Raw genomic sequence first — 144179 nt, 5'->3', positions numbered from 1 at the left:
TTAGAAAATAACAACTGATTTTAAAACCTAAAGATAATGCCAGAGGACACATGGAAACTCAGAAAATTTGTCTTTTTGAATTACCAAGTGGAAAACATATTTTTTAAAATCAGTAGGATTGTTTTGTAAAATGTACTTTGTTCATTTATTGTGATGACACTACTCTAAATTATTTATGATCAGACTTTACACTATATTTTATACTCTGAGTAATGTGAGTCCTTACTGAAGCTCTTTGCAAGTAAATCTTTGTTGAGAAGCATTCAAGATCATCAGTTTTCAATGAGGATGTCCAGAATTAGTAAAGAATTAGGATGTTTTTAACATACATTATATTTATTAAGTTCAGTTCTGAAGAATATAAATCTCTATGCATAGCTCAGGAAAGTTCTGTTTTATTTATTTTTTTACTTGAAAAAAAGGTGTTTTTGTTTTCTGATGCGCAAGGTGTTTTGTGGAGAACACTCATTAGGGTTAATGGGAGTAAGATGCAAAAATCTCTCCTGCTTTGTGAAAAGTACAGGCCCCATAATGCTTCCAGGAGGAATACTCTGAAACCTTCATAAAACATTTATATCAGTTGAATAGAAAAAAAAGAAAAAGAAAAACCTCCTTTAATAAAACATTTGCCCCTATTATGCTATGCTGCTTTAGAATTTTATTTATTCAAGAATCATGAGCAATAAATTTTCATTCCATGTACATTTTGCACAGAATGAGAGCATGCCAATACCCTTATGTTATAAAGAAAGATAGCATCCTGAACAGCAAAAGCGAGGATTTGTTAGAAAGTTGCGTCTTTCTCCATCGTTTTGGGTTTGTGTGTGTGTGTCATTCCTAGTTAGAATTCAAGCTATACACCTTAAATAAATCAGATAAAGAAGCAAAAAAAAAAAAAAAAGCTTATGCTTATTTAACTTTCTGAGTGAGAAGTTAGAAAAACTATAAAAGTAAAATTTATAATGGGGAAAATGGTTAATTATTTAAAAAAATAAAACATGCTTGCAGAATAACCACCACTAAATTTGCTTTGTAGTATTATATTACTTTGGTTATATGTTAAATCTGACAATTTAGCTGGAATTTTAGAAATACACTAGAATTATGTAAAGAAATTTTAAAATAATGTAAAGTACTTTTTGAAAAGCATCTAAGTAAAACAAATTTTTAATTACAAAAGGAAAACTATCTTTATATATTAGTTCATATACCTATAAATAGATAATTTTATAAATTTTAACAAAATGTTGTTATTGCTGGACACCTTTTAAAAAAGATTCTGATATTTTGATAGTCTTTAAAAGGTCAAGCAGTTACAGTTAATGTTTATATATCTTGAATAAAATAGCTCACTCTTCTTGAGGAAATGTTAAAATGTTGAACATCTATGTTCTCCACAAGTAAATAACACATTATATGGCTACATTATGACCAGATTATATCTATTAGTTACTGCTGTGCACCATGTAAATCTCTAGATTCCCCTGGGAAATGAGAAAATCATTTCAGACTTCAATAACTAACAATCAGTTATTGCTCTGGGCAATAATAAAGCTGAATGCAATTACCTAAAGTGAAGTTAGCAGTGTAACAAATGAAATACAGATTTTTTCCCCCTCTCTTAAAATAAATGTAGCATCTCCTCCTCCCACACTACTCTGTATTATAATGGGGTCTTCCAAAGAGTGTATTGTCTAAACACTCTATTTGCAATTTGAAATATATGTGATTAAAAATTATAAAGTAACTTTTTATGATGTCATTTGGTTGGTGCTCTAAACAGCAATAACAACACAACAACTCAGAACAACCACAAACCAAAAAACAAAAACCAGTAAGACTCACAAAACTGTAAAACATAAACATCTATTTAATTTAAAATATTTACTAGACAGTTTTGTTCTTCAAAAATGCTAAATTTTCTCAATGCAAATGTTAAGACTTTTTTCCTCATAGTTGCTCATATAGAAAAATGGCCAGAATGAAAAATGATAAAATCATATTCAGAGTTAATAATAACGGGCTTGCATATATATCATTACTCTACATTATTATTAAAGTATTTATTGAAAGGAATATTAAAGAGAAAGTAGTGGGTCACAGTAATGCCTAACTTATAAATTTTACTCTCAGAATTTCTTTTTTTCTGTAACATTGTTTATTCGAAATTGATTTCTAATTCATTATTTGCATATATTTCCTATTTGTCACAACAGAATGCAATTATACTGAAACAGATTTCCCAGTAGAAAGTTAATCCTGCTGTTTCACATTTTGTTTAACCACTTTTTATGTATAATTGTAGCCTGTGTTTTGGCATAGACTACTCGTGAAACAGTAGATTTTCTGGCAATTTGGCTGTTAGCATACATTTGATGGTGAATATAGCCTTTCATTAGCTCTGTATTCAAATAGCACTGCCAAAGTATTTTTCATGTTCTTTACTCATTTCTGTTTATAATAAATCCTTGGAAGCTTGAAACTGACATCTGTTTTCTGAAGTAATCCTTTCTCTTTCCTCTATATGGGCACATACTGACTTATTGTGGGCTGTTTATTAGAATTGGGCTGCTAGCAATTATTATTATTTAAGAAAATGGAATTGTTTTGTGGGAAAAATACATAGAAAAACTGCATGAATAATGTTACCAAAGGATATGTAAAAATTGGCACCTACAAATATTAATGGCATGTACTTAACCACATATTTATATTCTGTAGTTGTATCATATGTTGAGTAATTTGAGGGATGCTTCTATTTCTCAGACCACACTATTTGAAAATAAAATTCATGTACCATAATAAAATCATTACTGAATGTGCTTATCTAAAAGCCCTCTTTTAATTCCTTTTTTCATTCAACTTGATCCCTCTTTCTCTTCCTCCCTCCCAACCTCTCTTCTGCATTGTCCTTCTTCCCACTAGCATTTATTGACCACATACTGTGTTCCAGGATCTGTCACTTCCATAGGTCATGCAAAGGTCAATAAGACATGTTTCCTAACCACACGAAGCTAAACATCTATTAAGCAAGACAGACAAAGAAACAGAAAATTATTATTTTTTTAAATTAGATGAGATGAGAGTCAATCCAAATAGTCAAGTGTTACTCAATAAAAGCTTATCGAATCAGCATATTTACTCTTTAATTGGGGATTTTCTGAAGATGGAATATTTAGGAGACTGTGCATTGCCGTCTCGTCTAATCACCATTGAGTGACCCAAAGTTTTCATAGTGGTAGTCTTAGAAACCTTCTCATTGTATACCATGAGTAATCCTGAAAACATTTAGCAAAGCCTGTTTGATTCCTGTTGTGTAGGACATCACGGTTCTCAGACATCCCTTCACACTATGCACACAAAGATCCACTACACCAGTGGTTTTCAGCTTTAGCATGCAGCAGAATCACCTAGAGTGCTTGTGAAAACACAGACCACTGAGCCCCAGCCCTTGTTGTTTCTGATTCAATACATCTAGAGCTAAGGTCTAAAAATGTGCATTTCTGATGAATTCTCAAGCGATGCTGCTGCTGGTGGTTCCAGCACTACATTTTGAGAAAGCCACTGCATTACATTATTTAGGAATATTTTTTACCCTTTTATTCAGAGGGTTTAGTAAGAAAACAAACCTGCTGACAAAATGCTATTGGAGTTCAAGATTTAAGCTGGTACATCACTTTGTTAGGAGATAGTGAATTATAACTGCTTTATGGTCTTTTCTGGTATCAATGTGCAATTATGGGCAAGATTAGAAATGTATCTAAATTTTGCTTTAAAATTAAAGAAAAAAAAAGCAGAATTAAAGACCAGAAAAATCTCTCAATAGTTTATCTAGTTCAGTTTTCCTTAACCATTTCTGAAAATGACCAAATTTGACACCATATATTCATAACCACAATGAAGAGTTGGCTTTTCCGAAAATGCTGGATCTACATACGACTGCAAACACCACTTCTCCCTCTAGTTTATATATTCATGAGATTTTGGCATATGGACAGAATCGTGGGCACTCTGTTTTACCTGATCATCAACAAAGATATTTTCTGTGTATTTGGTTAAATGTATGATGTTTCCCAGCACAAAGAAAAGACAGAATGTTAATTATTTTTACTGCCAAAAAGAAAAAGCTGAACAAATATTTACCCTTTCAACAAAGTTTCTGCCCGAAGACTTACAGGAGTATGATTGATCCATCCAATTTCAAGAGTTCAAAATTAGCCCATATTGCTTTCCCAGCCATTTCTAATTCCTATCAATTTATTCCCTTGACTTTTTATTTTTAATTTATTTTCTATTTCTTGCCTTCTGAGTACGTATCTGCTTCATGCACTGTCTAGATACTTTTCTCCAGCTTACAAATATCTTCCATCTGTCCCCAAACTGTCCACCATCTATCTGAATCTTGTACTCTCAACATCTGCATCTATCTTGGTTTCGATACATTTGCAGTAGCAGGGTGGTGGGTAAGAGAATGGGCTTTAGATTTAGACTAGGTTTGAATCCCATCCCTACCAATTAGTTGTTTTACTTGGATCAGGTTTCCTAACCTCCCTGGTCCTCAGCTGCTTCATCTGTAAAATAGGGTTAATTCCCAGTTCATAGTTTTATGGTCATGGTTGAATGACAAAATGTTTGTAAGTTATAACCCAGTCTTTGGCACATAGTGAATGCTATTTGATGATGTTCTTCTTCCTTCTCCTCATCTTTTTCCCTACCCATATGTTTTTTCTCCACAAAACCTAGATTGCTACAGTCTTCACATTTCTTCTACCACCTCTTTGACCAGGAAGGGGAACCTGAAAATGGTGGTGTTGTTCTTTGATATTTCTTTTAAAAGAAATAAGTTGTGTGTAAGCTAAAGCTCATTTTTGAGTTGCTGTTTTAAATACTACTTATAACCACCATAAATTTTTCCATCTGTATCTTGCCTACTGAAGAAATTATTTTCTACTTGTGAGTTTTAAGGTTAAAAAAGTAAATATTGTTGTAAACAAATTTACAGTCAGTTCCACTGCTTAATGATGATTTCCACAGAAATAATCATTTCTGTGTAGTGAGATCATTCAAAATCCTCTCTTTTAGCTATTTTAGTACAGTCAGTACTGTAATTAAATGGGTCAACAGAAATACCTCCTGTATATATATATATGTGTGTGTGTGTGTGTGTGTGTGTGTGTGTGTATGTATGTGTATACACACACACATTCATACAGTTTATTAAGATCACATGGGCATGTGTGACACTCAGAATCCTATATGGTCCATTAGCACAGAATGACCATTAACCTGAAAAATCCATTTTCATAAGTATCACCATTTTGGTGCCATAAAATACATTGTGAGTTATGCCATAGCTGACATGCTTCAAAGTGCGTGTGGAATTTGAGAGGCAAAAATGCTTAGGTAAGAGAAACAGTAAATTAATTGTTAAATTCTTCTTTCGAATAGCATAATAGAGGAGGTAGAGCATTTGACTGCAAATAGCATGAATGAAGCATATATGTGTACAATTAAGTATTATTTTCTAGGAATCCAAACACCTATTTTCCCTCTTTATGTTCCAATTTGTGTTTCTAAAAATTTTCATGAATTATTGCAGTATTTGCAATAGTTGCATGTGATGGCTGAGAAGTATTTTACAGTATTAATCTATATTACTCATAAATTTCTGTATATGCCGTTCTATAAAGTGTGGCATTTATATTCTATACTAAATGGATGCGAAACTAGAATTACAAAGGTTTTATTCTTATAAAAGTATTTAATGAGATATAATTACATTTTTAAAAGATGTAAAATACTGCTTTAAATAATTTTAATTACAAATTCATATAAATTATAATTTGTACTTATTTTTTAATGTTAGTGATTTTGGATAGTTTAGAATAAAAATATTCTTTTAAACATGTATTGAAATACTTCTTATGCTTTGACTACCTTATTTTAAGTATTTTTTTTTTAATGGACACATAATATTGCTACATACTTATGTGGTACAATGTGATGTTTCAATACGTAGATACATTGAGTAATGATCAAGTCATGGTAATTAGCATATACATCACCTTAATCATCATTTCTGTGTAGTGAGATCATTCAAAATCCTCTCTTTTAGCTATTTTAAAGTATACAATACATTATTGTTATCTATAGTCACTTTACTGTGCAAGAAAACACCAAAATTTATTCCTCTTATCTAATGGCAACTTTGTACCATTGACCAGTCTCTCCTCATTCCTCATCCCTCCTACTCTCCCCAGTCTCTGATAACCACTGTTATACTCTCCACAAGATCAACTTTTATAGATTCCTCATCTGAGTGTGATTATATGGTATTTGTCTTTCTATGTCTGGCTACTTTTACTATCATAATGTCCTTTAGCTTCATCCGTGTTGTTACAAAGGACAGGATTCTATTTTTTTATGTCTGAATAGTATACCATTGTATATCTACACTACATTTCAACCTAAGTGTTGGACACTTAGGTTGATTCCATATTTTAGCTATAGTGAATAGTGCTACAATAAACAGGAGAGTACAGATACCTATTTGACATGCTGATTTTTTTTTCCTTTGGATATAAACCCAGCAGTGGTATTGCTGGATCATACTGTAGTTCTATTTTTAATTTTTTGAGGAACCTCCATAATGTTTTCCATAATAGCTGTACTGGTTTACATTCTGAATAGCCTGTGTAAGAGTTCTTTTTTCTCCACATCCTTGCCAACATTTTTATCTGTTGTCTTTTTTTTTTTTTTTTTTTTTTTTTTTGAGGCAGAGTCTCGCTCTGTCACCCAGGCTGGAGTGCAGTGGTGTCATCTCGCCCACTGCAACCTCTGCCTTCTGGGTTCAAGCGATTCTCCTGCCTCAGCCTCCCGAGTAGCTGGGATTACAGGCATCTACCATTATGCCTGGATAATTTTTGTATTTTTGTAGTAATGGGGTTTCACCATGTTGGCCAGGCTGGTCTCAAACTCCTGACCTCAGGTGATCTTTCCACCTCGGCCTCCCAAAGTGCTGCAATTACAGGCATGAGCCACTGCACCCGGCCTCTTTTGTCTTTTTGATAACAGCCACTCTAACTGGAGTAAGGTAATATTTCATTATTGTTTTCACTTGTATTTTCCTGTTGATTAGTAATGTTGAACATTTTTTCATGTACCTGTTGTCCATTTGTACGTCTTCTTTGGAGAAATATCTATTAAGATTCTTTGACATTTTAAAACTAGATTATTTGTTATTTTGTTATTGAGTGGAGTTCCTCATATTTTCCGGATAGTAACCCATTGCTATTTTCAGGGGGTGAATATGTGCAGTTTACAAATAATTTCTTCTGTTATCCATATTGTCTCTTCACTTGCTTGATTACTCCCTTTTCTGTGCAGAGGATTTTCAGTCTGATGTAATCTTATTTGTCTATTTTTGCTTTTGTTGCCTGTTTATTCAAAAGAAATCCTTGCCCAGTCCAATGTCATGAATCATTTCCTTTGTGTTTTCCTAGTAGCTTCATGGTTCCAAGCATTACATTTAAGTCTTTAATCCATTTGGAGTTGGTTTTTGTATGTGGTTAGAGAGGGGTCTAGGTTTATTACTTTGCATGTCGATGTATAATTTTTCCAGCAGCACAATGAGGAGACTATCCTTTCACCAATGTGTGCTCTTGACATCTCTATGGAAAATCGGTTGGGTGTCAATGCATAGATTTATTTCTGAGCTGTTTGATCTTTTCCACTGGTCTGTGCATCTGATTTTATGCCAGTACTGTGCTGTTTCTATAGCTTTGAGGTATATTTTGAAGTCAGGTTGTATAATGCTTCTACTTTTGTTCTTTTTGAAGATTGCTTTGGATTCTTAAGATAATTTGTAGTTCCAGGATTATTTCTGTTCCTGTGAAGAATATCACAGGACATTGATATTCTTTTGATAGAGAATATCAAAATGTAGTCATCTACATTGAATATGTAGATGACTTTGAGTAGTATGGAAATTTTAATGGCATTAATTCTTCCCATCGAAGACTACTGGATACCATTTATTTATTTGAGTCCTCTTCAATATTTTTCAACAATTTTTAAAATTCTAATTTGATTTAATTTTAAGTTCCAGGATACATGTGCAGTATGTGCAGGTTTATTACATAAGTAAACTTGTGCCATGGTGGTTTGCTGCACTTATCAACCCATCACCTGGGTATTAAGCCTAGCATGGATTAGCTATTAATCCTGATGCTCTCCCTCCTGTCCACCCCCTACAGGCTCTAGAACGTGTTCTTCTCTTTCCTATGTCCAGGTGTTCTCATTGTTCAGCTCCCACTTATAAGTGAGAACATGCAGTATTTGGTTTTCTGTTCCTGTTAGTTTGCTGAGGATGTTGGCTTCCAGCTCCATCCATGTCCCTGCAAAGGACATGGTCTCGTTTCTTTTTATGGCCGTATGGTATTCCATGGTGTATATGTACCACACTTTCTTTATCCAGTCTATCATTGATGGGCATTTGGATTAGACTATGTTGTTGAAATAAGACAGGCAGACAAGATTAGCTTCCTCTCTCTTATTTAGACAGGGATTCGATTGCTTGTCTTATTTTAGCAAGATAGCCTTCAATCCCTAAAATGTTTTCCTCTGCTTTCTCTATTCAGGTATTGATACTTGTCTTTGCATTGTGAAGTTCTCGTGCTGTGTTTTTCAGCTCTGTCAGGTCATTTATGTTATTCTTAAACTGGTTATTCTGGTTAACAGCTGCTGTAAAGTTTTATCATGGTTCTTAGCTTTTTTGCATTGGGTTAGAACATGCTCCTTTAACTCAGCAAAGTTTTTTATTATCCACCTTCTGAAGCCTACTTCTGCATTTCATCCATCTCAGCCTCGGCCCAGTTCTGTGCCCTTGCTGGAAAGGTATTGCGATCATTTGGAGAAGAGGCACTCTGGCTTTTTGAGTTTTCAGTGTTTTCTCATTGAGTCTTTCTCATCTTCGTTAGTTTATCTAGCTTCGATCTTTGAGGCTGCTAACTTTTGGATGGGGTTTTTGTGGGGACATTTTTGTCGATTCTGTCGTTGTTGTTGCTTTCTATTTGTTTTTCTTTTAACAGTCTGGCTCCACTTCCATAGGGCCCATAGGCCTATGTGCTTCCATAGGGCTGCTGCAGTTTGCTGGGGGTTCACTCCAGATCCTATTCGTCTGGGTCCCCCCTGTACCTGGAGGTGTCACTAGTGGAGGCTGCAGAACAGCAGAAATGGCTGCCTGATCATTCCTCTGGGATCTCTGTACTACAGGGGCACCAACCTGATGCCAGTGGGAAATATCCTGTATAAGGTGTTTGGTGACCCCTCTTGGGGGGTCTCACCCAGTCAGGAGGCACGGGATCAGGCACCCACTTAATGAAGCACTCTGGCTGCCCCTTGGCGATGGGGGTGCACTGCGCTGAAGGAATCCCACTCGTCGGAACTGCCCAGGTTCCTCAGAGCCAGCAGGGAGAAGACTAAGCCTGCTTATCCACAGAGACCGTGGCCGCCCCTGCCGCTAGGGGCTTAGTCCCAGGGAGATCAGAATTTTGTCCCTAAACGCCTGGCTGGAGTTGCTGAGATTCTTGTAGGGAGGCCCCACGCAGTGAAGAGGGAGGAGTCTAAGTCCTGCTTAAAGAGGCAGTCTGGCCAAGATGGGCCACAGCCGCTGTGCTGGGCTGTAGGGAATTCCTCCTGGGTCCAATCCATCCGGTATCCCCAGCACTGACAGGGGAAAAGGGGCAGACTGGAGCTGCAGTGATGGCTGCTGCCCCTCCCCGCCGGGAGCTCATTGTCTTAGACAGCAGGTAGCCTCAGTGATGATGGCTGCTCCTTACCCTGGGAACTCAATAGTCTTAGGAAGTCTTAGTCGCCACTGGAACTCTGCACAGTTCTGTACTTGGGACCCAAGGCCCTGGTGGCGTCGGCTCACGAGGGGGATCTCCTGATCCGTGTGTCGCACAGATCTGTGGAAAAAGAGTGGTCTCCTGGGCAAGGTAGCATGATCACTCACTGCCTCCCTTGGCTTTGGGGTGGGAGCTCCCCTCCAGGTGGTCTGTCTCACCACTCAGCTTTTCCTCACTCTCTGAGTCATGCCAACCGTCTAGTCAGTCCCAATGAGATAACTTGGATACCTAGTTGCTGGATCAGGATTCACTTGCTGTTTTCATTCTTCTAGATGGGAGCCTCTGACCACAGCTGTTTCTAGTCGCCTATTTTGGCCCCTCCCCACAGGTGGTCCTCATCAATGTTTTATAGTTTTCAGTGTAGATCCCTTTCGCCTCCGTGGTTAAATTTATTTCCAAGTATCTTATTATTTTTGTAGCTATTGTAAATAGGATTTTTTTTTTTGGCTTATTTTTTAGGTAGTTTGCTATTAGCAAACAAAAATGCTACTGGTTTTTGTATATTGATTTTGTATCCTGAAAATTTACTAAATTCATTTATTAGATGTAACAGTTTTTTGGTGGAGTCTTTAGGGTGTTTTACCTACAAGATCATGTCATCTGCAAACAGGGACAATTTGAATTCCTCTTTTCCAATTTGGGGAACTTTTATTTCATTCTCCTGTCTGATTTCTCTGGGCAGGGCTTCTAGTACAATGTTGAATAGAAGTGTGAAAAACCACTTCTATTAAGTAGAAGTAGAGAAAAACCACTTCTATTAATAGAAGTAGAGAAAAACCTTTCAATTTTCCCACATTCTGTATATTATGCCTTTATGATGCTGAGGTACGTACCTTCTGTACCTAATTTGTTGAGAGATTTTATTGTGAAGGGATGTTGAGTTTTGTTAAATGCTTTGTCTATTGAAATAATTATATGGTTTTTGTCCTTCCTATTGTTAATCTATCACACATCGATTTGTGTACATTGAACCATGCTTGCACCCTTATGAGTCCCACTGATATGGTTTGGCTCTGTGTCCCCACCCAACTCTTATATTGAATTATAATCCCCAGTGTTGGGAGAGGGACCTAGTGGGAGGTGATTAGATCATGGGGGTGGATTTCTCCTTTGCTGTTCTCATAATAGTGAGTGAGTTATCATGAGCTCTGGTTGTTTGAAAAGTGTGTAGCACTTATCTCTTCACTATCTCTTTCTCCTGCCACCCACAAGAAAATGTGCTTGCTTCCCCTTCACCTTCTGCCATGATTGTAAGTTTTCTGAGGCCTCTCCAGCCATGTCTCCTGTACTGCCTGTGGAAATGTGAATCAATTAAACCTCTTTTCTTCATAAATTACCCAGTCTCAGGTAGTTCTTTATAGCAGTGTGAAAAAGGACTAATCCAGAAAATTGGTATCAGAGAATTCAGGCATTGCTATAAAGATATCTGAAAATGTGGAAGTGACTTTGGAACTGGGTAATGGTCAGAGATTGGAATAGTTTGGAGGGATCAGAATAAGATAGGAAGATGAGGGAAAGTCTGGAACTTCCTAGAAACTTGTTGAATGGTTGTGGCCAAAACACTGATAGTGATATGGACAGTGAAGTTCAGGCTGAGCTGGTCTCAGATGGAGATGAGGAACTCATTGGGAACTGGAGTAAAGGTCACTTGTGCTATGCTTTAGCAATGAGGCTGGTGGCATTGTGCCCCTGCTGTAGGGATCTGTGGAACTTTGAACTTGAGAGAGATGATTTAGGGTATCTGGAGGAAGAAATTTCTAAGCAGCAAAGCATTCAAGATGTGGCCTGGCTGCTTCTAAAAGGCTACACTCATTTGCATGACCTGAAACAAGAACTTATATTGAAAAGGGAAGAAGAGCATACAAGTTTGGAAAATTTGCAGCTCAACCATGGGGTAGAAAAGAAAAACCCACTTTTGGGGAAGGAATTCAAGGCTGCAGAAATTTTCATAAGCTCAATGTTAATAGCCAAGACAATGGAGAAGATACCTCCAGGGCATTTCACAGACCTTTGCATCAGCCCCTCCCATCTCAGGCCTGGAGGCCTAGGAGGGAAACATTGTTTCGTGGGCCAAGCCCAAGGCTGTGCTCTGATGTGTCCCAGCCACTCCAGATCCAGCTGTGGCTAAAAGGGATCAAGGCTCAGACCATGGCTGTGAGGGTGCAAACCACAACCTTGGCAGTTTCCATGTGGTGTTTGGACCATGGGTGTGCAGAAGGCAGGAGCTGAGGTGTGGGAGCCTCTGCCTAGATTTCAGAGGATGTATGGAAATGCCTGGGTGTCCGTGAAGAAGTCTGCAGCAGGGCTAGATCCCTCATGAAAAACCTCTACTAGGGCAGTGCAGAGGAGAAATGTGGGAGCACTGGGGCACTGCCTAGTGGAGCTGTGAGAAGAGGGCTACCTCCTTCAGACTGCAGAATGGTAAATCCACAAACAACTTGCACTGTGCACCTGGAAAAGCCACAGGCACTCAATGCTAGCCTGTGAAAGTAGCTGTGGGGGCTGCACCCTGCAAGCCACAGGGAGAGAGCTACCTAAGGCCTTGGGATCACACCCCCAGCATCAGCATGAGCTGGATGTGAGACATACAGTCAGAGGAGATTATTTTGAAGCTTTAAGATTTAGTGACTTCCCTGCTGAGTTTTGAATTTGCATGGGGCTTGTCGCCTCCCTTTTTTTTTTGGCCAATTTCTTCCTTTTGGAATGGAAGCATTTACCCAATGCCTGTACGCTCATTGTATCCTGGAGGTAATTAACTTGTTTTTGATTTTACAGGCTCATAGGTGGAAGGGTCTTGCCTCTTCTCAGATGGGATTTTTGGACTTGGACTTTTAAGTTAATATTGGAATGAGTTAAGACTTTGGGGGACAGTTGGAAAGGCCTGATTGTGTTGTGAAACGTGAGAAGAATATGAGATTTGGGAGGGACCAGGGGGAGGAATGACATGGTTTGGCTCTGTGTCCCACCCAAATCTCATGTTGAATTGTAATTGCCAGTGATGTGGGAGGGAAATAGTGGGAGTGGGAGGTGATTGGATCATGGAAGCTGATTTCTCTCTTGCTGGTCTCATGATTGTGAGTGAGCTGTCATGAGATCTGCTTGTTTGAATGTGTGTAACACTTCCCCCTTTGTGCTCTCTCTCTCTCTCTCCTGTAAGCGGGAAACATGCTTGCTTCCCCTTTGCTTTCCATCATGATTGTAAGCTACCTGAGCACCACCCCCACCCAGCCATGCCTCCTGTACAGCCTGTGGAAGTGTGAGTTAATAAAAGAGCCCAGTCTCAGGTAGTTCTTTATAGCAGTGTGAGAACAGATGGATACAACCACATAATCAGAGTAAATAGTCTTTTTAATGTTCTAAGAAACTCAGTTTGCTAGTATTTTGTTGAGGATTTTTGCATTTATGTTAATTAGGGATATTGACCTGTAGTTTCCCTTTTTGTGTGTCCTTGTCTGGTTTTGGTATTACGGTAATGCTGGCCTTGTAGAATGAGCTTGGAAGTATTCTCTTCTTTTCAATTAATGAGGTTTTTTTTTTTTTGAGATGGAGTTCTGCTCTTCTCACCCAGACTGAAGTCCAATGGCAGGATCTCGGGTCACTGCAACCTCTGCCTTCCGGGTTCAAGTGATTCTCTGGCCTTAGTCTCCCAAGTAGCCAGGATTACAGACTCCCCCTACCACACCCGGCTAATTTTTTTATTGTTAGTAGAGATGGGGTTTCGCCATGTTAGCCAGGCTGGTCTCGAAATCCTGGCCTCAGGTGATCTGCCCACCTCAGTCTCCCAAACTGCTGGGATTACAGGTCTGAGCCACTACACCTGGCCGAGTTCTTTTCTATAAGACACTTTTTATTACTAATTTAATTTCTTCATTCATTATTGGTCTGTTCAGATTTTCTACTTTTTCATAATTCTATCTTGGTAGATATATGTGTCCAATGCTTTTGTTCATTTTTTGCGAGGTTATCTATTTTGTTTGTGTATAATTGTTCATAATAGACTCATGATCCTTCATATTTCTGTGATATCTGTTGCAATGTTGTTTATTTTTAATCTCTGATTTTATTTGAGTCTTCTTTCTTTTTTGATAGTCTAGCTAAAAGCTTGTCAGTTTTATCACTTCAAAAAACTCATTTTTTGTTTCACTGACTTTTAAATTGTTTTTGTAGTCTTTATTTCTGCTCTGATATTTAATACTTCCTTTTTTATTAATTTAGTTTACGGGGTTTAGCTTTTACTCATTTTTCTAATTCCTTGAGGTGCAATGTTTGGCTGTTTATTTAAGATGTTTCTTTTTTATACAAGTATTTATTGCTGGAAACTTTCTTCGTATAACTGCTTTTGTGGTATTCTGTGGGGTTTGGTATGCTGTATTGCAATTTCCATTTGTCTGAAAAAAAGTTTTAATTTTTTTTAGAATTTCTTCATTGACTCCTTGGTTATTCAGGAACATGTTGCTTTATTTCCATGTATTTGTAAAGTTTCTGAAATTCCTACTTTTATTCTAGTTTTATACCATTACAGCCAGAAAAGATCATCAATATGAGCTCTGTCTTCTGACATTTGTTGACTTGTTTTGTGCCCTAACATATAATCTATCCTGGAGAATGGCCCATAAGTAGTTGAGAAGAATGTGTATTCTGTAGCTGTGGATAAAATGTTCTATAAATGTGTTAGGTGCATTTGATCAAGGCTGCAGTTTAAATTCAATGGTTCTTTATTGATTTTCTGTCTGGATGACCTGTCCACCTTTGAGAGTGGGATATTGAAGTCCCCTACTATTCTTGTATTACACTCTATATCTCCCTTTAGATATAAAAATATTTGCTTTATATATTCAGGAGCTCTGATGTTGGGTTCATATACATTTATAACTGTTATATGATTTTGCTGAATTAATCTCTTTATCATTATATAGTGACCTTCATTGTCTTCTTTTTACAGTTTTTGACTTAAAGTCTATTTTATCTGGTATAAATTTAGCTACTTTTGTTCACTTTTGGTTTCTATTTGCATCGACTATCTTTTTCAACAGCTTCATTTTCAGTCTATGTGTGTCCTTACGGATGAAGTGAGTCTTTTGTAGGCAGTATACACTTGAGTATTATTTTGGTTTTGCCCATTTAGTAGCCTCTCTGTATCATTTTTTTTTTTTTTTGAGATGGAGTCTCACTGTGTTGCCAGGCTGGGGTGCAGTGGTGCAATCTCAGCTCACTGCAAGCTCTACCTCCTGGGTTCACACCATTCTTCTGCCTCAGCCTCCCCAGTAGCTGGGACTACAGCTACCTGCCACCATGCCTGGCTAATTTTTTGTATTTTTAGTAGAGATGGGGTTTCACCGTGTTAGCCAGGATGGTCTTGATCTCCTGACCTCATGATCTGCCCATCTCAGCCTCCCAAAGTGCTGGGATTACAGGCATGAGCCAGTGCACCCAGCCTCTATACCTTTTAATTGAAGAATTTAATTCATTTACATTCAAGGTTATTATTGATAGGTAAAGACTTACTTTTGCCATTGTGTTAATTGTTTCTGATTGTTTTGTAGGTCTTTTGTTCCTTTCTGCCTCTTTTTTTTTTTTTTTTTTTTTTTTTTTTTTTTATCCTTTGTGGTTTGGTGGTTTTCTGTAGTGCTGTTTTGAATTAATTCTCTTTACCATTTGTGTATGTGCTGTAATTTTTTTTGTGGTTACCACAAGGCAAACATGGAGAATCTTGTAGCTATCACATACTATATTAAGCTGATAACAATTTAAATTTGGTTGCATATAAATACTCTAGACTTTTACCCTTTTCCCACAATTTATATTATGGTTGCCTTAATTTATATCTTGTTATATTGTGTGTTCCTTAACAACTTATTTGAGATATTGATATGATTTGGTTGTGTCCCCAACCCCCACCCAAATCTCTTCTTGAATTGTAGCTCCCATAATCCCCACATGTCATGGGAGGGAAATGGTGGGAGGTGATTGAATCATTGGAACAGGCTTTTCCCAGGCTGTTCTCATGATAGTGATTCAGTCTCACAAGAAGTGATGGTTTTATAAAGGGCAGTTCCCCTCCACATGCTCTCTTGTTGGCCACCATGTAAGATGTGCCTTTGCTCTTTCTTCACCTTCTGCCATGATTGTGAAGCCTCCTGGGCCATGTAGAACTGTGAGTCTATTAAAGCTCTTTTTCTTTATAAATTACCCAGTCTCAGGTATTTCTTCATAGCAGTATAAAAATGGACTAATACAGATATAGTTATTTGTGACCATTTTGGCTTTTAACTTTCATACTAGAAAGTGGAAAGTTATCCTTTGAAAATATTTTTGAATATATGTTAAGCTAATTTTATGCTTTAACTACCTGTTTCATATTTTGATGCAAATTTTGATACTTTGAATACAAATATATTTTTAAAAATTGTTTAATAGTGTTTAGATCATGGAGAATGAGTAAATATAGAGACCATGATGGAAATTGAAAGTATATGTAGAGCTCAGAAAAAATAAAATAAGATAAAGAAAATCTTCAATGAGGGTATTTGAGTAAGTTTTTAAGAACTGAAATAATGAAAGTAAGCAGGTTTTTTGTCAAGTATAACTCACTTCATATTTACATATGTAGAATAATACATTTTTAATTTAATGGAGACTTAGTTACTGTTCAAACCAATGGAAAAGGAGAAAAAATTACTCTCATCAAATACAACTTGATCAAACAAAGTCTCTGAAAAACCATTAGTCTTTATCAAAAGAACAACAAAATGCTGGTCAACAATGAAAATAATAAATTATTTTAACACTCAGAGGCAACAATTCCATTTCTGGCCTGTGCATCAGAAGATGAAGAAAGTTAAATTAATGAAGTCAACAAATTGGGTCAGGAAAATGATTTTTTTGGAGATTCACTGTTTCTTGGTTGATGACACTGGAACATGGCCATTAAGACCTTCTGAATTCATACACCATTTCTAACAAAATGTGATCTGGTTTAAATGAGTAGTCAGAATATTCCATTTGATAATTACCAAATTTCTGTAAAATGGATTAAAAACTTAGAGTAATTAGTATATATGTTCAGAGACTACGTGTTTTTTAACTTTGCCATAAATTTCAAATTCAACAGCCAAGTCTGTCCTTAGCTAATAGATTGAAACAGTTGGGTTTTCAATAAAAATATTAAAAACAAAAGAATTCAAAAACCAATATGTCATTTGCACAGAAAAACACAAGCCACTACTGGAACTGTAACATAGGTTTAATAAACAGCAATAGCTAGTATTCAACAAGGGCAAGTAAACACTTTATTAAATGTTACCAAAATCTTTGTAAATATTAGCCTGGAACAACCTGAAGTTGGAGATAATGTCTGGTTTGTTCTTCACTGTATATTCTACACCTCAGATATCTGGAACATAGTAGGCACTAAGTAAATATTCAATTGTGTTTGGACAAACCATGCTCTTTTATGACCCTACAACTTAGAATCTGATAGTCCTACAAGTCCATCTCCCTCTACCAGAGAAATATTTCCTTTCCTACCTGAGAGATTTTCTAATGGTCTTCAAAGACATTTTTGTAAATCATTCCCTAACCTCTGAAGTGTTCTTTCTTTGTTGCTCCCAGAGTCCCCTGGTCTTTACATATTAAAAATATTAGGCTGGCCTGGAAATGTTGACTTATTTGTCTGACTTCACCACTAAAGTATGAGTCCCTTAAGGTTGTCATTTCATTTTTGTAGTCCTTATGCCTAAAATAGCAACAAGAGTAGCCCCTTTATCTTTTCAAATGAATAAAAACTAATGAAATTAACATTTTCTTTGAGATATTAATAAAATTCATTTTCTAAAATGCTACTGTAATTACATACTTACCTACAACTCATCTAATGTTATACATTAAATACTTGCCCTTTTCACCAAATGGGGGAGTTTTGTTTCTATACAGAGTCTTTGATGAGATATGAAATGCATACATTTGAAACTATTGACTTAATTTAATTTTCTGCCTTTGTACTGTGCTAACACTAATCTCTTAAGAAATTTTCCAATTTCTTTCAGTAAACTGTTCTATTATCAAACAATCTTCTCTGCCAAATTGTCTTTCTTAAATGAAATATAAATCCCTCACACTAAAGCTTAAACCCATTTCCATTTCTCTTTTTTATTATAACTGAAAATTAATGGAAAGAATTAAAATGAATACAAAAGAGAGTTAAAATATATCAACATTAAGCTAAATATTTAATATTTGATTATATAATGTAACCATTAATTATTCATTCATTTATCCTACAAACATTTACTAAGAGTTCACTAAGGGTCAAGTACTGTGTTGGGTCTTTAAAGTCTTAGCAGAAAAAAGTTTAGCCTTGAGGCTGACTGAGCATTTATACTGTTTTTGTTTGTATTAATTGCTCTTGTTTCTCATACTAATCATATACATACAGAAATATATTATTTCTGTAAATATTAGGAAAATCAATAATGTAGTTAATAAATTTAGTTTAATGAGTACCATAACACTTCTAAATTTCACTTTGTTTGATTTTTGTAAGTGTTGTCTTACAGTTTGAAATCTTATAATAATAAACTTTCTATTATTAGAACTTGAAAGGTGCTTAAAATTAAAATTCAAGTTCTTTACATTTATGGATTTTAAAAAAGCCCAAAGGTGTTAAGTCAGAACTAAATCCAGTTCCCCTGGCTCATTCATTTGTTCGTTTTCATTAATTCATTCATTCACTCAATTATTCATGCACTGATTAATTCATTGATTGATTCATGCAACAAATATATATCAAAGTGCACTATGTGCAGGTGCTAGTGCCTTTTTCAGTGTCCTCAAATTTGCTCACTAGAGCTTACAACATCAAGAAAATATTCTTCAATGTTTCAAAATCTATGAGTAAATCACAAATGTCAGTTCTCACTATTGCTGACTATGTAAGGACAGAAATTGAGTTGCATTTAAAATGACGTAGTGCAGTTCACTTTAACAACCCCACCCCTGACACAGACACACATAAATTTGTAACCTAGATATCTCAAAGTACTTTGTAACCTAACGTCCAAAATCCTTTAGCCTTCTGAGGTTGATAGGGTTTCGGTTGCCCTTTCTTTTAATATGCAAATAGTATCTCACATGTACTGTAAAAAGTCCAACAAGATCCATAATATTTTTGAAAATTTCCTAAAGTACTTATTTCCTTGTTCCTATGCACAGTCTGAATTCCTAGTGCCAAGTATGTTTATTGTGCCTGGTGCCCACCACTGTCTCACTTTCTGTGGACCTCCTCTCTCAGTTCCTCTCTACCCAGTCATTCATTCCTTAGAACATCACTAGCAAAAGGCTTTTATTTGTAACATATTCTACTGAAAGCTTGCAGGAAGTGAAAAGAATTAGTACCCTAGTACTAACAGAGAAACAATGTATGATTGAGTATTGGTCATCATAAATTTTCTAGTCACCTTCAACACAGGAATATCTCAGTGGACACGAATGTCGATGGTGAGGTGATTCTCCCATTCTTTACTTCCTCCACCAACACTTTTTTCTGCTTGCTAAGATTTCTGTAATTTATTTTGAAGGGTAAACTATTTTTCAATATCTGCGATAGTCTTAACCATGGTACTGTCTATACACACTTACAAAGACTCCTTATTAAACTTCCCAAAAGAAGAGCAGTCTACCCAAGCTCTAATCCTTTAGTAATAATAAAACAGTAGAAGCTCCCTAGAATTTAGAAAGGGTTAGGATCACTTATTTCACTATGTAATATGTTAACATAACCATTCAATATTAATAGATAACCAGTATTGAGATATTCAAAGAAGAATTAATTATAGTTTATAATATCAAGGTGATTACAGTCTCTGAGTTCATGTCACTTCCTTTATTAGCTATTTTCTTAACAACTAATCAATTCACATACATATAGCCACTTGCTCCTTAATGCTCAACACTATTCCTCACATATGCCTATTATAGAATCTATGAGATATTACACACAATTTTGCTTACATGTCTTGATTTATGGTTCAATGCAGTAGGCTGAACAATTGAAATTAACTTTTTGAATTTATTGAAATAACTAAAAATACATAAAATTAAAATGCCATGAGAACATTGGAAAATAAAAGTACAATCGAGAGACCAGAGAATTTAAACTATTTTGAAAGAATAGAAAACAGAATGGAAGACTTACACCAAGTGTAGTGCTGGAGAAGTAGCACAAAAATTATGCAAATCTTGCAGACCACAAAAAAAGAGTTTAGATTTAATTCCAAGTACAATCAAAAGTCATTGAAATATTTTAATTAAGAAAGTAAAAATCACTTTATTTACATTGATAAAATCTCACTCAGGGAGGTTCTAAAAACAAATGGCATTCTAAACTGGTGAGAATGAAGATCAGAGTGGCCTCCGTCTAGTGCCTCAACAGAGACCTGACAGTTGGTAGTTACATATCACTTTCTCACAAGAAGCCAATTATATCTATTCTATTATTCTTAGAATTCCCATCACATGGCTATCCCAGGAAACCTGACATAGCTACTAAAGTTGAATAAAAATCATGAGTAGATGAATGAAAACATTGATAATGCTAAAGGAATGAAGCAGAACCCTTAGAACAGATGGCCCCTGTGAACTAGAGCTGTAAGATGTGACACATAACCATGTTCATCAACTTCAACAAACAAAATACTAAGTCCCTTTAAGTAGAGTCAATTATAACATATGGTTGACTTTCTGGAAGAAACATAGATAATTTTTGAATTAAAAAATTATTAGTAGCTGACTTGAGGGAAGATATCACTGTTGTGAACCAAATCAGTGAATGGAAAAGAAGGGTAAAACTACTTCAAACACAGAGTGAAAATAAAATGTGAAAAAAATAAGATAAATGATAAAAATCTCATAGGATAGACCCAGAAGACCTAGCATAAGTTAAAAGAAAAAAATGGAAAAATACCTTGATTTTAATAACAAAGACCCTAAAGATTGAAAAGGCTCACTGAATACCAGGCAGGGTAGATGGGGAATAAAAACACACATATTCTGACAAGATTCCTGAAATCTAACAATAAAAAGAAAAATGCAGAAGCTCATAATCAGAAAGAATAAGTTAGAAACTAAAGGATGAAGAATCAGAGTGGCATTGAACTACTTATTCATAGCACTGGTAACAAGGGAATAGCGGGATAACAGGCATTAAGATAATAAGAGAGTAATCAGAAAATTCTATACCTAGCAAAGACATAATTCTCAGATCAAGACATAAAAAATGACATTATGGATATGCAAGGACCTAGAAAATATAGGTGATCTATGTGAGAAAAACTCTCTCCTAACAAATAAGGAATGAATTATAAACCAGATCCCTACATAAAAGTAGAATAGCAAGGAAAAATACAATGAGCAATAAATCTTTCAGTAGAAATAGTTTAGTGAATATATTTAATAATATTGTGACTGTGAATTAGTAACATAACTGATAAATACAGTTTTTTTTTTAAGAGAAGGAACATATTGTAATGGAAAATCAACAGTACTCTAGAATAAAAGTTCTAAACTCTGTTTAGAAGTTTGTAGGGGGAAACAAGGAGTTTGTAGGGAGAAACAACAAAAATCAAAAGTGTTCTAAGGGATTTATTTTGAAAGGAATTGGAGCAATAAGGCAATGAGTAAATAGAGTAGTATAAGGTCAGAGGTGGTATCTGGTTTGATGTAATATTATAAAAATATATATTGGATTGAGTGTCAAGAATTGGAAGAAAGAGAAGGAGCAGGACTTCTAAATTAACAAAGGTTAAAACTGGAATAAGTAACCTAGTAAAAAATTAGAAAAAGGAAAAAGAAGAAACAATAAAATAAATTAAGTGGTAAGCATACATAAAAATGAAAATAATAAACAATTATTTAAATTGTTCCTCTAAATATGAATGGACTGGATTTTTTCTATTAGTGCAGCAGTTGTCAGCTTTGGAGGAAAAAAAATTATGTGATTTTTAAAAAATAAAACACATTTGAAACAAATAAATTTTTTTAAATGTTGAAAAAAAGGAGTAAGCAGATAGACACTAGGGATATATAGATAAGCAGATAGACACTAGGGATATATAAATAAAAGAAGAGCAGTCAGGGAAGTATAAATATAGAAGGTGGAATTTAAAGTTTAGCTCAGTAAGACAGAACAGAGAGAAATACTATGTGATAGTAAAAGGCATAATTTATGAAAACTTTAAACCTGTATACACGATACAATATTCACTAAAACTATTAAAAAGAAGATAATGCACTAAATATTCATGGAGGATTTTAATATACCTCTTTCAAAATTGGACAGAGTTAGTGTACAAAAATAACTAACGGCTCTTTAGTCAGTTCTGTGCCATCCACACAAGGAGAAACAGGAATAGTCTTTGTGGTTCCTTTCTGGTTCTTTCCGCCCTTGTTCCAACTGCCCGAGGAAGTGTACCATCAAGAGGAGTAGGTGGAAACCTCTGCCTCCCAGGAAGTTTGCCTAGTCTTTTATCATCAATATCTCTTACTCCAATAAGGAAAATAACAAACCTCTATTGTTTCTGATACCCTGGACAAGATTTGCCATTAAAGCCTAATAGACAGTTCCAAGTTAGATGGCTAGTCATAAAGAACTAAAGGTAGACATCATTCTCGATCTCCCAGACTGATCCTAACTCTTGCAGACACGGGAATTGGCATGATCAAGGCTAATACCATCATAATAGTTTATCAACTATTGCCAAGGTTTCAGGGAAGCTTTGCCTACCGGTGCAGATATCTCCATGATTGGATGGGTTGGTGTTGGCTTTTATTCTGCCTACCTGATGGCAGAAAGTTGTGCTCACTAAGCACTGAAAATGAGCAGCGTATCTGGGTGTTTTCTGCTGGGGACTCCTTCACAGTCTGTTCTGACTACAATGAACTTATTAGCCTGTGTATCTAAGTGATCTTTATCTTCAAGAAAATTAGACTGAATACCTAGAAGGAGGCTTGTCAGGAAGCAGTGAAGATGCACCCTCGTTTCGCTGACCATCTCATTGCTTTTTCTTTGGAGAAGAAATGAAAGAGGAAAACCAGTGATGAGGAGACAGATGAGAAGAATAAGAAAAAGGTGAGCTAGGAAAGAATGATGGGGATAAGTCTGAGATTCAGATAGGGAAGATGACAGTGACAAGCACAAGGGAAAGAAAACAAAGTAGATTAAAAAGAAATATGTTGATTGGGGAAAGCTGAATAAAACTCAGTTCATTTGCACCAGAAACCTGGATGACATGATCCTGGAGCCTTACCAATGATGCAACAGCCTTACCAATGACTGAAAAGACCAGTAGAAAATCAAATAGGTCTCCTAGAAGATCCTAGAATTCAGGATATTGATGGCTTCTCTTCATAGGTTCCTTTTGACCTCTTTGATTGGAGTGTATGAAAGAAGAGTGGAAATTGAAAGAAATAAATCTCAATTCTTCTCCTGACTGGTTGTTAATATGAGTAAATGAATCAGTCTCTTCATAAGTTGAGCTAGTTTGGAATTTTGTCATTGGTGTCACCATTTCAGTGCACTAGGACTTCAAATTCTTCCAACAATGGGGTGCTCTTCTTTGGCTTAATGAGGGTTCTGGGGTGCCAGAGGTTTTACTCAGTTTTCTGTTTCATTCTCAGCTTTCAGCAGACCCCACTCAACTGCCCCACAGAGGAGTCTGTCTTCATGGTCTCGCAATAAATAGCAAGCTCTTGGAGTTCTCAGTTCTCCTGATCCTGCCTCAGCCTCAGGCTGGCCCTGTGCTTCTTGGCCTCAGAGGTGTGGCTTTAACAGCATTCCTACACCTCTCCTTGTGGCAGCCAAACTCTGTCATCTCTATGTGAAGTCTTGGGCCTGAGACAGTATCCTGGCTTTCTCTCAGACCCCTACTTGAATCAGTGCAGGAGTTTGGCTCCTCTCCTCTCCCATGAGCAGATGACCTTTGTCCCTCACCCCTACTGGTGCTATTGCACCTTTGCCTGGCACTGTCCAGTGGTAGACTGATATTGTTTGTTACTAGTACAAGGCTCCCGGTAGAGGCAGGAAGATCTTCCTCCCCTGTCCTCAGAGGCAGAGGGTTTTGCTTCTACCTCTCCCTCAGGAGCTGTCCATCTTTGCTCTTCCTCCTCCTTCAGAGGCAACTTCCATTTCTCCTCCACTCCCCAGGAACATTGCCTGGGTCCTGGGGGCAGGAAAGTTTCCTGTTTCTCTCCCAGCAGTGGATTGCTTTTGCTTTGTGTAAGTCAGAGAAGGGTACAAGCAGAGTTTCATGCCTCTGTGCCACTGAAAGGACTCCCTAGAGTCTTTTGCAATGCTCCCAATTATTATCATTATTTTGAGACAGGGTCTTGCTCAGTCACCCAGGCTGGAGTGCAGTTCTTCCATTTGTTTGTGTCCTCTTTTATTTCGTTGAGCGGTGGTTTGTAGTTCTCTTTGAAGGGGTCCTTCCCATCCCTTGTAAGTTGCATTCCTAGGTATTTTATTTTCTTTGTAGTAATTGTGAATGGGAGTTCACTCATGGTTTGGCTCTCTGTTTGTCTATCGTTAGTGTATAGGAATGTGTGTGATTTTTGCACACTGATTTTGTATCCTGAGACTTTGCTAAAGTTGCTTATCAGCTTAAGGAGAATGTGGGCTGAGACGATGGGATTTTCTAAATATACAATCATGTCATCTGCAAACAGAGACAATTTGACTTCCTCTCTTCCCATTTGAATACCCTTTATTTCTTTCTCTTGCCTGATTGCCCTGGCCAGAACTTCTAATACTATGTTGAATAGGAGTGGTGAGAGAGGGCATACTTGTCTTGTGTGTTTTCAAGGGGAATGCTGTCAGCTTTTGGCCATTCAGTATGATATTGGCTATAGGTTTGTCATTAATAGCTCTTATTATTTTGAGATACATTCCATTAATACCTAGTCGACCCCTGCTGGAAGGTGTCTCCCAGTCAGGAGGCATGGGGGTCAGGGACCCACTTGAAGAGGCAGTCTGTCCCTTAGCAGAGCTCAAGCACTGTACTGGGAGATCCACTGCTCTCTTCAGAGCTGGCAGGCAGGAACGTTTAAGTTTGCTGAAGTTGCTCTCACAGCCGCCCCCTCTCCCAGGTGCTCTGTCCCAGGGAGATGGGAGTTATATCTAAAAGCCCCTGACTGGGGCTGCTGCCCTTTATTCAGAGGTGCCCTGCCTGGAGAGGAGGAATCTAGAGTGGCAGTCTGGCTACAGTGGCTTTGTGGAGCTGCGGTGGGCTCCGCCCAGTTTGAATTTCCCAGTGGCTTTGTTTACACTGGGAGGGGAAAACTGCCTACTCAAGCCTTAGTAATGGTGGACCTCCCTCCCCCCACCAAGCCAGAGTGTTCCTCGTCAACTTCAGACTGCTGTGCTGGAAGTGAGAATTTCAAGCCAGTGGATTTTAGCTTGCTGGGCTCCATGAGGATGGGATCTGCTGAGCTAGACCACTTGGCTCCCTGGCTTCAGCCCCCTTTCCAGGGCAGTGAATGGTTCTGTCTCGCTGTCATTCCAGGTGCCACTGGGGTATGAAAAAAAAACTCCTGCAGCTAGTTTGGTGTCTGCCCAAATGACCGCCCAGTTTTGTGCTTGAAATCCAGGGCCCTGGCCTAGGCACCCAAGGGAATCTCTTGGTCTGCGGGTTGCAATGACCATGGGAAAAGCATACTATCTGGGGCCGGAGTGCACCATCCTTCATGGCACAGTCCCTCAAGACTTTCCTTGGCTAGGGGAGGGAGTTTCCTGACCCCTTGCACTTCCCAGGTGAAGCGACTTCCCACGCTGCTTCAGCTTGCCCTCTGTGGGCTGCACCCACTGTCTAACCAGTTCCAATGAGATGAGCCGGGTACCTCAGTTGGAAATGCAGAAATCACCTGCCTTCTGTGTTGATCTTGCTGGGAGCTGTAGACCGGAGCTCTTCCTATTGGGCCATCTTGCCAGCGACAACTACGTGATCTTCTTTAATTTAAAAACCAGTAATATAGACAGGTTTGGCAAGTGTAACCAAAAAAATACAAAGAAAGCACAAAAATAAAACACAGGAAATGAAAAAGGAGCATCACAGCAAAAATAGCATCCACATTAGTATCATAATTGACTGGAATTCTTAGAAAAGCAGATGTTCTGGTTAATTTAATTTTCTTATTAACTGACAAAAAGAAGCTCCCGATTCTTGAGAAAATCTTTATGACAAGCATTTCTTCTTGTGTTGTTTTAATAACCAATGTGAAGAGCATAATATACTGTTTCTTTGGTGATTCCAGCTTTATAGTTCCATCTTACCTCATTCTGACCATTACGGAATGTTGTTATAACAATACTTTATTTTTAATCTATGTTTTTATAAATTGCTTTTTTATGATCTTTGTTATTGAAGTTTTAGTATTTTTTTAAATCACTTATTAGTAACTCTTTATTAAAGTCATTAATCTCTGTGGCAATCTTCTACTACTTGTTATGTGCCTTTTAAGTCTCTGATTTTTTTTTTAAACAAATGAGGTTTCTGTAAAAAAATCTTTTACGTAGTCAAATGTGTCAATACATTCTTTCATGATGTCTTCACCTACTTTTATGCTTAAATGCAGTGGTCCCAATCTTTTTGGCACCAGGGACCAGCTTTGTGGAAGATAATTTTTCCATGGACCAGGCTGAGGGATGGTTTCAGGATGATTCAAACGCATTACATTTATTGTATACTTTATTTCTATTATTATTACATTGTAATATATAATGAAATAATTATGTTACTCACCATAATGTAGAATCAGTGGGAGCCCTGAGCTTGTTTTCCTGCAACTAGTTGGTCCCATCTGGGGGTGATGGGAGACAGTGATGGATCATCAGGTATTAGATTCTCATAAGGAGGGTGCAACCTATATCCCTCACATGGGGGGTTTCCAACAGGTTCGAGCTCCTATGAAAATCTAATGCTGCAACTGATCTGACAGGAGGCAGAGCTCAGGCAGTAATGCAAATGATAGGGAACAGCTGTAAATAGAGATGAAGCTTCACTCACTTGCACATTGCTCACCTCCTGCTGTGCAGCCTGGTTCCTAAAAGGCCACAGACTGGTACTAGTCCATGGCCTGAGGGATGAGAACCCCTGCTTAAATGGTTTTGATTATTCAGGTATTCTGACATATTTTATTCTAGCCCTAATTTCTTCTATGTTTTAGTGTTAACGTTTGATACACCTAAAATTTATTTTGATTTTGGGAATGAGCTGTGGTTCTAAGTTGACTATTTTAAAATAAAACATATTTTATAGATTAACCCCTCCATTCCTGATTGCAGTATTATCTTTATCACATATTAAATTCTCATGTCTACAGGGTTTGTCAATGGCTATCTGATTTATCCATGTATTCTTGCATCTGTAACCCACTAATTTTCTTATCTTTTCTTGTTCATTTATTTTTCTGAATAAAATTTAGAATAGTTTTTGCATACCTGCTGTCAAAAATAAATAAATCACTGCCATGTTTTAGTTGGAATGAAACTAAAACAACAAAAAGGAAGGAAGGGGTGAACATTTTTATGATATGCAGTTCAATATATATTTATTATATAATATTTCAAGGTCTGAGAAGTTAAATAAGATATAATCCCTGATGTCGAGAAACTTATGTTCAACAAAATTTGCTAATTGTTAAGAGAGATAAGTATCCTTTGATGTAATGAGATAACAAAACTGATATGCGGGCCAAACAAAGGATCTTGGAAATCTTCTGCAATCTTCTGAGTTGACCAATTTTTTAAGTAAAAATGTTATGCAAGTACATGTTGAGGATTAAGTAGAGCAGAGATAATTTCATATCAAATAATTTAGGAGATGAGTGGAATCACTGATCAAATTGTAACACTTGAAAATGAAATCGAGTTTATATTTTCTAGCACGAGAGTAGAAAATAAATTTAGCAAACCAATATAGTACCCTACCACATTTAAATGTCAGAAAAAGTGGCATAAAATGTAAACACACACATACATACACAAACATACATACTTTTCTTTCTTTATCCATCCTTCTTCGACAATAAATATTATGAGTTCACCTTTTGGGTATAATAATTTAAGAAAGTATAGGCCGGGTGCAGTGGCTCACGCCTGTAATCCCAGCACTTTGGGAGGCCGAGGCGGGTGGATCACGAGATCAGGAGATTGAGACCATCCTGGCTAACACGGTGAAACCATGTCTCTACTAAAAATACAAAAAAAAAAAAAAAAAAAATTAGCTGGGCGTGGTGGTGGGCGCCTGTAGTACCAGCTACTCAGGAGGCTGAGGCAGGAGAATGGCGTGAACCCGGGAGGCGGAGCTTGCTTGCAGTGAGCCGAGATCGCGCCACTGCACTCCAGCCTGGGCGACAGAGCAAGACTCCGTCTCAAAAAAAAAAAAAAAAGAAAGTATAAAGTATGAACTAAAACTAAAAACGACGATTAAGTCATCTAAAGATGATACAACCATGTACCCTATCTGCATCTGTATCTGTCTTTTGTATCTATATGCGCATTTCTATCTCTTCATCAATATCAATATTGAGATCTTAGTAAATATTCTGTTTATTAGCTTGAATTTTTACTTGAGAAACTATCCCCATGTTTTAAAATATTCTTCAAAAACAAGATTTTAATACGTGCATAGTATCCTAGAATATGAATGTATCGTGAAGGTCTTTGCATTAAAATTAGTATAAATATTTTTTCTAATAATCGTTTTGAGAAAATTATAATTTTCTTTATTTTGATGAATCATATATTCACCCACTATAATTTTGATTATTATTTACTATGCTAAGCAATTACTTCTGGTAATAGCTCACCAATAAACTAAGCTGCTTCTTAAGACTGCTAGTATTCAAAGACAATAATAGTACCCATTCATTCTATGTTTGTGCTAATTATGTAGGAGAAACCCAAATACTTATCATGTAAAACCAAATGACATACACACATATAAGCCTATACATTAAATAACTCTCTGTAGAGTTCCCATTCTCTGGAGGAAAACTAATTCTCCTTTTAGTTGGTTTTTAAGAAACTGATGAATACATTCTTTGGAGAATCTAGAAAGCTTCTGACATCTGCTCATAATTTTAGATTTACAGAACCATCTCTTGAAAGCATCAGTCACTGTACTACAAGGTAGAGGCAGAAGTGGACTTTCTGATAGAATGTCACTGAAGTAAGCCAGTGGCTGATGCTTCAATGGCCTATGTGATGGCATTATTTTCTTAAAAAAGAAAACACTTTAATTAGTATTCCAGACTTGATTAGATTCAGGGATGGTGACCATAGTATGTTAAATTATAAGAAATGAAAAATTCTGAAAGACAATTTACATTTCAAATTAAAATGAGAAATAAAACTTTATAGCTGACCATTTCATTTATTCCTGTTAGGAAAACATCTGGGGAAACAGGTCTATTACTTGGGTAGCTTGTCATATGTCATGTCCTGATTTATAATACTTTCAAGATATGATTTCATTTCTTTTATTTCTAGATTATTAGAGGACAACCATCTTAACTATCATCCTTAGATGGCACCCAATTATTTCCCTTTACAGATGTATACGTCTCTGCACATTCACCCTCAGCCTCCAATCTCTGTATTTGGGAATGAATCATTGCAGAACATCGATTTTGCCTTCTTTAGCATGACTACAATGAAACAAATTTCATCCCTACTCTTTTATTTTGCATGTATAAAATAAGAAAGTAGAACTAAATGGGAGATTTGGCCCCAAGAAAGTATTTCACTAAAAGTAACTGAAAAGACTTCTAGTCTTCACATGTTCTGTATTACAGAATTATCTAGAAAGTTGTGTGACTCACAGAACATGAGTTATAAAGGTGTATTGTCATTAAATCAGTGTAAAATTCTCATGGTAAATTAAGTTGTGATTATTAGTAGCTAAAGATTTGATGAAAAAGATATTCTTGTTTATTCCTATAAATACATTTGCTAATTGTACTAATTTCTGGGTTCAAATATTTTCCCCAAATGGTTGCATTTTGTCTGTAGAAGAAAAATCTTTGAAGTTAAAGGCTTTTATGTGAATTTCAGATGAAGCATGTGTCTATTTGTTAGTCACAAAACAATATGAAACAAGATAATATTGCATTGATGCTTGGAAAAATAATGTGGTGCCTTTCAAGAACTTGCAAAAAAAAAAGGTTTCTTTATAGGTTATCCTATATAATACATGTTAGTATACATGAAGTTATACTTGATTCTGGCAGAGATATGTAAAATCATCTTAATAGATCCAAAATAATCACAGCCAAATGCTGCTATACATTCAAATCACTCAATTGGTGCCTCCCTGTGATTGAAGGCCACAAACACCTTTCTGGTAATTGACATTGCATGTAATTAATATATAGGAAAAAAATGTGCTAGTCAAATAGAGGAAGTATCTGGTACCCTTAACAACTTTAATTAGTCGTTGTAAATTATTAAGTTTATGCTTTGGCTTTATACATCATTGTTTATGAAGTCTGGCAGTGTGTGACAATATTGGATTCTTATTAATTTTGGTAAACTGAAAAGTCAAGCTTCCTGGCCTGTAAATATGAAAGGATAGGATCCATCTATCATATCTGATCTTATTGACAAGAGCCGGGGCACAAAATGTATAATACAGTTTTTTAACAACAATTACATCGGCAACGAAAACTCATTTTACAAACATTTTATTACTAAAAAGCATGCTTCAGTCAAGTTTACCAGAGGTTTTATGACAACCTGGCCTGGTGAAACCTTGAAGGATTTAAGACATGTCAGCTATGTACAAACAATAAGTATATGGGATTGTTTGACTTTGGCTTCCAATAGCAGATGGCAACTGAAAATACAGTGAAGCTAAATCTCCTCTGATGTCTCTACACTAAGCTGTCCCCCAATTTTTTGTACCAGGAATAGATATGTCATTAATTTCACCTACACCATAGTATATGATGGTAGCTACTAGGAAATCAAAAAGTAGAAGAAGAAACAGCGGGTGGAATCCAGGAGCTACGAGGAATGGAGTTCATGAGGAAGGGAGAAGTTTCCATAGCCACCGACTAAATAATGAGCAATAATTTTACAGACATTCCCTCTCTTCTTCTTCTCTTTCTGTGTTTTGTGCATGTGCATGCGCGCGCGCGCACACACACACACACACACACAGATAATCTCACATATAAGCCAAAACAACTATGTGTTCAAGAAATGGTCTTTAACTTTGAAGCACGATATGGTCATTCAAAATCAATCACAGTGTCATTTGACTTTGAAACAAAGAAAACAAATGAAACAAATGTATAATAGTATCAGATTTTAGTCTAGGAAAATAATTAGGACAATAAGTTTATTAGCTTTAGAAACATCAAAGGCTAAGATAAATTTTTCATTAAAATTGCAAGAATAAGGAATTTATTCTTAAATTTATCTCAGAAGTAACAAGAGCTGCATTATACATAACAGTTGAGTATTCTTTTTTGTGGTTTCCAGATATTATGGAATATAAAAACACACAAAATGTCTATACAGTCAAGATAACCTGTGGAAAAATAATGAAGACAGTGGAGGAAAAGGCAAAATGGCAAAGAAGAGAAGAGAGAGAAACAAAATAATCATTTTCCAGCCTACCTAAAATAATAACCTGGACTTTCATAAAACTGGCATATCTTCTGCTTTACATGGAAAATTATTTTATCTTAAGTTTCCATTTAGTTGATTAAAAATAGGGTTATGAATGTTAAATAAGTGATGATTTATTGCAAAGGAAATATGTTTCGAAAGGTCGAATAATGTCTGTAACAATAAAAGGCAAACTAAATGATTTTCTGTTTTCAATCTTTTGATGAATAGTTAGATTAAGTAAGACCTATATTATGCTTTCTTTTTTATTCTCATATCTAAATAATGCTTATGACCAACTGAACTCACACTTTTCAGATCCCTGTCCAACTTGACCTCTAGAAACACTTTTTTCCCCCTTGACATAATCTGAATCTTTGCCTTTCAAATCCTTGGCTCATGTGTAATGGTAGGATCTGGTTCACTGTGATGACTTCATACTGTTTTTATATCATAACCTATTTGGACTCTGTCAGTATAAGAAAGTGTTAAATAAACATAGATTCCAGCTGTATAACACATGTGAAATTCAAATATATGCCTGACATTTAAGCAGCATTATTTGCACAGGGATGCTAATAGACTTGATGAAGACAGGGCAGAGTGGTAATGGAATGCCAAGTCAGTATTATAGTATATTTTCAACCATCTTTCATTAGCAAAAATAATGCCTCTCGCTTCCTAATTTATAAATACATTTTCATGTATTATCTCAATTTAGCATTCCATTTCTGTGATTTAGACAAATAGATATTTTTCACGTAACCGAAACTTGGAGAGGTCAGAGTGACTTGACCAAATTTACAGAATTAGGCATAGGAATACAGCACTGAACTAAAACCTGTTGAGCTGAACTGATTAGCAAATCCCAAACCATTATCATGTTTATTTTTCAGTTTAAGCAATAATTGTATGTTTATTTTGAAGACCATAAGAAAAGAGTGTGAAAAAACTTAAGTGAGGAAATTGAAAAGTTCAGTGGACTCACACCCCTTATCCTGGCACCTGATCAAACCACATCTGTGGCAGAAACGACACTATGTGTTTACCAATTTCTTTCCACCTTAAACACACAGATTACATCTGCAAGCCTCCCCTCTCCCAGTAAGTGAGAACATGTGACTGAGTTCTGGCAAATACAATATGAGAAATTCAGAAATTATACATACTGTTTGTTTGTATGGTCCCTAAAAATACACCCATGTGATTCTTTATTCTTACTTTCTTTTACTTCTTGCTTGCCAGATGTAATAAATTAACCTGCGATCTTCAAGACACTAGGAATAATGAAACCTCTAGGTTAAGGAAGACTGACTCCATGAATTACTGCATGGCACAGAGGCTTCACTGCCTACTTGCATTCTACTGAGGAGTCAGCAGGAAATAAATCTTGACTATGTTAAACCACTGAAATTTGACTGTTGTTTTTTTATAGCAGTTAATCTAGTTTGTGTATAAGAACAGTCACAAAATCTTTTGTTTTGACTTGAATTGAGATTTTTCTGTCCTCTGTCTGCCTCTGCCTTGTGTCTTCTGTGACATTATTTCTATTTCAGCAGTCTGACAAAACTAGTAGTGTCCCAGAGCATGGGTAGCAACCCTGCTGTCTCCTTAGTCCAGCACTTCTAGAGTAAATAAAAATAATTTAGAATCAGTTTTAATTTTTTAAAATATACAATTTCTACCATGGCTTCATTGTATTTGTAACTTTAAAAACATTATCTTATTTGATTTTTACAGCAGCCATATGAACTGGATATTGTTATCCTAATTTCATAAATGAGAACATTAAGGCACAGAGACATTAAATAATCTACCCAATGTGTCACTTATAGATTGAATGGACCCAGCATTCAAATTCAGTTCAGCAAGGACCCGACACTCTTCAAAATGGATTGCAGTGGGTGCCAGCTTTCTTTAAGCACCACCCTCCCTTACCTAGGAGGAGGAAGAAGTCTTAGTATCAGATTACAACTTCATCCTACTTCTGGAGTTATAATGTGACCCTTTTTGGAATGCATAAAAGCAGAAGATGGTTGCATATAAAAAGAATATAATGTCTCCCATTGATATTTGCAGCATCTGATTCTTTGGGAACACTTAAAAGACCAATGTATTCTTAATCTATTCAACCATTTAACAATAGCAAAATATTTTCTGATTTTTGCATGACATCTGGCCAATGTTCCAGGACAAGAAAATTGGAAAGCAGTCAGTCATAACCTCTCCTTCATCCTGGACATTCCCTACCACTAAACAAGATAGAGTTAATTCAGTAAATGTCAGGTTACTGAAGAAATGTTGTCTTGTTCTGTACACATGCATTTTGTTGACTGACAAAATACTTTATTGAGTTTTCAGAGTACAGTTATATTTTAATATTCCATAAGAAATACGTAATACATAAATCTTTATTTCTATTGAAATTCAAGGAATATACACTACTAAAATTAATGATAGGCCAGCTATCTAGTTTTCTCTTCTTTAACTGAATCTCCAAACTATATATTCCATAGAAAAGTATCCAGGTGATGTAGTACTGAAAATTATGCAACTGCTAATTTACCAGATTTCAAATAAAAAATTGCCAAAAAGATGTCCAATTTACAAAATTAATAATTCTTTTTCAATAATTATTGATAATTTTAAATATTTATTTTTCTAAGGAATAACAGAAAACCTTATTTAAACTTATTTTTAGATATCTCGAAAATAAGGCTTTATTGAATTGTTCATGATATATAATAAAAGTTATTATTTTCATATAAAAAAGTAATACCCTTGAGATGTCATAGTAAGCTGTAAGTCTAAAAATGCTACAGTGGCACACTAGGTAAATGCTCCACCCTCTCTTTCTATTTCAATTTCCTGGAGTTGATAGTTAAAATATTTTTAAAATATATATGATTACACTCAAAAATGAGAAAGATATCTCTTTTTAGTATGGCAACTATGAGAAAATTTAGAAGACTCAAATCAGACTGCATTCGTTGGCAATAGAAAAGCTTATTCAAAACAAAATGACACAGAAATATTGGAGTAATAAAAAAATGAAAACAAATAAGCCAGTAAATTGTTAAAAAGTATAGCAATGTTAATATTAGACCATTTAGAATTTACAGTAAACAGCCTTAAAGGGACAGAAATAGATATTTTATACTGACTTAATATAACAGGAATTTTAACAGTATATTGCAGTAATGGTTCTTTATGTACCAATCAACATAGTTACAAAATACATAAGGTGAAACTAAAAAATATAAAAAAGAAGGATAAATCCACAATCATAGTGAGAAAGTTTAAAACTTACTATTAGAAACTATTGATTTCATGAGTTTGAAATAGAAATACATAATAAATAATGATATAAACTATTTGTGTAACACAACAAGCTTGATCTAATAGATGGACATAGAATTTTTTAGAAGTTTATTTTCAACAGAGGATTTAGCACAAAAGAGAGATCAAAAGAAATGAGAAACAAATGACCATGTACTAATAAACTACAAAGAGACCTCAAAAAAGCCACCGAAAACAGACCTCACGAACAGGCTTTATTCACTGAACGTATTGCAAGAAAACAAGAAGTTAATCACAAAAAATAGCTCTGCTTTAGGTTCCCTTCAAACCTATAAAACTATCAAGTAAAGAAGATGCTTCTAAATAATAATTTATTAAGAAGAAAAGATACATTAATTATAAGCTATTTTCAAAGGATATTTATCAAAATGTATACTCCATGCTTATAATAGAACTCAGAGAAAAATTTATGCACCTAGAGGCATTATTATAAAATAATAAAGATAAAATTAAATTAAAGCATAGAACTTAGAAAAACCAGAAAGGAATTAATAAAAATGAAATATATATTAATAAAATGAAAATGAAATGGCAAAAATATTTCTAAAGTTATTTAACAGAAATCAAAAGCCAGCTTTTTAGAGATATTAATAATAAAAAAACTGGAAAATATGATTATGAAAAAAACTAAAGGAGAAACACATTATGAATCCCAAAATTGACAATGGAACTGAGTAACATTTAAAATATAAGAGAATGAGTAATTATATGCCATCAATTTTAAAACCTACATAAAACCTACATAAAATGTATATACTTCTAGGAAAGTATGCATTTCTAAGTCTGTTCATGTGATAGTAGAATAACTGAATTTAACATTTAACCCTAGAAGAAATTGAAGCAGTACCAGGTCCAGATACTTTTTACCCAGATAGTGAGTTCTGCCAACTCTTTACAAAATAAACAATTTCCCATCTTGTACAAAGATTTTCGTAACAAAGAAAATGAGATGAAGCTACCTAACTCATTTTATGAAGCTAGTGTATTCAACAGGTACCAAAATGAACACACACGCGCGTGAGTGCAGACACACACACACACCCCCCCATATGCCAATTATAAAATAAATGCAAAAACATAAAGTATTAACAAGTCAAATTTGAGTAGCATATTTTAAAAAGGAATAATCAAATAGCATTTCTCTAGATAAAGTAAATTCCCATATTAGAATACCTATTAATATATATTAACAATGAAACATTATTTGTTCATTTCAATGAGTAGTGACAAACATTTACTGGAAATAAATACTCATTAGTAATAAAGACATTTAGTAAAAGAAGTCCAAAATAGAGTGTTCTTAACTTAATAAAGTACCAGAAATTTAAGTGAACATCAGATCTAATGGTGAGACATTATAAATCTTTCTAATTTGAGTTGATATTGAGATGAAGACACCCTCTATTGTTGCTATTCTTCAACATTATGCTAGAAGTCCAACTAATGAAATAATGAAAATAAAATGATATGTACAGTTAAAGGGAAGAAGCAACTCTATCTTTCATATATAATTTCAAGACAGTCTATCATTATTGCTACATGATTTCAAATTTTATGACAATCAGCAAACAAACTTTTAAAACAACTAAGAAATTAAAGTAAGTTGAATGGGAAAATACAAGATGAATATGCAAGCTTTTTCACAAATGAGGGATCATTAGCAACTAATTAGAAAATATAGTAAAGTGTAGTAGTTGCCATTAAGAAAACTATAAAACTATAATATTCAAGTAATAAACAGAAAGGAATACATGACCTGAATGTAGAAAAATGTGAAACTTTAATAAGATATTTAAAAAAAGTAAGTTCAAGAATAAGGACAATTGTTATTACAAAAAACCATTTAAAAGTTAATGGCAAGGTCTTTGCAATACCCATCCATATACCACTAAGATTTTTTGTGGAACCTGAAAAATTGATTCTAAAATATATATGAAAGTTGAGAGTTCCATATCTGGTGATATGCTTAGGCTTAAATGTTCAGATTGACCTCTGGCATTCTGGAATTCTTCACAGTGAAAACAACTAAAAACATTGGATATATATGAAAAAATTTGAAAGGATATTGCAAACTGCATCTTCCAGAGAGTGACAACAGTGTCTTTCATCCTACAGATCTTCTATAACGTGATCTGACATTGCTGTGAGAATTCCAATACACTCTGAGAGGTTATACACAGGTCCTCCTGTCAACAGTTCCACCTAAACACAGCTAAGCTTTCATCTTATCATAACCCAGGTAGCAGACAATTATGCAGAAAAGCTTAAAGATGATTCCAACTGCCAGACATTTGAGTCATTCCCCAGCATTTAGGGTGTCCCAGCTGAGACCCCAGATATTATGGAACAAACACTTTCTGCTGAATCCTGTCCAAATTCTTGACCCACAGATTTTTGACATGAGAAAATCATTGTTGTTTTATACCACTGATTCATGGTGGTGTGTTATGCAATAAGTGTTCATTGGATCAGCTGTATTTCCACTAGTAGCAGGAATAGTAAAATTGCTTATGTCCTGAGGGTGTATGTCACAGCTGAAAACTTCAGTGATTTTCACAGCCTTCAGTGCTTTTCACAACCAGAGCTCACTCAAGTTGGAAAATATAGTAAGAATCTCTCAAACATTGAGTTGGAAACCTTAATATAAGGAGTAAGCAAAAATGCAAAAATAAATATGTTCATTCCTGTCACCAAAGGACTGTGGTTGCCCTGACTCTGAGCAGAGAAAGGAAAAAAAAATCCCTGAGAAGTTGTACCCATAAGTGAGTTTTCAAATGTTTGCAGTTCAAAACTTGAGGTCCATACACTTCAATTAAGTTTAAAGTGGACTTTATTCTTACTGCTGTCACATGCTTATAGTGGCAGTACAAATCCTCTGGTTACAAATGAAACATCCTCCTAGACCCCCCAAATTACGATAAATAATTTTTGAATACAAATTGAGCAGCTCAAAACTTCTGCTCCCAGCCATGATGAACTAACAGAAATTGGATTTAAACTTCAGCTGAAATCACTGAAAATTTGGACAACATCTATTAAACAATGGTTTTCAGGCACTGGGCATCAAGTATCATGGGACAAAAATCCCAAAGAGGGAGTAAACAAATGCATAAGGGCTATGAATGCCTGTGATTAGAGCCAAAGTTTCCAGGCCACAGCACATGGAGAGGAGACCCAGGTAGAGCCTGGTGGTGTGCCTGAGTTAAGAAGATGTAGTTGTGAGTCTGGCAAAGTCAAAGCAGCTACAATTCACAGGGAAAGGTGTCAGACAGGAGACAACTACAGAGTAAGAGCTCTGGATAGATACAATGCATTCCTCTTGAAAATTCAACTGAGTACTGATTGATGAATGAATATGAGGAAATAATCTGCATTTGAGAAATGAATCACCTGGAAAAAGCAGAGAGAAAAATCCATAAGACCAACACATGGTCAGAAATAGTTTGTATTTATTCCAGCAAAAATGGAAATACAACATAGTTCCAAGAGCAATGGCTATAACTAGGTCAATAGTAAGACAAAATTCAGAGACTAAATGCTGCTCTGTTTCTGCCTAACAAAACTTAAATCTCAAAAGGATTACACTGTTTCTACATGACAATTGTACTTCAAAAGAAAGCTCAAGAATATTTGTATGAACACACAAAAATATCCAGAACCCAACAAGGTAAAATTAAAAATGTCTAGCATTCAATAAAAAAATGCCCAGGTGTGAAAAGAAATAAGAAAATATGCTCCACATAATGAAAACAAATTTCAATCAATAGTAATAGAGTAAGAAGTAATTTAGATAATATAGTTAGTAGAAAAGGATGATAAGCAGTTATAACTATCTTCCCAATGATCAGGAGGGTAGAGAAAAGGATAAGTATGTTAAGGAAAGATACAGATGGTATTAAAAAGTACCAATTTAAACTTCCAAATATAGGGAAAAATGTCTGATTAAAAATGTACTAGATGGAATTAATATTGGAAAATATGAGCGAACTTGAATATATAGCTATGAAGCAAAAAAATCGATTTGAAATTATATACAGAGAGAAAAAAAGAGAAAAGTATGAACATACCAAGTAGCCTAATGCATAGGTATTTGAAGTCCCTTTAAAGTAGGGAACGTCATTAAAGTACTGAAATGAAAACTGTTGACTTAGAATTATATACTCAGCAAAAATATCATTCAAAAATAAATGAAACATAAAGACTTATTTAGACATACAAAAGGTGAAAGACTTCATCACCAGAAAGCACACTTCATACAAAATGCTCAAGAAAGTCTTTTAAGTAAAGAGAAAATAATACCAGATGGCAACATGGATCCACACAAAGGAACAAAGAGCACTGGAAATGGTAAATATGTGGGTAAATATACATTTTTTCACATTTTAAAAATCTCTTTAAAAGAATATTGAATTGTTACAGCAAAAATAATCACACGTATTGTTGGGTTTAATATATATAGAGAGATAAAATACATGACAATAGCACAAAGACTGTAGAAATGGAAATATACTGCATCAAGCTTCTTTATATGTGAAATAATATAATATTTCTTAAAGGTAGATGGTGGTAAGTTAAACAGTTATATTATAAGCCACAAAAAAACCATTAAAAAGTTACAGCTATGAAGTCAGCAAAGGAAATTAAATAGAATCATAAAAGTATTCTATAATTCCAAAATAGAAAGCAAAAGAAAAGAGAACAAAGAAGGGATTGAACGTATAGAAAATAAACAGCAAGATGGTGCATTTAAACCCAATTATATCAGCAATCACAGTAACATAAATGGTCTAACACCTCAATTACAAGGCAGATGTAGTCAAATTAGATTTTAAAAAACAAGACTCAACTACATGTTGTCTACAAAAAAGAGAACACTTGAAAATATAAAGACACAAATTGGTTAAAAGACTAGAAAATAAAACCATGTTAACACTGACCAAAAGAAAGCTGACATGATTATATTAATATCACACAAAGTAGATTTCAGAGCAAAGAACATTACCAGGGATGAAAAATGTCATTTCATAATGATGAAGGAGTCAGTTAATCTTAGAGGATATAACATATGCACATAATGACAAAGCTTTAAAATACATGAAAACTGATAAAACTTCGAGAAGAAATGCACAAATTCATAATTATAGTAGGAGAGTTAAACACCTTTCTCAAGTAATTATTAAAACAAGTAGACATAATCAGTAGAGATATACAAAATCTGAACAACTCTATTAACCAACTAGACATAACTGAAATTTATAGAATGCTATTGAAGTAAAGCAGAATGTGCATTCTTTTCAAGTGTACATGGAATATTTACCAAGAAAACCTATATAATAAAATAAGTTTCTATACATCTTAAGTAATGAAAATCATAGAAAGTATATTCTCTAACCGCAACAGAATTAAATAGTAAATTACTAACAGGAAATTATCTGGATAATCTCCAAATATTTGGAAAGTAAATAACATATTCTAAGTAACCCATTAGTCATATCAGAAATCAAAATGAAATGAGAAGGTTTTTTTTAAATAAATGAAAATTTAAAAATGTTCAAATTCATGGGATGAAGCTTAAGTATGGATTGGAGGGGAATTTATATTATTTATCTCCTATATTAGAAAAGACAGAAAATACTCTAATCAATGGCTTCAATCTCTATCTAAAGTAACTAAAACAAGAAGAGCAAATTAAATCCAAAGTTAGCAGAAAAATGAAATAAAGATAAAAATGGAAATCAATAAAATAAGAATCTGAAAAACAATAGAAAAAAATAAAAATAAAAGCTGCTTCTTTAAGAAAGGTAATAAAATTAAAGCTCTAGCCAAGGAGATCAGAAAAATAAGACAAACTGCCACTACCAGAAATATGAGAAGTGAGGTCACCACAATTCTACAGAAATAAAAATGAATATAAGCAATATTATGAATAAGTTTATCTCAATAAATTTGCCAGTGTATATAATGTGTTCAAATTCTTTGCAGTATACAAACTACTAATGGTCACTAAAGAAGTAGAGAGTTTGAATAGTCCCACATCTACTTTAAAAATTGTATTTGTATTAAAAATTCTCCCACAAAAAGTCTAGGCTTTGGTGGCTTCCTCGGAGATTTCTACACAAAAATTAAGAAAGTAACACTGGCAATTCACACAAATTCTTCTAGACAATGAAGAGAAGTGAATATTTTCAAACTTTTTCTATGAGGCCAGCATATCTCTGGGACCAAAATCAAACCCTGGCTCCTCCAGCCTGTGGAAACTGGGGAGGCCATGAGAGCAGGCCCCCTGGGGGCAATACACCTTAAGCAACCAGGTATCCTTGATTGTGGGAGTTCCTTGGAACATGAACAGAAGGTGAGCATCCCTGAGAGCCAGGCCTGCCAGAAATAGGACAGTAGAGGTAGATTCAGAGGAGAATGGAACCCTGAAACCAAAGCTGTCTTTCAGCTCTCTCCTCAGCTTCTGTGGAAAAAAATAGCTAGTTATTTCTGTCTTCTTTCTTCTTTTGATTAAAATCCAATTCTTGGTCCCAGGCAAGGCCCTGCAGAAGACATAAGGCTAAAACTGGTAAGGTGCCCATGGGTTCCATGGAACCTCCACATCCATTTACAAAGCCCTCTAGGAAGACTGGGCTAGTTGCTTTCTTCAGCTTCAGTATTATGGGTCAAGTGGGTGAATGAGTCAGGGTCACTGGCCAGCATCAAGGTTGGGCTCAGGAAAGCCTGGATTACAGCCTGCAATTGATGAGATTGCTGGATGTGATGGAGCTCCTTCAACTTTTCTACCTTATGGTTCAGTCTTTGAGATGTATATCTAGATACTATCAGTCAATTAAGAACCTCTCCTGAGAAGAACTTCAGCAACAACCAAGCTTGAGTCTCCATACACCATCTATAGAATAATGAATTTCTTGTTTCAGGACTTATAGTCAAGATACCCTTCCCTAAAAAAGGAGGTCACAAATCGTGGTTGTGTGTTGGTGTGGCCCTTTTGGAATGAGATGAGCTCATTGAAAAAGATTCAGACTGAAGAGCTTGGACTTCATTTTCTGTTGGATTGGTTTGAGGTGGGAGCTGTTGGATAAGGTACAAGGCTCACTCCGGAAGACTTTGTGCTGTCGTAGTTGGATGATATACAAGTTCTGGCCCTGCAGCTGGAAGCTGAGCCCGTAGTCCAGGATGTCCAGCAGCTAGTAGATGTAGAAGTGCTGTTTGTTACTGGGTATGTCCTTGCTGTCAGGGAAGTGCACCTGTTTCAGGCTTTCCTGGCCAAAGAGCTCCACTTCTCTGATGTGGCCTCCAGCTAACTGTTGACAAGGTGACAACCATGTAGGTTGCTGCTGTTGATGGCACAGGGATACCAGCCTGAAATGTAACTTGACCTTCAAGCACTTGATGTGGAGCTATTGAGCAGATCAGGCAGAAGAAATGGGTTGTCTGCACAGGGCAGGTTTGCAGCCAGCAGCAGGATATGGAGGAAGCAGTTACCCAAAGCTAGTGATGTCACAAGGTAAATATACCAAAGTGGTGCAGTTTCAGATAAGGGGTCCCAGACTCACATACAGTAGTGATCATTTAAACTCCTCCTTCAGTAAAGAACAGAGTACTATAGGGGACGAGAATGTACTCGACCGGAATGTACTGTGCGGCTCAAATTTGGTAGCATCCTCCTGAGCTATTCCTTCTCCTCCCACTTTGCACCAAAAATGTTATCCTTACTAATGTTTTCCTTACTCCCACTTTGCACCAAAAATTTTATCCTTACTAATCTTGACTCTGCAGAAGCTGGATCACCAAAGTCAACCTTTGTATATCTTTTAATAGTGAAATGATATCAGCGCAAGCTAAATAATTTGTTTAGCCCAGGACAAAATGAAAGTGTGTGGCCCGTTGTTTAAAAAAATTAAAAAAAAAGTAAAATGTGCCATCAAAGGCATAAGACAGAAAACGTTTTATTGCTTTCTTCCAAAGTCTCTCTGAAGTTATCGTGGTGTTTTATACTTGCTATTTAACGCTGCTCTAAGTAGAGAAATTAAAATTTTTCATCATAAGTGTGATTGTTACTGTTCACCTTCATTTTGTGCAATTGCAGTTCTAAATGAAAATATAAGAACATTTACTGATATCCAGAATCACTGAAATTACATAGTTCATATTTCATAGCTCATATATGCATATGTATATTGTTGTTACTGAACCAGTAGAAACTGCAAAAAATACCAACTCAAAATTGTTCTTATTTCATTTCTTGATATGCACACATTCTACCAATACTCAATGGAAACAAATGACGTTGATAACAGGCTTACCTCACATTTGCTTTGAGTCTCGCCGAACTCTTACCTATGATGGGTCCATCAGAATTCTGTGCTCATGAGGCACCATGAACTCTATGTGCAAGTGAGATCACAAGAAATAGTAGAGAACTTACTGTGAATATCTCTTCTGCTCATGCACATGCTTCATTATCCCATTAGACTGAACTTACAAAAAATAAGTTCAAAGATAAAATTATTAAAAATTTCAGGACAGCAATAGTAGATCATTAAACAAACAGGGGAACCTTCTGACCATGGGTGTTGTGGGCCTGTACAGTTCTCATACCGTGAAGCTGGCCCTGAGTGACAGGTCTTGAAACACAGTAAAGATCAGCTGGAAGTTGTGGCTTCTGTGAAGGGCTCAGCACTGCTTAGCCTTCTACTTAGTGGGATTGGCCTTATCCACTCTTCTACTTCACTTTCCTGTGTTCTTGGCCCGGGTGTGAAAGATAGTGTTGTTATCCTCCTGGATGGGGACATGCCAAATGGCATAATGCCAAAGCAAGTAGAAAGTTGGAGCTAGGCAGAAAACTGGGGGGTGGTGTGAAGGAGGAGCATAGGGCACTACTCTTAGAACATAATATTAAATGAATGCAACATTGATGATTCTCAGGATAACAATATAGATTGTTACCTCTAGAATAACCACAAATAAAATAACAAAAAGAATATAGCTAAAGAACCATTAGAAGCACAAACTGGAAGTCTAAACATTTTTGACTAAAGCAAATAAAAAAAGGAAAGTATAAATGGAGGAGAAAGGTAAAAATGAAAAATAAAAAATACAAAGAAAAATGATAGACTTATACCCTCCATATTAATAACTATGTTACATGGAAATTGAATAAATATTTTTATAACAAATCAAAGATTGTCAGACTGGAAAAAATGCAAATTCAACAATATATTGTATACAAGAGATAGAGCTATAAAGGCATAGATAGCTTAAATGTAAAGGCACGGAAATGGATCTAGTAGAAACAATAGGCATAATACATCTAATCTAAGATTATTAATATCAGGCAAATATTCTTCATGACCAAGTATAACCAGAGATAAAAAGATCAACATTGCATAATGATAAAAGTGTTGATTCATCAGGAAATCATAATAATTCTAGATGTGTATGAGCCTAGTAACAGACCTTCAAAATATATAATGAAAGAATTAACACAACTAAAGAAAATATAGTTTGAAGTTGGATACCGTGATGCCTCTAGCTCTGTTCTTTTTATTTAGGATTGTCTTGGCTATATGAGCTCTTTTTTGGTTCCATATAAACTTTACAGTAGTTTTCTCTAATTCTGTGAAGACTGTCAATGGTAGTTTAATAGGAATAGCATTGAATTTGTAAATTACTTTGGGCAATATGGCCATTTTCAGGATATTGATATTTCCTATTCATGAGCATGGAGAATGTTTTTCCATTTGTTTGTGTCCTCTCTGATTTCCTTGAGCAGTGGTTTGTAGTTCTCCTTGAAGAGGTCCTTCACATCCCTTGTTAGCTGTATATCTAGGTATTTTATTCTCTTCGTAGCAATTGTGAATGGAAGTTCATTCATGATTTAGCTTTCTGCTTGTCTATTGTTGGTGTATAAAATTGCTTGTGATTTTTGCACATTGATGTTGTATCCTGAGACTTTTCTGATGTTGTTTAGCAGCTTAAGAAGCTTTTGGGCTGAGACAATGGGGTTTTCTAGCTACAGGATCATGTCATCTGCAAACAGAGACAGTTTGACTTCTCTCTTCCTATTTGAATACTCTTTATTTTTTTCTTTTGCCTGATTGCCCAGGCCATATCTTCCAATACCATGCTGAACAGGAGTGGTGAGAGAGGGCATCCTTGTCTTGTTCCCTTGTGTGTGTAACTTTAAACTATACTACAAGGCTACAGTAACCAAAGAAGCACGGTGTTGGTACAAAAACAGACACATAGACCAATGGAACAGATAGAGAACTCAGAAATAAGACCACACATCTACAACCATCTGATTTTTGACAAACATGAAAAAAACAAGCAATAGGGAAAGGATTCCCTATTTAATAAACAGCGCTGGAAAAACTGACTAGCCATATGCAGAAAACTGAAACTAGACCCCAACCTTATACCTTATACAAAAAATAATTCAAGATGCATTAAAGACTTAAATGTAAAACCCAAAACTATAAAAACCCTAGAAGAAAATCTAGGCAGTACCATTCAGGACATAGACATGGGCAAAGATTTCATGACAAAAGATCAAAAGCAATTGCAACAAAAGCAAAAATTGAAAAATGAGACCTAATTAAACTAAAGAGCTTCTGCATAGCAAAAGAAACTATCATGAGTGAAAAGATAACCTACAGAATGGGAGACAATTTTTGTAGTCTATCCATCTGACAAAGGTCTAATATCTAGAATCTACAGGGAACTTAAACAGATTTACAAGAGAAAAACAACCCCATTGAAAAGTGGGCAAAAGACACGAACAGGGACATCTCAAAAGAAGACATCTATGTGGCCAAGAAACATATGAAAAAAAGTTCAACATCACTGATCATTAGAGACATGCAAACAAAACCTATAATGAGATACCATTTCACACCAGTCAGAATGGCAATTATTAAAAAGTCAAGAAACAACAGATGCTGGTGAGACTGTGGAGAAATAGGAACACTTTTACACTGTTGGTGGAAATGTAAATTAGTTCAACCATTGTGGAAGACAGTGTGGCAATTCCTTAAAGTCCTAGAAGCAGAACTGCAGAACTACCATTCCACTCAGCAATCCCATTGCTTGGTATATACCCAAAGGAATACAAATCATTCTATTATAAAGATACATGCATGCGCATGTTCATTGCAGCACTATGCACCATAGCAAAGACATAGAATCAACCCAAATGCCCATCAATGATAGACTGGATAAAGAAAATGTGGTACATATACACCATGGAATACTATGCAGCCATAAAAAGGAATGAGATCATGTCCTTTGCAGGAACGTGAATGGAGCCAGAAGCCATTACCCTCAGCAAACTAATGTATGAACAGAAAACCAAACACTGAATATTCTCACTTATAAGTGGGAACTGAACAATGAGAACACATGGACACAGGGAGAGGAACAACATACACAGGGACCTGCTAGGGGAGGATTTGGAGAGGGAGAGCATCAGGATAAATAACTAATGCATGCTGGGCTTAATATCTTAGGGATGGGTTGATAGGTGCAGCAAACCAGCATGGCACATGTTTACCTGTGTAACAAACCCACATATTCTGCAAATGTATCCTGGAACCTAAAATTTAAAAAAAATTAATTTAAAAAAAAAAGAAAATATAAACAAATGCACAAGCATAGTTGGAGACTTAACACCTTTCTTTCAATAAGTGATAGAATATGCTTAAAAATGTTGGTAAGGATCACTATGGCATATGTATACCTAAGTAACAAATCTGCACATTCTGCACATGTATCCTAGAACTTAAAGTAAAATGAAAAAATAAAATAAATAAATAAATAAAATGTTTTTAAAAGCAAAAAAAAACTATCATAAGATATAGACTATAATCAACATTTAGAGAATACTGCATTCCACAATTTCAGAATACACATTTTTTTTCCAAATACACTGAGAACAGTCAGAAAGATAAACCATATGTTGGGTTATAATATATGTGTCAATAATTTTCAATAAAATTTGAAATATTACAGTATATATTTTCTAACTACAATGGAATTAAAAGTCAATAACTGTAAGACATTAGACAACTCTCAAATACTTGGAAACACAGAAACATAATTCTAAATATGTAACCAAAAAAGAGCCCGTATAGCCAAGAAAATCCTAAGCAAAAAGAACAAAGAGGGGCATCATGTTACCTGACTTCAATCTATACTACAGTAACCAAAACAGCATGGTACTGGTACCAAAACAGATATATAGACCAGTGGAACAGAACAGAGGCCTCACAAATAACACCACACACCTACAACCATCTGATCTTTGACAAACCTGACAAAAACAAGCAATGGGGAAAGGATTCCCTATTTAATAAATGGTGTTGGGAAAACTGGCTAGCTATATGCAGGAAACTGAAACTGGACCCCTTCCTTATACCTTATATAAATATTAACTCAAGATGAATGAAAGACTTAAACGTAAGACCTAAAACCATAAAATCCCTAGAAGAAAACCTAGGCAATATCATTCGGGACATAAGCATGGGCAGAGACTTATAACTAAAATTCCAAAAGCAGTTGCAACAAAAGCCAAAATTGACAAATGGGATCTAATTAAACTGAAGAGCTTCTGTATAGCTGAAGAAATTATCATTAGGGTAAACAGGCAACCCACAGAATGGGAGAAACCTTTTGCAATCTATCCATCTGACAAAGGGCTAATATCCAGAATCTACAAGGAACTTAAACAAATTTACAAGAAAAAAACAAACAACCACATCAAAAAGTGGGTGAAGGATATGAACAGACACTTTTCAAAAGAATACATTTATGCGTCCAATAAGCATATAAAAAAAAGCTCATTATCACTGGTCATTACAGAAATGCAAATCAAAACCACAATGAGATACCATCTCATGCTAGTTAGAATGGTGATCATTAAAAAGGCAGGAAACAACAGATGCTGGAGAGGATGTGGAGAAATAGGAATGCTTTTACACTGTTGGTGGGAGTGTCAATTAGTTCAACCATTGTAGAAGACAGTGTGGTGATTCCTCAAGGATCTAGAACCAGAAATGCCATTTGACCCAGGAATTCCATTACTGGGTATATGCCCAAAGGATTATAAATCATGCTACTATAAAGACACATGCCAACGTATGTTTATTGCAGCACTATTCACAATAGCAAAGACTTGGAACCAACCCAAATGCCCATCAATAATAGACTGGATAAAGAAAATGTGGCACATATACACCATAGAATACTATGCAGCCAATTATATTTCAATTTGCTAGAAATGTAAGTCAATAATATATGTCTTTATATGGTAAAGAAATAAGCATATAACATACATCTGGAAGTTTTAATTTTACATCAAGCTATTTACTTCTTGTTGTATAATATCTTACATATGTGAGAATATTCAATGCATTTGCTGTACAAATGCATTGCTGTACATCTTTAAATATGTAATGAAAATGGACTCAAGTACATTCACCACTTTTATTTAAATCTTACAGCATTTATTTATATATTTATTAATATATAATCATAACTCTTTCTTTTTAGTCTAAAACTAATTTTTTTTTTTTTTTTTTTTTTGAGATAGAGTCCCACTCAGTCGCCCAGGCTGGAGTGCAATGATGCAATCTCGGCTCACTGCAACCTCTGCCTCCCGGGCTCAAGCAATTCTCCTGCCTCAGGCTCCTGAGTAGCTGGGATTACAGGTGCCCGCCACCATGCCTGCCTAATTTTTGTATTTTTAGTAGAGACGGGGTTTCACCATGTTGGCCAGGCTGGTCTGGAACTCCTGACCTCAGGCAATCCGTCCACCTCAGCTTCCCAAAGTGCTGGGATTACAGGCATGAACCACCACACCTGGCCAAACCAAATATTTTTAAAAGATTAAAGAAAATAGGGACTCTGAGTCATACAAATCAAGAAAGTTTTATAGAGAGTTATTCACATTTAGCAAGCTTTCAGAAGAATTTGGATATTCAGCAGGTCAAGAGTGTAAAATTATTTGTAATTGGAATGGGTTTCTTTTATTCCAACAATTGCATCACAGTACGATGAACATTTTAATTGAATCTCAAGGCACTTGTCCAGAGGTACTTTTTTTTTTTTCTTTTTTCTTACTACAACCGTATCTATCAGACAAGATAAACCCTTCTGGGTTTTGGTTTAATATGGAAGGAAAAAGAGTTTCACTATTTTAAAGCCACACACATAAGTAATCTGGTTAAGTGTATTAATATAATCTCATTTAACTCTACCTTTATTTCTGGGAGAGGAACTGGAGACCAGAAAATGATTTAGGAGGACGGAAAATAAAATTACATTTTGGATTCAATTCCTGGCCATAATATCCTGTGAGATTTCAGAAAGCCTTCTGGTTAGTCTATTTATACTTGTCTCAGTTTTTTTTTTTTTTTTTGTATGCTACTTTCTTTCTCAAGGGCTTTTGGAAAAAGATATGATGGGGCTGGCCTAGAGGAAGGTGACTTTTATGTGAGCAAGAGAAAAATTAAATTGGAGGTTGCATAATTTTTTGAAGGAATTTTAGATTTAGTTTACCACAATATTAAAAAATGATGGCTGCAGGCACTTAGATTTGTTGAATGGTTGAATAAATCTAGCCTTTCCTAGCCTGTGTTTCATTGTCCATAGGCTGTGGATAATACTCTTAGTGGGTTTTGTAAGGATTACATGAGTATAATTTATAAAGCATTTAATATTTGAATACTTTTCCAATAAGTAACATCTTAATATTTCATTCCCATTTTGTAGATGTGAAAATTGAGTACCCGAACATAGGCTCCTAAATCCTAATTGTCAGTCATGTTTTTGCAATCTTTCCTAAATTTATTAATCTCTGGTTAATGTTAATATAAAACGATTTTTTTTTCTTTTTTGCTGTTTGAATGGGCAATTAATTGATTGTTTACACAGACTGTGCGCCCTTCCACTTAGGGACGCTCCTTAGGGATGATCCTGTGAATTGGGGAGTGTGTGTGTGTGAGATGGGAGGGTTCAATAATCAAAATAACATATTTTTCCGTTTTATATTTACTAAACAAGTCACAGTCTTTATTTTTAATTTCTACAGTCACCTCGTGAGACAGGTATTAGAACTCCGGAGTGGCATCAAAATGAGGGAAAGGCCTCAGGGCCAGCGCCTTTGCGTCCTGGACCGGCGTAGAGACGGGAGAAAGGCCGACCAATCCGAGAGCAGGCTGAGGCCTGGTCCCGCCCCTGGGGGCAGAGCCCCGCCTCTTTTCCGCCTCACCCTTTGGGAGTAGGGGTGTGCGGCTGGCTTGTCCCGCCCCTGCCCCCGAGTGACAGAACCGTGGACAGCAACATTTCCCACAGGACACGAAGTTTGTCGGCCCTTGCCTTGGCAGAGCTGAGGTGTGTGTCCGGCGAGTGCGAGGGGATTGGGGAGACCCTGCCCGGGAAGCTCGGGGTCCGGGAATGAAAACGGGCGCACCTCCTTAGCGAGCCCTAAAGCGTTTGGGAGACGATCGTTCCGTCCCTGGGAGCGGCACTTGGTGGGGCTGGGCGGAGGGAGGCTCTGCAAGAGAAACCCGGAGTCCGGGAAACCCAGTAGGTACGGTGATCACTGAAGGACCCGTTCCCGTTGAGCAGGGCGCTGGCTGCGGGATGGGGGATGGAGGGTGCTGGGTTCGGTGGGCGTGGCCATTGCGGTTGCTAAGGAACGCGCGGTTCCCGCCCTGCCAGCGTGTCTGGCGCCAGCCGCTGGGCCCTGGACACGTTAGTCCCGCCCACCTCCCAAGGTCTTCCACGCGGCTCGGGATTGGCTCCTTTGTGCTGACCGATTACTCGCGGCCGCTTACTTGTCAGTGCAGCTCTCTGGGTTCTGCCGTTCCCTTTTGGGGCCCCCTTTCCCATGGTACTCCTCTTCACTCTTTTTCCTGCTTCCTCTTATTAATGAACGAGTATTTGCATACCAAAACATTTGCAGAGAAGAGATTCAAACAGGATTAGGTGGCTTTATTGGTGGTGGTGAGGTTGTGGGGCGGGGGTATTCTTCTTGGAGCTTGGTGTATTCCTGAATCCATCAGATGTTGGTGTCCGCGTGGATGACTAGGAAAAGGGGATTGGAGATTAGGTTTCTTCTACTTGGAGTTCTCTGCTGCTTGTTTGAGCTTAATAAGCCTCCTGAAGAAGTTGAAGCAATTTATTGCTAGAGGATCCCCAATGTATAATCTCCCTTTCATTCTCTACTGTGGAGAGGTGTGCTAAACCTGTAGAGCTGTTTTTGCTTCACTCGGCTCAAACTTAATGATCAACAAGTATGGTATGAGATGGTAACCTCAGATAACCATTTTAAATCTGCCTTTGTTTGCTCATATACTCTGTCTCCTAATGATTCAGCACAACAAACATTCCAGAGAGAAAAAACAAAAGAGGTAAAAATCTTTTATTTTCCTCTAGCAGGTTTACAGTGTAAACCCCCAGGAAGGAAGCTTGTGCTGCTTGTTAACACTGGAAAGAGCATTGGCCTACAAGTCAGGAAACTGGCATGGTTAAGAAATGTTTGTCCTTGGGCAATAATTGTTTCGTTATCTGTAAATTGGAGACTCTAGGATATGCCCTTCCTTCCTAAAAAAGGAGGAATAATTGATTGTGAAAGTATCATTAAAGTAATGATCCACACAAATGTAAAGCATTATTGATTACACTTTTAATCTTTTTGTGTATATGATCCAAATTTATAAACACGTATAAGTATTGCCATTCAGCTTTAAGTATTTTCAAATTTCCCTTGTGATTTTTTTTTTTTTTAAATCTTAGGGTTATTTAGAAATGGGGAAGAAATTAACTCGTCTATTCATTATTGATTCTGTGTTGGTTTTGGTTAGGTAGAACCTGTAATGTCTTGAATGACACCTTTTCCTCTTTAATATCTATATATATATATATATACCTGAAAAGATTGGGAAACATTACCTTTTAATGCGAGGATGACTAACCTTTTTGGTGTCATTTACCACTTTGAGAAACCAAGGAAAGCTATTGACTTGCTCCTCAGAAAAATGCACAATTTTAAGCCTAAATGGACCCTGTTTTTGTTCAACTTCTTTAGGGATAAGGAAATTATTCTCTCCCACTTGCCTCATCCTACAGAGAGACTAAGTAACTTTTACCCAAGGCTACATAGCTGGGAGCAGAGTGGGGCTTTTGCCTTTCTTCCACAGTGCCTCTTACCATAACATACCTTTGTTCAAGGCCTTCAGTCATCTGCAGTTCCCTTTTGGGGCCCCCTTTCCCATTGTACTTTTTTGTTTTTTTGAGCACTAACAAACGGGAACTACTAATGTTCAGTTATTTGTTGCTATCTTACAAAACCATGTAATCTATGTTTTATCCCAAATGCCCTTTGATCATAACCTCTTAAAGCATATTCTGGTATTTAAACAAGTAAAAAGAACATTGTCAAACATTTTGAGAAAAATGTGAAACTGTATTTTTTTTTTTTTTGAGACGGAGTTTCACTCTTGTTGCCCAGGCTGGAGTGCAATGGCGCTATCTCAGCTCACCACAACCTCTGCCTTCCTGGTTCAAGCAATTCTCCTGCCTCAGCCTCCCGAGTAGCTGGGATTACAGGAGTGCACCACCACACCTGGCTAATTTTGTATTTTTAGTACAGACGGGGTTTCTTCATGTTGGTCAGGCTGGTCTCGAACTCCCAACCTCAGGTGATCCGCCCGCCTCGGCCTCCCAAAGTGTTGAGATTACAGGGGTGAGCCACCGCGTCTGGCCAAAATTGTACTTTTGAGATGAACATTAAATCCATAAACTTTCTCATCTATCGAGGTCCGTTTTGGACAAAGAAAAGCTGATTATTTTTAGTACATGCCACTGGAATATCATTACTTGATACTTAGAACTGTTTCTTTTTTTTTAAACTTAAGTGAATAATCTTTTATAACATTTTAATTTGTGGCTAAAAAGAATTGTGGTTGTTTTCACTGTGGCTCTTTTCCTGATTTCTATATTCATATAGAAATCCGTAAATAGAGTTCATTATTTTCTTTGGTCTGATTCCCTATCTAGCTTTATCAATAAAAGTGGATATCAGTAGTAGATATAAAAAGTTGTTATTGGATAAGGAAAAACTTGAAGAGGTAAAGAGCTATTGCTTTTGTAAAACGCATAAATGTATATAGGAGTACCTGTTATTTCGTTAGTACTTGTAATTTTATTTGAACTGTTTGGTACTTGACTCTTTCTTTACGCAGCTCTGTTCATTTCTGGTAGAGAAACAGGGATAAAGACAAATGGCTTAGAGAGAGCATTACAATGGATTTAGAGATTTTTAGGGGCTCAATAATAGCTCTTTCCTTCCTCTCTTGAGTTTGTAAACAGACCTGTGGCGCCTGCCATATCAACTTCAACTTGCAATAACAAGTCGAGTGGGGATAGTGCTTTATGCAAAAATGAGACCAAAAATGAGTACTAGTACTTCCTATCCCCTTTTACTCCTACTCTCTTTCCCAGAACCTAAATTTTAGTTCAGCTGAGAGAAAAATTTCAGATTGCGGAACAGATACACTTACTTACAATTACTGCTTTTCATGGTGTAGGGCAGAGGTCTAATAAAAGATGGAAAATCTCCAGTGCTTACTGGTTTATAATGGGTTAGCTCTACCGGTGGAGTAATGTGAACCAGTCAGATACGTCTCTTTTTGGTAAGCTGTGAAGAAGAAGTGGGATCTGAGGCCAGGACTGTTAATCTAGTGCTCTGGTTTTCCATTTCCAGAATGGTTTTCCATTCTGGGTGACACCTCTGGGGTATTTGAAATATGCCAGGGTGTTTTAAAATTATTCTAATTTCTTTAAAGGAAGTACTACTGGCTTTTGGGATCCTGAAGTTCAGAGATGATAAATATTGTGTAATGTAGAGATCTATCAGCTCAATAAAGAATTTCTTTGTCTCACTCCAATGCCAAAGCATCTTTTGAGAGTCCCTGCTCCAGTGGACATTCTTCTATGTAGAAACGCGAAACTCGGCCAGCTTTCTCCTTAATCTTTGTGCATATGTATCTGTGTTTTTGATATCAGTAGATTTGACTCAAAGTGTTAATGTCTTAAACAATATTACTTAGAATTTTGTGGTTTTTTGGTATTCATCCAGAGTGACTAAAATAATACTAATGGAAAATAGTGATACATATTTGATCATATTTGATATTCTCAAATTTCCTATTAAACAGATAAGGATCATGTAGGCCTAGAGCTAATTTTTCATACCATTATATATATTTATACCTTTTTTATATGGTAGAAATGTTCAGCATCTTTGCAACAATAGAGTGAGATAGGTGTATGTTTCCATGAAAAATAAATGATTCCTACTTAATTTGTAATTTTGAAATGTTAAACAATAAAAAGGTAAATACTCCATATTCAGTGGTTTAACAGTTTTTTTGACTCAAAAGGCAAAGACAGTTCCATTAATGAAAGACTCTTGTCAGTCGCATGACTTTTAAGCCACTGAAGTGGAGAATGACAACAGCATAAAGTAGCTTAGTTCTTCTGTAGTAGTATTATTTAGTGACGTAGTTGCAAAAATAACAGACCAATTATATTGAACAATTTAAAAGTTTGACAATGACAAAAGAAAGATAGGTTAATCCAAATAACATTTGTTTTACATACTTTGAATGTTAAAATATTCAAATATTGCAGGGTATGGAGTAATGAACTATATGGATACCTGTGGCAAAGTCCTAATTGTGGATTATAGTTTATTACCTATAGCAGGTGGAAGGTGCACTGTATTGAAAGTTTTAGACTTAGCTCTGTAGGTAGAAATATCCTTTGTTGGGTATTAATAACTTTCCAGTCAAGTTAATTATCTATGTGGAAAAGGTTGAAGATTTTTCTTTTTTTTGAAAACATGCTTGAGCGTTATAATACATTGCCGTCATTCACAGTGACTCAGTATATCGTACTGAATCTCTCTGGGCAGAGGAGGTATATCAGATTTCTTTTTTCAGAATGGGAAGGTACAGTTTTAAAAAGAACCTCCCAGTTTCCGATTCTGCTTTGTCTGCATTCCTAGAGAGTTCATTTTCTGCCTCCCCTCCACACCGTCCCCTTTATCGATAAATGGAAAACACTGGCTTATGTAGAAATTATCTATACAGTTTTTTCAGTGCTAAAATATTCTGGATAAATTAACATTTGAAAATAAATCAAGTGAAACAAGACATCCTACAAAATCAAGGCAGAGGTTATCAGTAGAAAACTCAGAGGCATACCTATGAATCTCTAAAAATAATTTTAAGCTAAGGAAGGAAGAACATTTCGGGGAGTTATTTGCTGTCCAACACATTCAAGAATACATGGCTTCTATGGATAGGAGAACTTCATGTAAAAATAACAGACAGTGATGAAGTGTCAGAGAGAAGGTAGTAAGAGAAAACAAAATGATGAGAAACTGAAAATATGAGAGCCGTATCAGTTTTGTTCCTCTTATAACACATTACCCCACATTTAGTGACTTAAAATAACACAAATTTAGTATCTGACAGTTTTGTGGTTCAGAAGTCTGATATAGGTCACTTTGGGCTGAAATCAAGGTCGGGACAGGGCTGCATTCCTTTCTGGAGGCTCTAGGATAGATGGTTGGTTTCCTTGTCTTTTGTAGTTTCTGGAGGCTGCTCACATTCCTTGGCTTAAGGCCTCCTTCTTCCAACGTCAAAGCCAGCAACATTGCAGCAATCTGACTTATTTTGTTGTCATGTCTCCTGACCACATCTGGAAGGGTTATCTACTTTTGAAGACACATCCAGATAATTCAGGACAATCTGTCCATTTTGAGGTTCTTCATTGAATCATGTCTGCAAAGTCCCTTCTGCAATCTAAGGTAACTTATTTGTAGGTTATGGGAATTAGGACTTGAACATTTTTGGATTGGGGGAACATTATTTTGCCTATCACAAAAGCATTAAAAAATCTATATTTGAGGCAGTAACAAATAGAATTGATGTCGTTGTACAAAGTTTAGTCGGTGTAGAGAATAGATTTGAGAGGTTATTTTAGTTAAAAAATTGGAAATCATAAACAGATGATATATGGAGAATAAAGAATAGAGTCCACTGTGTGGATATTTGGAGTCTCTGAAAAAGAGACAAGAAGATAGATACATAGATAGATAGATAGACAAATAGTTGTTCCTGAAGAAAAGAACAGAGCATTTGAAAGAAAAATAATTTTAAAAATAAATAGGAGAAAAAACTTTCCTGAGCTGAAAAAGACCTATGAAGGAAGAAAGGGCCTTTTTTATGTAAGGCATGACAACTTAAAGAGACATAAAAATCACAAAATTGTCAAATTATGATGATAAAGAAAATAAATGTTTTCCATATCAAGAAAGAAAAGAAAAAAGCATCTTATTAGGCTGGCCTCAGACTTCTTTTCTGTAGTATGAAATGCCAGAAAACAACAGAGCAACATGTTTATAGTTAAAAAAGTTCCCAGGCAGTTTGTAATTCTTGTGTGATGGCAACAGAAAACCACTCTTACGTATACAGTCCGTCCCTGATTTACAATGGTTTGACTTATGGTTTTTCAACTTCATGATGGGTTTATTGGTATGTAACCCTATCATAAGTTGAAAAGCATCTGGACTTAAGATGGTTTGATTTACAATATTTCAATTTTACTATGGGTTTATTGGGGTATTAAATGCATTTTCGATTTAAGATATTTTTCACCCATGGTAAGTTGAGGAGCATCTGTATAAAGGAATCTAAACTACTTCATGTTTCCTTTTGAGGAAAAAGACCCTAAGATACCAGCTTATTATGAGATAATGCAATATCAACACAAAAGCCATTTTGTGTGTGTGTGTGTGTGTGTATGTGTGTATGCATATATATAACTGATGGTATACCCCAGGCTTTAAATAGTTTTGTTAAATATAGCTAAAAATTGACTGCTAATATAAAACATTGTTTGCATGAGAAGATAATACTACACAATTAATTCAATAAGAACGACCTAGATTTAAATAAAATTTTGTGAACTTCTGACTCATTTATGCCAGAGAGGAAACCTGATAATCCAAGAGTATGAATAGATTAAAAAATATCCCCAAACAATTGAATAGCAAACTACGACCAGCAAGCCAGATCTGGCTCACCTTGTGTATCCTATGATCCGTGAGCTTGGAATGGTTTGTACATATTTAAACGGTTGAAAAAAATCAAAAGGATAATGTGGACATGTGGAAATTATATAAAATTCAAATTTAATTGTTTATAAATAAAGTTTTATTAGAAAACAGTCACACTCATTTGTTTACGTATTGTCTATGGCTGCTTTTACAGTACAATACAATACAGCAGAGTTGTGTAATTGCCGCAGAGGTGCACGAGGCACTTTCATTGCCTTGCTCTGCATCTCAGCACACTAAAATCATAGTCACATTTTTATAATTTGATTTTCCCTCTTGACATCCAAAGCCTATAATATTTGTATCTAGAAAGCAGAAGAAGTTTTCCAACTCCTGACCTGAATTGTAAGACATAGTGTACTTTTCTTTTCAGTTCAAGGGACTCAGATTTGTTCAATTTTTGCCCTTCAGTGTTTGACTTACCCCAGCATCTGTTTGGTCTTATATGCGTTAAGGTTAACCTCAGGAATCTATTATTATTTGCATTTTATAATCCACATCTTCTCTTTTCCATCTCTATTCCATAAATGAAACAAAATTCATGTAAATATTTTACAGTTTTATTTCCAAAGATGAAAATCAGGTAATATCTCAATATTATAATAAGAAATAATGGATACGATTATATGCCAAAAATCTAGATGTTTATAGAGATAAGTATGTACAATATTTAATAAGTGAGTTATGAGTTACATATCAATCAGATAACCAAAGATTTGTCCAGCAGATATAGGTGACTTGTACAGAGAAAGTACGTAATTGATTGAAATGGGGTCTTGAAGGGTGCCTATGAATTCAAGTTAGACAAGGCTAGGGCTCAGCAACATTGAAATAAGTATAATAAGATTTGTAAAGCTATTAAGCTGTCAATGGGTTCTTGTGATTGGAAAATAAAAAGAAGTTTAGTGATTGGGGCCTAATCTAGAGAAAAGTGGCTAGAGTTGAGGCAGTATGAACCTGCTGGCAAAGGCTGAGGAGGCTCTTATGTGACATGCAAAACTATTTGCATCTTGGAGGCAATGAGGATCCATTTCAGGTTTTCAAATGGAGAGCAACATGATCAAATTGGTATTTTGAAATGGTTCTGAAGCTTTTTCAAATACTGTACCACACTTTCTAAAGTTCTTTAATTCTATGATTATACTTTCATGGAATAAAAGTTGTATTGAGGTATACATAGGTTTTCCTTTAAGGGGGAATATATAAACAATCCCCTAGTTACCCTAGGAACTTACGTGGTAGGTAAACTTATGTGAGCAGGCTGTTAAATAAACGTAAATCATTAAACATTTTTAGAATATTAAGAAGTTACTTATAAAGTAAAAACATAATCTGTTCTGGCTTCTCCTGAGTAGCTAGAACTGCTTTAAGACAAAACATAATGTATATGCTTGCATACTGCACCCCAAAAACTTTATGAAAGTTTGAGATGATAGAAGTTTAGTTATAGACCACTTGAATATATTTAGATTTTCTTTGCTTAGATATTTAAAACCAATGTTTAAATTAACACTTTGCGTTTCTTCTAATAAAATTAATACGTTTGTTTGGAATGCCTTTGTAAAATTTAACTGAAAACATATCCCCTTTGAACCTTGATTTAGATATATAATGAAAATAGTTACTCAGATGATATTGTCTTATATTTATGTAGACCTTTATATTTGACACATTTTCATAAAAATACTTCATTTCATTCTTACTTCACATATATATGTGTATATGTGTATCTGTATGTGTATGTATACGTAAATATACATATATTTTATGTACATACATTAATTTTATGTATACATACATGCATATGTATATTTATATACATACTTACATATATGTATATATGGTTATGTATACATGTATGTATATGTAAAAAGGCTCTTACTCCATTTTACAGAGGTAGAGTCTGTAGTTCTGGTGAGTGGTCTGAACATACTCTAATACATAGAGGAAAGAGAGTAAGCTCTATAATCAGATAGATTTGAGTTCTAATCTCTGCTCCTTTCCCTGTCAACTTTGCATGCTTGGGCAAGTCAGTTAATCATTAGGAAACTCAATTTCCTCAGTTGGGAAATTGTACCTGTCATACAGAAATGTTATGAAAATTTGTGGTATGTGATGTGCTTACCACAGTGTTTGCCACAGTAGTTGCTAGTCAACAAATGCGTAGCTGCTATTATTACTAATATTAACAATCATCATTAATAAGGCTCCCAACAACCATCACTTGCATTTTCAAAATCCAAAAGTTCTTCAAAATTAAACTTTGTCAAGTTTTTTACAAACTTAATTGAGACAAAAAACAGACTTGAAATGACATGGGACTATTTATGTAATTAAATGGCATAAGATTTTTCTATGAAGTATTAATATGCTTCCCCCACATCCTTTCAGGAGTGTTATGTAATTATGGTAGATGAGGTTTATTACATTTTTATAATCTAAAATCATTCAAGACATATCTGGCCCAAACATTTTAGATAAGGACTGTAGAGTTGTATTTTTATGACACTTGTATTTTAATAACAGCTTTATTGAGCTATATTTCACAATCATAAAGTTTATCATTTTAAAGTGTATAATTCAGGAGTTTTTACAATATTCCCAATATTGTGCAACTATCTAATTTCAGAATATTTTCATTATCTCAGATAGAAATTCTGTACCCATTATGTCAGTTCCCATTCCTTCTGCCTCTGCACCCTTAAGCAAACACTAATCTATTTTCTTTCTCTATTGACCTTCCCATTCTGGACATTTCATATAAAGGGAACAATAGAAGTTATGTATTAAGTGGACTTTTGTGACTGACTTCTTTCACTTAGATACATGTTTACAAGTTCATCCATGTTGCAGCATTATCAATATTTCATTCTTTTTAATATTCCACCATATAGATATATACCACATTTGTATACCTGTTCATCATGAGTTATTTCTACTTTTTGGCTATTAGAATAATGCTGCTATGAACATTCGTATATAAGTTTTTGTGTGGAGATGTTTTCATTTTTCTTGGATATATACCTAAGAGTAAAATTGCTGGTCACGTGGTAACTCCGTGCATTTTTGAGGAGCTGCCAAACTTTTCAAAGTGTGGCTGTAACATTTTACATTTCTACCAGCAATGTATGAAGATTCCAATTTCTCCACATTCCTTATCTCCACTTGCATTTTTTTAAAATAGCCATCCTACTAGGAGTAAAGTGGTGTCTCATTGTGGTTTTTATTTGGATTTTCCTAATGACTAATGATGTTGAGCATCTTTTCATGTGCTTTTTGGCAATTTGTATGTCTTCTCTGGAAAATTGTTCAAATACTTTGCCCATTTAAAAATTGTATTATTTGATCTTTTATGTTGAGTTGTGAGAGTTCTTTATATATTCTGGATATAAGACTTTTATTATATATATGGTGTGCAAGTATTTTCTTCTATTCTGCAGACTGTCTTTGCACTTTTTTGGTCATGTTCTTTAAAGCATAAAATTTTTATTTTAATGGAGTTCAATTTGTCTGTTTTTTATTTTGTTGCTTGTGCTTTTGGTGTTGTATCTAAGAGACTATTTTCAAACTCAAAGTAATAAAGTTTTATTCCTACGATTTCCTTTAAATGTTTTATAGTTTTAGTCTTTGCATTTAGTTCTGTGATTCATCTTGAATTAAACTTCGTGTTTGGTGTGAGGAAGGGTCCAACTGTATTATTTTGTAGCACCTTTGTTAAAAAGGATTATTCTTTCATATTATTACTCTTGACTTGTATTGTTAACACTATTTAAGAGTAACCCCAAAATTGCTATTTTTAATTATCTCATTAGAATTAGTAAAGTAAAGCTTGTGTTCCCAAATAGTTGGGGTTAAATTTTGAGTTGGTATTATTATTAGATCCCAGTTTGGAAATATTTAAATTTTATACTCTTATCCATATGAGAGCAATTGCAGTGTAAAACTTGACATAAGTTCATTGCCTGGCATTTAATATGTATTTGGTAAATATTCACTGAACAAAAATGAATAAATCATGCATTACCTGCTTATTATTCCATGTTGCTTTTAAAATGTGCATTTAGAAAGTAACATATACTTAAACATTTACGACTGAATAAATACAATTGTTTTTAAAGTCAACCTTGTGCAAATTAAAATAACAGAAAATAATTTTATATCAGTATTTTTACATTTATGCTTGACTTTAGAAAACAGTGGAAGCATCTCCTGCTACTTTTCAGATAATTGTTTAAGACACACTGGGTCACATAAATTTAAATAGATTCTTCTGTTACAGGACTTCTCAGAGCCTTCATAATAATATAAAAATGTGCCTTGTTAAAATGGGGCATAATATGCAACATTTTCCAATTATATTTGGCATAGAAACGTATTCAGATTGAATAAATAACAGAGTTAGCAAACCAAGAAACACCTTTTGGAAATGATTTCCCTGTGATTTAAATTTGTGGACTATTAGGGAACTGGAGATCATCCATTTACTATTTCTATATACTTTGCTTTGAATTTCAGTAAGAAAAATCACCAAGAATATTATTTTTGGTATTTGGAATTGAATTTGCCAGGAATGCAAGCACTGCTACCTAACTAAAGACCTTGGCTTTGGAAACATCTTACCCCTTGGCAGCTCTCCAGAGTTTAGACTTGGCAGCATCAAAGACACAACGCAAGGTGTGTTTATTTGATTTAACATTTTGCAAAAGGTGTTTTGATTTGTGGTTTGTTTTCTTTCACTTTGTACTTATTGCTTTGGGTTGTTTTCTTCTGGCAATGAACCTGGGTTCCAAGCATAGGTTTTTCTTACGGAAGGCAGTTTTACAATAAGGAAATGTTTTTACTTGTATTTATTTTGTGATATTTCAGCAAATCCAAATAAATGAAGTAACATTTATAAAGCTATACATTTATAACTGATTTATTTGTTAAATATTTAGTATTATCAATTGTCTATTAAAGATTTGTTGCTACATTAAATGCTTGGTCTGTCTTGATGTTCAGTACATTATTATACTTTGGTATATTGCAATATTTTGATAATTATGTATTGGTTTTAGTCACTGTTCCTGCATATTAAGTAATAAACAGATTAATATCATCATAAAATATCATTTACTCAGCAATATTTCTTAGTAAATTGATACATCCATTTTTCTCATGTATTGTGGAGAGAGGAAATATGACATAAAATGGAAGAATATGGGCCTCTGTTTATCTCTGACCTCATCGCTTACTGTTCTTTCCCACTCCTCACTCTACTCAATGCCTTTAAATAGCTCTCCATTTTACTCAACATCAAATCTAAATAAAGCTCTTAAACTGGTCTAAATGTCTCTACAGTACTTGAACCTTTGTTATTTCTCTAATTTCATCTTCAACTCTGCTCATCGTCATTCTCTTGCCCTGGGCATACTGCCTCCCTTTTTGTTCTCTGAACGTGCCAGGCATTTTCTCATCTCAGAATTTTTGCACTTGCTATTCTTTCTACTGAATTGCTCTTCATCCATATATAGCAATTGTATGACCAATTTCCTTACTTTTCTTTTGGTCGTTATTAAAATTTCACCTTCTAAATGGAGTCTTACCTGATGACTATCCAAAGCTTTATATTCTTTCTTTGCTCTATAATTTTTATCACTATCTATTAAACTATATATTTACACTTATTTGTCTTGCTTATTATCATTATCCTTCATAAGAATATAAGGCATATGAAGGCAGGAATTTTGGTTTGCTCTGTTTTCACTCTATCTCTAGTAACCGGAGTGGCCCCTGGCCCTTGATGAGTGAACGTATGAATGATCAATGAATCCAGAAAATGTGTTTTAACTACTTACTATGAGCTAGGCATTAACAGTTCCTACCTTCAGGAGTATAGTTTACAAAGGAAATGGATAATTCCAGCAGCCATTTTACTATAGTATTGTGTTATAATAAGAGTATGAATAGAATGCTGTCATCACTTGGAGAAGCAGCATTTAAATCAGACTATATTGTACTTATGAAAGGCTGCTGGGGAAAAGTAACCCTTTGTATCAGTCAGAGGAGCTCAGGTTATGCTGTAGAAACAAGCAAGCCCAAATTTCAATGTCTTAACACAACACACAGACTACATATCCAAAATAAGTTGGTAGGATGGTTCTGGACCCAAGATATTGAAGGTTTTATCTGAATATACTTCCATGATCACTGCAGCAGTGGGAAGGGAGTGTGGCTCGTTATGCAATGGCATTTAGAGTTTCATTGGTCAAAGCAAATTGCTAAATTTTGAATGGGGAACTATGAAGTGCAGTATTGCCTTCTATCCAGAGGGAAAGGGGAATTGTAAGATTAATGAGTTGAATTAATGACTGTCATACCTTTGTACTGATTTAAAGGAGTATAAGATATCCAGGTAAAAGATATTTAAAAGCATTTTCAGATGATACACCTAGGTATAGTTTTTTTTGACATTTATCCTTTTTGGTGTTCTTTGAGCTTCTTGGATTTATGGTTTGGTGTCTGACATTTATTCTCAGTCATTATTGTTTCAAATATTTCTTCTGTTCTTATCTCTTTTTCTTCATCTTCTGATATTCCCATTATGTGTATGTTATACCTTTTAGAGTTGTACCACAATCTTTGGGTATTCTGTTCTGTGTGTGTGTGTGTGTGTGTGTGTGTGTGTGTGTGTTATCTTTGTTTTCTGGTTTTGGAGGTTTCTATTGATTTACCTCAAGCTTAGAGATCTTTCCTCAGCTAGTGTTCAATCTATGAATAAGCTCATCAAAGGCACTCTTCATTTCTGCTATTGTGTTTTTGATCACTAGCATTTCTTTTGGTTCCTTAAGATTTCCATGTCTTTGCTTACATTCTCCATCTGTTGTTGCATGGTGTCTACTTTATCCATTAGAGCCCTTGCATATTAATCATATTTATTTGAAGTTTCCAGTTTGATAATTTCAACATCCCTGCCATATCTGGTTCTGATGCTTGTGTATCTCTTCAAATTGTGGTTTTTTTTTTTCCCCTTTTAGTATGCCTTGTAATTTTTTCTTGATAGCCAGATATGATGTACTGGGTAAAAGGAACTGCTGTAAATAGGCCTCTAGTAACATGGTGGTAAAGTATGGAGCTATGTGGTACACTCTGCAGTCCTATTATTAGGTCTTAGTCATTTAGTGAGCATTGGCTTTTGGACTGTGAACTTCACAAGTGTTTTCCCCTCCTTTAGTGAAGACAGGATGCCTGGAGTTGAGTATTTCTCTTCCTCCACATGGAAAGCTAGAGTGGGCTAGAGTTGGGGGTTTTCCTTTCCCCAGATCAGTTAGGCTCTGACAGTACCCAGCAAGTTAGCCTTTGATTAACTAGTTTCTCCTGAGGACAGATCTTGTTAAGAATGACAGAGTGCTGTAGTGTATTTCAAAATGGTTCCTTTTCCCCTCCCACTGGGATTTTTCTCAAGTATTTACTGTGAGAAGCTAGTCGAGCTCCTGGGGGTAAAACTCAGAGTGTGGGAGTCCTTCTCTGTCTTGGTTCCCCTAGAGTTTTTCATTCAGACTTTTTCATCCTGAGCCTCTAGCAATTTGTCAATTACAGTTCAGGTTTTTCTACCACAGCACTGGTTCCTGTGACGATTTCCTCTCACGGGTTTCTGTCTGGTAAGCTGTGACTCTCTGCATTTGCCTATTTCTCCAACCTTGAGAGTCAGAGTTGTGCTCTGTGTCCTCATTTTTCTTAAGAATCCAAAAAGAGCGCTGATTTTTCAGTCTGTTTAACTTTTTACTTGGAAAAGGGATGGAGTAGTGACTTCTAAGCTCCTTACATACAGAAATGGAAACTGGAAGCCTATGATAGATTTTTTAGATCATAGATATTTTTAGTAAAAAATTTTCAGTTGGCCCTCCATATCAAGGGTTTTGCATCCATGAATTCAGGCAATTGCAGATAAAAAATACTCAGGCTAAAAAAAAGCAATAAAAATAGCCATACAACAATAAAAAATAACAGAAAAATACAGTAAAACAATTGTTTACATAGCTTTTACAGTGTATTAAATATTATACATAATCTAAAGATGATTTAAAGAATACAGGGGAATGTACAACATAGGTTAATGCAAATGCTACACCATTTTATTTAAGGGATTCTAGCACCTGTGGATTTTGGTTTCCACAGGAGTCCTGGAACCAATCCCTGATGGCTATGGAGGGAGACCTGTATAATGTTATACTAAAGTTTAATATTCAAAAAGAAAATAGAAAAGTAGAATATTTATGGAAATTTTCTTAAAGGTTTTGGAAGATATTCGTTGGAATGTACTATAAGGGCTTTTCTAAAATTGTATTTCTTGTTTGCTATTATGTGTTAGACCTAGGGTTACTTTAAATATTTGAGATGCTAAACTTATCATTGGAAATTAAAGGTTTGAGGCTCTTATGGCAGAACCAGTTTTATCTAAAGTCAGGCTATTGCTCTAGTAAGAGGAACAGTATTAACCTGCACAATGCATGTAGTGGATATATAAAAGGAATTGTGACTTACAGACTTAGTAGAAAAAACATCAAGAAGTTTACAACTCCTGAAGAGAATACAGAATAAAGAATTGTGGAAGTGTTTACCTGAGAAATTTTTTCTTAGACTGAAGGATAATTTGCAAATTCCTACAACGATTAGAGATTAAGTTGCCAGCTTTAAAAATGGGGACTAGTGTGTAAGCCTTTTGTATGTACATATGTACATGCACTAAGTATGTAAATACATACATATTGTGAGACTAGGTTCTCACAGTAAATATCTGATAAAAATCCCTGGGGGAGGGGAAAAGGAACCATTTTGAAATACACCACAGCACTCTGTTCTAAAAAAGGTCTCTCCTCAGGAGAAACTAGTGTATATAAAAAACTTACTTTCTAAATGTAACTGTTACTCTACTAATCCAGAGTTTCAAACATGTGTGAACAATAAGATAGCATACATAATTTGGCATTTTAAAAGTTATCCAAAGATACTTTTGTAGAAGCCACTTAGCTGATGATAGAAGATATTTAAAAGATCAAATAATACCAGATATTGTACATCGTATATGTAATTAAGTTGTTATAGGCTTAGTATATTCTGAGAGCATTCTTATATCCTAAGAATCTTAAATAAATGGAGCTCAAAAACGAATGTGAGATCAAGTTTATATTTTTTCTTTTTTCTTTCTTTCCTTCCTTCCTCCCTCCCTCCCTTCCTTCCTTCCTTTCTCTTTTCTTTTCTCTCTTTTTCTTTCTTTCTTTCTTTGCTTCTCTTTCTTTCTTTCCTTCCTTTCCTTCCTTTCTTCCTTCCTTCCTCCCTCCCTCTCTTCCTTCCTTTCTCTTTTCTTTCTTTCTTTCCTTCCCTTTCCTTCCTTCCTTTCTTCCTTCCTTCCTTCCTTCCTTTCCTTCTCTTTCTTTCTTTCCTTCCCTTTCCTTCCTTTCTTTCTTCCTTCCTTCCTTCTTTCTTTCTTTTTCTTCCTTGACTGCATACTGCCTCAATAGTAATCGGTTACATCAGCATGATGTAATGATGATGATAACATTTATTGAGCACTTACTATGTGAGAAGCACTTAATATAAATTAACTATTTAATTTAACCATTACAACATAGCCATGTGAGTTAGGTATTCTTACTGTTCCTATTTTGAAAATGGAAAATAAGCCTATCTTAGTTAATCACCAAAAAGGATCAAAATCAGAAAGGAAACAAGTAGGGAAGAGTTAACCTACCCTTTATCAGGCTCAGATTCTCATAAAATATAGCATTAAAAGAAAAAACTTAGACAAATTAAATTTAACAAGTTTAATTGAGCAAAGAATAATTCTCTAATCAGGAAGCCTCCCAGGCCAGAATAGGCTCAGAGAGAGATTAGCATAACCATGTGGTGGAAGATTTATGGACAGAAAAAGGAAAGTTATGTAACAGAAAACGGAAATTAGGTACAGAAACAGCCAGATTGGTTACAGCTTGGTGTTTGCCTCATTTGAGCCTGGTTTGAACAGTTGGCCACCTTTGGCCAAAACTCAGTGATTGGCACAAAAGTCGGTTGCAGTCTGTTTACACATGGAAAGGTTACAGTTTACTGTGCACAGAGAAACCATTAGGTCACATTTAGAATATATAAGGAGGCAGCATTGGGCTAAACTTAACAATTGCTTATTTTTGAAAACTCAAAGCATTTTCAATTAAGTTTACAATAATTAAACATCAAATATGTAAGTTTCAAATTAACATAATTGTCTTTTGGAGAATAGTTACTCAAAAATGTCTATTGAGTATATACTATGTGCAGACATTGTCCTTATTGTTTGAGATTCTTCAGTGTACAAAACAAAGATCCCTGCATTCTTGCTCAGGGAAGTGAGGAAATAAACAGTGGACTAAATTTAATATGAAAAAAACTTTTAAATATTTTAAACTAGCTGATAGGTATAAGGTGAAACAACTTTCCTGTTGCAATGATATGATATTGATAATCATATTGTTGCAATGAATTCATTGTTGCAATGAAATGATGATCTCATTGTTCATTTCATTTCATAATATCTACATTAATCATGAAAAGGAAGAAATATTGATTGCTGTAAAATGATCATTTGTTTTAAATACTTAGAGATTAAATGTTGTTAACCATTACTGTGGCGAAATTTCTCTGTCTCCTTCCTCTTTACTGAAGATGCAGCATTCCAAGTAAGCAATTAAATGTCATTTGCCATTTGTAGAGCAACTTTGTTTTCTATAATTACAGACCTAGGTGGTCCATAGCTAAAACAGAATAAAAGTGAATTAAAAAATACAAAATGGTCCTAGGATGTATTTTTCCTATGAAGGACAAATTTAAGCATAATCTTTGTGCCTTTACTACAAATGCTCATGATTAAAAATTCAGTTTTGTTCTTTTTGTTTGCAGTATATGGGTGTGTTTTTATGTGTGTGAGAAAAAGAATAAAGGAGAGAATGAATATGAAAAGGAGAATTAATTATGTCAGGGCTCCCTATGTGCATTTGTTTCAGTTGCCTTTCAGAATCCTATCACTGTAATTCAAGGAATTGACTAAACATATATATTTTTAAAATAGAAGATGCCATTTTTTTCCTGTCTTAGTTTTCTTCTACCGTCCCTCAAGTCATCTCAGTGTTACTATACTTAATATTCCTTTACGTTAGATGCAACCAGTATAACCCTCTGGACTGCTCTATTTGGTAAACCATCTTGTATTAATGCTTTCTTGTGAATATTTTAAAGAATTAAGTAATGGATGTAGTTTATGGGCTTCATTATTGAAATAGTAGTGATGTGGTACAGTGAAAAAATTAAATGTTCAATCACAAGGATTAAAGAATGAAAAATAGTGAAGGGCAAAAGAAAAATGAAGGCTTTTTTTTTTTTCCTGAGGCGGAGTTTCACTCTTATTGCCCGGGCTAGAATGCAATGGCGCAATCTCGGCTCACTGCAACCTCCGCCTCCTGCGTTCAAGTGATTCTCCTGCCTCAGCCTCCCGAGTAGCTGGGATTACAGGAGTCCACCACCATGCCTAGCTAATTTTTTGTATTTTTAGTAGAGACAGGGTTTCACCATATTGGCCAGGTTGGTCTCGAACTCCCGACCTCAGGTGATCCACTCACCTCAGCCTCCCAAACTGCTGGGATTACAGGCATGAGCCACCGTGCCCGGCCACGAAAGGAGGCTTTAAGATAAAGTCCAAACTTGAGTGTATATATATATATAAACACTGTTGAGAGAGGCATAGGAAGGATTTTTGCAGAGGATAGAATCTGTATTAAAAGAAAAGTCCAGTCTCTTAATAACTAGATTTTTGTACTGTTAGAGATAACATGGAGGTCTTTAGAATAGGCTCTAAAAACCTTTTAGAAAAGGTAGAGGTGACACACGTAGTTAAAAAATAAATGAGCCAGGCGCGGTGGCTCATGCCTGTAATCCCAGCACTTTGGGAGGCCAAGGCGGGCGGATCACGAGGTCAGGAGATCGACACCATCCTGGCTAACACGGTGAAACCCCGTCTCTACTAAAAATACAAAAACAAAAAATTAGCCAGGCGTGGTGGCAGGAGCCTGCGGTCCCAGCTACTCTGAGGCTGAGGCAGGAGAATGGCGTGAACCCAGCAGGCGGAGCTCGCAGTGAGCCGAGATTGCACCACTGCACTCCAGCCTGGGCGACAGAGCGAGACTCCGTCTCAAAAAAAAAAAAAAGTAAAATAAAATAAAAAATAAAAAATAAATGGTAGGGAGTATGACACATAAAGGAGAAATATGGTTCAATCAGAGATTATTATTATGGCTAGTAATGTGAAAAAATTAGAAAACAACACTTAAAAATATTAATTGCTTTAGGCAGTTTATTCATTGAATAAAAGTTGTTTGCTTTCAAAAAAATCTCATTTTCTGATCTGAGCTAAATAGGGCAATTTTAAAGACAGGGGTTCAGAGTAGTTCATAGCCTTTTTATTACATTCATTTTTAAATGTCTTATTTGAAAGGGAATGTCCTGGTTTATGATTTTCATACTTTTTCCCTTTTGGAAAGAGGCAGATGGTATGAAAACTGGACTCCCTTATTTAAAGGGAATGTTGATATTTATAACCAAGCTTATCTCCAGCAAGATTTGTTTTTTGCAGCTGTTCCAGGTTGGAAAAAAATATTATATTAAAGCTCTGGCTTGTTTTTCTTTCCATATTTAGGGGGGGAGATCTCCAAAATGTGAAAAAGTGATGTTTGATTTTAAACATGAATGCAATGTAAACTGTGATTTTTTCCGTCTATATGTGAATTTTCTGTTTGTATGCTCTGATATTACTCTTTTTGTTTCACTGATCTATTTCCTAGATATATCACACTTGAGAAATAATTTACTCATTATTTTCTATATATCATCAAAGTATCCTAGGAAATGTAGTAGACTTTCATTAAGGCTTAGCCTTTGTTATTATTAAATAGGCCACTTTCTAATTTTCCGTTTTGATATTTTAGTCATTTTTTTTTCTACCCAGAGCATATTTTCACTGGGAAAGTAACTTTATTTTTAGTTCTTAATTATATTATTTAAGTTAAGATATATATTTTTCTTTTTATTTTCTATTCTTTGCTTCTATTTTTAATTAGAAATGCTGCTTTTTTCTGGACATGTTTTAGTACTTTTTAAAATAACTTAATTGATAATTAACTGTATTTTATATCCTAAATTTAATACATATAGCTACCTCTTGGGGCACATGCTAAAACTAGAATGAATATCCATGCCTGCACATGCATATAATCTTTGAACAAATATGTATCTATATACATACCTATATGGTACATAAGAAGGAAAAAACAAATGTAAGTTGGTCACTAAGCTGTCCACAGCTGCACGAGCAAACACAGACTCTTGCTTAGTCATGTGAAGCATCTACAGACAGGCTGTACAGGACAAGGCAGTTAGATTGAGGAAGAAAAATAATTTATCTGCCAACATCTTCCTATCTCTCATTTCACATTGGTCAAAGCTCACCTTATGGTATGTTACTGTCCCTATACTTTCAGATTATGTCCCCTGACCCCAGTAGGCAATTGTTGGGGAAGCATCCTACACCGTATGCTTTGTGGCTTCACTGGAATCTGGAGGTGGCAGGAGGAACTGAGCTTCCACGTGTCAGGGTGTAGATATTGCTGTAGCTGTGAAAGTGGTGATAGGGCTGTGCCTTCATCTTCACTACAGGGGAAGCAACATCAATCAGTGGTATTGGAAAATGAGTTGAAGGTAATGGCCAGTGCTGTCCATTGGGCAAGTGACTGAAAGTCCAGTATGTAGTGAATTGGGTGAGATACATAAATTGGGCCCAACATAGGATAATGGGTAATGATTGCATCTGGCCAGCTTCTTTAAAAATTATTTATCATATGTAAATATGCCTTTGACAGTACCTACACCACAGTCAGCACTCATTATCTATTTAATTTTTTTATTAACTTTGTTTTATTAAGATATAATAAATATACATATTTATAGGGTACAGTAAGATGTTTTAATACATGTATACGTTGTGCAAAATCAAATCAGGGCATTTAGCCGGCATATCCATCACCTTATATATTTATCATTTCTTTGTGGTGAGAACATTCAAAATTCTCCTATCTATTTTAAAATATACAATACCATATTTGTTAACCTTAGTTATCCTAATCTACAATAGAACACCAGAATTTATTCCTTCTAACTGTAACTGTGTACTGTTAACCAAAATTTACCTGTACCCTCCTCCTTTTCCCTTGCTAGCCTCTGTTGACCACCGTTCTGCCTTCTACTTTTATGAGGTCAACTTCTTTAGATTCCACATGTAAGTGAGATCATGCTGTAGCTGTCTTCCTGTGCCTGGCTTATTTCTCATAACATAGTGTCCTCAAGATTTATCTATGTTGCCATGAGTGCCAGGATTTCATTCTTTTTTATGGCTGGATAGTATTTCATTCCATACATATGCTTCATTTTATTTATCCACTTATTCGTTTATACAGACTTAGGTTGATTTCATCTCTTGGCTATTGTGAATAGTACTGTTATAAACATTGAAGTGCTGATACCTCTTTGACAAACTGATTTTATTTGTTTTTGAATATATATCCAACAGTAGGATTGCTGGGTCATATAGTAGTTCTATTTTTTTTTTTTTTGAGTAACCTTCACACTCTCTTCCATAATGGCTGTACTAATTTACATTCCCACGACAGTGTGTAAGAGTTTTCCTTTTCTCCACATGCAAACCATTTGCTACTTTTTAATTATCTTTTTGATAATTGCCATTTTAACAGGTGTAAGGTGCTGTCTTGTTGTTTTAATTTGCATTTTCCTAATGATTAATGATATTTTAATATAACTGTTGGCCATTTGTATGTCTTCCTTTGAGAAATGTCTATTCAGGTCTTTTGCACATTTTCAAAATGGGATTATTTGGGTTTTTTTTTGTATTGAGTTGATCGACTTCCTAATATAGTCTGGATATATAGTCCTAATATAATCTGGATATTAACAGATGAATAGTTTACAAATATTTTCTTCCATTCTGTAGATTCTCTCTTTACTCTATTGCTTGTTTCCTCTGCTTTTTCCTCTTCTAAAAAGCTTCTAGCAGAATCCCATTTGTCTATTTTTTGCTTTTGTTGCCTATGCTTTTGGGATCTTACCCCAAAAAATCCTTGCTCAATCCAATGTGTGTCCAATATGGTGTTTTCCCTGTTTTCTCCTAGCATTTCTCCTAGCAGTTTTATTGTTTCAGGTCTTATATTTAAGCCTTTAATTCATTTTGTTTAATTTTTGTATATAGCAAGAGATAGGAATCTAGCTTCATTCTTCTGTATGTGGATGTCCACTTTTCCCAGAACCATTTATTGAAGAGACTGTTCTTTTTCTATTCTGTGTTCTTGGCACCTTTGTTAAACATCAGTTGGCTGTAAGTGTATGGATTTATTTTTGGGTTCACTATTCTGTTTCATTGTCTCTGTGTCTGTTTTTATGCCAATGCCATGCTGTTTTGGTTATTGTAGCTTCATAGTATATTTGAAAGTCAGGTAATGTGATGCCTCTAGCTTTGTTCTTTTTTGCTCAAAATTGCTTTGGCTATTCAGGGTGTTTTCTGGGTCCATATGAATTTTAAGATAGTTTTTTTCCACTCATATGAAGGATGTCTTTGGGATTTTGACAGGAATTGCATTGAATCTGTAGATGATTTTGAGTAAAACAGACATTTTTACAATAGTGATTCTTCCAATTCATAAACATGGAATGCTTTTCCATTTATGTATGTCTTCAATTTTTTAATCAGTTTTTAAAAATAGTTTTCACTGCAGAGAGTTTTCACCTCCTTGGTTAAATTTATTACTAAGTGTCCCATTTTTTTTTAGCTATTGTAAATAGGATTGTTGTCCTTATTTCATTTTTAGATAGTTTGCTTTTAGTATATATAAATACCACTGATTTTTGTCAGCCAAGCGTAGTGGCTTATGCTTGTAATCCTAGCACTTTGGAAGGCTGAGGCAGGCAGATTGCCTGACCTCAGGAGTTCAACCAGACTGAGCAACATGGCGAAACTCTGTCTTTACTAAAATACAAAAAATTAGCCAGGCGTGGTGGCAGGCACCTTTAGTCCCAGCTACTTGAGAGGCTGAGGCAGGAGAACTGCTCAAACCCCCGAGGCAGAGGTTGTAGTGAACCAAGATTTTGCCACTGAACTCCAGCATGGGCAACAGAGCTATACTCTGTCTAAAACAAAGAAGAAATACTACTGACTTTTGTATGTTGAATTCAAATCCTGCAGCTCTAGTGGAATCTTTAGTATTTTCTCCATGTAAGATAATGACATCTGCAAACGGGCACAATTTAAATTCTTCCTTTCCAACTTGGAGGCCTTTTAATTCTTTCTCTTGCCCAATTTCTCTGGCTAGGACTTCCAGTACTATGTTGAACAGAAGTGGTAAAAGTGAGCATCCTTGTCTTGCTCCAGATCTTAGAGGAAAGCTTTCAACTTTTCCACATTCAGTATATTAGCTGTGGGTTTGTCACATATGGCCTTGATTGTGTTGAGGTGCGTACCTTCTATATCTAATTTATTGAGAGTTTTTATCATGAGGGGATGTTGAATTTTGTCAAATGCTTTTTCTGCATCTGCTGAAAAGATCATGTGGATTTTGTCATTCATTCTGTTAATGTGATGTATAATATTTATTGATTTGCATACGTTGAACCATCCTTGCATCCTGGGATGAATCTCACTTGATCAGAATTAATGATATGGGCTCTTCCTAGTATTTTGTTGAGGATTTTTGCATCTATAACCATCAGAGTAGTTTTCTTTTTTTGTTCCATCCTTGTCTGATTGCATTATCAGAGTAATTACGGCCTCATAGAATGAGTTTGGAAGTATTCCCTCCTCTTCAATTATTTGGAATAATTTTAGTAAAATTAGTGTTCGTTCTTTATTAAATGTTTGGTAGAATTCAACAGGGAAGCTATCATGCCCTGGGATTTTCATTGATGAGAGACTCTATTACTAATTTAAGCTGGTTAGTTATTATTGTTCTGTTCAGATTTTCTATTTCTTCATGATTCAATCTTGGTAGGTTGCATGTTTCTAGGAGTTTATCCATTTCTTCTACATTATCCAATTTGTTGTCATACAGTTGTTCATAATTATCTCTTGTGACCTTTTGCATTTTTGTGATTTCAGTGCAATGCCTTCTTTTCCATCATTAATTTATTTGAGTCTTTTCTCTTTTTTAAAAATGTAGTTTGGCTAAGAGTTTGTTAATTTTGTTTCTCTTTGCAAAAAACAACTAACTCTTCATTTGTTGACTTTTTGTATTTTTTTAGTTTCTGTTTTATTTATTTCTGCTCTGATTTTTATTTCCTTCTTTCTATTGATTATAAGTTTCATTTCTTCATTTTTCTAGTTCCTTGAGGTGCAATGTTATGTTGTTTATTTGAGATCTTCTTTTTTGATGCTGGCATTTATTGCTCTAAACTTATCTCTTAGAACTGCTTTTGCTGTATCTCATAGGTTTTGATGTGTTTTTATTTGTCTTAAGAAATTTTTAAATTTCCCTTTTGGCTGGGTGCAGTGGCTCATGCCTGTAATCCCAGAGCTTTGGGAGGCCAAGGTGGGCAGATCACCTGAGGTCAGAAGTTCAAGACCAGCCTGGCCAACAGGGAGGCTAAAATACAAAATAAATACTCCACTAAAATACAAAAATTAGCTGGGTATGGTGGCAGGCACCTGTCATCTCAGCTACTTAGGAGGCTGAGGCAGGAGAATTGCTTGAACCCAGGAGGCGGAGGTTGAAGTGAGCCAAGATCACGCCACTGGACTTCAGCCTGGGTGACAGAATGAGACTCTGTCTCAAAATAAATAAATAAATAATAAATAAATTTACCTTTTAATTTCTTCATTGACCCATTCATTTTTCAGAAGGATGTTGTTCAATTTCTATGTATTTGTAAAGTTTCTAAAGTTCTTCTTGTTATTGATTTCTAGTTTTATACCATTGTGGTCAGAAAGATACTTGATATTATTTTAGTTTTCTTAAATTTATTAAGACTAGTTATGTGGTCTAACATATGATCTATCCTGGGAAATGTTCCATGTGCAGTTGAGTAGAATGTATATTCTTCAGCAGTTGGTTGTAATATTCTGTAAACATCTGTTAGGTTCTTTTGGCCTAGAGTGCAGCTTAAATTCAATGTTTCTTTATTAGTTCTCTGTCTGCATGATCTGTCCATTACTGTAAGTGGTGTGTTGAAGTCCTGTGCTATTATTGTGTTGGAGTCAATTTCTCTCTTTATATCTACTAATATTTGCTTTATTTATTTGGGTGCTCCAATGTTGGGTGCATATATATTTACAAACATTAAATCCTTTTGCTGGAAAAGTCCATTTATTATTATATAATGACCTTCTTTGTCTCTTTTATGGTTTTAAAATTTAAAGTCTATTTTATTTGATATAAGTATAGCTACTCCACTCTCATTTGCTTTCCATTTGCATGCAATATCTTTTTGTGTTACTTCACTATCAGTTTGTTTGTGTCCCTGACAGTGAAGTGATTCTCTTGCAGACAGTATACAGTTGGGTCTTTTTTTTTTATTATTAAATCTATTCAGCAACTCTAAGTCTTTTAATTGGAGAATTTAATCCATTTACATTTAAGGTGATTATTGATAGGTCTGTACATTTGAGAAGACAGCCCTGGCTTCTCACATTTACAGGAGTTCTTTGACACGGATAGAATTTCATTATTTTGTCTAGCCTGTGATTCATGAAGGGTCAGCTGGTGATGACCCTGAAGAGAATTTATGTATTCTCTAGTTGGCTGGGCCACTACCTTCGCTGTGATGTCAGATAATGCTACTCTCTGGGTTCTGCTGACTGGTGAGACCACTGACTGGGCTCTCCTATTAGGTGGAGCTGCTGGCTGGGTACTGCAGTGGCTTCTGGTCAGCCCAGATATAAGACATATTTCTTGGCTGGGTAATTCTGCTATTTGGGATCTGTGATTGGGCAAGGTTGCAGGCTGCAAGGTTAGGTGGAGTTGCTGCTCTGGACAGGTGGGACCTGAGGCTATGCTCCTTAGGAATGCATGATGAGGGTTTGCTTCCCTCTGGGTATGGTACCCTGGGATGGGCATTAGGCTGAACTGAGTGGCTGTTTGACCTCTCGGATCAAGCAGGACTAGTGCCTACATTTCTCCCAAATGCATAGAGATGGGAATCTCCCTGCCTGAGTAGGGTTGTAGGGTGGGTTTTTTGGCTGTGTTGAGCCACACTGCTTGCCTTCCCAGGTCAAATAGGTATAGCCCCTTTGCTTCTCTGAGATCTGTGGAGGAGGACATCTCTTTGCCTGGGGAGGTTGTAGGGTGAGCTGTTTGGTTGTGTGGAGCCATTGCTTACCTTCCTGGGCAAAGCCAGTGTGGCTTCTTTCCTTCCCTGATATCCCTTCATGTCTCTGACATCCATGAAGCTGGGAGTCTTCCTGCCTTATGGAGTCATTGGGTAGGCATTTTGGCTGTGTGGAGCTGCTGTTTACCCTGCTGGGTCAAGCCATTCTATCCCCTTTGCTTCTCTCAAATTCACAAATAAAACAATTCTGTGAGCTCACACAGAGTGGGGAGATATTAAGATTTGGACCACTCAGAATGGCATGTCTTCATAATCAACCAGGGCATTTAGTTGAGACCCCACTGGGGATAATGTTTTAGAAGTAGGCTGATCTATACCTACATTAAAGGTTGCTTAGATGCAACCTAGAAAAAACTTAAGTAAAACCTGACCATACTGATTTTAACTCTCTTTCTCCTCTCAACAAAAAGCCCCAAATGTTTTAAAAGAGTAAAATAACATTTAGACATTAAACAATGTAACAATTGCAGTTCCATTATCTGGTAAAAATTACTAGTCATGCCACAGAGCAGGAAAGTGTGATTTATAACCAAGAGAAAAACAGTCAATAGAAATAGATCTATAAATGATAGATTTGGTAGAACTACCAGCAAAAAATGTAATCAGTTATTATATTTTTAAATATTTCAAGAAAAACCTTAACATAAGAGGAATATAGAAGATATTAGAAAGAATCAAAGGAACTTCTAGTGGTGAAAAGTATAATTTTTGAGTCACAAATTTCACTTTATGGTATTAACAGCAGATAGGACACTGCAGAAGACAAGTTCAGTGTGCTTGAAGATATTGCAGTAACGTTGATCCAAAATGAAAGGCAGAGTGAATAATTGCCCCTCCCAACAAAAATCAACAGTGCCTCGGTTAGTTATGAGACAATACATGGTCTCATATATGTGTAGATGTAGTCTCAGAATAGTAGCAGGGGCAGGGGAAGAAAGAAAAAGTATTTCAAGAAATCATGTCAGAAGTTTTTCCAAATTTGATGAAAATTACAAAATGATACATCTAAGAAGCTCAGAGAAGTCTGACCAGTATAATAGTAGACACACAGACACCAAAGCACATCAAAATTAAATTGGTGAAAACAATAATGCAAAAATCATTAAAAGTAACAAGTATGGGTGAGGAATATAAACTAAAGACAAATTTAAAATGGTTGGGGATGGATGTGTTAGTTAATTTGATTGTAATAATCATTACAAATTGTATACATATATCCAATCATGTTGTACACCTCGAATATATATATATATCTCAATTAAAAATTTTAAAATATAAAAAGGTAAACCTAAAGATAACTTTGAAGACTGTTCCACAAAACTATCCCAGTTGGTAGACAAAGGAGTGTTAGCTTTCAAGTACTGTAAGAATAGTTGTGACCCTAGAACCCTAGAATTCTATTTGAAGAAAAATACTCTTCAAAAATTAAAGACAAAATAAAAGTTTTTGTGTCTAAACAAAAGCTGAGAGAATTTGTTGCCCAAAGACTTGCACTGCAAGTAATGTTAACGGAATGCTTCAGAAAAAAGGAAAATGAAACATCACACAAGAAACAAAGAGTATTGGAAATAGTAAATATGTAGGTAAATACAAAAGGCATTTTTATCATTTTTAAGGTTTTGAAAAAGATATGTTGACTCTTTACTGCAAAAATATTATCAATGGTTTATATTGATAAAAACATACATGTGAAACATATGACAATAATATCCCAAAGGATAGAGGGTTGAGATTGGAAGTTTACTTTTGCAAGATCTTATATAATATGTAGAGTAGTATAATATTATTTGAAGATAGATTATGAAAGGTTACATAATATGTATTATAAATTCTAGTAACTGCTAAAAATGTAAAACAGAGGAATGACTAATAAAAGTGAAGATGGAATAAAATACTAAAAAATGCTCAATTAATCCCAAAGAAGCAAGTAAAAAAAAAAAAAACAAAGAAGATGAGGTAACAGCAGATGGGACAAATAGAAAATAAATTGTAGGATGAGGGATATAAATGCAAACATATCGATAATTACTTTAAATAAAATGATCTTAATTGTACATTTAAAACACATATTTTCAACTGGGTAAAACAAGCAAGACCCAGCAATATACTGTCAAGAAATCTGATTAAATAAATAACCCTGTGCAAGTGATCTTAATTGTACTTCCTCATTCCTGCTATATAACCACAGAATTTGGCGTTTATCATTTGGGTGCATGTGTGTGTGTGTGTTGGTATAGGTATATTTTTCCCTAAATAATATTGACTATTGATTTTCATGTTTTAAGTTGTTTTGTAAGTGTATAAATACATGTGTCTTTGTTCACACATTTTAACTGCTTTATATTTCACTTATGAATAAATTAGTAGACATACAGAGTTTTATTTTCCTTTTTTGCTGTTATTAAAAACATTTTCAGTGAGTGTACTTACTAGTGTTTTTGTGCACATATAGAATTGTTTCCCTAATTCATATAACTAGCAGTTGATTAATGGTTCTTGTAGGTACATAATCTTTAATTTTACTGGGTATTGCCACATTGCTCCCTCAAATATTTTATTAATTACTATTCTTACCTTATTGTAATAATCTGAGCTCCTATAACAGTTCAATAAGTAGTCATGCATATACTTTTAGAGGTATTCCATAGTATTTATAGCTGCTTTATAGATTTTGTTGCTATACTAAATTAGAATTTATATATAAACTTTATATATCATAACCTGGCTGAGCTCTTACAAATAATTTCATACAGATTCAAATATTTGTCTGTAGTTTCTCTCCACTTTGCCACCTGGGAGTCATATTATTTGTGAATCATAATGTTTTCTTTTTCCTTTCCAATCCCCTATGCTCTTTCCCCTTTTGTCTTACTGTGCTATCTGGATGTCTGACTGCAATGTCTTTGTCTTGCTTATGATTTTTAAAAGAGAACTTTTAATTTTTCTCTATTTAGGATAATCTTTGCTTTGTTTGTTTGCCTATGTATCAACAGGGTAAAAAGTTCTTTTCTATTTCTATATACTAAATTCCTTGCTTTCTCCTTCCTGCCTCCCTCTGTTCATCCTCTATCTTTCTTCCTTCTCTCTCCCCCTGTAATAATGAATGGATATTGAGTGTAACTTTTATTTTTCTGTATTGATTGAGGTCTGTCAGTATTTTCCTCCTTTAATCAGTTAACAAGAATACTACTAAGATAATATCTAATGTTAAATTGCCCTTTCATTTTTGTGATTAGCCCAGCTTCATCATGGAAAATTTTATCATTATGATTATACATACTGGATTTGGTTGTCTAATATTATGTTCAGGATTTTTATATTTGTTCATAAATAAGATTGGCTTGTAATTTTTCATTCTCATAATGATCTTGCCTTGTTCTCATTTCAAGATTCTATTAGCCTTATGAAATGAGTTGAGAAGTGTGCCAATTTTTAGGCTTCAAAAGAGTTTAATATTTTATATACCTGATAAAGCTTGTTGTAGGGATTATGTGTTCCTTGAATGGTTAATAAAACTTCCTTGTTGACCATTTAATCTTACCTGTTTTGTGTGTGTATGTCTTATTTTTTAAGGGTAGATTTTTAAACATTGATTGACTTAAAAAATTATAGTTCCATTGAATTTTATTCTATTTGATCTCTACCTTCTTCAGCTGCTATTGGTAAGTCTGTTTTTTAAGAAATGTGTTTTAATTTTTAAATTTATTGATATGGCATTTTTAATAGAATCTTCTTGTTATATAATGTTAATCTCTGCTGAATATTGAGCCTTTTTAAAAATACCTAATACTGTTTGTGTATTTTTTCTTATTCCGTCAGGACAAGAGTTTGTTCCATGTTATTATTTTTCAAAGGCTCAGTTTTTGTCTATGTTGATCATCCCTTTTGACTCTGTTTTTTAAATTTAATTATTTATTGCTTTTAGTTTATGACTTTTTGTATTTGAAGGACTTTATTCTTTTTCTATTATTTCCTTTTTGGTTCATTATTTTTCAATCTTTTGTCTTTTCTAATTTGTGCTTACTTATCACTTTAGCTACATTACTAATTTTTCAAAACTTTCTGTTGATGCATAATACTGTACATAAAGGAACATGCACAAAACAGAATATGTAGACGGTGAATTTTCACAGAATGAACACGCTTTTAACCAAAACCCTGATTATTTTATTTTAGCAATAATTTCTAAACATTTGCTGTTGAAGTGTTTTAATATTTGTAGTTCACAACATTGATCAAGTTGGAATCTTTTATTACTCTTGAACAGTTTATTCAAAAGTATATTTTTCATATTTTCATTTGCTAGCTTTTCTTTGTTATTTTTTGTGAGACTGAATACTCTTAAAAAGGCCGACAATTAACTATCAAGCAGAACTTTGACATCTTTTTAAATGAAATACCTTATGAAAGGCATTACAGATTTGATAGAGTGGGAATTAGGGAATAGGAGATGGAAGATAAAAAGCTGGCACAAAGTAGAACTTCTGGTTTTTTGTTTGTATTACAGTTTAACTTGGGAAATTCTTTTCTCCATCAATCTATTGTAACAGGAAATCTACTTATGCTTTTTCGTATTGTACTATTCCGTCTATTTTTACTTATTTATTTGTTTCTACATAGTAGAGTTATATTAGCTAATAGCCTAGTGCTTATTTCCATTAACCTTTTTCCATGTTGTTTTCTCAATTTTTTAAGCTCAAAAATCTTTATTGTATTTCTCTAGTGGAAAAATTCGGTGGTATTTTATAAGCATAATTTGCATCATAGTTGATAAATACACGTTATAATACCACAATCTGTTTGAAAACTAGCAGTCTGCAAATACTAACAAAGTGCTAATGCTATAATCACCTGGGACTTCGATATAATGAATGCGTTTAGTACAACTTCTATGAAATTGGATATAGACCAGTTGTTTTTATACTTTTGACATTTAATTACTAATAAAGCTCTTTTAAATAAGTCATACAGCATTTTGAAACTATTACATTGGAAGCAAAATTTCCATAAAGGGCCTTCTTATTGTTGTCTTGAGCTCTTTGTTTCCTCTTATATACTTAAGCTTATTTCAGTACACATAATTTCCATTAGTTTTAAGATATATATGCTTAAAAGTTATGTACTTATTGTTAGTTCTGTCTTAATATTTAAGGATGTGTTTCTCGGCATGAAAATAATTACCCTTAGCCTGATACATATGCTTATATATTCTATGTTTTTTAAACTGGAAGAGAGTTTAGCAATTGTGTAAGAAGGGAAACTGATTGACTTTGTCAATGTCATCTAGTCTTTCATTGAAAAGATGTGGCTAAGGTTTTATGCCTTCTTGTCTGGTACATTTCCCTACTATTCTTTATTTAGTCAAGGGATAAACATTGAACGTCTTTTGGAAACTATCCATGTACCAAACTAGAACTTGCTTTTTCAGTTCACCATTGAAATAGCCACCATTACAAAAATAATAGAGGTTTTTATTTTTTTCACACTTTCTCTCCTGCTCTCTCTGTGTGGAACTGAGTGACTTTCCCTAGTCACTTAAGGATTTTTTTGTTGAATTTGGAAACCTAATTACTTGAAATTGATAATATACATAGAAATGACTAAAAATTAGCATAAGTGATGCTTGCCGCTAAAATAGATCAAGGAGGTTCAGTGAGTGATATGTTATCTGTGTACTTTATAGTCAGAAGTGTGGGAATCACTGTGTTTAAACCTTAGATTAGGTGATGAATCAATATACAGAAACATGATTTCACAATATATATCTTGAATGTTAGCAATCTGATATAGACAAGCTATATTTTTAAATGTATAAATACCCATGTAAACATACAGTATGTGGCTACACATAGGACTGATGTTTTCTATCTAGAATCTTTATGCCTTATCTTCAAAGAACACTGGTTTTATTCTTTATCTACCCATTTTGCAGACAGTCATATGTTTAGGAGAAACAGACCCCATGGCCAGCTTCAGCAGTAGGTGTGGTTGGTTTAAGCACAGTCTCATTTTCCTTGCCATAGTGTGGAGCATATGTCTATAAGGTGTAAAATAAGGTGATAGACCTCTATGGGGTATTTAATATTTGATATTACCATTATCACCAAGTTGGTCTATATGAGCACAGGTTATTTATTCTGTAGATTTAATTCAAATCGGTTCTTATCCTTTGTTTCATAGGTGACTCACAAATTTTAGAAATATTAGGTATTAATTGTTTTGTAAAATATTATACAAAAAATTAAACATGAAAACTTTCATTGATAATAATGTCTGACAAGTTTCCTAATGTTAGAGAGGAAAGCTATGAATATAAATGTGGAAAGGGCATAGGAGAATGAGAGCTGTGTGATGTTGGATTGGAAATTGGAAGTACTGAGCTCACACCAATACATATATTTCCTAGCTCTCTCTCCTTAGAAGGCCTGTGAACAGTATCAGTTTATTAGAAATGAGCATATCTTGTCCCCAGATCTTGCTTTCTAAAAAACATTCTCTACTAAAGGAGAACTGGGCCCTTAGAGAAATGGCAGGTCCCAGGGCAGGAGCAGGGAAAACACACGCTAAACCGTAAATATCTGTGTGTCAGAAAATAAAGAGGTTCTTAAAAAAGGACGGTGATATGCCAAAAGGACACAAACCACCTTGAAGGAACTTTCACTGGCCAAATCCAGGACAATTTGGGAATCAAAATTTTAAAAATGATATACATTAATTCTAACTAATTGAATAAAAAAATCTATGAGTACATACTGCTATAAACACATATATGAATAAATAAATGGAGAGAAGGAAATGCTTTTTAATAAAGTAGGATACTAACTAATAAATATGGAAGAAATGAGGAAATTATAAAATCATCACATGGCACCTGTCAGAATATAATTAATTCAACCAAGAAACATCAATAAATGCTAACCAAGTAGTGGTAAATTTGATGAATAGGATATTTACATAGTTTCAAAGCACCTCCACACCAAATACTTATTAATTACAAAGGGGAAAAGACTAAATTCTCTCTCAGTGGAGAAATTAGGCAGGTACCACCTTAATCAAGTGATCCAAGTTAACACTGTCAAAAGAGGATAGCATGCAATGAGAACACTGTATTGGTCAGTTTAGTTAAAACAAACAAAAAAGGTAGAAAACAGGAGAAACTTGCTAGTTAAAGGAAAAATAAGAAATTCACATTGATTATGCCTTGTTAGAATGATGCTAGATGTATGATTGAAGAAGTTAGGGGTAGGTATATAGGACCTTGGAATATATTTGAGGGAATGAGGTACCCAAGGAGGGCGTAATATATAAAGTGAACGAATTATGGGGAACATGGGAACACAAACGCCATAGTTTCATAGGCAGCTAGAGGAAGAATGCTAATGAAAGAGGTAAAGGAGAAATTGAAATGTAGAAGGAGAATCAGGAAAGTGCTGACTTGGAAGCCAATGGCTTGAAGTTTGACGACAGAGTATTCAGTAGTGCCATGTGCCAGAGGATGATTTTGTAAATAAGGACAGTCTATCTCAGCATAACCTACTATTGTGATATTCTCATATCTGTTTCAGGTATTGCCTAAAATGTTAATCTGTTTTCTGAAATGCAGTATTTTAAAAGAAGACTTGCCATTCTTTCCTGGTACCGCAACACCTTATGGGTGATAAAACTAACTGAGCTATGGTGTATGGTAAACTGTCCTTGTGTGCTTCATAGTTGGGGCAAGGGCTGTCCTGGATGGTCCTGGTTTAAGTTTATCTTGCTGTAATGAATGGGGCCCTCTTTCACTCTCAAAAGTGTTCTGGCTTGGATGGTAAGTTATATGGTCATCCTATTATAGGTCTCTGATGACAGGATATTCCTTTATCACAAGCTGGGGAAATGATAAGCATGTCTCTTAGCCAGTTCTTGATATCTTTTATCGTTAACCAAAATGCTTATTTTGTTCTGTTATGATCCATTTTAATTAGCTTTCCAATAATCTAGGCCTCTATTTCCCAAACTTTACATTAAACAGAGGCTTCATGGGATGATAATGTGCATTGTTTGAGAAATCGGGCAAGTAATATTGGGTAATGTGACTTATGTAAGCCCCCTCTTAGATTGACAGAGCACATGCATGTAGAGACTCAGAAAAGGTTTTCAGTAGACTTCCCAAACTTATTAATAGTAATTTTATCCTAAAACTACCAAATTTTGGGAACTTGGTTCACGTTTTGTTTCAATGTAAAATGCATATAAATTAAGAAAAATAAAAATTTTAACATTGGATAAAACAAACTTGGTTATTAGTAGTGATTTTGATAAGACTTAAAGTGTATCAGAACATTTTGTTTACACTGAACACAGATGTATTACTCAGAAATTCTTAGTCAAATGCAATTAACATTTGGGCTAAACATAAAGGCAGTGTCTTTTTTGCTAGTAAATTTTTGTTTCAGAAAAATTTATTGAAAATTCTGAATCATAAGAATTCACTAATATTCCATTAGAGCCAAGAAAAGGCCATTCATATAGAGGAATTATGATAAAAGAAATTACATCCATTTAGTCAGGAATTACAGAGATAAAAGTATATACCATCTGAGATGTTTACGTCTAGAGCTTATTGTTTTCCTTCATTTTTTAGCCCAGTTTTTGGTACCAGCTGGATGAAATAAAGTTTTTTTATTCCTGTGATAATTCAAACAATCTTGAGTTTTATTTAATTTTCTTAAAATAATCCAATTTAGAGGGATTGTAAGCATTGAAAACTCAGTTTGTGATCTTTAGATCATAACCCCGTTTTCAATTACTCTTTGTCTCATCAGGAAAAGCAGTCTGAAGGTTTGTCGGGTAATAGTCAAGTGGATATGAAACTGCCCTTTGTGAACCTCAGAATCCCTGAAGCTAATGGTACCCTTGCTTCTTCTCATTCCTTTTGTTTGATTAAGCTCTTAGCGTGCAGTGGTACAAGCTGCCTCCCTTACTGGCTTTACCTCAGAATTGTAGATGTTTGTTCTTTTTACATGTTTGGATATGTGTTTCTTCTTGTATTAGCACTTTGTAATCCTGAAAACAGGGTCTGCAGTTTCATTTGTTTGGTATCATATTATTGTAATCTTTTTTTTTTTTTTTTTTGGAGACCTAGTCTCGCTTTGTTGCCTAGGCTGGAGCTCAGTGGCTCAATTCCGGCTCACTGCACCCTCCACCTCCCGGGTTCAAGCGATTCTCCTGCCTCAGCCTCCTGAGTGACTGGAATTACAAGCATGCACCACCAAGACCAGTTAATTTTTTGTATATTTAGTAGAGACGTGGGTGGGGGGGTGTTTCACCATGTTAGCCAGGCTGATATCAAACTCTCGACCTCTGGTGATCTGCCCGCCTTGGCCTCCCAAAGTGCTGGGATTACAGGTGTAAGCCACTGTGCCCAGCCTATTGTAATCTTTTTAAAATTTATTTATTTATTTATTTTTATTTTTTATTATACTTTAAGTTCTAGGGTACATGTGCACAACTTTTAGAAAGTTTTTAAAACTTTTAGAAAGAGCAGTTTACATAAAAAAGTCTTTATTTAAAGGATAGTGTAATTTATGCGATTAATTACTTTTTAGTTTGACTACTAAGAGTTACATTATAGACCAATCCTAGCTTAACTAACCTATCTTCTTTTACAAATATAATCCAGAAGATTAACTCAAGTACATTTCCCATACTGTTGAAGTCAAACCCTGGTGAATCATAACAATCATTTTCGTACTTGAAAAAATTGCTATTTAATAGAAGTTATCTCCCTCATGTGGCCTTTCAGATTTGAAATGCCTATCCCTTTTATATTTGTGAAAAGTTTAGAATTTAAAAATATAATTCCATGGGACCCAGCTAATGCAGCACACCCCTCCCCCAATGATGAGCATTGTTGATGATGCTTACAAGGCAGCTTTTTGTCTATTCCAGGCAGTATAAATTTAATGTGTTGTTTTCAAGTGTGTCATGTGTCCAGATGCCACAACAATCTGTGCATTAAAAAAGCATTAAAATAAAAGTAAGTAAAATATTTGTGGGTATTTTTTGGTGGGGGCTGGGTTATTTGTGACATAATTATGTTTAGATTAATTAATTCTATTAGGTTTTGGGAAAAACAAGTGCTTTGTTTTCTTATTTCTTGTTTTAAACATTTTGTAATGTAGATTTCTAATGCTCCTCCACCCTCGTCAGCCACCCCATACCTACTTCTAGATTACCTGTTTTTGTTAATGACATTACCATCTGTCTAACGCAATATTTGCCAAGTATGGTCCACTAGCCACCTGAATTTGAAAACTGGCAGGGAGTAAGTGCTTATTCAAAATGCTGCTTCCTTAGCCACTCCCCAACATTATTGACTGGGTATTTTTGAAGGGTGAGGCCTGGACTTTGTATTTTAGCTAACTATCACTAAAATTGAAAAACATTGTCATCTTCAGTTTTTCCTCTGCCTCATTGCCCCCATCCAAGCTGTTCCTATATTCTAAAAAGTAAAACACCAAATAGAACTTCCTTTCTACTTGTTGCATTGATTTATCACTTGGTAGATTACTTTTGGAACTTAGCTGCATTTTTCTAGCCTATTTAGTTAACTTCAAACCTCCTAGTCTTTCTAATCTTATTAAAAAGTATCTGATTTGGTTACCTCACTGCACTAAATCCTTTTATGTTTTCCTACTGAATTCAGAAAAAGTCTAAAGTTTCAGGGGATCATTAGAAACGTCCACAATTTGATCATGCCACCCCAACCAGGCCTTGCTGGTCCACCAGAGAGGCTGAAGGGCTTCACAGTCCCTGCTCAGGCCTCCCATCTACTTCCAGCTGTGTTTCTCAAATGCTAATATGCAAAAGAATTGCCTGTGACCTTGTTAAAAAGATAATCAATGGTTCTCAAACTTTAATGGTGGCAGTAATCACATGGGAAATTTAAAAACAAAACAAAACTGGAGATCCATATACTTTAGCCCCTAAGATTCTGATTGAGTAGGACTGTGATGGGGCCCAGGAATATGCATTTTCATGAGTATCCCAGACAACTCTAATGGTGATTATGGACCATACTTTGACAAATACTGATCTGGACCCTCCAGTTGCTCCCAATGAATAGGTGGTACTAACTAGACTCTTGAGATCTGAGGCTTTCTTCTGTGGTGCTGAATTCTAGCCAGCTGACCTTTCCTGGAGGGATGGGGACTCCTCCATTTACCAAGGCTACAGCTGACTCCTGGAGAGGCCTGAGTACTCATTGCAGTTTTGAAATAAAGGTAGTTCAAGATACTACACATTCCTGTTAACTTTTCTCACTGCCCTACCTGACCCATTTGGTTATAGGTCCTCCACTCAACACTTATGCCCATATTATTCTGTATTATCTTTGGTTTTTCATGGACTAGTCTCCTGCTATTTCCTTCCCTCTCTATTTTTTTATATCCCCCTTGAACCCAGTTAATCCCAAACGCTTTATTAATTTTACCTCTTGACGTTAATTGGAACTTGATTCTTCTTACAAGCACCACTTTCCTGAAGCCATCTTAAATGGAAGCTATTCTTCCATTGTTCACATACCTGTGGATCAAGAGGTTGATTTTTATCATTTTATTTTTTTATTGCCACTTCCAGAACATTTACATTTCCTGCACATAAAAGCAAACAAGACAAATCAAACAAGAAGCCCAGCTCCTTAGTGATTCATTCCATTTGACTGTAGTGTCCTCTACCTCTCTCTTTTGCTGTTTATCTATGGACATCCAGGTCCCTTCTCAGTCTTTCTAACTGAGTCTTTCTTTGTGTCCTCACCCAAATCCTGCTACTATCCTGGGTACCCTCATTATTCACATATATGACATATGCATTATCCTGGTCTTTCAGTTCCTTAACGTATCTGCCATAATGTTTTCCTACCACTTCAGTCCTTCTGGACCAAAACTTACTCTATCTCAATAATAATATTAATCGCCTTACACTCACACTGACTAGTGACCTTTAATAACCTTTCTTCTCTAGTAAAATAACTTTCACTCCTAGTATTTGGTTTTTGGTTATTTTTTTACTCCCAAATTTTGTTATTTGGTTTTTTTTACTTTCAAATTTGGTTATTTAACTTTATTAAGTCCAAAGATTGTTCCACTTTCTGCTTAACTCTAAACCACTACTGTCTTCACTTCCTTTTCTACCTTTAGATACCGTAGAACATCAAGTCACCCACTTTTTAGAGTATCCTAAAGTTTTCTGTCATGCCTATCTGGGAAAACTTAAATTCTACTTACTCTAGTAGACTACCCTTCCCTATGTCAGCACTAAGTAGCTAAGCACTCAGAAAGAAAAATATTATTTGCAATCAGATAGTCCAGTGCTATAATAGATTCATTTTTTTTGTAATAGGTTACAATTTTTTTTGGTCTCTTAGTGTTGCCCATAAATCCTGTTTTCGTTTTTTATTTTTATACTTTTTAGAGATGAGGCCTCAACTCTGTTGCCCAAGCTGGAATGCAGTGGCATGATCAGAGCTCACTGCAGTCTTAAACTCCTGGGCTCAAGAGATCTTCCCACTTCAGCTTCCAGAGTAGCTGGTATTACAGGCACAAGTGACTGCACCCAGTTAATCCTGTTTTCTTTAGACAACTCTTTCCATTCCTCCACAGCATTAATTCCAGCTCTGCACTTGCAAACCTCCAAACTTCCCACCTTTCCTTTCTCTCATAAGGAGATAATCTTGCCTTTAACTTCATAGTGAAAACAGAGCTACTGCATAGATATCCCTCTACTTTTGGTTACCAGACCTCAAGTCTTATGTGTAATTTTGCCTGTTATTTTCTCTTTTTCTTGTTAAAGTGACTCATGGAGGTAGTGTGCTATGATTATTACTTGAAATGAATACTGGATTCTATGCTTTCATACTTTTTTTTTTCTGTATTTTCACCCTCTCACTTTCTGGTTGTTCCTCCCAATTATTATTTAGACCAACTCAAATTTTCATCTTTAATCAGAAACAAGCCCTAAAGAGTAAAAACAAAGTATAACAAAAAAAAATCTCTTCCTCAACCTCAGTTCCTTTCTACTTACTATGCTATCTGTCTCCTTCCTTGTATTTATTTTATAATGGATTGGTCTGTAATTTTCATTTCTGCTTTCTTACCTCTCACTTATTCTTTAGCCCATAGGAAGTATTTTTTTCAAGTATTTTCAAGGGAGTAGAGGTCACCATTGTCAAGTGATGCTACAAGAACAAATAACACTGATGAATGACCATTTAAGTACAGAGACATCATTGTTTCTTTTTCTCTGCATAACATTGTTGAGATTTATCTCTATTGCCTATGTTCAGTATTTTTTTTTTTTTTGCTTGGTAGTATTACACTGTATGAATAAACCACAGTTTATCAACTCTTCTGTTGATCAATATTGGGGCTGCTTCCAATTTTTTTTTTTTTTTGGGACGTAGTCTTGCTCTGTTCCCCAGGCTGGAGTGCAGTGGCGCGATCTTGGCTCACTGCAAGCTCTGCCTCCCGGGTTCACGCCATTCTCCTGCCTCAGCCTCCCTAGTAGCTGGGACCACAGGCACCAGCCACCATGCCCCCAATTTTCAACTATTATGAACAAAGCGGCCATGACCATTTTTGTAGAAAGTATTTTTGTAACCATATACATTTATCTCTCTTACATAAATATCTGGGAATAAAAGTGCAAAAATTGCTGGTAGTTAACTTTGTAGGAATGGTCAATTTTATAAAGAAGTTGTACCAGAAATTTCAGTTGCTCCACATTCTCTTCAATATTTTGTATATGAAATATTTTTTATTTGAGCCATTCTAGTAGATATGTAGTAGAATCTCAGTTCTAATTTTAATTTGCACTTTGCTGATTACTACTGGTGTTAAGAAGTTTTTCATGTGCTTGTCATTTATATATCTTATTTGCTGAAGTTTCTAGTTCCTGTTCAAGTTTTTGACCCCTTTTTAAATTATTAGGTTGTATACCTTATATTATTAAATAGTTTTTTAATGCATTCTGGATGCAAATTATTTTGTCAGATACATATGTTATGAATACTATCTATCTGTAATAACCTATTTTCTTATTGGTGTCTTGATAAGCAAATATTAATTTTGATGTAATCCAGTTCATCCTTTTTTTCTCTTTTATGATATATCCTACTATGTTTTCTTCAATAAATATTTGCCTCTACAAAGTCATGAATATAATATTTTCCCTAGTAACTTTGTTGTCTTAGCTACTTCGTTCAGTTGTACGATCTATCTTCAATTAATTTTTGTGTATGATATGAGATAGGGGTTAAATATTTTTGGTTGTTTGTTTTGTTTTTCATGAGGAAATATATTTGTTCTAGCACTATTTCCTAATACTGTATTTTAGTTCTGTAGTTTGGCTGGAAGGTGAGTCCCAACGACTAAGATTTCTTTTCTGGAACATGACTTTTTAGGTTTACACAGATAAGTGTCCTGTACTTACTTTTCGTATAAATTTTCGTATCAATGTTGGCAAGTGATCAGGATTTTAGAAATCATGTCTTCGCATATTTCAGTTTTTAGATACTTTTTCTGAAGCTATAAAGGACATTAGTTTGTCAAAGTGTAGGTGAACTGGGCACTTTGATCTCTGAAAACTTTAGAATAACAACTGTTAAGCTCTCCAGTTTTATACAGTACGAATTTGTTCCTCAGTGTAATAACTTGTCTCAATGACAATATGATAATACTATTAATATGAGTAATACATATACTTAATTGAAATAATTAATATGACTTATAATATTGAAATAATTAATATTACTTATAATACTGCATTTTAATATTATAATTGTGTATACCTTGTCCACTTCACACTTGATAGTCTTTCAAAAGACCTTTTTTTTTTCATTTCCTTAAGTGTGGAGAACTATCTCTGAATATCTGAATCATGAATGATGCCTGTTAGGCAAGATCTGAATGATTACTCAGAGATGACTCTTGTGTGCAATATTACAATATATAGGTTTCACAAGTGGGGATGTATTGAAAAGACATTTAAAGCAAATTGCAGAACATAGTAAATTCCTGGAAACACGAATGAGCTTGTCAAAGTCAAGGAAGTAAAAGCTGAATTTCCTAGTGCACTGGAACATGAGAAAGGAACACATGACAAATTCAGATCATTAATGGTTCTTAATATTAAGGATTTTTGCTTTATCTAGGAAATGTGTCATCATTTCAATGACTTAAATATGTTAAGTGAATGAACAACTTTAAATTTGTAATACTCTGGAAATGGTTAATGTGCGATAAGATCAGGGACAAATATCTTCTGTGTTTATTATATCCTCAGCATCTAGCATGAGGTTGTATTTTCATGATCGGTTCTCAACTTTGATCCAGCCATAACCAAATACCTTTTCTGCCTAACTATAGCTTCATGTTTAACGAAGAGTTTTCTTAGTAAGTGTATTTCTTTTAGCCTTAAAAACTAAGATAATTATTTTTTCTGTGGACATGGGTTGAACTTTTTTTAATAACCTGTGTTTTGATATGTATTTAAATGTCACAGTCTGGATTTAATGCTTTTTCTGGAAGCAGAGACATATGTGAAGGCTTCAGATTTCTTATTTCTTTACTTGTTCTTTCTGGATTTCATAAAAAAGGTATAAATGAGCAATAAAATAACTTGGTCGGAAGGTGATTGAATATAATACTACCTTTGTTTTTAAAGGTCACGTATTATGCTTTAAAATACAGTTCGCAAAATTGCTCTGGAAAATTCAGGTTAAGAAAGCATACTAAAAACAAAAATGCTATGTTTAATCTTAAAAGTCCTAACGAGTGTAAAGTTTAATTAGATAAAAATTAACTGAATTATTTTAATATCCAATTTAGGTATTAAATAAAGTCAGCATTTTTCTTCTTTAAATATGTGTTATCAAGTTTCAAGAATGTTGGAAACTTCTGTGATGATTTAATCTGAAATCATTCCTACAGCAAAATTCATAAATAATAAATATTATCTTATTAATCCATATTTCAGTTTAGCTAGGTCTCAGAGCAAGTTAGTTCCTCAGGGAATGCAGTGTTCTTTACAAAAAAAGGTGATGAGACATAATCTCCAAGGAATTAAATTGTGAAAACAATCTTGGTATTGTACATGCTAATATAAGTCTGTTATTCCCTTTCCGCATCTATCACAACACATTTTAAATTGTGGCTGATCTTGTATGCAAGTAGCTGTCTTATTAGAAATTGCGGCTGTATGTGCTAATGTCTCCCTGGATTTCTTGGGAGTTTGCTATCTAACCATCAAAGCAATAGAAATGAATGATGATTACTGCAAGGCTTTGAAGAACAAAGAAAAGTCAGAACATTTTAAAGGTTCTACATGTCTGAGTCATTGACAGTTTGCACCATATAGTTGAATAGGTATCTCTTTAGGTCATTTAAAATAGCCTCAATGTGTTTATTAGTAAGGCAAAATGCTTTCTGTTTTTTTGTGTGTTTCTTGCAGCTAATAAAATGTAAGTAATTTATGTAAGAATGTGTTCTATAAGCATTTTTTGTTTTATTATTTGGTAAAACGTTATTTTACTTACTGTATAGAATATAATAATTTCAAAGACAATGAGAAAGTTTAAATTTTGAAATTTTGATTAAATATTACCAAACCACTAAAAATAACTAGAACAAAAATTTTAAACCAGTTTTTCTCTAATGTATCTTGGTTGAAATTCTTTTATAGCTTTTATATTCAGTGATTATTATACATATAAAATGTCTGTTCATAGAGCATAGGCCCCTCTGAAAATTTAGATTCTTTAGATTTTTCCATGGCATAATTTTTAATGTGAAGTATATTAACATATAAGTAAAATTCAGCCACTTTGGTGAAAATATATTTTTGATAAACCTCTTACTTTTTTATTTTCTGTAGGTAGTGAATGAATAAAGTATTGACCTCTGAAGTGTTATCTCTGCTGGGATGTTGGCTTAAATGACTAGAAAGGAATTGGGGGAAGCATAATGAGTAACCATTTTGGCAGATAGCCTCAGTGATTTGCTTTAAGAAAAAATTAAGCATAGTCTGTAAAGGCAAAGAACAAAACTAAATTGAAAAGGGAATAATATCTTGAGTGTTTATTCATTTAATCCAACTTCTCTCCTAAAACGGAGTGGTATCTTCCCTAGCCACACACAATTAAGATTAAAATAACTTGATTCCTATTTACAATTAATAAATGCAAAATACTATGCAAATAGGATTGCTATACGAATAAATTATAATGTATCTATTGACAATTTTTATGGTGCTTGTTTTGACAGAATTATTTTTAATGTTTTGAATTATAAGAAGTAAGACTATAGAATTAGGTGCTGTCTTGATTTTATTGCTAGAATTTTAAAATGTTTTCTTAGATGTAATAACTACATGGTTTATTAGAGATGAAAATTTAACTTATTTGACTTTGTCATAATTTGAATATTCCTAGATATTGCAATAATACCATAAATATGAAGATTATTATGATTAGAAAAATAGGTTTTTAGCTGAACTTATAACTTTATTACATATGGATAAAAATTATTAAGTTGGAGATGGCTTTCACTGTATTGGGTGGGATCACTGTTAACTATCTGTGTGACTATATATATAGATAAACAATACAATTTTGTCTGGACAGATTTCAAATGCATTTAGTGTTTTAGAACCTTATTAAAGCTCTTTAGAAAAATTACAGTTTGATAATTGCATCAGTTTATATGGAAACATCTATACTTGTTTGTTTTAGTTTCAGTGATGACAACTATTGTAACAAATAAATGCAAAAAATGTATAGTACTGCAAATGCTGCAAATTTATTTTTTCTTATCACAGCAATATGAAACAGAAAAACAAGTTGGTTGGATAGCTGTCCTCCATGCAGTCATTCATGATCCAGGCTGTCATCATCTTCATCACTCATGTTCAGAGTTACCCTGGAGGTCATCTCCATTTCATCCAGATAAATGAGTATGCAAGGAACGTTTTTATAGGTCAGTTCTAGAAGTAGGAAACATTAATTTACTCACATTCTGTTGGTTGAAAATAAGTGATGTGTCCACAACTAACATCAAAGGAGGCCGGGAAATTAGTCAAGTGTACCCAGAGGAAAAAAAAAGGAGAACGTGTATTTTAGTGAGTAGCCAACAGTTTTTTAAATAATTTATCTTTCTGGCATGGAAATAACTATGCACATTATCTTTTTCTGTCTCCCCAATAGAGAGAACCTAAACATCTAGCATTTATTGCTTCTAGTTCCAAGCCAAGGATCTCAAGCTAACACACAGTCCTCTCTCAATTTGCCTGTGACATTTTTCTACTCCTCCCCAGCATCACAAAACCCCTAAGAAATAATGATTAAGCAGTGGATAACTGCTTTATACCTGCAATAATCATTCCCATTTATAAAGGGAAGAATGGAAAACAGCCACAGGAATCATTGGTCCATTGTGATGATAAAACCTCTGCTCACGAGACCACTGAGAAGATCCACTGTACTGAAATAGAAGTTTCAGTTTATGGTCTTTTTGTCCATTCTTCATGGCTCTCCCCTCTGGATGGTTATTCCTTTCTAGTCATGTGTGAAGTGGATGTTATAAACTCTATAGAGTTTGCCTTCCTTTGGTACTGCTGTATACTGGTTTAAATGTAGAGGCCCAAAAGTTGGCTTTCATTCAAAGACTTTTTTAGATTATGTTTCTGGTTTCTTAGTAAATATAGTTCCCTCACATTTTAGTAACCTTCTTACCATTTCTACTCAGTTGCATGTGCCAATAAACACAGTGCAATTTCTTTCCTAGACCTAATTCTCATGTCCACTTTCTTTCTGTGCTTTAGAACTCCTTGACTTCTCTTTTTCTACCCAATAGTGTCTGCTTTGAAGTAATCTGAAATAATAGGCTCAGGTGAGACAGTGAAAACACCTAATCTGCTCTTTGTCTCTCTCTCTCTTTTTTTTTCTTTTTTTTTAAGCTGATAACTTTTAATGGGTCTTTGTTCTTCAAAGCCTGTTTTCATTTTTTTCCTGTTGGTTCTCAGAAGAAGTTGGCTTTTCCAACATTTTTAGCCCCAAATTACTGGACTTTCTATTCTCTATATTTTTGCTTGTGACATGACCAGTTCTTGTCTGACTTCATCTTCATCTTGTAATGCCTTACTAGAAGGAATGAGGAACAACTTGTAGACACCAGTTTGAAGAATACTTACGACTGTAACATTGTATTCTATGAATAATGACATATTGTGTGAGGCTAGGAAATAGAGTCTGTGCTAGGAAGAAAAGGAGAATATGAATGTGGTAATCAGGTTGTACTCTCTGCTGCAATATTTAAATTCAATAAAAATCATAAAACTTATACAGCAGAAATAAATTTTAATTGTGACAAAAAATACAAAAAAAATCAACAAAACAAAAAGTTGTTTTTTGAAAAGATAAGTAGAATTAACAAACCTTTGCTTGCCCAAGGAAAAAAAGGAGAAAACTCAAATAAAATGGGAAACAAAAAAGAAACATTACAACTGATACCACAGAAATGCAAAAGATCATTAGCAACTACTAAGAACAACTATATACCAACAAATTGCAAAATCTAGAAGAAAAGAATACATTCCTGGGCATATAAAACCTATCAAGATTAAACATGACAAGACAGAATAGTTGAACAGACCAAAAATGAATCATGAGTTTGAAGCAGTAATAAAAAATCTTCCATCAAAGAAAAGCCCAGGACCTGATAGATTCATTGCTGACTTCTACCAAACAGTTAAAGAAGAACTAATCCCGTTTCTACTAAAACTATTCCAAAACATTGAAGAGGAGGGAATACTGCCAAACTCATTTTACAAGGCAGGCATTACTCTGATACCAAAACTAGACAAGAACACCATAAAAAAAAGGAATACTACAAGGTAATATCGCTGATGAACATAGATGTAAAAATCTCAACAAAACACTACAAACCAAATTCAGCAACACGTTCAAAAGATAATGCATCATGATCAAGTTGGATCACCCCAGTGATGCAGGAATGGTTCAACATACACATATCAATAAACATGATGTATCACAACAGCAGAATCAAGAATAAACACCATATGATTATTTCAGTAGATGCTGAAAAAGTATTCAACAAAATTTAACATTCCTTCATGATAAAATTAATCTTGTTAAAATTTCTCTTCTACCCAAAGTGATCTACTGATTTAATGCAATCTCTATCAAAATACCAATGACATTCTCCACAAAAATCCTAAAGAACAATCCTAAAATTCACATGGAACCCCAGAAGATCCCCAATAGCTGAAGCAGTTCTGAGTAAAAAGAAAAAAGCCAGAGAATCACACTATCGATTTCAAATTGTACTACAAATTTATAGTAACGAAACAATTGGGTACTGGCATAAAAATAGACACAGAGATCAGTAGAATAGAACAGAGAACCCAGAACTAAATCCACACACTTAGAGTCTACTCATTTTTTATAAAAGTACCATGAAGTTACAATGTGGGAAACGATTGTCTCTTTAATAAATGGTCCTGGGAAAACTGGTTTCTATATGCAGAAGAATGAAAGTAGATTCTCTATCTTTCATCATATACAAAAATCAACTCAAAATGGATTAAAGACTTAAATGTAAGACATAAAACTATGAAATGACTGGAAAAATCATTGGGAAAACACTACAGGACATTGGTCTGGCAAAAATTGTGGGGGAGTAAGATCTCAAAAGCCCAGGCAACAAAATCAAAAATAAACACATAGGATTACATCAAGCTAGAAAGCTTCTTCACAGCAAAGAAAACAATCAACAAAGTGAAAAGACAACTTACAAAATATGAGAAAGTATTTGCAAAATATTCATCCAACAAAGGATTAATACCCAGAATATATAAGGAGCTCAAACAACTCAATAGCAAAACACAATTCAATTAAAAATGGGCAAAAGATCTGAATAGACATTTCTCAAAAGAAGATACAAATGGCCAACAGGTATTTGAAAAACATTCTCAACATCACTAATCATTAGGGAAATCCAAATTGAAAGCACAGTGAGATATCATCTCATCCTAGTTACAGTGGCTGCTATCAGAAAGACAAAAAATAACAAGTGTTGGTGGGGAAGTGGAGAAAAAAGGGAATGGTCATACACTGTGGGTGAAAATGTAAATTGGTACACCATTATGGAAAACAATATGGAGGTTCCTCAATAAACTAAAAATAGAACTACCATATGATCCAGATATCCTACTCCTGGGTATATATCCAAAAGAAAGGAAATCAGTATATGGAAGACATATCTGAACTCTCACGTTTATTGCAGCATTATTCACAATAACCAAGATATGGAATCAACCTTAGCATCCATCAGTAGATGAATGGATAGCAAAAATGTTGTCTCTATACACAGTGGAATATTATTCAGCCTTAAAAATGAAACGCTGCCATTTGCAGCAACATGGATGGAACTGAAGGTCATTATGTTAAGAGAAATAATCCAGGCACAGAAAGACAAATATTGCTTGTTCTCACTCATTTGTGAGAGCTGAAAAAGTGGATCTCATGGAGGTAGAGAGTAGAATAATGGCTACCAGAGCCAGGGATGGGAAGTGGGTAGAGGGTAGAGAAGTTGGTTAAGAGATACAAAAATACAGTTAGATTAGAAGGAATAATTTCTAGTATTCAATAGTACAGTAGGAAAATTATGATTAACAATAATTTATTATACATTTCTAAATACTTAGAAGAGAAGTTTTGTTTTGCTCCCAACACAAAGAACATGTAAATAAGGTGATGGATATCCCAATTATTCTGAACTGGTCATTACTCATTGTATACAGGTATCAAAATATTACATATATCCACCCAAAGTAGATACAACTATTGTATATCAATAAAAATAGGTAGATTAAATCGAACAGTGCATATAATGTAATAAGCATGAAAATATTAATAAATGGTAGTAGTTTTTATTGTTTACATTAAGAGGGGCAGAACTGGAACTGAAATTCATCTGCTTTGTATGTATATGTTATGCTTTTTAAAATAAAATACAAAATACTTGAGATTCAAACTTTAGCCTTACTTTTAATGTAACATAGTAAGTATATATCCAAACTATATATACTTGGAAATAAGCATGTTGCCAAAAGCACGCCAAAAGCCCCAACCTATCTAAGTAAATACTACATGATTTTCATATTTACAGATAATGTTATTTAACAATATGGTTTAATGGAACACTGATAGTACTTGATAAGATGAATGTTATCAAAAACAAATGATTGAGAAATTTAATTACCAGCAATTGTATCATTGATAATTTATTTAAAAGAATTTTGTTTTCTTTATGAATATTTAATGGAAATAAGTCAAAGTATTTGTACCCATTGCTTTAAAAATGAATTTTATAGAATAAACTATTTCTGGATTTTATAGACACTCCTTTTTAAAAAAATTTTCATTATAATTGTTTTCTTTTCAGCAGGCATTTTGGAGATCAAAGATGGGTAGAAAAGATGCTGCTACTATAAAACTTCCTGTTGATCAGTACAGAAAACAAATTGGTAAGCAATGAATTATCTTTGATACACTCCTATTAATTAAGATAAAAACACAATTATGCATATAAAGAAAATAAATTTTCTCTAATACATATGATACACAGAAATATGTGAGTGAAAAAGGACTTTATAGAGTTTTATGGAAGCAAAATTAAATGCAGTCCTGCTTACCAGTGAAGATATGAACTTCATGTACTTATGATTTTTCAGTGCTCTTATAATTTTAATTAATTTAATAAAACAAAAAATAAATATTATTCTTCAGGCTGAATGCTTTTATATAATCAGCATTTTTGATTTTATAATCCATTAAATCATTCCTTTGTATACATATTATAACTTTTAATTCTGTTGACTCTTATTGGCAATAATTTGATAACTTCAAAATTCTCCTGTAAAATATGCTAAATAAAGTAGAACAAATGTTCTTTTATATGGAAACCTGAGTTCAGAAAAAAAGAAAGAGAATTCTCCAGGGGTCATATGTGAAAGAAGGATTAAGGAAGACTGGAAATAAGGATTTGTAGATGGAACTGAGACTCCCAAATATACTTGGACCCTCAAGGAGATACTACCCTAGTAGAACGGTGGACTAGAAAAGCTCACTTAGCACAGGAAGATAACAGGAAGCTTATCTATTTTAAATTAGGCTCTAGGTGCAGGATTTTCTTTTCAAGGATACATGGAGTATTTCTAAAAAATTACCTACCTACATACTAAGTCACAAAGAAAGTGTCCCAAGTTATAAACAATCAATATCCTATAACTGCATTTTTTAATCAAATGTAGTAAATTAGAAATTAGTTAGAAGCAAAAAGGTAACTTCCCCTTCTTCACCCAACCCTCTCCTTTAGTGCACTTTTTTCCATCTGTACCATTGCTTTGGAAATACAAAATAAATTAATAAAAATAACACTTCTAAATAACTAAAGGATAAACAAAGAAGTTACATTAGAAGTCAGAAAATAAATATAAATAATTGATACCAAAATATAGTATATATCTATTTCATAAATAAGACACAAAAAGTACGCTCTATAAAGCAAAATATATTTCTGAAAAACAAAACACATGCGAACAAAGTAAAAAATATTTGGAATACATATAGCCAATTAAGAATTTTTATAGTACAGGCCGGGCGCGGTGACTTACGCCAGTAATCCCAGCACTTTGGGAGGCCGAGGCAGGTGGATCACAAGGTCAGGAGATCAAGACCACCCTGGCTAACATGGTGAAACCCTGTCTCTACTAAAAATACAAAAAAAAAAAAAAAAAAAAAAAAAAATTAGCCGGGCGTCGTGATGGGCGCCTGTAGTCCCAGCTACCTGGGAGGCTGAGCCAGGAGAATGGCGTGAACCCGGGAACCCGGGAGGCAGAGCTTGCAGTGAGCAGAGATCATGTTACTGCACTACAGCCTGGGTGACAGAGTGGGACTCCATCTCAAAAAAAAAAAAGAATTTTTATAGTACATATTTAAGGTGTACAACATCACGTTTTGCTATACACACACAGAGTAAATGATTACTACAGTCAAACCAATTAAAATATGCATCATCTCACATAGTACCTTTTCTGTGTGTGGTAAGAGTCCTAAAATCTACTCTCAGCAAATATCCAGTGTACAATACAATATTATTAACTGTAGTTCTAATGTGGTATATTAGATCTATAGTTTATTCATCCTACATAATTGCAACTTTATACCCTTGACCTACATCTCTGCATTTCCCCTTCCCTCCAACTCTGCTAACAGCATTCCACTCTCTTTTTCTACATATTAGACATCCGTTTTTTAAGATTGAAAAGATAAGAGAGATCATGCAGTATTTTTCTTTCTTTGTCTGGCCTACTTCACTTAGCATAATGTCCTCCTATTTCATCCATGTTTTCCCAAATGGCAGGACCTTCTTTTTAAAGGGTGAAATATATTTTTATATATGTATAAAATAATTTCTTGATCCCATCATCTGTCTGTGGACACTTAGGTTGTTTCCATATCTTGGCTATTGTGAATAATGCTGCAGTGAACATGGTATCTCTAAAATGTGGAGATTTTATTTTCTTTGGGTATATACCTAGGAGAGAGATTGCTGGGTCATATAGTAGTTATATTTCTAATTTTTAGAGGAATCTCCATACTATTTTTTTCCATTTCTACTAAGAATATACAAGGATTCTGTCTTTTCTATATCCTCACTAACATTTATTACGTTTTTTTAACATAGTCATCCTAACAGGTGTGAGACATTATCTTATTGTGGTTGGATTAGCACTTCTCTGATAATTAGGGAGGTTGAGGACTTTTCCATGTACCTGTTTGTCATTTTATCCATTTTCTTTGGAGAAATGTCTATTCAGATCTTTTGACCATTTTCTAGTCAGGTATGTTCAATCAAGTTGTCTTTTTTACTATTGTAAAATATAAGTTCCTTATATAATTTGACTTAACGGTTTCTCAAATACATGGTGTACAAATATTTTCTCCCATTTTGTAGATTACCTTTTTATTTTGTTCATTGCTCCTTATGCCATGCAGAAGATTTTTAATTTAATTTAGTCACCCTTGTTTGTTTTTGCTTCAGTTGCCTGTTCTTTAGTGTTACATCCAAGAAATCATAGCCAAGACCAATGTCAAGAAATAAAAATGAATTAAAGGCAAATATGGCATAAAACTACTAGAAAAAAAGGGGAACATTCATTCTATACCTAAAAGGCAAATATAAGACATAAAACTACTAGAAAAAAAGAAGGGGGACATTCATTCTATACCTAATTTATTGAGAATTTTTATCATGAAATGGTGCTGAATTTTATTTTTTGTTATACCTTAAGTTCTAGGATACATGTGCAGAACGTGCAGGTTTGTTACATAGGTATACATGTGCCATGGTGGTTTGCTGCACCCATCAACCCGTCATCTATATTAGGTATTTCTCCTAATGCTATCCTTTCCCTTACACCCCACCCCCTGACAGGCCCTGTTGTGTGATGTTCCCTTCCCTGTGCCCGTATGTTCTCAATGTTCAACCCCCACTTATGCATGAGAACATGCGGTGTTTGGTTTTCTGTTCCTGTGTTAGTTTGCTGAGAAAGATGGTTTCCAGCTTCATCCATGTCCCTGCAAAGGACATGAACTCATTCTTTTTTATGGCTGCATAGTATTCCATGGTGTATATGAGCCACATTTTCATTATCCAGTCTATCATTGATGGGCATTGGGGTTGGTTCCAAGTCTTTGCTATTTTGAATAGTGCTTCAGTAAACATAAGTGTGGATGTGTCTTTATAGTAGAATGATTTATAATCCTTTGGGTATATACCCAGTAATGGAATTGCTTGGTCAAATGGTATTTTTGGTTCTAGATCCTTGAGGAATCACCACAATGTCTTCTACAATGGTTGAACTAATTGGCACTCCCACCAACAGTGTAAAAGCGTTCCTATTTATCCACATCCTCTCCAGCATGTGTTGTTTCCTGACTTTTTAATGATTGCCATTCTAACTGGGGCATGAGATGGTGTCTCACTGTGGTTTTGATTTGCATTTCTCTAATGACCAGTGAGGCTGAGCTTTTTTTCATATGTTTGTTGGCCACATAAATGTCTTCTTTTGAGAAGTGTCTGTTCATATCCTTTGCCCACTTTTTGATGGGGTTTTTTTCTTGTAAATTTGCTTAAGTTCCTGGTGAACTTTGTGTTAAATGCTTCTTCTGCATTTATTGAGATCATCATGTGATTTTTATTCTTCATTTTGTTAATGTAGTTTATCATATGAATTGATTTTCATATGTTGAACCATCCTTATAGCCCAGGGATAAATCCCACTTGGTCATTGTATATGATCTGTTTTACGTGCTGTTGAATTTTGTTTGCTAATATTTTCTTGAGGATTTTTGTTTTATGTTCATAAGAGAATAGTGGTCAGTAGTTTTCTTTTGTTGTGGTGTCTTTGGCTTTCAAATCAAGGTAATGCTGGCTAGCTTTATAAAATGAGTTTGAAGGTGTTCCCTCTTTTTCCATATTTTGGGAGACTTTTTTTTTTTTTTTTTTTTTTTGAGACGGAGTCTTGCTCTGTGGGAGACTTTAAGAAGGATTTTTTTTTAATGTTTCATAGAATTGAAGTCATCTAGTACTGGGCTTTTCTTTATTGGGAAGTTTCTGACTATTGATTCAGTCTCATTTGTTACTAGTTTTCAGGCTTTCTATTTCTTCTTGATTCATTCTTGCTTGGTTGCATATTTTTAAGAACTTACCCATTTCTTCTAGTTTATTCAATTTGTTGGTGTATAATTGTTTATAAATGCCCCTTATGATCTTTTTCATTTCTGTGGCATCAGTTGTAATGTCTGCTATTTCGTGTGTGATGAGTTTTATTGATTTTTTCCACATTGTTTTTCTATTCTCTATTTCATTTATTTCTGCCAGAATCTTTACTATTTTGCTTTTTCCTGGCAACTTTGTGCTTAGGGTTGTTCTTTTTCTAATTTTTTGAGGTACAAAGTTAGGTTATTTGAGATATTTCTTTTTAAATCTAGTTGTTTATTGTTAATAAACTTTTTTCTCAGTACTACCTTTGCTGTATCCCATTAATTTTGTTATATTGTGTTTTCATTTTCATTCCTTTCAAAACGTTTTCTTATTTTCCATTTGATTTCTTTTACTGAATGATTGTTCATGGGTTCCTTGTTTACTTTTCATGTATTCGTGAATTTCCCATTTTCCTTTTGTTATTGATTTCTAGTTTTATTCTATTGTGCTCATAAAAGATATTTGGAATGATTTCAGTCTTCTTAAATCTGTTACAACTTACTTTGTGACCTAGCATGTGATTTATCCTGGAGAATGTTAGTGTACACTTGAGAAGAATATGTATGCTGTTACTTTTGTTTGGAATGTTCTATATACATTTGTTAAGTCCATTTGTTCTGTAGTATTGTTTAAATCTGTGTTTTTTCTTGAGTTTTTTGTCTCAATAATCTATCCATTTTTGACTACTATTACGGTATTGCTTTCTATTTCTTCAGTTCCATGGCTGTTTTATGTATTTAGATTCTTTGATGTTGGGTGCATATATATATATATATATATATATGTCTACACACACATATACATATATATGTACACTCATATATACATATATACTTGTGTATGTAGATATGTATATATACATATACATGTATGTACATATATGCACACATATATGTATATATGTATATTTATTTATGTACACATATGCATATATGTGTATTTTTAAATTTATAATCATTATATCTTCCTGTTAATTCATTTATCGTTATGTAATGACCTTCTTCATCTCTTGTAACAGTTTTTGGTTTAAATTCTACTTAGTCAGATATAAGTATAGCTACTCCTGCTCTTTTTGGGTTACTATTTGCATGGAATATCTTTTTCCATCTCTTTACTTTCAGCCTGTGTGTGTCATTAAATCTAAAGCTAGTCTTTTATAGACAGCATATAACTGAACCTTTTTTTATCCATTGAGACACTCTATATATTTTGATTGGTGAGTTTAATATATTTGCACTTAGAGTAATTTTTGATAGTAAGGGCTTTTTATTGTCATTTTTTGTTAATTGTTTCCTGTCTGTTTTGTATTTCTTTTGTTCCTCTCTTCCTCGCTTGGTATCATCTTTGCAATTTGATAATTTTTGTTGTGATATACTTTGATTCTTTCTATTTATCTCTTCTGAATCTAATATTAGTTTTTTTATCTTTTCTGTATCTATTATTAGTTTTTTTTCTTTGTGGTTATCATGAGGCTTCCATAAAATGTAACAGTCTGTTTTAAGCTAATAATAGCTTAACTTTAATAACATTCAAAAGCTCCACTCTTACTTTTTCTCAAATTGATTTTTAGCCTTGTTTCTTGTACTGACAATGTTTTGTGTATGATATCAGTTTTTGATATTAGTATTTCCTGTCTGAATTAGTATGCAGTCAATTTTGTTAACATTCCCTGTGCTTGAAAGGAATAGGTATTCTCTAATATTAGGATTCAGTACTACTTATATTAATTATAGTTTTCAACTCTATTGTGTACTTTTTATATATTTTAACTGTCATTTAGTGAAAAATGAGAATTAAAATACCCCAAGACTATAGTTTTCAATTCTTGTAATGCTATCAGTTTTTGCTTTATATATTTGAAGCTATGTTTTCGTTGCTTAGCATTTGTAAATTGGTATATATTTATGATAATTTCCCCTTTTCTATTATATAATGACCTTTTTATTTATAAAGTACTTATGAAGTGTCTGTTTAGACTTCTTTTTGTTTTATATTAATATTGGTAAAATACTTTTTGTTATTTTGTTAAGTATTCTGGTATTTTTCTTATCCCTTTATTTTAATCTATAAATTAATGATATAATTGATTTTTAATATAGCTGGAGAATCTTTGTTTTCAAGCAAGCAAATTTAATTCTATATAATTTACTATGAATTAAAAATCTTGATATATTTTCACATTTTTATTTATATTTTTCATTTGTAGTGATTTTTCCTTTGCTAATCTCCACTCTAACCTTTTTTCTTGAAACTTTTTGACTATGTTTCCTTTTTCATTCTTCAAATTTTCAACATTTTCCATTCCTTTTTTTTCTTTTGTTTTCTTTCCTTGTTTTGAGAAAAGGAGAGGAGATTCTCAAGTTTTCATAGTTGACTTAATAAAGTATATTAATATCCTTATTTAACCTAGACAATAAGGATTTTTAAACTTCTAAATGTGATTACTTTCTCCTATCTTTCACATATTTTTTTAATTGTACTTACTAGAATTTAAATATTCTTCAAGACAGAAGCTCCATCTAATTTTTTTTGGCATCTCTAATGATGTTCACAGAAGGTACTTAATAAATATTTAAATAATCAATAAAGCAACTGTCCTAATTCTTAGGTGATTACTATTTTATATACCCTTTGTTTAACCTAACCTGTTTACATTAATTTGAGTATTTTATCATTTTTCTTGAAATAGTAAGCAGTATGTTTAACTAAATTGAATACTTACTGAAATATGTTGTTGTTTAATTTTTCTTAATTTTGCGTTTTAGGTTCCCTGTTATTCTTTTTGTTGTTTGTCTTTCTTTTACTTCTCTACATCCTCATGGGTACCTTGGATACAACCACTTCTTAAATGTTTGTGGACTTTTTTGAGTACTAATTGCAAACTCAAGGTTGATATTATTTATAACATCTTCTATTTAACTATAATTCCCCTCCATGTATAAATTTTTGCTTGGTTAACATTTTTAATATGAGTTTTCTTGGAAATTAATTTATATTTTATGAGCAACTTGGTTTATCTTTAGCAGCTCTAAGCTTAGTGCTTGTTTCTTAGTACTTAATGTGGTGTTAAATGATGATGTGTTTTCTGTAATGGTAATGCATGACAAGCTGTTATGTCCAAGCATTGAAAAATTATCATTGGTTTGAATTGTTTCTATAACAAAATTAAAATGAAAAATTTGCCCGAGATGTTTATTTTCAATGATGAATTTACCAGCCTGCTCTCTATATTCTGGATATCTCCAAATAATTTTGAGAAAAGTTTTACTTTTTGCGTAGTTTACCTTTGTAGATAATACTTGCTTTTTGTCTTTAAGGAAATTGTTATCCTTTGCACAATTTATTAAATGTAAAGGTACGTTATGCTGATGGTAATCTACTGGATTATTTCTGGCTTTGTAGTTATTTTCATTTTATCAATTTGATTGGTTAATGTTTTACCTAGTTATTTTCCTGTGAGCATTTGTAATTTTATTCATCTTGAAGGTGTTAAAATGCAGGCCATTTGTTTACTGACATAGTTACTAGAGTTTTTTTAACAAGATTCCATACGAAAGACTATTGACCCCTAGTTTTGTAATGAGTCTTCTTTAGATACTTGTAGTTTGAAATATAATAACTAAAAATTGTGTTCATATGGCAGTTGCAGATTTACTTTATATGACAAATTGTGTTACTTTTATATGTAACTTAGGTAATACAAGAAAAGTAAGATTCCAAGTAGTATATTGCTTTTTGACGAAGGGAGGAGGGATTGGAAGCATTTGATGAGATTTATTCTAAAAATGTTGAAGGAAATATAAAAGTCTTTATTGTTGATTACCAAATATTATTTGCCAGTATTTTTGGCATGGTGTAAATAACTCATCTTCCAATAATTCATTTGAGTAATTAAATTTAGATTGCAAATTTTTCTTTTCAAATATTTTGACTCTTATCTCTCCGCTTTTCTATTGTATCTTAATTGGTGTGGTCTATATAAATGGACAATAAATTATATATCTTTGTTATAGAGATCAGACAGTGAATAGAACTTGGTATTCATCCCAGACAGAATTATGATTGAATGTATTTGCAAGATTAAAGCACTGAATTTACTTTTTTCTAATTAAAGGCAATTAAAGATTTCTAGACACAAATAAAAGACAATGAATTGAGGAATAAGTGCAGGAGCAAGTCCATTTGCAGGTGAAAAGATGTGCCTTTGAAGCAGAACCAGCTGTATTTTCATTGAAAGAATAACAGTTTAGGAAGCTTTTCTGCATGTGCTTGCTTGATAGCATAATGTACTCATAAGCAGCTTATGCAGTATTCAGAAAATAACAGTGCATTAATTTTTAAAGCAGCAAAGGCAGAGGAAGAGCAGTACTGCCACATGATGATAATGAGTGTGGCTAGTGTAAAGTCGACTGTTGAGAAAGAAAGAAACAGTGAGCTTCTAGAAAATGAACATTTATAAAACAATAACCAGATATTCATGTGATAATGAGCTTGAGCAGCAATATCAACAAAGGGCAAAGATGTAGTCTTGTTTCTGGGCAAGGGTAAGGAATTGAACAACAAAAAGCCAAAAGCAGTAAAGTAATCTATTTTTTTTTAAATTTAAACTAAGGAAGCTCCCATGAAAAAGTCATGTCACAGTTAAAATGATTGCTTTAAATATGAAATAATTTCTGGCATAGATAACTGTTTAGAACATATAAATGACTGTATCCATCCCTAAAATAGTGTAATATGGGGAATGGTAAATGATGACAATAAGGTATTTAAATAGTTATTATTTTTATTAAATATGTTTTTATATCTCTCAATATTAATATTTGTTTTAGTAGCTATCTTTGTATGTACATAAATGTGTGTTTTTTTTATAGGGACAGCACTAATGCCAGAGTTAAACCTGTTTTATTCATACTGAATATATAAGCAAAGGAACTTTTAACACAGATAATTTCTACTAATTAGAAATTATAACTTAAAATGGCTTTTAAAGTATTTTGTTTAAAAAGCTGACACTACAGATTGTCTGTATTGTATATGCAAGTAAAAATTATGAATTTGTGTGCTACCGTTTTTGCTATCAAAAACTCCAGAAATAATTTGAAAATTCTTTTATATTAATGTTTACTTTTTAATAACGACTTTGCTTTTAGTTAATACTCATAATCCCTGTTTAAGACTTGAAGCTGGAAATTCTGTTGATTATGTACCTTGAGTTTTCAAGTATATATTTTTAATCCATATTTAACAGGAGGACACAGAGAAGAACTAGTTTGGTTTGTTAAATTTGCTTGAATTGGTAGCTATACACACACTGTTAAGTGAATCTTAGTCTTATGTAATTGGAAGACACCATTCACAAAGGTAATCTTTTAGGGCATGTGAACGATGTTTAAAATGATCCCAGGCAGAAGTATCCATTCCACTTTGGTCTTAGTTTTATAGGATGTGAGCCACAGATGGAAATAGCCATGATTCCAGAGAAAAACAAGAAATAGAAATGATGGTAGAAAGAGAAAGTCCTTCAGTGTCAAAACTTCAACTTATGTCAATCCCTACAAAAATTTTCCCTTTTCCCTTATCTTTTGGAATCAATGAATCAATCTCAATCTCTTTCTCTCCCATTTTCATGTTATTTCAAGATGGATTTCTGTCATTGATAATGAGAATAATTCTGAAAATGATCTAAGGATATCTCCAGCATCCTCCCCAGCTACCCAAACATATATCCCAATCAAGCTTGAGCTGCTGTTCACTAAGTCCAGTATTTTTTTTTTTTCTTTTTGAGACGGAGTCTCGCTCTGTCTCCCAGGCTGGAGTGTAGTGGCGCGATCTCAGCTCACTGCAAACTCCGCCTCCCAGGTTCACGCCATTCTCCTGCCTCAGTCTCCCGAGTAGCTGGGACCACAGGCGCCTGCCACCACGCCCGGCTAAATTTTTTTTTTTTTTTTTTTGATAGAGACGGGATTTCACCGTGTTAGCAGTCTTCCTTTTATTCTATTGTGATTTGGCCTAAAGGAAGAGGAAGAAATGTTTTCAAAATTTTGATAATGGTGACTTTATAGGGAAATTGTTTGTATGGGGAAGATGAGTGTTACATTCTAGGAGCAAGCAAAGAAATATAGGTTCAGGCTGTCATTCTCAGTTCTCTAGTTGGTCATAGTAGTTGTAACTTATGACTTCCCTTCTTAATTCAAGAACCTTAGTTTACTGAGGGTCTTTGCCTTTAAAAATTTAAAAATTGTATTAAATTTTACGATTGGTCAAAATAGTACTTGAGTTGTCCCAGGAATTTCCTTACCTCTTCCCATACTCTTTTAGGCATGCGCTATGTATGAACAAACCATTTCAACGGACCTTGATAACCAGCATAAATTACCTCAGCCAACACTACGATTGACCATTTTACTAGTTTGCCTATAGGTATGTAGAATTCAAACTGCCTAGGTGGCTGGCTCAGCTTTCAATTCAGGAGAACTAGTATCGTATCTTTTCTTTAGGTTACCTCTATTTCCAGGTAAACTGAACAAAATATACTACTCAAATTTTGGCCACTGGGACAATTTCCCTTTTTCATTGTCCTTTGGGTTCATCTTCAATGATAGCTATAATACGATAGCAGTCTATTTCTAGCTGGTGTGAGAATATGATAAAGATCTATGTACAAATGTTTTTAATGCTAAAATACCTAATCTTATAGTTTATTGAACTAGATAACCTCCAGTTCATGACTGGAAGCTCAGGCCAGATGATCCCTGAGTCTCATGACAAGGTAGTCAGTTCTCTATCCATTTGGTAGCAATCCAGGAGTTGTTTCTTAGCAGATGCTACTTGCTGAAGGGGGTATGGCACTGTTCCAAAACCCTAGAGACTGACACTTTTCTTTTATTCATACCTGCTGAAGGGTTGCTTCTATGTCTCAGTTAGCTAACAGTACTTCAGATTCCATTGAATCTACCATGTCATAGACTCCAAGAGATAGAGTATCTGTCACAGCAATCTACTGGAGAACCTTTTATTGTCCCATGCTCTACTGAACTCTAGGAACTTTTCAGGTCCCCTACATAGATAAAATAAGTATTATAGGTTTAAAAAACAAGAACATGAACAACCACGGATCCGTCATCCAAGTTAAAAATGGAAAATACACCACTAGCTAAGAAGCCTTTTATATACTCCATCGCAATTGCAATGTCCTCCATCTTTCCGAGGGATTACCACAATATTAATTTTGTATTAATTCTCTTTAAGTATTTGCCACTTAAATTTGTGCCAGTAATCTATCATTTAGTTTTGTCAGTTTATATAGGTGATCTTTATATAAATGAAATCATGTTGTATATATTGTTATAAAATTTGCTTCTACTGAACATCATGTTTTAGAGTTTTATTTTTGTTCATGGCTGTTGATATAGTTCATTCATTTTCTATGCTTTATGGCATTCCATTATTTCTATATACTGGTATTTTTCTTCTAGTCTCCTGATTTTGGACAGTTATAAATTATTCTCATTTTTTTTTCTATGAATGCTATTACGAACGATGCTTCTATGAATATTTTTAGACGTGTCTGTTCATCGGTTTACATGTACAAGTTTCCCTGCAACATATACCTAGTAGAAGAGTGTTGTATCATAAGTATGGATGTGTAATAATCAAGTTGTGAGTGTTGTTTTTATTTTTTAAGAAGTTGAGCCTTTGCACCATGCTTGCTGGTGATGGTAATGGTAAGTAAGGTGTGGCAAGTTAACCTTTAATTCTGGGAGACAATTCCAACATGCAGACCTCCATAAATTAGATTTAGGTAGCAAACCTCTTTTAAAAGAATGTTTATTATTGTCTCTTTTATGTATATATCTGAATGTGATGTCTCAGACACTTTCCATGGCTTCTCCAAGACTTACATCATATCATTGTCATTGTGATATACTGTGGGGTTGTGAAGCAGTTAAAATCTCTGGGAATCATATTTTTAACACTGAGATGTGGAGTTTATCTACTCCTGCAGTAGGACTGTAAGTATACTGCTGTCCTTTCCAGTAAGGACAGACAGCCTCTTGCAGTATCTGTGATCAGGCCTGAGAAAAATGCATTGGCTTGGTTAATTAGCTAGTTATGACCATGTGCTAGGGACTTCATTATTCTGCTACAGTAAGAAAATTCTACTATAATTTTAAATTTTCAGTAGTACTCAGTTGGTTTCCATAATATAATTAATCACAGTGAGGAAATAAACAGGCCAGTGAAAATAATCAGTGTGACTGCACATATAAAGTTATTCATCATATAGTCAACCTCTGAAATTCCCCCAGGAGTATACATTTCCTTTTCTTTACCATTTTAGTAAAGAAAGGGAGTAATAGTTCTACTTCACACTCATTAACAAAATAGCTGTTAGATCACATATTGGGGAACCATGCTGGAGATGCTGCCTATTTCTATTATCATTTGAGCCCATGTATTCAAAAACTGGAAAATGAACATAGGGTCTGTTCTGGATCACTGAGTCTGCCATTAGGAATTGATTTTTTTTTAATCAACTTATCTGTTAAACTCCTTCTAGGAGTTAGTGTTTTTTGAATCTTTGCACTTCAATATTTCCAATATTTGAAATTGCTTCTATCATCTACCCACATGGCTTCTTTGCTAACTTCATTTGAGTATAGGCTCAAATGAAATCTTATTAAGGAGGACTCCTTTGACTGCCATATCTAAAACAATACATATCTCGCTTTCATTGTCTGCCCATTGCCAACTGTATTCTTCTTTTTAGTGCTTTTTATCACCTGATAAATTGAACAATTCTTGTTTGTTTATTATTTGTCTTTTACACAAGGTTTGGGATAACAGGCACTTGACCTGTTTCATTTACACATTAGTTATCACCCTGAACCTAATACTCATTTCTGTACTTTGTTTTGATCACACACTATTGAGAAAAATTTATTGATACAAATAAATAGTTAAATATGATAACTATGTTATTAATAGTATAGATCTAGCAATTTCAGGATAATCTTCAATTAAACTGATCACAACATGAGAAAAGAGTAATAGGAAATTTTATTCTGCAACAGAATCACAGGCACCTATAGCCTGCAGTTTTTATTTTTAATATAAAATGTCAGCAACCAGAGTATAATAATCCTCCTAACTATGCATGTACCTTTCACATTTTATTGCAAAACTATTAGGCTATAATAAGAACATGCATCAAGCAGGGACACCAATATCTTGCCTGGCATTTAATTATCAAAAACACCTGTGCTACAATAGTATATTCACTTGTATAATTCTTTATATGTAGACATTTAAGTGCTTGAATTATTTAAAAAATCTACTGTCTGGATAAAACTTCCATAACCAATGACAAATGTCAAAGCTGCTCTTAAATGAGCACAGCAAAGTCAAATGATATAAACAATAATTAGCAAAGTCAACACTAAAAATAAATGCACTTCTTATTTCCATTACATTAAAATGTGAAATGTATTGGATTACTAAAGTTTTTAAAATGTTAAAATTTTAAACATAATTTAGAACATATTTAAAAATAAGAAATTGAATAAAAATTGATTTGAGTTAGTCTGGAAAGTTAAAATGTGAAATGTATTGGATTACTAAAGTTTTTAAAATGTTAAAATTTTAAACATAATTTAGAATATATTTAAAAATAAGAAATTGAATAAAAATTGATTTGAGTTAGTCTGGAAAGTTAGGTATATATTTTATAATTTCTAGGGCAACCATTAAAACATTAATCTAGAGTCAAAATCACAATACATAATTTAAATGGAACACTAAAAAGTGTTCAAGTAATACAATAAGAAGGAAAATGAAAGAGCAACAAAAATCAAAGGGAACAAAGAGAAACAAAAAAGTTAGACCTTAATGAAAACATATCAATAGTTTTATTAAATGTAAACACCTAAACATACTAATTAAAGGACAGATTTTCACATTGAAATTTTATAAAATTACTTAAATATAGGCTATATATAAGAAATTAACCTCATGAGCAAAATGGCTGAACAGAATCCTCTAGCGATCATCCCCCCACAGGAACACCAAACTGAACAACTATTCACACAAAACAAGCACCTTCATAAGAAGCAAAAAACAGGTGAACCGGTACCTGGCTTTAACATTGTATTAAGGAAAGAGGCACTGAAGAGGATTTGAAAGACAATCTTGAGTCACCTATACCACCCCTTTCCCGTACTTCACCATTGGCCATGTGGTGTTAAGAGAGAATCTGTGCACTTGCATGAGGGAGAGTGCAGTGATTGTGGGAATTTGCCTTGGAACTCAGTGCTGCCCTGTCACAGTGGAAAGCCACACAGGGAAGAACTTAGCTGGTGCCCACAGAGGGAGCATTTAGACTAGTCCTAGCCAGAGGCAAGTCTTCTATCCTGGTGGTACGAACCTGAGTTTCAGCAAGCCTCATCACCACGGACTAAAATACTCTGGGATCCTAGATAAACGTGAAAGGCAGTCTAGGCCACAAGGACTGCAATTCCTTGGCAAGTCCTGGTACTCTGCTGGGCTTGGAACCAGTGGACTTGGGGTGTATGTCATCAGAGATGAAAAAGGAGGCATTACAAGTGATATTTCAGAAATAAAAAATACAAGCTACTTTGGGTAACTGAATGCCAATAAATTAGTTAACCTAGAGGAAATGGATAAATTCCTAGACTCATACAACTCACTAAGACTGAACCATGAAGAAATCCAAAACCTGAACAGAACAATAACAAACAATGAGATCAAATCCATAATACATCTTTCAACAAGGAAAAGCCCAGAACCTGATGGCTTCACTGCTAGATTCTACCAAACATTCGAGGAAGAAATAATACCAATCTTACTCAAACTTCCAAAAAATAGGGGAGAAAGGAATACTTTCAAACTCATTTTACAAGGCCAGTATTACTGTAATACCAAAAACAGACAAGAACACATTAAAAAAAAGAAAACTACAGGCCACTCCTGATGAACATTGATGCAAAAATCCTCAACCAAATTCTGGTAAACCAAAGTCCAACAACACATTAAAATATTATTCATCATGAGCAAGTAGGATTTATCCCAGGGGTGCAAGGATGATTCAACATACACAAATCAAACAATGTGATACATCATATCAATAGAATGAAGGACAAAAACCCTATGATCATTTCAATTAATGGTGAAAAAGCATTTGATAAAATTTAACATCCTTCATGATAAAAACCCCTAAAAAAAACTGGATATAGAAGGAACATACCTCAACATAATAAAAGCCATATATGACAGACCCACAGCTAGTATCACACTGAATGAGGAAAAAGTGAAAGCCCTTTCTCTAAGATCTGGAACAAGACAAGACTGCTCACTTTCCACCCCTGTTACTCAACATGGTACTGGAAGTCATAGCTAGAGCAATCAGACAAAAGAAAGAAAGGACATCCAAATTGGAAAGGAAGAAATCAAATTATCCTTGTTTGCAGATGATATGGTCTTATATTTGGAAAAAACAAAAGACTTTATGAGAAACTATTAAAATTAATAAGCAATTTCAGTATAGTTGCTGGAGTTGATTTTTGTACAAAATCAACCTACAAAAATCAGTAGGATTTCCATATGACAATAGCAAAGAGTCTGAAAAAAAATCAAGAAAGTAATCCCATTTGCAATAGCTGCAAATAAAACAAAACACCTAGGAATAAACTTAAGCAAATAAGTTAAAGATTTCTATAATGAAAACTATAAAACAATGATAAAAATTTGAAGAGAACACAAAAAAATGGGAAAATATTCCATGTTCATGGATTGGAAAAATCAATATTGCTAAATTGTTTATCCTACCCAGAGCAAACTATAAATTCAATGCAATCTCTATCAAAATACCAATGAAATTCTTTACAGAAATAGAAAAAGTAATCCTAACATTTATATTAAACCAAAAAAGCCTCAGAATTGCGAAAGCCATCCTGAGCAAAAAGAACAAAACTGGAAGAATCACATTAACTGACTTCAAATTATACTGCAGAACTGTAGTAACCAAAACAGCATGGTACTCACATAAAACCAGACACATACACCAATGGAATAGAATAGAGAACCCAGAAACAAATTCTTACATCTACAGTGAGCTCATTTTTGACAAAGGTGCTAAGAACATACATTAAGATATGGACAGTCTCTTCAAAAAATGGTACTGTGGAAACTGGATATCTATATTCAGAAGACTGCAACTAGAACCCCATCTTTTACCATATACAAAAATCAAATCAAAATGCATTAGACTTAAACCTCAAACTATGAAACTACTAAAGGAAATCATTGGGGAAACTCTCCAGGAAATTGGATTGGGTAAAGATTTCTTGAATCATAGTTCACAAGCTCAGACAACCAAAGCAAAGATGGAGAAGTGGGATTACATCATATTAAAAACCTTCTGAACAGCAAAGGAAACCATCAATAAAGTGAAAGGGACAACCCACAGAATGGGAGAAAATATTTGCAAACTATCTAACAAAGGATTAATAACTGGAATACATGAAGAGCTCAGACAACCCAATAGGAAAAAATTTAATAATCTGAGTTTTGAATGGGCAAAAGATCTGAATAGGCATTTCTCAAAAGGAGCATACAAGTAGCAAACAGGTGTATGAAAACATGCTCAAAATCATTAATCATTAGAGAAATGAAAATCAAAAATACAATGAAATATCATCTCACCTCAGTTAAAATGGCTTTTATCCAAAAGGTGCAAGAACGAATGCTGGTGAGGATGTGGAGGAAAGGAAACCCTCATACACTGTTGGTGGGAATGTAAATTAGTACAACCACTATCGAAAATGGTTTGGAGGTTCCCCCAAAAACCTAAAAATAGAGCTACCAGATGATCCAGCAACCCTACTGCTAAGTATATATGCAAAAGAAAGGAAATCAGGATACCAAAAAGATATCTACACTCCTATGTTTATTGCAGCACTATTCACAGTAGCCAAGATTCAGAAGCAACCTAAGTGTCCATCAATAGATGAATGGCTATAGAAAATGTGTTACTTATACACAATGAAGTACTGTTCATCCATGAAAAAAGAATGAGATCCTGTCATTTGCGACAACATGGATGTAACTGGAGGTCATTATGTCAAGTGAAATAAGCCAGGTACAGAAAGAAAAAGTGGGCATCTTCTCACTTATTTGTGGGAGCTAAAAAAATTTAAACAATTGAACTCATGGAAATAGAGAATAAAAGGATGGTTACCAGAGACTGGGAAGAGTATTGGGGAGGGGGTGGAAGGAGTGGGAATGGTTAATGGGCACAGAAATATAGTTAGTAAGAATGAATAAGATCTAGTATTTGATAAAACTTATTGTACATTTAAAAATAATGAAAAAGGCCAAGTGCAGTGGCTCATGCCTGTAATCCCAGGTGTGATTTGGGAGGCTAAGGTGGGCAGATCACGAGGTCAAGAGATTGAGACCATCCTGGCTAACATGGTGAAACCCCATCTCTACTAAAAATACAAAAATTAGCTGGCCATGGTGTCATGTGCCTGTAAACCCAGTTACTTGGGAGACTGAGGCAGGAGAATCAGAGGAGTCAGAGGTTACAATGAGACGAGATTGTGCCACTGCACTCTGGCCTGATGACAGAGTGAGACTCCAGAAAAAAAAAAAAAGTAGTATAATCAGATTGTTTGCAACACAAAGAAAGGAAAATTCTGGAGGAGATGGATACCGCATTTACCCTGATGTGATTATCATGCATTATATGCCTGTATCAAAATAGCTCATGTACCCCCATCTATATATATATATATATATACCTATTATGTACCTGCAAAAATTAAGTAAAAAACAAAAAGAGAATTTGAAACATTCAGCCTGAAATAACTGATAGATTACCAACACTGAGCTTTTAAGCAGCAACCTCTGTTTGACTCAGCCATTGTATCCTATTTTATGGTTATAAAATTTGTAAATGAATGAAAATTAATGTAAAAATCCAACATACTAACTTTAAACGTGATGATAGTAAAAGTAAAGCTATGGAGGAGAAGTACTTCTTGAATGGAAAGTAAAAACCTCTGAAAATCTGCTTTTATATAAAGCCAATGAGAACACTGGTGAAAACTATCAAAATCAATGTTTTCCAGAAACCTGAAAATTAACTAAAATCTTAAAACCATCTAAGGAGTGTTTATTCCAGAAAAACAGGTGAATCTCAGTAATATCTGCAATCTTTGTGGTGTTTTAACTTGCCTTAATGCCATTTTCTTTTCTTCAGCCTTTCAACTACAGTAGTTACGGAAAACGTTAGCGTAGCAGCCACTGGAGAAGGCAAAATGCATTTTGAGATATGAAAAGCCCCCATCCTCAAGACTTGTCACAATTTGACCAGTCTGGAAACTCACTGAAAAGCCCCTTTCTCAAAACTTGTCTTTATTTGACTTTACTTAGAGCTAACTCTGTGTGAAGAGCCCTTTCTCTGTGGCATTTGACAAAAACAATGAACAATAAGTGTTTAACATTGTAGCTGCCTGAAGCATCATTACTAGTGGGGTTAAACATGAGACTGACCAAAGAACTTAAAAGCAAAAACAGGGGAACGACATGCCCATAGAATTTTTTAAAAGGTCTGACAGATTCCTGAGAATCTAGAAGGTCATGTGCACGAGCAGGGCTATATCATGCCCATTAAAGATGTGAGGAACCTATAATCTCTTACCTCTTGGTGGACTTAAGGCTCTTCACAAGCAGAAGTGAAGGCTAAGGCATAACTATAAACTTCTGTTGTAGCATGGAGATGTACCCCAACACAAAAACATACACATATACCTGCATGCACATATACAGACACACACACAAATAGTCACATAGCTCCTCAGCAAAATTAAGAGACTTAGTGGTTCAAAGCATTTAAGGAAATATCTGTCCAGTCATTACATGATGTCTTAGTCCATTTGGTGCTGCTATAACAGAATACCTGAGACTGGGTAATTTATAAAGAAAAGAAATCTATTTTTTAAAGTTCTGGAGTCTGGAAAGTCAAAGGTCAACGCATCATCCTAATGGGGAAGAATAAAGGACAAAAGAGCCCATACAAGAAAGCAAGAGGAAAGGGACCAAGCTCATTCTTTTATCATGAGCCCACTCCTGTGATAACTAATTCATTCATGAGGGCAGAGCCCTTATGACCTAATAATCCCTTAAAGGTCCCACCTCTCGATGTTGTTGAATTGGAGATTAAGTTTCCAAAACATGAACTTTTCAGGACACATTCAAATTATAGCATTCTAGCCCTGGCCTTCAAAGTTCATGTCCTTCTTACAATGCAAAATACATTTATTCCATCCCAATAGTCCCAAAAGTCTTACCTCCTTCCAGTATCGACTCAAAATTTCAAAATCCAAAGTCTCATTTAAAATCACATGTGGGTAAGACTCAAGGCATCATTCGTCTCGAGGCAAATTCCTCTCCATCTGCGAGCCTGTGAAATTAATCAAATTATCTACTTCCAAAGTACAATGCTGGGGCCTGGCATGGTGGCTCATGCCTGTAATCCCAGCACTTTGGGACGCCGAGGTGGGTGGATCACCTGAGGTCAGGAGTTCAAGACCAGCATGGCCAGTATGGCGAAACCCCATCTCTACTAAAAATACAAAAATTAGCCAGGCGTGGTGGTGCATGCCTGTAATCCCTGCTACTTGGGAGGCTGAGGCAGGAGAATCGCTTGAACCTGGGAGGCAGAGGTTGCAGTGAGCCAGGATCGTGCCATTGCACTCCAGCCTGGGAGACAGGGGTGAAACAACATCTAAAAAAAAAAAAAGAAAAGAAAAAAAAATGCAATGTTGACACAAGCCTACCACAGACATTCCCATTCCAAAAGGGAGAATTAGGCAAGAAAAAAGTAGTAACAGATTCCAAGCAAGTCCAAAACCCGACAGGGAAAACAACATTAAATCTTAAAGCTGGACATAATATCCTTTGACTCCATGTCCCACATCCTGGTCACATTGGGGCAGGCATTGGGCCCCTAAGGCCTCAGGCAACCCTCCCCATATGGCTTTGTTGGGCTCAAACCACCCAGCAGCTCTCACAGGTTGGAGTCTCTTGACTGGTTCTTTCCCAGACTGTAATTGCACACTGGTAGCTCTATAATTCTTGAGTCTCTGAGGTGGCTTTTCTCCTGTGGCTTCACTAGGCATTGCCCTAGTCAGGGCTCTCTGCAGTGGCTTCATCCCTGCAACAAGTTTCTGCCTGGGTCCCCAGGCTGTCCAGAACATCTTTTGAAGTCTAGTTGGGGGCCTCCATGGCCCCACAGCTCATGAAATCAGTAAGTCTGCAGAATCAGCACTACATGAACCCTGCTAAGACTTATCCCTTGTGCCCCCTGGAGCTGCAGCACAAACTTCACCTGGTTCTGCTTAAGCCACAGCTGGCATGGCTGAGGGGTGCTGTGCTGGAATGTGAGAAACAGAGTCCCAGGGCAACTCCAGGCAGTGAATACAGAGGTCCCCTGGAAGCCTCTCTGGAGACGTTGCCCTTAAGATCTTCTGGATCTATTTTGGGAGGGGCATTCTCAGAGATCTCTGAAATGCCTTTGAGGTCTTTCTCTCATTGTCCTGATGAATAGCACCTGGTCCCCTTCTCTCCCTAGTAATCTCTTTAGCAAAGGGTTGCTTTGTCACACCTTTAGTATTCTCTCCTCAGCACACTTTTTTTTTATTCTTTACATGGCCAGGCTGAGAGTTTTATAAATCTTTTCCTCCTGTTTCTCTTTTAATTGTAAATTTTACCTTTTAGTCATTTCTTTTTTTGCACATCTCACTATATGAGGTAAAAGGCAGTCATACAACTCCTTCAGTAATTTGCTTAGAAATTTATTCTGGCAGATACTTTAGTCCATTGCTTGTACATTCTGTCTTCCATATAAAGTATTTGACATGGAAGCAATTCAGCCATGTTCTTTGCCAATTTATAACAAGGATAGCCTTTACTCCAGGTCCCAATAAGATGTCTCCCATTTCCATCTGAGACCTCATCGAAATGGCCTTTACTTTTTATGTTTCTACAAACATTCTGATTATGACTACTTAAATAATCCCTAAGAAGATTCAGACTTTCCTTACATCTCACCATTTCTTCTGAGCACCCCCCAGAATCACCTTTAATGCTTCCTTCATGGCAATACAGGGTTTTTCTAGCCTGCTCTTTCAAATTCATCCAGCCCCTCCCCATTGCACATTTCCAAAGCCACTTCCACATTTCCAGGTGTTTGTTATAGCAGCACCCCTACTTCTTGGTACCAGTTTTCTGTCTTAGTCTATTTGGTGCTGCTATAACAAAACCTTTGAGATTAGAAAATGTGTAAAGAACAGATATTTATTTCTTAGGATTGTGGAGACTGGGAAGTCTAAGCTTGAGGGGCCTGCCTCTGGCAAGGGCCTTGTGAATGCATTATCCCATGGTGGAAGGCAGAAGGGCAAAAGAGCATGCACAAGAGAGAATGAGGAAGTAAACTGAATTTATCTTTGTATTATGAACTAACTTCTATGATAACTAACCCACTCTCACAATAATGGCATTAAGTTATTCATGAGGGCAGAGTCCTTATGATCCACTCTCCTCTTACAGATCCCACCTCTCAAAACTGTTGCACTGGAAATTAAGTTTCCAACATGAATTTTGGGGGACACATTAAACCACAGCAGATGACCACTAAGGTAACTGTGCAGAGACTTCAGTGACCATATACTATTGAATACAGTCTCTATAGAATTAGTTCAGTAAAGTTACTAAGCAAAGGGATTCTAACAACAACAACAACAAAGAGCAAATAACAGTAACAACAAACCTCAGGGACGATCTAGCTTGCAGAGTTTCCACATTACATTATCAAATATGTTTGATTTTCGATTTAAAATTATGAAACACATAAAGAACTAATAGGTTAGTTCATACACAGAAAAATGCAGTAGAACCTGTTCCTAAGGAAGCTCAGACATTGGGCTTGATTGAGGCCCCAGATTGGCTTCATAGGCTTGAATTACCAAGTTTTTCTCTCCACATAAGATTTAATGAGCAACTGTCAAATAGCTACTTTGGTTATTGCATCACTGATACAACCAAAATCAGAATCAGTTGTGTTCAAGAAACAGTCTACATATAAAATCTAGATTATGTAACTGTGTTTTTTTTTTCCCTTAGGTGTAAGTACTCAGAAGTCAGGGACTTCTATATTTTATATTTTTTACAATCATGTGGGCATAGGTATCTTTCTTGAAGCCATAAATATCTAATGTTGAAAACCTCTTTGGGTACAATGGAATGATCTGGCTTTAGTTATAAAGAACTTACCAGACACTCCTGTAAATGTTGTCACTTAGTAAACTAAAACCACATTTTGCAATATACACTTTTGGATATCATAGTCGACAAGGAGAATGCTAAATTTATGACAGATGCACTGCTTGGAGAAGTACCAGGTATACAATAACTTTTAATACTGTCTTTTTATTATAAATACAGTTTCAAATGTTAATATCAACTTGAATACAAATCTGGAAGTATTATTCTCTAAGAATATGAGAGTTGAATTGAAATAGAATACATTATTTAACCAATGGTTATATGGCAGTTGAAGTAGAGTGAAAAATTCTCATTTTAGTATTGACTCTTAGATATTTGCGTGTGTTTTATGACAGATACATTATCCAAAATATTTCATATCTGTATAAAAAATATGAATTAAGATAATCCTCTTGCATCTGTTTATTCCTGCTGCTCACCCCCCACCCCCTGCCATAGCATCAAGAGATTATTATAGGGCATATACAGGATAAAACAAGAAGTTACTTTGTGATAAATCTGCAATCTTCAAATATCTTTCAGAATTCTTGTTAGAAACTTGCTTGGTAACCCTGACCGGAGGCCTTTGATGTGTCACCATTTTCATTGTTCTGAACTGTTTATAGCTCAGCAGGAATAATGACATGAATAGTTTGACTGTAGAGATGTGAAATTAGAGTGAACACTTGTCAAGATTTTTTTCATCAAAATTAAATATTGCTAATTTAAAATGGGTCAGAGTAACATTTTTCTCATGTATTTTGTTCATTCCATTATTTAAATTTAGATCATTTGATACATATTATGACAATTGGCTCATTTCTAGATCATCAGACCCCATCATCAAATAATATTTATTAAGCTTCTGCATGCTCATTGATCCAGAGTTATTGCTATACAATAGCAGTTAAGGAAAGAGAATACAATCCTTTAAAAACAAAATACCTTGCTTTCCAGCCAAACAAACACTTTTATGTGTCTAATGGACACAAATATAATGTTTCTTCACTACGCCCATCCATTTGACTCTCATTTGACTACCATTTCTAGTTCTAAAACTCTGTATGAAATTTTAAAGATACTTTTGAATCATTAGCAGACACATTAAGATGTATTGCACATTAAATTTTTATGATATACTTGAGTTTAGACCAATTGCTTTTCAATTTATTTCAATGTGAAGAAGCTGTGGAAATTAATGTTAGAATTTGTATTATTTAGATGAAGGGAATGTAGCGGTGAGTTTTGTAAAGGAACTGGTCATCGAAAGGAAGGGGAAAAGATGAAAATAAAACAAAATAGGAATATAAAATAGCCAGAGAGATTATACGATCATGTATTAACTCCTCCTGAGAATAAAATATTATATTGTTATGTTTGAGGCTCATTTTGACTCAGTTCCTAGTTAAGAGTTGGCTAACAAAAAGTATATCATTGTAATGAATGCTTTCACTGTTCTTGTTCTTGTTGTTAAACCTGTATTCTCCCCAGGCTGTGTAATCCACTTTTGTTACTCTTTGCTGGAGTCACTAGATGATACACAAAGGAAATTTTGTGGCACTAACTCAGTTTCGCACATTTTTGGCTATGAAATGTGGAAGAGATTATTGAAACTAATATCCAAATGTAGCTATTCTATAACTTCTATCTAGCCATATTAATTTTGTTCTCTATTAAGAGGAAATAAAAGTTAAATACATATTTTTCTAATGAATTCAGGGTGGGGCTAAAAGTTAAGTATTTATAGATTTCTTCTTTAATCTTTTACTTAAAGGAAACTTGGGGATATTTCTCACTTATGTTTTGAATGCTTAATGTATCCATAATAAAATACATTTATAATTAGCTGTTACTCTTAGGAAGACAAAGTTAACTTTAGCTGTTAATAGGATCTTAAATATACTCATTTACTTATGCATCTGTTTCCAAATGCTTCCAAAAGGTTTATTTTCTTTACTTTAAATTTTGTGTTCTCTAAAACAAGTTTTTATCTTTTTTGACATTCACTATACAGCAAATTGAAGATGTCCGTCAGTATCTTCTTCCTGAAAAAGTAAGAGAGAAGGAAAAGTTGACCTTTTGGTGACAAGTTTATGGTTACCACAACTGGGAACTACTTTGCAACTCCGTGTCCCTGTTTCACTGTATTTAAACATTCTTTGACATTTCAAATGATTGTTAAACTTAATTATATATGAGCATAACTCATTGTCTGAAACTATTTCTTTCTAGGTAAACAGGATTATAAAAAAACTAAACCTATTTTACGAGCAACCAAATTAAAAGCAGAAGCAAAGAAAACAGCAATAGGCATAAAGGTAAACCTCTATTTGATAACTTTAAAATTTGATATGTGCATGCCATTTCATTTTCTAAAACTGGATTGCATAAATGTTGAATTCTAAATGTTTTATGACATTTCACAATCTAAATAGAATGCCAGACTTGAAGGTTTTTGTAAAGAATTTACTTAACGGAAAACATCCTCCCTATTCTGAGATTTTGAAGGGTCTTAAAACAGTGTCACTTAAGAGAATCAGTTATACTTAAAGGTGCAATTTATTTTCTCTCTAGCTACTATGTGTATTATTCAGACATTTCAGTGATGTATGTGGCCTTCGTCAGAAATTTCTTTTGTTTTTCAATAAATTTCATTTTATAGTTGTTTAAATTGTAGTTGTAATTATATATACCGAGATCATTAATTATGTAATTTTACTCTGCTTATCTTATTGTTGTCAGTACTCTCTGATGAAATTATAATGACATTCCTAAACTTGTTCTTTCAGAATACCAGTGTTTTATCTGCTTAAGAGGGATAAATGCAACTGAGAATGATGTTAGCAGATATTAATTTAATGTGCTAACACAATGAAGCTCAACAAATTGCATTTACATTATTGCCCATGTCAATCTTTTGCCAGGTATTTAGAGTTGAATTAAACTATTAATAGAAGAATTAATTTGGCAACTCTACTATCAAAGGTGTAAAATAAAAATGACCAGTACATATATTTTATTTAAATATTAACATGTTAAAAGGAGATTTTGGGTTTTATCTGGCAGATGAAAAATCAATTTTTCTAAGTTATAGCTTACAGCAAATGCCAAGGTATTACTACCAAGCTGTAACAGCTGTTGAACTGCCAGATGATATATTTGGTTGTCTTCCAGAATTTGCTATTATGATCACGAAACACTGCCTTCTTTTCGCTCCTGATTGCTGATTTTGATCAAGCATTGCCGTGTGATGCAGTATGTTTGCACAACACCATCTCTTCCATGCTGTGTGTCAGTTTTTATTGAAAAAAAGTAAATTGCCTTTTTGTTTAAAAGAGAGAAGATTCATCTTTTGAAGTATTTTTATAATTTCATGTGAAATCTCATTCATTAAAAAAATTCTTTATGATGTGACTTTTTAAAAAGCAGTGTTGAGATTTTTTTAAATTTTACATTTGGCTACTTGATGATCATTTCTTAAAGCGAGAACATTGTCTGTCATTGCCCTCAAAGGCAGTATGTCATTTACTTTTATCTTTCACAATACAGTGGGATTTTTGTTGTTTTAATTAGTTTGTTTGTTTCTTAGAAAAATATGGGGTAACAAAATCCTCTTGTGGCACAATATGATGAGAAGTTAAATATCAGGATTTGAGAAATAGTGCAGCTATTTATTTATTTATATACCACTTTTATACACACACATCTTTTTTATACATTTGCTCTTATAATTGTTGTTATTCTTTAAATTTGAAGAAATAATAATGTTCCTAGTATGAGATAAGGTCTACCTTATAGTGCAGTTATCTAGTGTCTTTTTAAAAACACTGTAGAATTTGCTAATCTTTCTTGAGAAAACATTTTTCTTAGATTTTATTTAATATTTAAAGTATCAACAGAAAACTTTCAAACTGACAGCAGAACATAGCTCCTTTTTAATAAGCTAGCACATCATTTTGATTTGTAAACCTGTGGAAAACAAAAACTTTAACCTTAAATATTACTTACTTTGCTTGACAATTTATGTGGAGAGCCTATTAAGATGATATGAAACTTTTTAGAATCAGAACCTTGAAGGTGTTTTACATTTCAAATCTGGCATACTAATTAGTTTGCCCTGTCAAACTTTGATTGCCTTGTCATTTTGGCATAGGATTTTAAATAACAAAGTTTCTTTCAGCAATTGCCATTTAATGCTTTTTAATTTCCCCAGTGAGTGATTTTATCCATATTGATAATGTCAGAGAAGCAACTAAGGACTAATGAACATCAAGCATATTGTACTCTTACCTAGTTGATATAGAGTGACCATAATATTGTGATATCTTATCACTTTACTACATAGTCTTTTGAATGAATCATAGATATACTCTTCATTTAATTCATATCTATAGAAAATATGAACAGATGCATGGATAGAAAAATAACAGCAATGAGAATAGCACTGAGCTTAGGATAAGGAGGCCTAGAATCCTATCCCCTTTGCCTCTTCCTTTTGCCATGATCCATCTAAGTCTAAGTTGGCACATTTATAAAATGGAAATTTTGCCATTTACCTCATAATGTTGTCAGGAGAGTTCAATAATACACTAGAAACATTGAACATTGAACTGAATGCGTAGAAGTCACTTATGAATTATTAGCTGATTGAGAAAACATTTGTTTGAATTAGCCATTCCCAGTTTGTGTAAGTAAGTCTCTCCTTCAGTGTTTGTCATTGGCCTTAAGATACCCTCCTAAAGTGTGCATCGTGTTGCCATATTATATATTACAAAATGTTCTTAGATTGGCTTTGGAGGTAGTATTATGGATATTAGTGTTATAAAGTTTTAAAAACATTACTAATTTTGATATCCCTGTATAAAGATTATATAAATTTTACTCAATCTTTCATTATTTATAAATTACCATAAATATTATAATACTGTAGCATCTGTGAAAAGAAAGATGAATAAGACATGATCATCTTGGAAGAGCTTATACAAGAAATCACTTATAGATTTAATTACCATATCAAATCAACAGTACTGATTGAGAAATCATGGGCTAGAGATATGCAGAATTATGCAATAGGGGCTTAACCCTCAGAGGCTTCTAGTGCTTTTTGTAAATGTATGTTTAGTAATAGCGTTTTAAGGGAACAGTTAGCAATTTCCATATAAGATATTAATACATTGTTCTGAAACCTAGACTTGATTTCTACTGAGAAAGTACTTTTTATTTTTTGTGTTTTAGAAATACAAAGAAAATGCCATAATTTATGGCCCAGTAATGCAATGAGTGCCGCCTAAAAAATGTTTGCACAACTAAGTTTGCTATTTAGTTGCTGCTCAATTAAAAGATTATTTTTTCAAGAATTACAGCATCACTAACTTTTTTTCAGAATGCAAATACTGATTTTCTAGCATTTAGAAGGAAAGGATTTACATTTGTTAATGAGTTGCTTTTTTATTTAAAAGGTTTATATGAAAAGCATAATTATAATGAAAGAATAAGGATCACAAGTTTAGTTTTGTTACATAAATAAAATATTCAAGTGCCAACCAGATCCTGCCCACAACCCCTTGGGATGAGCCAGCTTGAAATGTTATGTTTGTTCTTTTTGATTTAAAGCTAAAAATAGCCAAACGGGGCAAGGGAGTCATAAATGCCTATAGGTCTCTAAGTTATGGTTAGTGTCACCAGCATCCTGCAAGCATTATTTTCAAATTTTACCATTGTTTCAACTCTCCCGACATTCAGCCTCTACAATGCTTTTCTCCTCAATGAAGAGATAATTTTTGAAGAAAATTATTTGCTATACCTGTCCACCTAGTACCTTTAAGCCACACCCACACTGTACATTGAACAGATATAATGAATTAATGGGTCTTCTGAAGTTATGTTCTATGAATATTCTCTGCTTCCTATCCCTTAAATGCCTTTTCATGCCTCTGGATGTTCTGAAAATATATAGTGAAATGATACAGAGTTGTTTTAAGGACAAGGAGTTGAAAAGCAGCAATTAGAACTGATTATCAATAATATATGAATCATGGCCTCCAATCAAGAGTACAAACTTAATTCTTGCATTAAGCTTGGGCGAATGGGGACTGCTGTTGAACAGTTTTGTTGTCCACTATACAGAACAGATGGAGTTTGCAGTTGTGTGTCACTTGTTTATTACATCCTCTTAAAATTAGTAGCTGTGTAACCAGATGGGTCTGGGAACACAGCTGTGGATATAAGAAAATAAATGAAACCTGTCTGATGCTGCCATGCCCTTTTGAGATGCCAAAGTGTTTCAACTGCAACAAAGAAAAAATTCACTTTCCTTTGACATTATATTGGTATATTAGATTTAAAAAATGAAACCTTACAAAAATCTTTGACACTGAGTTTTTCAACCTCTTGGTTTTTATTAATATGTATTTTCATAGTTTGGACATCTAAATAAATGTAATTATGAAGCTAAAAATCTATATAAAATATCTATTTATAAATTCAACATTCATGTAAAAATTCCTTGTTGATTATAAGCCAAATTCATTTTAATGTTTTTAAAGTTTATTATTACTGACTTACCTTCTTGTGAAATGTAAACTATATTCATGTAAATGCAAATGCATTGCTTCTCTGTAAAGCAGTGCCAGGTAAAGGGCATAATATACAGTAGAAATTAGAATATAGTATGTAAGCCCTTTAGGATACTGAACTGGCATTCTATTTACTTTTTTTTTTCTTTTTTGATTTAGTCAAATGATATGTTAATGTTAAGAAAGTTCTGGAAGGTATACACACACAGAGATATATACATATACATAGTTTTTGAGAGATAATATGATTTTTATCATAATATGTGAGTAAATTTTTTATCATTATTTCAATATAGTTGATTAATTTAATCCACATCACATCACAAATGAAAAATCTGGGCCCATCCTTCAAAATTGTGATAAATGTATTGTATTATGCTTCATGAGTGAAGAGCACTTTGTTTTGTTCCTCTGCAATGTAAACTATAGACTTTAGAATTTAAAAATTAGAGTTTCAACAAAGTCACATTTAATGAGGATGTATACATCTAGATATAATCTAGAGACCAGTTACAACTGTTTCTTTTCAATGAAAAGGAATGATAATTAAAAAAAAAAACTGTGCCCAAATGCTATCATTAATACTGAATGTATTGAAGCCACAAATAAAGTTAAACACACTCAAATAGAAAACAGATCAACTGTGTAGATACAAACTGCATTGCTTGTATCGAACATCCTGATATCCAAATTATGAAAATATATTAAAATGATACATTTTTAATATTACTATTAGGAAAAAACAAATTAGCTAGAAATAATAATACCAATGACTCACCCACTGGTGTATTTGCCATTTCATTGGGACTTGCCAGTACAAAACAGTTTCTTAATGGCAAAAAATGGTAAACAAAAAGGATATGATTATTAGGTTCAAATTATTCATTCTAGACTGTGGAATAATATGGTTATTTTATCTGGTGAAACTAATAATGTTAACCAATCTTTTTTCATCAATTTCAAGTCTACTTTTTTTTTCTTCCCAGGAAGTTGGCCTTGTACTTGCAGCTATATTGGCACTACTACTGGCTTTCTATGCTTTCTTTTATCTCAGACTCACCACGGATGTTGACCCTGATCTGGACCAAGATGAAGATTAGCTAAACAACAATCAATGCATGAAAGAAAAATAACTTTACGAAAGCACCTTTTGGGACCAAAACTTTCAATACTGAAACTGTAACATCTTTAATTCTTTCTGCTAATATTTTCAGTTTGCAGACATATGATTTTTAACAGTTGCATAGGATGTCAAGAAAAGAACCTTACCTAGCAATGCAGTATAGTATGTGCTACTGGATACTTTTATATATCTTTCTGCTTTGACAGCCACCCTATACATGGTACATTTAGATGAAATGGGAACCAGATCCTAAATTTTTCAAATGTCATTGCCAATTTATGTGTATAATTCCATCACTTCCCAATGACTAAGTCTATTTTTGTTCTATATACATCATAAGTTAGTATATATTCTTATTTACAGAAACATGCTCAAATCACATTCAGAAAGAACAAAAAGTCATGGGAAATTTTTTATTTTACAACAAAGCCCTGCTTTCTTTCTGGACGTATTTTACATCATTAGAGAGACTATCTGCACATACATCTACCGTAATCTTTTTCCTTCTTTGCCAACTGTTCAGTGCACATGTGCTGCATCAGAAATGGCACCTGGATGACAGAAGCTCAAAGAGTCACATATGTCTCTAAAATAGAGTTCTTTTCCTCTTGGGCTGTCTGAACTGGTGTAAATAGAAGCTCAGTTGATCTTGGTTTTAATTAACTTATTACTCTATTAATATAACCTTGGAATTCTATTCTAATTATGTTGTTCTGGCTGCTTGTAGTTTCAGTTTGCCCCTCTTGTTAGGGAGATATGTAACAATCTGTCATTTAATTGAGCAGTCTTTTTCACATAACAGTAATAGCAAAAATCCTACCTACTCAGAATCATCTTCTTAGGTTGTCTCCTAAATCTGAACAATACAGTTGTTTTATAAAATTCCATTTTGTCTCTTGAGATTTAATCAATTAGAACTCTTTAGGGAGAAAATAAATAATAGAAGAAAATATATGCCTCATATTTCATATGTAATTATCTGTTGATATAATTTTTCAATGTATTTTGTATTTGTGGGAGCATAATGACCTGTACATTCAATATTTTTACTGGTAATTCAATTTTTAAATATGTTTTTACAATGCTTGAACACATAAACCTTAGAAAACTGGAAAATACGTGTCCACAGAAAGAGTTATTAGCTACTACCTTATGTAAAGATGCATAGAAAATGAAATTGTTGGAAACATGTGCACAAAGTGTTTTATATTATATACATTGTATTTATGAAGAATAAATAAAATATTAAGATTGTTTTCCTGCTAGCCAAGAGAAGAAATCCTTGGGAAATATCTAAGGAGTATATGGGGCTTTATAAGCACTGTTTCTAAAAGATATTCTCTGGTACTTTTGCAAAAAGTCGAATGTGACTGTGTAGCATTATGTTCTGTAGAATTTTTTTCAAGTAGCATAATTTATTTCATTGGTGTGAAAACAGCCAAAGGTTCCAATATCCTCACAAATCATTTATGCCAAACATCTGAGGGCAAAATTTAGCCGGTGTTATTTACTAGATTCTTCCCTTTGAACTCACAGACTCAAGAGACAGACCAAGAGTTCTTATATACTCACCACAGCGGACCAATCCAAGTGGCATTTTTAGGAAAGGTTGCAGCATTTAATGCCATGTGGTATGTCTGTTCGTCAAGTGGGTGGCAAGGGAATATCCAAGCTGGCATTTTGGATATGATGGGCCTTTTACTTTCCTGAGTGACATGCCACATGTCAAGAAATACTGCTCCCCACCCCCCCCACTCCCATCACATTTACGTGAACAATTTTCATTTAGTTATTTCCCGTTCCATATGGTGTTAAAAACAGTCGTATTAAATAAAGATTATTTCTAGTTTTCAGTGGTAATTTAAATGAGAGGATATGTAATAATTGCTTATTAGATACTTATCCAAATGAAATATAACAGAGTTTACAGTACTTAAAATGGCTGGTTATGCTCTTGGAAATGTTTGAAAATTCATTATCCTGAAAAAAACTTTACCATTCTGTTTTACCCTTGAGGTATTTTTTGGGGAAAAATGTTTTTGATAACTATTAATCTAAATATAGTATAATTATAGGCAAATTTCACTGCCTAGTTTTATTGATATCCTGAGTCTACCGCTAGTCCGTTCGTATGACTGATTGATTTATGATAGCTCCAGAGAACCATAAATTTCAAAGGCTAAACTCTCTGATTTTAGTAAATAGCAGGTAAAGTGACACAATATATGTTTACACAACACTGTTTTCATGAAATGCAAATTTTGCAAAACTCACATTAACTGGGAAGCAGCCAACCCTCTGTAGAGAAATCCCAGATTGGGAGTCTGGTTTGAATCTTTGAAGACAGAAAGGTGATATCCGGCCTGCTGTTTTAAAGGGACCACACTTTTGAATACCTACTGGTGTTTGGCATAAATCTGAGACTGGCACCAGACACAAATTTTAGACATGGGTATCTTCCCTCCAATAATTCACTGCTCAGAGTAATTTAGAAGACAAAAACAGAAAAAATTGTAATGATTTTTTAAATGTTAGAATATGTTTGTTAACATACTCTGCAAAATAAATTTCAACTAATGCAATAGACTTAAAATATAGCCTATGGAATACTGTGATTGAAGTTTGAAGACTTGCTGGTTCTTATTTTGCATGCAAGTTTAGACAGGGTAAAGAATGTATAAATTTATTTGAGATGAGATACAGTATTGTAAAAATATAACCTCACCTAGAATTTCTTTTAAAACAACAAAAGCCTATTTTAGTACAAATGTAGGGTGGGTAGTTGTTTTAAGGTGGCAAAATACTTAAAGATTTTCTATCTTTTTAATTTTTCATGAAGACAGAAGAAATACTTTCACCCCAACCAATGACTGTAAGATCTTGAGAGTATGTTCTTACTCATTTCTGTAATTGCAGTAGTGTAGTCATCTGCATATAAATTTAATAAATGCATGTTAAAATTTAAGTTGATGCCTTTTAGTCCTCTCAGAGTCTGTCACAGTTTCTTTGTGTAAATGATAAAAAAAGTTTGAATTTAATCAATAAAACTTAAAAATCACAATATCAATCAACTCGGCATTTACCATTTATGGTCCTTGGTTGTACTGAGATATATATGTGTTTCATCCTGATTCTCTTTAAATCAAGACAACTAGCATTAAGGTCGCTATAAAATAGAAACATTGCTCTTTTCTAGGGAATCAAATATGCTATTTTTATCTTAGAATTTATTAAAAACTATACTCAATGTTTGAATTCAACTTAGCATGCATTTTCACTCCAAATGAAAATAGAACTCAATTTTCATTATAATGTTTATGTGACTACTAAAACACTATATTTTCCAGGTTCTAAAATTATATAGTCAATGATAATTCAGTAGAGCAAATTGTGCTATACATCAGCGTCAGAAATAAACTTCTAGAAATTAAACTCAGCTGATTTTAATGTATTTCATCCATAACATAAAGTTGTTGAGCCAGAGACTACCTAAGATAATTTTGTATTCTCTCCTCACCAACAATTAGACTTCTTTACACTTACCTGGGGCTTCTCTGGGAGATTCCTACCACTTCTCCCTTAGCAGCACTGCCTTCTTTTATTAGAATTGCTCCAATGCAGCCTGGATAGAATGCTGTTTGCTAGATTTTGTTCCACTTAAACCATATTTAGAATCAGTGCAACCCACGGTTTAAAAAAAAAAAGTGTAGCAGATGAATTCAACCTACAGGAACATTCTTACCATTTTGTTGATATTTTAGCTATAAAGGTAAGTAGAGAGGGAACTGGGAGAGTCATGTAAAGAACTATATCAGTATGGAGATATCCATAGTGGGTCAGTAATTGAGTTAAACAATTGAACTGTAGCCACATTGAGCATAGAGCCTCCTTGTTATACAGTTTTTCTATCCCTAGCAACAGATATGTGATTCTTATTTCAAGAAAAATAAGATACGTTACATGCCAGAAGATTTTTTGATGACAGTACTCCCTCCTATTCTTCATTTTTTAAAACAACAACCAAATTGGTGGGGAGGCAGCCAAAATTTGAGGTACCAATGCCTCTCGAACAGATGTCGCACCATTATTTTTTAGCTCGTTTAGATGAATAAACATGTTAAACTGTGAAGTATTACATTTTAGATTTTTTCATTAAAAAAAGAGACAATCTGTTTACTGTCCTAATTGAGACAACAATCCTTGTGGTTGCCAGTTTTGGCAGTCATAACAATGAACTATAAATATTTGGACCAATCAAGTAAATGGTGACTATAAAGGCTATAGCATGTGTAAAGTTCTGTTTTCATGGGCACCCATCTTAGTATGGCATTTTTTTCCCTGACTTCTTCAAATACAATTGTTTGTGTGAAACTGAAGTATCATGGTAAGCCTAAAAGAAATTGATTTCAATATCTAATTTCTTTCTAGCTTATCATCCTTTTTAGTGTTCAACTATCCATCTGCTTGTAACAAATTGCTTCTGCAATTACTCTGTTGAATGTGACAAGGCAGGTCTTCACTGGATTGCCTTCTAGGTATGTCCTAGGATACACAAAATTCAGAGGGATTTTCTTTTCATGTTGATATAGTGAGATTGAAGATATCTTTAAAGTCTCTTAAATTGCAGCAATTTCTAAAATAAGATTTTATAAACAATGTTGGATATAATTCTTGCTGTAGTGGCCATGAGGTGGAGTTTATAATCTTAGCGCCTATTAGGATGCTTTACACTAAACAACAGTGTGGAAGTTGGTAAACTAAAGAGAAATACCCCATACATGAAAATCTTTTATGATGCTAGCTCCCAAACATTTGTGATCCAGATAGGGAGTGCCCTTCTAGGTAGCTTAAGAGTGCTTTTGCTCCCTTCTCCAGCTCTTCAACTTCTACCCTATTTGCCTTAATTCTAAGTTCCAGGCAGTCTCTCTTCTTTCAGTTTTTTTTTTTTGAACCTCACTTCTACTTTAATAGGTTAGCACTCTCACGTACTTAACTATGTACTTACTGTGTTAACTACCTCTACCCTTTTATTTAGACTCGTCATTGATCCTCACCTGCTTTTCCCCTCTCTCTTACTTCTTGCTTGCTTTTTTTATCACTAACCACATGCATTACACAAAAGTAGAGAGAATAATGTAATAATCTCAATCTACCCATTACCTAGTTTCAATAATTATTAATGTATCCCCACTCTTTTGCATATTTTCACCATTTTTTTATACTGAGGTATTTTAAAGCAGACTTCAGATATGATGTCATTTTACTGTAAATATTTCAGTATGCATCTCTAACTGACAAGAATGTTGGGATTTTTGTTGTTTGGTTTTTTGTTTTGTTTTGTTTTTATATTACCAGAAAGCTATTGGTAGAATATATATATATTTCCTAATATAATCTAATACTGTCAAAATTCAGATGTCCCTAATTGTTTCCAAGATGGCTATTTACAAGAGATTTTAAAATTAAGTCCATGCTGAATTTGGTTGCGTGTCTCTTAAATTTCTCTTATTCTGTAAAAAAAAATCCAGGCCATTGAATTGCTGAAGAAAACAGCAATTTTGTTTGCTGTTTATTTGTCCTTTTGAATGTCAAGTAACCTAGATTTAGTACTTTTCATTGTGTTAGTCATTTTATTCCTATATTTTTCTTATTTTCTATAACCCGATAATGAGATATTAAGCTAGATTAGGTCCAGTTTTTTAGATTGTGGTTTGTTAGTTCTTAAGCTGAGCGTATTTCGTAGTACTTAATGAGTTACATAATACTTGGTGGTCTCATTTGTGATGTTAGACTTATCAGTGAATTGATGTGCTAGTAATGTGATTTCCTGCAAAATAAGGTTTTTTCATCAACATCACCTTTCCTGGATGCATTATCTCATTAGGCATTGCAAAATGGTGATTTTCTTTCATTCCTTCAGCATATATTAAGTGGAATTATTATTTTTAAAAATAATCTTCTTTATCAACTATTTGATCATCTGAAAATACAGCTTATACAGGAGAGGAAGGATAAATACTTGAGTCTTTCCCTTTCTTAAATTTCAGATTAATGAATTAGCACTCTCTAATGGTGGCCAATGAAGATTTGCCATTGTTATTGCTGTTGCTGCTTTTATTATTATTATCTAGTTATATATTTTATATATATGATGTGTTTCAGCCCATTGCCATCATCATTCTTTTCAGTACTGAGATGAGAATTCAATTATCATGCTTAATATTAGAAGTATTCTCATTAAAATCATGAGTTTAATGCTTTTACATTGTTATACATTTTTCTGAAAGTGATAGCCAGTGTAATTCGGTTTTTAAGACAGCAGGAATAAATAATAAATATGGCAAAAAATGGAAAAAACTAAAATTTTAAGATTATGTGGTTGACTAGAAAACTAAGAAAATATTGTATAAGATTTATATAACATATTTCTTTAGATAATAAGTATGTAATAATCAATAGTTTTATTGTTCTCTATATAAACACAATAATTAGAACAATTAGTTAAATATCATAATAGAAAAACGTGTTTCACCATTGCAATTAAAATTATGGACTATGTAGAAAAAATGAGCAGAAATGTATGAGTGTTCATTGAAAAAAAAGCCCTACAAGATAACATAATGAAGTTTTAATTGAAAAGACACCAACTGTCTCCATGGATAGGAAGGTTCAACATTGTACAAATATAAATTTTCCTCTATTTTGTAAACAGAAAAGGGAAACTTGATCTGCAATATATTACAGTATATTATAAAGTTATAGTAACTAAAATAATGTCATAGTCAATGAAAAGTAGACAGATCAACAGAAAAAAATGCAGTGTCCAGAAACAGATCTAAATATAAATATTCATTTAATGCATTATGTATGTCATGCAGATGGAAAGATAGATTAATTAAATGTATTGGAACAATTTAGTATCCTTTTAGAAATTAAAAGATGCCTATATCATGACTTAAAACAAGATGAATTCTGGTGGAATTTATGATTTCTATATAAAAAATGAAACCATAAAAAGTATTAGAAGAAATTATAGGTAGACGTTTTTAGAATCATTTTGTAAGGAAAATTATTTCTAGGCGTTGATTCATGAGTTAGAAATCATAAAGGGAATACTGTTGGATTATAACACATTAAATTAAAATCTAACATGCAGCCTGGTACTCAGTGTTAATTAAGGATGTGAAGAAACAATCTCTTTCATTCACTGCTTGAGGGAATGATAATCTCACACACTTTCTGGAACGCACTTATGTTTCAAAAGCTTTACATTTCATATATACTTTAGAAATTCGTCTATATGTGACAATGACAGTAGTATGCAAAAATGTGTTAACCGCATCACTGTTTATGACCAAAAAAGTGAAAGTGATGTAAATATCCAATTTAGGAGTAGGTGAAAAAGCAGTTATAAAATATTAATGTGATGCAATTCTATTTTGTTTAAAGATACTGGTCGCTGTGTGTTTAACTTATGGGAGGACTAGAAGGAAAATGTTTTGTTGAACTACAACTTGAGTCCATATACCTAGTAGATCTGTCTGCTAGTTTCCGTTACATTCTATATTCGTTTATTCAGTATTCACTCATTCATTCTATATTTATTTGTCCGATAATTCTTGCCCTTCTAGATGCTAATATGTCATCTGTCACAATTCCACAGCAAAAGTACTATGGAAAAAGATGGGTCTGCTTTATTCACTGAAAAATTAAAGAACACTTCAAAAAGGAACTGATACTTGAGTTTATTCATTGTTCATTCAAGAAATATACTTATTGAGCACTTGCGACATGCTAGTCACTGTCCTTTGTGCTTGCAACAAATCAGTGAACCTTAAAAACAAAAACACAACATACTCCTGTTCTTATGATGTAATCTTGAGAGATGGTGATTGTTTCATCAACCAGAAAAAAAAAAAAAAAGGATGAGACGGTATTCCAAGTAGAGAAAGCCACACTTGACTTTATTTATTTCACAATAGTTATCAATTTATTTGTGTGATTCTCCCACTGGACTCTAAGTTCCTTAAGAAAGGAACTCTGGCTTGTACTGCTGTATCTCTGATGCCAAGCATTGTTCCAGACCCATAATAGGCACACAGTAAATATTTTTGAATAACTAATACTATACTTCATTCCCTAGAACAGAGTTTCTTGATGTTGGCATTATTGGCATTTGAGGCCAGATAATTATTTGTTGTGGGTGTCCACCCTGTGCATTGTAGAATGTTTAGCTGCATCACTGGATGCTAGTATGCAGCTAGATGCCAGCAGTACCTCTCCTGCCTGTTATCAAAACCAAAGATGTTTCCAGACATTTTCAAATGTCTGTGGGGTCCAGAATCACCCCTATCTGTACTGTTGAGAACCACTGCCCTAGCACTGTGAAATTAAGTGAAAACTATGGAACAATTCCAGTGAATATAATGTGGAAATCGGGAAGAGTAGAATGAGACTTTCTTTTCAGTTACTTTGAGTCTTTTATTAGAGGCATTGTATTTTATTTTTTGTCCAAGCACTCTTAATTCTATACTGTTTGTTGATTCAATTCCTTTACTGACTACCGTGCTTGTGAGAGATGGGGACATCACATGTAAAGATGAGAGATGTCTGCATTTAACCCACCTTGCTGGTCACATCCCTAGTGGTACTGCAACTTTGTTTTGTTTTCAAAAGAAAGGAGGAAAGACTTTAAGATGTTGCTTTTATCAAATAAATAAGCTAGTGTTTTTTCAAGAAATTTTAGACACACTCTAAGACAAAACTCCTAATGCAGTTTTTTAATACCTTTTATAATGTAGAATTTTTTAATACCTAATATTTCATCTTGAATTGCAATCTCCAGATGTTGAGGGAGAGACCTGGTGGGAAGTGACTGCGGTTTTCCCCCTGCTGCTCTCGTGAAGGTCAGTGAATTCTCGCGAGATCTGATGGTTTTATAAGTGGAAGTTTTTCCTGCCGCTGACACATGCATTTCCCTGCTGCTACGTGAAATGTGCGTCTTCTCCTTCCGCCATGATTGTAAGTTTCCTGAGGCCTCCTCAGACATGCGGAACTGTGAGTCAGTTAAACCTCGTTTCTTTATAAGTTACTCAGTCTCGAGATGTCTTTATAGCAGTGTGAGAATGGACTAATACAATAGCTAAATAATGTCTTAGAAATCGATATTTAATATTTAGTTTTTGAAACTTTACCGCGTAACTTTTTCATGGATGCACTAATCATGTCTGATCTCCATTTTCTCTTCATTTTGTAATCTGAAATGATTCACATATAAAAGATGCATATATTGTATATATATCTATATGTCAGTGAAATAATAAAATGAATACCCATGTATCCAGAGCCCAGCTTACCAACATTTGGTATTGCTTGGCTATTTTAATTTTTGCCATTTCGAAGTGTGTATAAAGATATTTCATTTTAAAATTTTTATTTTCTTTATTACTGTTGAAATTGAACATCTTTCAGTATACTTTATCCATTTATATTTTCTCTGTGAAAGTTCTGTTGACATTTATTGCACATTTAAAAACTTTTTGTGTCTTAAAAATGAGTAAGAATTACTTATATCTGTATATTCTAGTACTAATCTTCATCAGGGTTTCAAGTGTGTATTTGTGTGTCACAAATATACTATTAGAGATTGTGTCTTCTATTTTCACTTTCTTTGTGGTATCTATTAATAAAGTTCCTGATTTTAATGTAATGAAACACATCAATGTTTGTCATTTTAAACAATTATTGAGATTTAAAGGAAGGCTTCTTGCCCCAGGGTCATGAAAATATGTTTATATTTTTTCTTACAGTGCTTTTGCTCTTACACTTAAGTCTTTAATCTCATCTGGCATTGATTTTGTACATGGTGTGAGGTTTAACTTTTTTCCACTGGCCTAATACTAGCTCAGTGAGGCCTACCCTAATTACCCAGGGTAAAATCATAACTTCTTCACCCACCCTGGGACATCCCCCTTTACCCTGCTTTAATTGTCTCTCGAGCACTTCTTGCCACCTGTCACATTCATGTTAGTTCTATGTTTCTTGTCCCAGTACCATTTATTTGAGTTGCCCCCTCCTTTCCATACTGACCCCCTTTCCCACCTCAGTCAAACATCAAGTATAGATGCTGTTATCTGGACTCTGTATTCTGGCTCATGATCCAAATATTTCATTGTTTATCTCTGTGTAATCACCACATTGTCTTAATAACTGCACTGCTATAATGGTCTTAATATTATAGGGCTAGTCCACCACCTCATTCTGCAGAAGTGACTTGGTTATTTGTGATTGTTTAAACTTCTATCAAATATTGGAAATAGTGTTTCTAGTTCCCTGACAAACCCTGCTAAAAAATTTTTACTGAAACTCCATTAAATCAACTTGGTGACAATTGTCACATTTAATATATTCAACCTACAGCACAGTGAAAATGGTACCTTTCCCTAATTAATTAGGTCTTTTTAAAAAAATTATTTAAGCAAAGCTTTAGAAGTTTCTTCATGAAAGTCTTGTAACTTTTTGTTAGAGTTATTCATAGATTACTTTTAATATTTATATATGGTAAATATTTATTTTTAAACTATATTACCTATTTGTTGCTAGTGTATGGAAATACAAAGGACTTCTTATGTTATAAAAATAGTATTATTAACTAAGTTATTAATTCTAATAATTAGCCAGAAGATTCTTTTGAATTTTGTATGAGGACATAACAATGCATTCAAGTAATGATAATTTTGTTTCTTACTTTCCATCTCTAGTATTGTTTATTTTCTTCCATCCTTAGAGTTTGATCTAATAAGTTCAGTACCTTATTGGACAGAAATGTTGATGGTGAGCATCTCAATCTTGTTCATGCCATGTCCTGCAAGTCTTCATGCAAGTGTCGTCTTCTTAGTGAGGCCTAACCTATTCCCCATTTAAAACTGCAAATTCCCAAACATTCTGGGCCTTCCTAGTCCTCTTTAACTGTTTTATATTTCTCTGTAGCGATATTACCATCTGACATAGTCATATTTTATGTGCTGGTTTATTATTTATCTACCACCATCATGAGGCATGGACTGACTTTCTACCTAAGTTATTTTGAGCAAATAACGGAATGAATAAAAATACATTTATACCTTATACTGCCAAATTCTTTATTGTTACACATAGTTTTTCCATTGATTCTCTATGGATTTCCAAATGTGCTATCCTGTCATCTGTAAATAAATAATGTAAGTTGTTCCTTTCCAATTTTTATGTCATTAATTGTTACCGCTTATCTAAGAACATTGAGTAATTAGTGCCATCAACATAATGTTAATGATTATAGAGATAGTGGCCATCATTACTCCTGACCTTACTAAGACTTACTGTTTTACTACTAAATAAAAATCTGGCTTTACTTTAGGACTGATTGTGTGTGTGCCTATGTGTGTGTGGGGTGGGGTGGGGGGGAATAGATACATATATCTAGTCAATGGTATATAATTAGTTATTTATCAATTATATAAAATACAAAATGGATTATAAGTTTTCAAATTATCAAATCACATATATAATTTATCATTTTTATAATTTATAAAATTATATACAATTATATAATATACAAATAAGTGAATATATAATTGTATATGAGTAATATAATTAATAAAATTTTACATGTATAAATCTGTATTTATATATTTTATATAAATATGTAGTACATAATATATAAATACATAATTTACATATAATTCATGAATACATAAAATAAATGCATGAATATATATATCCAGTGTATGTTTATGTTAAAGAAGTATCCATACATTTCTATTCTCTGTTTTACTAAAATAGTTGTTGAATGTTTTCATCATATATTTCAGCATCTATGGAAATAATCACATTATTTTTCTATGTGAAAGTCCCACTATAGGATACATTTTGTAATATTGTACTATCCTTGCATTACTGGTATCAATCTTACCTGCCTTGCTGTGTTACTTTTTTATGCAGAGGTGTGTCTGCTAATTATTTTTCATTTTTGCATCAAATTCATATATGATATTGTTCCTTAATTTTTTGTGATATATTTTTCAGAAGTAAGCACCAATGTTGCACTTGTTTTATAAAAAGAATTTAGGAGTTTTTCTTCACTGTATACACTCTGAATCAATTTATGATGTGTTACTTCTACCTAAGAAAAGTCATCTATGTCTTGTTATTTCGTGAAGTGCTTCTTTGATATTTTCTCTCTTTCTTCCTTGGGAATTGGCCTATTTAAATTTGTATTTCTACTGAGGTTAATTTAGGTAAGTTGTATTTTCCTAAGAAATTATCTATTTCACTGAGGTCTTCAAGTTATCACTAAGAAAAGTAGTCTCTTACTAGCTTAGAAAAGTATTCTCTTTTTATTTAAAACATTTTATCTGTATCAATAATTATTTTCCCTTGTCATTCTTATGTTGTATATTTGGATTTTCTCACCTTTTCTTGATTAATTTATCTAGTGGTTTTTGTTTATTATTTTCAAAGAATAAAGATTTTTATTTTTTGATTTAATATTTTTATGGTTTTTAACCTACTGTGTGCTTTTCGTGGTTTTAGTATTTTACCACATTTTTATTTTCTTAAGTTGAAAATGTAATTTACATTTTAAAATTATTTTATTTTACTGATCTAGATGTTTTAAGATGTTAAATATCCTTTCATATATCTGTTTTAGTTTATTTCAGAAATTCATTATTCAGAAATTCTGTAATTTTTGTTTGGATTTTCCCTTTTATCCAAGTGTCCTTTAATAAGAAGTTACACATATATTTGTGCTATATATATGTGTGTGTGTGTGTGTGTGTGTGTGTGTGTTATATATGTATGTGGTTTATCCAAGAGTTCTTTAATAGAAAGTTTTATATTATATAAAATATATTTTATTTTTATTTATACAAACACACATATACATATACTTACAGGTAGAAGAGCTTTATGTTTAAAATTTAATTTTTAAGTTTAAATTTTACCATAGTGTAATTAGAGTTGCTTGCAATATTTCTGTTTTATGAGGTTTGCTGATGTTTTCTATTTGACCTAATATGTGATCAGTTTATGGGAATGATTCATACTGAAGAAGGGGGTACAGTCTATTATAAGGAATATTGTCTAGTTTTGATGTAAAAAATCAGACTTATTAATTATGCTTTATAGATCTTCTATATCCTTACTTATTTTTTTCATTTGACTTGTTTCTACTGAGAGTCATATTTTAAAGTCTTCTTTTATTATGTTTTTTTCTCCTTGCATCTTCTGTAGTTTGTGCTTTTCGAAGGTGGTGACTCTGTTATTTGCTGTGTTGATATTCATAACTGTTACATCTTTGAATTGCAACTTTAAGCATTATAGAGTATCCTTAAGGCCTTTGGCCTGAATTCTGCTTTTTCTTATATGAATATTGCAGTTCTTCCTGTTTTATTGTTTAATTTTCCTGCTATATCCTTTCCCATCCCTGTAATTTTGGCCTTGCTGAATCACTGCATATTGTCTGCCCCTCACATAGAAAATAAAGTTGGGATTTGCTCTATGAGCCAATTTGAAAATTTTCCTTGCAACAGATGAATTAAACCTATTCTTTTTGATGTGGCTGATATGTTGGTATCAATTCTATACATAAGTTTATGTTGCTGCTACTATTTGTATTTCGTTATATATACTGTGTTTCTCTGTTTAGTGCTTCTTTGCTATTTAAAAAACATTTTGGTGTTTTTGAAAGTGGGTAATTTTATTCTAATGGTTACTTTAGTATTTATACTTTTATTGCCCTTAATATACTTTTTTTTTTATAAATTACCTTTTACTATGTGGACTGTAAATGTTACATTATACCCTTTTACTCTCATCTTTTACTTATAAAACAGCCAATAATCTTATTCTGCTTTCTCTGCAGTTTAATTTTTCACCCTTGTAAGTAACTTGATCTTATTGCCTGTTTACCTTCAGTGATTTTTTTTTTCTTTAAATTCTAGTTGTTTTCTAGGAGCCATCTCAGACTTTCTTACTTTTGAGTTTTCCATGCATACAGTGGGGCCATAAAATATGTAAAAATAAGCTTTTTTTGGTTCTGATTTTTAAGATTATAGTTTTATATATCAGTTATATTAGACTGTTTAATTTTTCTCCAGACTTCAATTATATGTGTGTTAAACATTTTTTTGCATATCTTCCATTTCAAGCATCTTTTCTTTGACCCTTTTATTTATTTATCTCATTTTTATTCTCTTTGTTGTTTTTCTGCTTTTCTTCAAAGTCCCTTATTAAACTTTCAGTAGAATCTGTTATAAATCTGGGGTATCTTTTAATTTATCTTTTATTTCTGAAATGGACTTGTCTTTTCCTCCAATTTCTTTACTGAGATCAATCAACTTTTATTGCATTACTTCCTCTTTTTTTCCACTTATATTCTTTGTTTTAAATTTCTGATTTTAGTTTATATTTATATCCATATTGATATCTACATATCTATATCTAATTTCCAAAAGCTTGTTTGAGATTTTTTTAATTAAACTTGAAATTAAGCTGAACTAAAAAAAAATTGTGTTAGACTATTCTTTGGTTTTGTGGCAGTTTTCTTCTTTTTTGATAAATAACATTTCAGTGTCCGAAGTATTTTGACTTAAATTTTCTGTTTTCTTCTTCCATTAGCTCTGTATGTCATTGGCTTTTTTTTTTCT

General features: G+C 34.2%; 1 protein-coding gene across 10 annotated transcripts; it reads left to right on the top strand.

Annotated features, from left to right (window-relative positions):
• The first annotated feature begins 49698 nt into the window (after window positions 1-49698).
• TRIQK (triple QxxK/R motif containing) lies at window positions 49699-132555 on the top strand. Of its 10 annotated transcripts, none has more exons than XM_003821118.6 (6): window positions 49699-50322; window positions 61637-61795; window positions 94418-94575; window positions 99067-99145; window positions 124027-124112; window positions 129356-132555. In XM_003821118.6, exons 4-6 carry the CDS (start codon window positions 99085-99087, stop codon window positions 129467-129469), a joined length of 261 nt encoding a protein of 86 aa, XP_003821166.1. In that variant the 5' UTR covers window positions 49699-50322; window positions 61637-61795; window positions 94418-94575; window positions 99067-99084; the 3' UTR covers window positions 129470-132555. The 10 variants fall into 10 exon arrangements, with proteins under 10 accessions (XP_003821166.1, XP_008972865.1, XP_003821170.1 ...); XM_008974617.5 differs by having other exon boundaries at window positions 99064-99145; XM_003821122.6 differs by lacking the exon at window positions 61637-61795.
• The last annotated feature ends 11624 nt before the right edge of the window (window positions 132556-144179 follow it).

This window comes from Pan paniscus, chromosome 7, assembly GCF_029289425.2.
Source record: "Pan paniscus chromosome 7, NHGRI_mPanPan1-v2.0_pri, whole genome shotgun sequence".
Taxonomy (NCBI): domain Eukaryota; kingdom Metazoa; phylum Chordata; class Mammalia; order Primates; family Hominidae; genus Pan; species Pan paniscus.
This window is presented reverse-complemented; position numbering and strand designations above follow the sequence as displayed.

Excerpts from the sequence above, each read along its gene's own strand:
- TRIQK (XM_003821122.6), top strand. The coding sequence starts at position 99,085 with ATGGGTAGAAAAGATGCTGCTACTATAAAACTTCCTGTTGATCAGTAC. Across the intron at positions 99,146-124,026 it reads TCAGTACAGAAAACAAATTG|GTAAACAGGATTATAAAAAA; the intron begins GTAAGCAATGAA and ends ATTTCTTTCTAG. Across the intron at positions 124,113-129,355 it reads AAACAGCAATAGGCATAAAG|GAAGTTGGCCTTGTACTTGC; the intron begins GTAAACCTCTAT and ends TTTTCTTCCCAG.